Here is a 144,179-nt window from a genome sequence, read left to right on the forward strand (position 1 = left end):
ATATACATTTTATATAGCCACACACACACAGCACCCCCAATTTCAAGGCCCTTCCCACAGCTCTGCTCAACAGTGTTATTTTTATTTCTTTCCTACAGGTACTGCACATACCTGAAATTCACTCCAGTGGAATTCAAGCTGTTCACAGGCCTGAGATCCAGAGCTTCTTAAGAGGTAGAGAGCACTGAGGGTAAGTAAGTAAGGAGCCAACAATAAGACAATCAGACTTGGCTTCCCCTCTTTGTTCAGATATGAGGCAGCACGATGCCAGACAGTCTCCAAACAGAAGAAAAATATGCAGCAGGGGGAAGAAAAAAAAAGAAGGTAAAACCGCTTCCAAATCAGTTCCACATGTAGCTAAGAACTGCTGGCCTGAGTAATAAGTCAGTGAGCACTGCATCAGTCTCACTTCCTTGAGCCCAAATGACACAAATTCATATAGGATGATGACACTGAACATTACATAATGACCTTTGAACACATTGCACTGGCTTGTCAATGACAGAAAAATGAATGGATTTTTAAAAAAAAAAAAATCGTACACATTTCTCACTGCCAAAGTAAGTGTTTTTGATTTTATTACTATCTATGTGTGTGTAATGTAATATATATATATATATATATATATATATATATATGCAAGAATACCAGAGGCGCAAAACACCAGCTACTGGTAGACAGAACAATCAGCCGAGACTGCAAGACCGGACTGACCAACCTGTGCACAGCTTGGATTGATTACAAGAAGGCCTATGACTCAATGCCCCACAGCTGGATACTGGAATGCTTAGAATTGTACAAGATCAACAGGACCCTAAAAGCCTTCATCAGGAACTCAATGGGGATGTGGCGTACAACACTAGAGGCCAACTCCAAGCCCATAGCACAAGTCACCATCAAGTGCGGGATCTACCAAGGAGATGCTCTGTCCCCACTGCTGTTCTGCATAGGCCTGAACCCCCTCAGTGAGATCATTAACAAGACTGGCTACGGATACCGACTACGAAACGGAGCGGTTGTCAGCCACCTCCTGTACATGGATGACATCAAGCTGTATGCCAAGAGTGAACGAGACATCGATTCACTGATCCACACTACCAGGCTATACAGCAATGACATTGGAATGTCGTTCGGACTGGAGAAGTGTAGTCGGATGGTAACAAAAAGAGGGAAGGTAGTCAGAACTGAGGGGATCGAACTACCAGAAGGCAACATTGCAGACATAGAGGAGAGTTACAAGTACCTGGGGATCCCGCAGGCGAATGGGAACCATGAAGAGGCCGCTAGGAAAGCTGCAACCACCAAGTACCTGCAGAGGGTCAGGCAAGTCCTGAGGAGTCAGCTGAACGGTAAGAACAAGATCCGGGCCATCAACACCTACGCCCTGCACGTGTTCAGGTACCCTGCTGGGGTAATAGGCTGGCCAAAGGAGGAGATAGAAGCCACTGACATAAAGACAAGAAAGCTCCTGACCATGCATGGAGGGTTTCACCCCAAGTCCAGCACCCTGAGGCTGTACGCTAAGCGGAAGGAAGGGGGCCGGGGACTGGTGAGTGTCAGCACCACAGTCCAGGATGAGACAAGAAACATCCACGAATACATCACGAAGATGGCCCCAACTGACAGCGTGCTCAGTGAATACCTCAGGCAGCAGAAACCCAAGAAAGAGGAGGAAGGCGAGCAACCATCATGGAAGGACAGGCCCCTGCACGGTATGTACCACCAGCAGATAGAGGAGGTGGCTGATATCCAGAAATCCTACCAGTGGCTGGACAAAGCTGGACTGAAAGACAGCACGGAGGCACTAATCATGGCAGCACAGGAACAAGCACTGAGCACAAGATCCATAGAGGCTGGGGTCTATCACACCAGGCAAGACCCCAGGTGCAGGCTGTGTAAAGATGCCCCTGAGACAATCCAGCACATAACAGCAGGGTGCAAGATGCTAGCAGGCAAGGCATACATGGAACACCATAACCAAGTGGCCGGCATAGTATACAGAAACATCTGTGCCGAGTATGGCCTCGAAGTTCCCAAGGGTGGTGGAGAATGACCCGGCTAAGATCCTGTGGGACTTCCAGATACAGACGGACAAAATGGTGGTGGCTAACCAACCGGACATAGTGGTGGTGGACAAACAGAAGAAGACAGCCGTAGTGATTGATGTAGCGGTTCCGAATGACAGCAACATCAGAAAGAAGGAACACGAGAAGCTGGAGAAATACCAAGGGCTCAGAGAAGAGCTCGAGAGGATGTGGAGGGTGAAGGTAACGGTGGTCCCCGTGGTAATCGGAGCACTAGGTGCGGTGACTCCCAAGCTAGCCGAGTGGCTCCAGCAGATCCCGGGAACAACATCGGAGATCTCTGTCCAGAAGAGCGCAGTCCTGGGAACAGCTAAGATACTGCGCAGGACCCTCAAGCTCCCAGGCCTCTGGTAGAGGACCCGAGCTTGAAGGATAAACCGCCCGCAGGGGAGGGACGGACGGACGGACAGACAGACAGACAGACGTGTGTGTACACACATCTATCTATCTATCTATCATCTATAAAAATAACTGTATATACTGGACACATATACTATAATTATAATCATATATACTCACATATATACTATGTAATCATATATACTTGTATACACAATATATACCTACACTGGAGTGTTTTATATATTGGAATCACTGTGTTAAGCATTTAACCTACATATTCAAATCACAAGACCCATATATTTAGGTCAAATATTATCTACAATATATTAATAAAGTACCACTTGTTGTATGAACGACTGTTGATCCATACTATTTGAAATGTAGTAATTAGGATCAATAAGTAACCTTTGATCGTGTTATGGCCTGTGGTGACAAGTCGAAACATAGGGTCAATTAAACTTGGGAGTCTCTCTGACCATCTTCACTGCCCAAAGTTTTGAAAAACCCTTCTATAAAAAAAAAATTTGTAGCCCACCTTTGGCAGCAAACCCGACAAAATTGTCAGGATAATTAATTGTTTTTTCTGCGCAGCTGGGCTTTTACCTGTTTTGTTGCAGACTTTTGGACTCACTTTGGCCATAAAACTGTCAGAGGGACCCAGATAAAAATGATGAATGACGAGGTCCGGGAATAGTGCCAGAAAGTTATGTAACAAGTGTCGGAACAAAAAAAGGAACAAAATACATGTAGAATTGACAACTAACTGGGGAAAAGTATTGACAAAGATAGTACATCGATAATTGGGGTAATATCAACATAAGAGATAGTATAAGAGCAGAATACACTAAAATGAGACACAGACCTTCAAAGTAAAACAGGAAGTACACAGAGACAGCCTGGAGGGAGAAAGAGAACATGGAGGAGCATATGATGGGATGAGGAAACACAGAACACAAGGAGCGGGAACACGGCACCAGAACTAACATCACAATATAAACACAGACACACAGAGGGAGACACAGAGGGCAACTACACGAGGGGAACCTATTAAATACACAGGGAATTGTCAAAGGAGCTTGCAAAGAAAAGCGTCTGGACTTCTTTAAGTTGCTTGAAGATGTTTCACCTCTCATCCAAGAAGCTTCTTCAGTTCTAAGGTCAAATGGCCGAGAGTCCCAGATTTAAACCTAGTGGGAGTATCCCCCCCAAAGAGGGACAAAAGGACCCCCTGATGATCCTCTAATCGCCTGAGCCAAGGTGTGAAAATGGGTGTGGGTCCCAATCAGCCAGGGTTTCGGGTGAGCTCATTGTGAAACCTGGCCCCACCTTATCATGCGAATTCCTGAGGTCAGATGGCCCAGGATGTGAGTAGGCATTAAGGCGTCTGGGGAGGGAACTCAAAACTGGATTATAGATGGCAGACAGTTGGTGTCATAAACCACCACCTCTGTTCAAAGATGGACGCTCACAGTGGACATAGATGGCTTCTTTCACTCCTCTTTCAAACCATCTGTCCTCTCTGTCCAAAATGTGAACATTGGCATCCTCGAAAGAGTGTCCTTTATCCTTAAGATGCAGATGGACTGCTGAGTCTTGTCCTGTGGAGGTGGCTCTTCTATGTTGTGCCATACGCTTGTGAAGTGGCTGTTTGGTCTCTCCAATGTAGAGGTCTGGGCATTCCTCGCTACACTGTACAGCATACACCACATTGTTAAGTTTGTGTTTTGGAGTTTTGTCTTTCGGGTGAACCAGTTTCTGTCTGAGTGTGTTGCTGGGTCTGAAATGCACCGGGATGTCATGCTTGGAGAAAACTCTCCTGAGTTTTTCTGATACACCGGCTACATAGGGGATGACAATGTTGTTGCGTCTGTCTTTCTTATCCTCCCTCGCTGGTGTCTGATCTTCTTTTCTGTGCCTCTTTGCTGACTTTAGGTGGTGGTGGTTTACGACACCAACTGTCTGCCATCTATAATCCAGTTTTGAGTTCCCTCCCCAGATGCCTTAACGCCCACTCACATCCTGGGCCATCTGACCTCAGGAATTCTCATGATAAGGTGGGGCCAGGTTTCACAATGAGCTCACCCGAAACCCTGGCTGATTGGGACCCACACCCATTTTCACACCTTGGCTCAGGCGATTAGAGGATCATCAGGGGGTCCTTTTGTCCCTCTTTGGGGGGGATACTCCCACTAGGTTTAAATCTGGGACTCCCCACCATTTGACCTTAGAACTGAAGAAGCTTCTTGGATGAGATGTGAAACGTCTTCAAGCAACTTAAAGAAGTCCAGACGCTTTTCTTTGCAAGCTCCTTTGACTACGATGACCTGGATGACTGAGAACCTTCACAGACATACACAGGGAACTAAACAGATAATGCAGGAAACCTAAACTAGAACACTGGACACTGCTGAATAAACTAAGATTAACAAAGAGAACCTTAAACATCAATCATAATACAAAATCACAAAGACACAAGGACCCAGGATCCTGACAGCTGGGATGAGAACACAGTTTTTGCTCCAGAGTTTTCAAAAATTGGTTTGTGGCAGAGTCTTGGAGGGGGTCTCAAACTCCTGGCCCGCACCACCCCTATTTAGGGCTCGTATACTGGTGTAAAAAACATAATGCAATTTGGCCCTTGAAATTACTTTATTTGTTAGAGAGGATTTGTTTGTTGTTGAGTGCAATGCAAAAATAAGCTATTTAAAAAGGAAAAAAAAAATACTTGCACTAACTGTTAAAAACCTTTATACAAATGTATCCTTCTGTTGAGAATTTTTTTTATTTAATATGAAGGCAATATGAGCAGAAGGCACAAATATGCTGAGAGATGGCTGTGTTAGTTAAGTGAGAGAGAGTTGTATGTAAAGAAAACTATTTGCACTAGCAGTCAAAAACTAACGAGTACACTTATGTCTGCATTTTTATTTTGTTAACTACAAAAAAAAATTATAGCAGAAGTGCTGTTACGTGTCTAGCCATGAGGAAAGTACTGATTTGTTTATTTGTTAGTTCACTGAAAAGCTTCAGTTAGTTAAGAGTGCAAACTAAGCAAAAGTTGCCCAAATGTGCTTAGTACCTTAAAAAAACAAAACAAAAAAAACCCCCCCAAACAAATAACACACCACCAGCCCCCTTGGTTGCATTGTTTTATGTGTTCCAGTTCTGCAAAATTTGCTTTCAGTAACAGAAGACCACTCTGCCAGATCTCCACCCCCAGCCCTTACTCAGCATTACTTCAGTGGTGTTGTATGTGAACCTACTGAAGAAATTGCTGGAGAGGCCTAAGAGAGCAGAGAGAGCTGGTATTTTCCATTCTGCATTTATACCCACAACCCATTTATACGCACACAAGTCGACTCCCAACGCCTCTTTTCTTCCTTCCTCGGGCCACATACTGTCTCACCTTACACAAGATGGGATGCTGCTCCTGTAGTCCTTTCCAGTGCCCTGGATCCAGTCAGCATTCACGGCCCCCACAAGTGCTCCTTCACCTATATTCCAAGAGAATACCAGATTTTGAGGTTGCATCTGTAATAGCATCCTAGACAGAACATCAGCATTAACATTTTCCTGGCCGGGCAGGTGCTTGATATCAAAGTGATAATTTGTGAGTTGTGCTACCCTTCGTTGCTCTACTGTGCGAACTTTCACAGTCGATAGATGGACCAGCAGGCTATTGTCAGTATAGACTGTTAACAGAGACCCCCCAAAATAGTCTATAAATTTCTCTGGGTAATTCTGTACAGAGACATTCTTATCAGGGTCAGGAGCTCCACCATCATTGCTCACAAGGTAGCCCAGGAACTTGACCTGTTTCTGGAAAAGTACACATTTATCTGGTTTTAATTTAAACCCATAATTCTTTAATTTTGCAAACACTGCCTCGAGATGCTCCAAATGGCTGTTAAAATCAGGTGCTATTTCATCATCCAATTATACCAAGGCAGACTCTGTGATTTGACTTCCAAGGCAACTTTGCGTCAACCTTTAGAATGTTGCCGGGGCATTAAATAGGCCAAAAGACATTCCTTATAATTCATACAAGCCAAAGGGAGAACAAAAATCTGTTTTTCTCTGTCAGCTTCTGAAACTTCCACGTATCCACTAGCTAGATCAAAGATAGAATAGTATTTTGATTTAGTCAGCACTGTCAAGATCTCTTCGATTCTAGCAAGTGGGTGGGAATCTTTATCTGTCACTGCTTTTAACTTGCAGTAATCCACACAAAATCTCAGTTCCTAAGTTCATACCAGGACAATGGGTGCTGACCAAGCCCTTGGACTCTCCCTAACCACCCCTGACTGAATAATATTATTCAGCAGCTCTCGCACTTCCTGATACATATTAGGGGGAATTGGTCTGTAGCATTCTCTAATAGAAGGTGGGATAGAGTGGGTGATTACATCTGTGTAGCCATAATCCTCTTTGTGGGCAGCAAACACAATGCCCCATTTCCTCAGCAGGCTTCTTAGCTTGTCTTGCTCCTCTGTAGATAGGTCTGAATTCCCTTGTGTCATAACTTCAATATCAGGTGCATTACAAGCCCAGTTAGTAGTTGGTGGACACCAACTTCAGCAATACCTGGCCTGTTTTGCTCAAAAGTAATTTCAAAAGGTTCCTGAATGTCAACGTTTTCAGTAGAGAATATAGCAAGGGCCTCATAACCTCGTAGAATAAAAAAAAAAAGAAAAAAGGTTGAGATTCCTTACTTTGATGGGGACTCTGTCTCTACAGACAATTCCTAGAGATCGAGCAACAGCAACTGTACTAAGCCCCTCAAGTGGTTCCACCAAAATACATTGCTCTTTCCTTAGTGTTTGTGGGGCCCTGACCCAAATCACCTGCTCACTCTGTCCAGGGATTACCACTGGGTGGCGATAAGCTGGTCGAAGAGTCCTATTGCAGGCAGCAGCCTGAATTCTCTGACAGTCCTGAAAAGCTGCTGCCCATACTTGTTGAGTGTTTACATTTGATCCAACAGCATCTGTATCTGAGGCTTTGAGAAAAGCATATCCCAGCATGGAACAATGACATTCATTCCTAAAATAGGCAGTGCATTTGGATTATTATTGTCATCCTTTGAAATCACAATTCCCATATCCTTCAGAGTAATATCTCCCATCTGTACTTCGGCTAAAACATAGCCCACATAAGGAATTGCTAATCCATTTGCTGTTTTCCACTTTAACCAGTTGAGATCTCTTTCATTTCCTGGTTCATGATCTCCAAACAACCTCTTAAAACAGGCTTCAGGCATTATTGTTACATTAAAACCAGTATCTAACAAAAATATCACTTCCTTACCATCAACAAATACCTCTAAAAATGCCCCTAAAAATTGAGAGTGGTTTATCTGGACTGGACCATTGTCATCCTTTCCAGTCACCTGGTCCATAGTGACTGGAATTAATCATTTAAAGCCATCTTGGATGGAGCTCCCCAACACTCCCTTGCCATGTGTCCACTGATTCCACACTTACTACAGTTGCCCTTGTTGATCTCACTCATGCCCTGGATGTTCCACTGGCAATGAAATTTGCTTTGTCTCTTGGAGTGGCTCTGAAACTTCAGCACATCTCCTGAAACCAACAGGGACTAAAGTCCTGCCTTTCTCTCTCCCTTCCGGGAGCTTGGCATATCTGTGGAATTGGTGCTGGTCGAGCAAATTCCCTCAGCTCCTCCTGAAGAGTATTTTTGAGATCTTATGCACCTGTTCGAATGAGAGATTAGGATCATGCCTTAACAGATGCCGTAGATCTCATTGTATCTCACTCTCTCTGAGGCCCTAGACAAACTGATCATGTGCAGGTCTGCACGCCGAGGGTCTTGTGGCTCTTTTATCTGCAAGTGATGACCTAGCTCTCTTAAACATAAAGTAAACTTTTTAATAGGCTCTTTTGGTCTTTGTCTGCAATCGTAAAACATGGCACGCAGGGAACCCACAGCTGTTTTATACCCATACAGTTCTTTAAGTTAAAGAAAGATCTTATCTGGTGTATCCTGTTCCACTTGCTCCAAAATAAGAATTTGCACAGTGGTTCTCCTCCTAACGCACTCAGCACAAAATTACACTGCTGTTCTATAGACCATTTTTGAGCACAGAGCATTGCACTAATCTGGCTTTTCCAGTCTTCATAATTAGTGTACAAAAAATTTTGGTACTCATGGTGCACCAATAAAAATGGTCAGACAGTATTAACAGTTTCAGATAATTCATCTGGTATATTGATCAGTCTAAGGCAGGTGGTTTCATATACTGGCCCCAATTCTGTCAACGTCGCCAAATGTTAAAAAGTGGACAACAAAATGGCGTCTGTACAAGAAAGGAATAAGTTCTAATAGTGACCAGTACAAAACCACGATCACACCGAAAATAGGGTACAAAAGGTTTATTTTTCCATTGAACCGGACTAGTGGCTAGTGGTATTTGGGCCTGCAATCCAAGGCACAAAGCCACCATGGTCAAAATTCCAAAAAGTTGATTCTGTTCATTTGGACGTAGCGTTTTTAATGGGAGAAACATTTCGTCACTCATCCAAGTGACTTCTTCAGTGTCAGCTGACTGCAGGTTTCCCCAACCTTATAAACAGTACCTTTCCACAATGACTGAAACTAGCCTAGTGAATGAACAATGGGCTATGGAATCAGTTTCTTGATCATTAATATGCAAATTGTCATGTCCATTGATCAACAACCACTAATCAAAGACCATTGATCAAAGACCAGTGATCACTGATCAGTGACCATTGATCAAAGGCCATGAGTACCATTCACAGAGAGTTGGGGAATGGCTGCAATTACAGCATTGTAAGCAAAGATGTACCATTAGGCCCCCCTCCTGGATTTAGAGATGGTCTTTTCCTTTTCACGTAAATGCCCTCCTTGACTCCCCGCTCAAACCAGAGTTCCTCCCTGTCCATATTGTGTACATCCTCATCATTGAATGAGTGGCCACTTGAACAATTTCCTCTTGTTCGCTACCTCCTAATTACAGAGTAGGCTTTTCCTCCTTGAACTCCCTGAGGTTCCCTTGTCCCTAAGGCAGGGGGACTGCCTTAGGGACTCCAGGGCCACAAGCATTAGCTGCACACGCTCCACTCAGGTGTCACAGTGGATGATAACATCATCCAAATAGGTGGCGGCATATGCTGCATGCGGGCACAGGACCCAATCCATGAGGCGTTGGAAGGTGGCTGGGGCTCCGAATGAGCTGAACAGAAGTGTGAACTGGTGCAAACCGTACGGAGTGGAAAAGGCTGTTTTTTTCCTTAGACTCTACAAACGGTAGCCCTTGGTCAAATCCAGCATTATGGAAAAACAAGCAGTGCCTAACCGGTCCAGGAGCTTGTCGAGCCGGGGCATGGGGTACACTTCAAACTTTTACACCTCATTCAACTTGTGGTAGTCAACACAGAACCGTATAGACCCATCTTTCTTCACTGCAAGATCTATGGGGATACACCATGCATAGTGCGACTCTTCTATTACTCCCATTTTTATCATCTTAGCTGATTCCTTCTGAACAATTTCTCTTTTATGCTCAGGTAACCTGTGAACTCTTTCCATGCTTTTAGGAGGTTGAGGTGATATTACCTGTGTGTGGCTCCTCCTCTGTCCAACCACTTCATAATCAATATCTCCCAACATCAACATCATGTACATTTGATTTGGGGGTAAAAACTTGGTTAATTTTTCTTTTTCAAATCTCAATTTTTGGTTGAGAAAAAGTAATTGAAAGTTAATGTTGATGAGAACTAGTTTACAAAAGTCTAAAAGCTGTGTGTTTTTTGTGTGTTAAAAACCAAATTACCATCACAAGCTATCCTCTTGAAAAAGTTTGTGCATTTTCCTATAATGTGATATACAAATGAGCTATATATTTTTTTATACTGCCTTAATAAATGATAAATTAACAAGTAACCATTGTCAGATTTAAACATTTCCTGAATAATCAAGAACATAAGGTAGGATTTAACACTAGATTTAAAAATATAGTTACTGATAAAATGTTATTATTATTTTCTTTGAGAAACCATCAACACTTCCGTTGATACAGATGCCATATGGCTTCAGTTTATCATATGATTCCAGGTGCCAGCTGAGGATCGGCCCTTTTGAAAAATAGTTCCTTCATCTGAAACGTCTTGCTTGCCTCAACCAAGGGGATCCGCACATCCTGTTTGCTAATGCTTAGTCCATGTTTCCTGTTTTTCGCATACATTCGTCGGTACCAGTGGAGCTGTCCAGAATACTTTAGCTGGTTGTTAATGAATTCAACCAAGAATGACAGGGCAGAGTGCGTCTTGCAACAAGTGTCACCCTTGTACTAAGAATTCTCTTCAGATGTCTCTCATTTATATAAAAAAAAAACATGTCTTCTGCCAAGCACCAATTTAATGTCTTTATAGTTTAGGTCAAGTTAAAAATAAACATTTATGAATCGCTCCTGCGGGTATGTAGGAATGCATTTGGAGCATTGTCTATCAGAGTTGACTTGTTCTATAAAAAGGTTTGTGTGATCTGTTCTGATCAAATGCTCACAGCATTCCAAAATGACAGAAATTTATGCACGTTTTTAACCACATAGCTTTCCAGCTGCCTATTTGGCTAGTGCTGTGTGGCAGGCAGGAGGGAGGACTCATATGCAGGACTCAGAAACAGAGGGTTGAACTTAGGGCGTAGCTTTATTGCCGGACGAACTCTTGTTAGAAATTAAGACTTACAAACCAAAACCTCAAACCCAGAGCTAGAACCTAAACTGGAACTGGAACCTAGAAACTCAGAAACTCAAACTAGGAGATGCGGAGGACATGAAGGGAGAAGACACAGCACAAGGAGAATGCAGGTTAAGTTAACGACGCGACAGCAGGCAGAGACTGACAAAGGACTAAAATACGCAGCGGAGTTATCAGGGAACAGGAGACAGGAAGGAAACACAGCTGGGACTAATTAGGCAGGATACACTGACATAAAACAGGAAACACACCGACTAAACTTACAGACAGACTCAAATACACGGCTTTACACAGAGTCATGACGGACTTGGAACCAGAGGGAACAAAGAGACAAAACCTAAGGACTAGAAATCACAGAGCCATGAACCAAAAGTCTAGTAATGATAAACCGTGACGAAAATCAAAGCTTAATAATAATGCAAAACTCAAAACACTATAGTGTCAGGACCGTGACACTATTAAAGCTAAGCACCCACCACACAGCTCTCCTGTCAGGTCCTGGTGGCCTACTCATATAGGAAAGGCATGATTAGAAGGCATATGTGACAACCAGCCTCCCCTGACACCACACACTCAACCTACTGCTCCACCCCTTCTCTGCAGCTGAGCAACAAGTCACACCCCGCCACATGTCCCCATTGCCTAACTTAGGATGGGGAGCCATCCGGCCTTTTAAGTGCCACCTTGAACTTAAAAGGCTGGAGAGCCAGATGCCACCAGGTGATCTGGGTGTTGGCATGTTTCATGTGATGGAGCCACTGCAGTGGGGTGTGATCTGAACTGAGGGTGAAAGGTTGTCCGAGGAATAATAATGAAGAGAGTCAACCACGCATCAGATTGCCAAGCACTCCTTTTCAACTGTATTACACCTGGCCTCATGCTCCGACAGTTTCTGGCTGATGTAGACAACAAGGTGGTTGACCGCCCTTACCTGCTGGGACAAAACCTGTTCCCAAACCTCTGTTCAGTCTGCACAATAGGGAGGGAAACGTTAGCAGAGTAGGGCTTCCCCACATAGAGTCTTGTTCATCTGCACGAATGCCACCTGCCACTGCTCCGCCCATTGGACCAGATCTAGAGCTAAATCTCCCAAGGAAGTGAATAACTGGAGCTAACAGTTATTCACTCCCGCCCACTCGGGAGCAGGGACCTCCCTGACAGGAGACTGGCTCAAGTGATCATGATAATGAGAATGCTTCGAATCAGCTTCAGCTTTGCAATGATTTCCCTGACCACTGCTCTGAAGCAATTGATCTGACCAGCACAGTTCTTGATGAATTTTCCCAAATAGAGTCCCAGTACACCTGTCCTGAAGCTTTTGAATTTGTTCCAGTCATAGATGAAGCAGATACAGTTGTATGAAATCCTGAAGAGGACCTGAAGAGAGCAGATGGTGATGATGCGGTTGTGATAACACTGAATTATGTCAACAAACACAGGTAAGATCATGGACAATTGTGGGTAAGGTGTATTGGCGACTGTCAAACCTTTGAGTCGCTGAGCAGCTGAATAGGGGAATAATGTTGACACACCTGCTGTTCAAACGTAACTCAAACTTTCAATTTAAGACTCCTTTATTTGTTATCAAAAACCTTTCAAATCCATCCAAAAACAACAGTGATCAAACCACTCCAGGCTTGAACGGTCTGCAAAAGTCGACTTCCCCCATCACTCACTCATTCAGAAACATTCGCTCGGGAAGTGAACAGGTGATATAACAATCACTACTACTACTACCACCAACACCACGTGACCCAAAGCTATGCCTATCCACCACAAGGTGGTTTAGATATTTATGTTAGTGTTATCGACTAGTAAAAATGGACAAAACATGGAAATTTATTTATACCCAAATTCAATAACTTCCATAGTTTTAGATTCTCTAAATTAAAAAAAAAAGTCAATCATGCATTCCTGCTTTGAAAAAATGTAACCATTTACAGTATTTTCCTTTCTGTTATTCTTTAGGACCTCAAATGAAATAACCTACTTTACTGTGAAACACTTGCTGTATTTACAATTATAAGAATTCATCTCTTGTTAGTTTAGAGCTTAACCTCTTAAGCACCAGCACCCCCAGATACAGAGGCAAAAGGGAGGAGATCGCATTTAGGGTTAGGCGTGTGTGCTTAAGAGGTTAATTTTGTTGCATCAATAATTAACATTTCATTGCTTAAGCCCCTTTTGTTGTAGTCTTCCAGTTCCCTGACTCACCTGCTTCTTCTTTGCCCTCTGTGTGTAGTCTCTAACCACACCTTGTTTTGTAAAAGCATGTCTTCCTCCAGCACCTGTCTAGCTGCACCTGGGCTTAATACCACACCTGGCAGGAATTTGCTCCAATTTAAGCTGGAGGAAGACAGGCATTCAATGCTGGATTGTTGACTAAGACAGTGAGTAATGTTGGTTCGCCCCATAGCTGATTGGTTGTCTTTTTTGCTTTTCCAGCAACGCACTTTTCCCTCCTGTTAGAACAGGATTACTGGACTCTGGTGAGAGTGGACTTAAAAAGAATACATAAATTTAAGAACTTTGCATACATGCCTTCCTAAAAAAAAAAAAAAAAAAAAAAAAAGTAGCAGCCTAAATTATAGCACTTAGACACCGTTTTAATTTCATTTAGTCCCCTGGTACTCTCCATTCCTGTCTCTTCTCCCTCTCCTGTCTCTTTCTTCTTCCAAGTCTCTCCGTTCCCTCAAACTAACCCCCTATCAAGTTTGAGGAAACAGCAGTTAATTTTCACTTGCAGCTGAGAGGTCAAACTGCCCCTCTTTTAATCTATCACTCTGCTTTCTCTCCTCTCTCCAGCTTTCTCTGTTCTTTCCTCCCTTCCCTTTCTCTTTCACTCAATCAGTGATGCATCCAAACACGTATGAAAACATAATTTATTAACTCACTTGAAGTCCCATGCAACAAAACTGAACAAGGTTCTTATTCCAAAATCCACCATCAAAGTACCTGTTGTCTCTGATGTCTGTAAACAAGAACAACCAAAACTCTAGACACTGGCAGCAAAGAAAATGCCGCCAATATTTGACTCTTTGACTGGTGTGTCAATGGTGTTGTTTGGGCCCATAGTTACAAGGAAATGTTGAAAACCTCTAACACGCCCATTTTCAGTTCCAAGACCACCCCTCACAATACCCCTAGGACAGCCTAGGTATGGCATAGAAGCTGCACCGCTTCTATACCACACCCCACAATAACTTTTGGATTACTATTTGCTGTGTAGGCATTATTCTAGATTATTTTTCTTGGGGAAACACTTTCATTGATACAGATGTCACATGGCTTCACTGTATCATATGAATCTAGGTGCCAGCTGGATTCAGTTCCTTCGCCTGAAATGTTTTGCTTGCCTCAAAGCCACCGTTTGGGGATCCAGCTTCTTCAACACCAAGCTCACATCCTCTTTTCTCATGCTTTACCTATGGTTCCTGTTTTTTCATGTACATTCTGCAGTATTCTGGAGCTGTCCAGAGTTCGTTGTTAATGAATTCAACCAAGACTGACAGGTCAGAGTACGACTTGCGACAAGTGTTTTCCCTTGCACTAAGAATTCTCTTCAGATGTCTCTCATTTATATAAAACAGGGGTGGGCAACTCCAGGCCTCGAGGGCCGGTGTCCTGCAGGTTTTAGATGTGTCCTTGATCCAACACAGCTGATTCAAATGGCTAAATTACCTCCTCAACGTGTCTTGTAATTCTCCAGAGGCCTGGTAATGAACTAATCATCTGATTCAGGTGTATTGACCCAGGGTGATATCTAAAACCTGCAGGACACCGGCCCTCGAGGCCTGGAGTTGCCCACCCCTGATATAAAACAACATATCTACTGCCAAGCACCAATTTAATTGCTTTATAGTTTAGGCCAAGCTTAAAATAAAAATGTATGAATCGCTCCTACGGGTATGTGTCCTGGTCAAGATCATCGTTCACAGTACTGACTAAAACAACTTTTGTGGCATCTCACAAAAGTTTGTTTTTCTCCAATGTGCCATACATATGTGTTTCAGTTCTGAAAAAAATTGTTTTCAGTAACAGGAGACCTTTCTTTCATATCTCCATCCCAGCCCTTACTCAGCATCATTTATATCCCCTACCAAAACGAATCTAAGTATAATAAACACAATAAACTCTAACACAGAATCTTATGGAATCAGAATTTACTCCATAAAAGGTTTGCATAATCTGTTCTGATCAAATGTTCTTGTTTTTATTTTCTATTTTTTTGTATATTGCAGTATAAAAATATAAGCTGATGCACATTAACCAATCTTACTCTGTGCAGCTGTTAAAGTTCTTTCTTAGTGCACAGTATACTCTAAATAGACAAAGTACAAACAGAGATTGTACATATAAAAAGTGTAGCTTAATCACAGTTACATGAAATTTGCTCTTACTCTTTTCACACTGTAGACATTCTTTTTGCACAAGACAAAAAAATCACTTCCTCCTCAGAAGTGAGACATTTGCATTACAGTCTTTGCAGAAGTTACTAAATGAAAGAGAAAACACCTATTACTCTCACAGTTTGACTTTGGATTTCCACGACAATACCAAATGACTGTTTACAAGAGGTGAAAATGACTTACAAATGAATTGAACTGTGTGAGTTTAGAGGTTCAAGAACATCAAAACTCTAGAAATTTAGTCCCCTTCAAAAGTGCTTTGTTAGCACTTTTGGTATATGTTGTAAATTTTTAAATACATTAAATTTTTTAAGCTTTACATTCAGTCACACTTGTTGTATATATTACATTTGCTTATCTGGAGCAAGCTAAGAACCCAGCTGTAGAACAGAGATCAAAACAGGATCATAGCCACGGTTTTATTGGTTAGAGCTGTTGTAAGGTAGCATCAAAACGTCTTTACTAACTGGGGAGCTGAGAGGGTAGTTATAGCCAGGTTGCCTTTAACTGCAAGAGACGAAATGGGGATCCAGGGCAACAGGTGACTCGGAATGCACTTTAATTTCCGAGTTCTGTTTGAAAGTGGAGTCAGTCCGGTACGGATCGGGTAGTGACAGTCAGTAGCTCTGGTGAGGTGGCTTGCATTAACGTAAAGTGCTTATGATTGCTGGAGCTGGCTTGAAGCCTTTTGGAGCCGTTGTAAGGGTGACACCTAGTGGCGATTATTTGCAGACAACAAGTCGTCGCCATCATTTACCATTACCCTGTAGCTGTCTCACTGGCGTCTCCGAAAAACCAGTGTCACTTGTGACAAGCAAATCTTGATCATCTGAAACAATCTAGCGATAAAAAGTCTTTATTATTTCTCAGGACGCGGACGAGCGCTTCCTCATACGTCACCGACAGGCGACCAATGGCAGCGTTCATTTTCAGAGCTTACCCACCGCGAGGTAGAAGAATGTAATTCTACACAGAAGCTTTTCTTTGCTGGTAATCATCTTATTTGGCGACACAGTGCAGGGAGGACTTCACTGAGAAACAGTATTTCGGATGAATGAGACCTGCATGTAGCCGTGTGCTCGACAGGTGTAGCGTCCTTGTGCTGTTTTTCACGAAATACTTTAGCTGCTGCTTGGGGTGACAAGCACACCGTGCTCACAAATGACTGAGCCCCAGCAAAGGTAAATAACATACAGGAGGGAGGGAGTCTCTTAAAGGCTTTTATTTATTTCTCATTTATTTACTCAGTGGACATACACGAAACTTTTGGTATTCATTTATTTCATTTGGAAAGCGATCTGGGTTCCCTTTGGCCTCGTTTTGCTGCCAAACCAGTTTCTGTCGTGTTTATTCATTTGTTGTCTCAACGGACGAATCCCTGATTATTGTAACCAGATTGTCATGTCATTTTATTTATCGTCTGGATAAAGTAGAAGAGCAGCATACAGGAGAGAAGCTGCTTTGCCATAAACATTTCTCGTCACGTTAATCGTTAACATCTGTCTCGGATTTGGGGTCTTTAACCTCATCAGACGCAATGAAAAACACTGCCAGCGGCCCGCTGACAGTTTGTTATGAAGTGCGTGTCAAAAGCACTTCTCTACAGTCTTTTTTGCTCCAGCGACAAACTGAATTTAAGTGTTGCTGATATTAGTTTTAATCATCCCGTCTTTAAACTAAACAAAAGGAGGAGGTCTTGACGTGACGTTACCATAATAAATCAAACGGCTTCTCTAGGCACGAGCAGCGAAGTTAATCACTATGTCATCATTTGTGCGCATTATACATTAAACGCATGTCTACTGCAGTGTCAGCGCACTATGACGTCATAAACATTGACATAGTTTTTTTAATGACAGTTTTTAAAGTCTAAAATCATGAGGCAAAGTATTATAATTTTAAAATTATTGCAATTAAAATAGAAAACAATGATAGCAAAATTAATTGTACAACTACATGCAGTCAGTCTGCTATCAAGCACCTTACGCATGTAACGCAAAAGAAGTTTAATGACTGATATTTGTTGGCCTTTGTGGTTTGGCTGTGCATCAAATTGACTGAGTGTGGTGCTGTTTCATGTAGACATGCAATAACTTGGACCTCGCAGCTGTGGAGACATTATCGCCATGAAAGGCTTCAGCTCCAGATTGGGCTTTTCGCTGGGCTTCATTTTAGGGGCCTGCAGTACGTACTTCTTCCTTCACCAGGTGTGGTTTGAGAGAAGTTACCCTGTTCTGTCAGGAGCTCAGGAAAAAGTCACTGCTGTAAGGGAGAGGCCGACCAGCTGGAGGAAGGAGGGAGCTGCTCTTAACAATCTGCACCTTCCTCACCGTACAGGTGCGTTACACTCATTCAGCTCTATGAATACATTTTTTTTTCTAATTTAATAATAGCTTTCACATATTTACAGTGCAGGAAACATTCTAAACTCATGACTGAACTTTGCCTTAAAGTTTAGAGATTGGTTTACAGACACAACGGACTTGAAATAGCACCAAGTCTACTTTAGACTGTATAATGATGATAATACCTATTCTGTTTTGGACTGTGATGCACATATGGAATTGCTTTCATGCTACTTCCAATTGGCATGGCCAAAATAATGACAGCTGAAAGAATGTGGAAGGGAACTAACTGCATATGTATCCAAATGTGTTAAGTAGAGTGTGGTGTGGCTTGTAGAATGACAAATGCAACAGGTCAACTGCATACCAGTTAACACTGCTCTATACTGTCGTGTGTCCCTCCAGATGAAGACAGCCAGGTGGCAGATATGTTGTATCAGAAAGTACGCGTTCTCTGTTGGGTGATGACGGGGCCGTATAACCTGCAGAGCAGGGCCCAACATGTCAGGGCTACCTGGAGTCGACACTGCAACACCGTCGTGTTCATGAGCTCTGTGGATGACCCTGACTTCCCCACTGTGGGCCTGGGGACAAAGGAGGGCCGTGACCAGCTCTACTGGAAGACCATTCGAGCGTTCCATTATGTCTACGAACACCACGGGAATGAAGCAGACTGGTTCTTAAAAGCGGATGATGACACCTATGTGGTAGTGGACAACCTGCGCTGGATTCTGTCCAACCACTCCTCCGAAGAACCAGTCTATTTTGGCAAGCGCTTCAAACCTTATACCAAACAAGGCTACATGAGTGGGGGAGCAGGTTATGTACTCAGTAAAGAAGCCCTCAAAAGATTTGTGGAAGGCTTTCGAACCAAGGTTTGCACACACACGACCCCTGTGGAAGACCTAGCTCTCGGTCAGTGTTTGGAGAAGATGGGTGTTCTGGCAGGAGATTCCAGAGACACTTTGCAACGAGAAACCTTTCACCCATTTGTGCCAGAGCACCATCTTACTGGCAGGTTCTCCAAGAGCTTCTGGTACTGGAGCTATTGCTACTACCCAATTGTTGAGGCAAGTCCCCTCACATTAGTTTTATTTTTGAGCGAGTAATAGTGAAATGGGCTTACACATTGTGGTGGTAAAAAACAAAGAAATCTTTTCATACAAGGGTCATTTCTAAAATCCAGTTCACAGATAGCGCTTAGATAAAGCAGACAAACAGTGAGTGGATTAACCTTGTTAGAAAGGGGCAAGTTAGGTTAGGACGTCATGCTGATGACAGACTGAACCTCAAATTAGAAATCCTTTAATGTCATTAGCTTATGTCTTCCATTCAAGTGACAGAGGTCTTTCATTTAAAAAAGTGTACACACTTTTTTCTTAGTGAAAGTTACACTTACTGTCACATAGGCAATACTGTTTACAGTCTTTAACTGAAAGTAGTTCAAAGACTGTATATTGAGTGCTAACACTAAAAAGGTCCTAATTTAGAAAAATAATCAAATTTTGAATTTAATGTCAGGCACATACAACTTTCAAAAAAAGTTGGATCGAGAACATGTTTACTGCTGTGTGGTATCATGTTTTCATTTAACAAAACTGTTTGAGAACTAAGGAGGCCAGCTTCTTTGGCTTTGAAAGTGATAGGTTTTACCATTTTGTTTGATATAGAAAACTTTTCAACAGTTCAAGCCCTTCTTTGAATTTTAGTGTCATACCATGCCAAACTTTTTCAATCGATGGCGTATCTGGACTTGTAAGCTAGCCAGTTTAACATTTTAAATATGGAGACATGCAATCAGAATATTGGAAAATTTGGTTTGGCAATATTCTGACTGAAACCAGGAAGGCTTTTTCTTTAAAAACCAAAAAAAAGGCCTTCCTTTGGATGGCAACATAATTTGCTCCAAAATGTGTGGACTCATTGGCCACACATACTGTAGCAGCCAGTTAGCCAATCACATGGCAGAAACTCAGTGAATGTAGGTATGTAGACCTGATCATGATGACCTAGAGACTTTCAAACTGACTATCAGAATGGGGAAGACAGTTTCAGATGGGCTGGCCTAAGTATTTCAGAAACTGTTGCCCTACTGGAATTTTCCTACATAAACATCTGTACAATTCACATAGAAAGGAGAAAATATCTAGTGGGAGGCAGTTCACTGGGTGAAAATGCCTCGTTGATGCGGAAGTCAACGTAGAATAGCCAGATAGTAACTCAAATAGCACTTGTTATAACCAAGATATGCAGAAGAACATCTCTCGACGCACAACATCTTGAGCCTTGAAGCAGATGTACTAGAGCAGTAGAAAACCACACTGGTTGCCACTACTGTCAGCTAAGAACAGAAAACTGAGTCTCGCACAGGCTCATTAAGACAATCGGATGGTCCGGTCAGAAATTGCCATAACAACATGAAGGTATGGTCCCATCCTGCCTGTATCGCAGGAATATTCTCTTGGCACACTTGGCACAGCACCAACTGAGCATTGTTTAAATGCCAGAGCCTACGTTACTATTATTTTTGACCATTTGCATCCCTTTATCACCACAGTGTATATATCTTCTGATGGCTGCTTCCAGCAGGATAGCACACTGTCTGTCAAATCAACAGAACACTGTGGTGAAACAGGAGATTCAAATCATGGATGTGGAGCCCATGAATCTGCAGCAAATGCATGATGCTGTCAGGTTCATATTGAGAAAAATCTGAGGAATGTTTCCAGCACCTCGTTGAACATATGCCAGTATTAAGGCAGATCTGAATGCCACTAGCAAGGTAAATCTAATGAAGTGGCTAATGGATGTATATTGTTGAGCATTAATGCTACCTTCACAGTAATCCAAGTTATCAAGGGTTGAGGAAACTACTTTGAAAGCACAGTTTTACAAATTACAGGTGACGCCATGCTTAAAAAGGTTAAATAAAGAAAAGCTATGCTTGACACAAATCTAATATGATAAATTAAAGAGTAAAGTGGTTAAAACTACTTGGCTCAAAGAGTGTTGCAAAACGTGACCACTTGTTCATAGGTGATACTTAAATAAACGGGGCGATCGTGGCTCAAGAGTTAAGAGTTCGCCTTGTAATCGGAAGGTTGCTGGTTCGAGCCCTGGCTTGGACAGTCTCGGTCGTTGTGTCCTTGTACAAGACACTTCACCCGTTGCCTACTGGTGGTGGTCAGAGGGACCGGTGGCGCCAGTGTCCGGCAGCCTCGCCTCTGTCAGTGCGCCCCAGGGTGGCTGTGGCTACAACGTAGCTTGCCATCACCAGTGTGTGAATGTGTGTGTGAATGGGTGGATGACTGGATATGTAAAGCGCTTTGGGGTCCTGTAAGGCGCTATATAAATACAGGCCATTTACCAAATAAACTGATAAATAAGTAAATAAATTATCCAGCTATTCAGTGGAAAGTTTGCTTTGATTTCCAGACCAAATGTATGAGTGAAACGTAAGCCTTTCCAAACCTACAGTTCATCTAGGGTTATCACCCCAAGCAGGATTAGTCAGTTAACCAAGTAAATGATTTAATCACACCGAACAGGTTCTCTGAACATGTGAAGGAATAATCAATAATTCTGACCAATTTATATCTCTTATTTATTTATTTAGAATCAAATTTAAAAACTGTTGCCTGATGTTTTGTATATTTTACTTTGAATTAGAAATATAGGCATTGATTTAAATGAATCATCAGAAGAGTACTGACTAAAATAAATGAATGAGTATCTAACACATTCAAGTTGTGTGCCTGACCCTTGCAAACAATAATTGAATTTGAAAAAAGAAAGTGTTCATTTTAAAGTAGATGATTGCAGCACAGACAATGTCCTGTCAACAGAGGGGAAAATTGGTCAATTTGTTGCTGATGATGCAACTAATCTATTGTACTTTGCAATTAAAATGAGGCAGGTTCATTACTGATGCTGTCAACTGCTGTCTGCCTGAGTATGGAGCTGCTTTATTCCTGCTTTTTTTTTTTTTTTTTTTTTTTTTTTTTTTTAAAGGGTAATAAGAACATGAATGTACTTTTAATATTTTTAAGCCACAATTATTTTTTTTCCTCAGACAATGAAAAGGAAAAACTGTGACAACATGTGACCGTTTATGAAAAGTATATTCCCTTGTTCTAGTATTTTATTCATTTTATTCATATTTATAAAATAAATATCTGAATAGTGTAGTTCTTTTTTTTTTTTTTATTAAATCATATATATGCCGCCCTGTTTTTGAATACTGTGCTCACTACTGTTGTATGGTTAGTGACAGCTTGAAATAGTGCAAATATCTTCCTGAGTCATTTTGCTGAGATGCAGGCTTTGAAGCCAGTATAACAGTTTGGAGGAAGCAAACTAATGTAAAGTAATATTTTTGTATTGTTTTATATAGTCTGTATTTATATTGTGTATTTATTACTAACTGTGCTCCAATTTTAACTTTTCTTATCTTAAAAGAAAAAAAGCTAGCTGTGAAGGTGTGAAAAAGCTAAAAAGCTGATTTGAAGGATGGGTTGGGTGTATACTTCGTGGCTCAACCTATCCCAGAATTCATAGCGTGGCCCTGCTTAGTTTCCAACAATGGCGGCAGCTAGTTAGTTTTAATATTGCTCTTATTATTCTTTCTGGGTCACAAAATAAACGTATTTTCAGGCGCGAATGTAGTTGTTTAAACTTCAAATACCTGCTCAGTTTATCAAGACACCACATATTTTCAAAAGCGCACCGACGTTTTCGGAGACGTCTGTTACCGACCTGCTCGATAGCTAGCCGGGGTTCAAGGCTCACTAGAGCCGGTGAGAACACCGGACTCCAGGCAAATCGTTTTCAAACCCACCGCCGTCTTTCACTACTCAGGTTAAACATGATGTAAGTCACTTAGATAACTTAAAAATGTTATTGTTTGTCTTTTTTCAGTATTTTATTTGTTCCTGAGTAAATCGGTTTGGCTGAGATTAAAGTTATAGTTTTTACACAGCTGAATAAACGTCAAGCAGTCAACTGATTATCAGAAGAGTGAGATGCTCGAGAATATACTCCGGTGTCCTGTTATATTTTAGATAGCAAGGAGCAGACGGCTGAGTTTATTAAACTCCACCGAAACAATCTGCAAATTTCATTTAAATTTAATAAACTATCATCTTGTCTTTATTTTTAGTTAGCACATATCTTAAACACTTAAAGCTGTAAGCTAATGATAGTTATATAAGAGCAGATGCATGCTGGTGCAATAAGCTGTACGTTTTACATCCAATGGATGCATGATCTGATTAGTCGACTAATCGCAAAAATAATCGGTGACTAGTCGACTATCAAAATAATCGTTTGCGGCAGCCCTACTGTGTAGCACTCTTTTCTTTGGACCATTTGCGGTTGTTTGTCTTAATTAAATCCAATATTTTGTTGAAAATTACATTTCAGTTCAGAGATCTAAAGCAGAGAGCGTTGTACACTTTGTACAAGGACGATTACTGATCATGTTCTCAGGTGTGGGCATTAAAGCAAAACTCAGTGGTTTACAATAGCAATGACTATCAATGTGATTATGGACGGTGACTGCTACTTATATAGTAAAAATATGAATACTTCAGTGTTAACATATTTTGAGTAAGTTGCTTTTTATTGTTCTGTGTGTGGTTTATGTTTTTAACCTGCGTGTTATTCTTCCTTAGGGTCCGCAGTGCTGCTCAGACCTGGCTGTATCGTTTCATTATATCGAAGCAGAGCTGATGTACGTAATGGAATACTACACCTACCACCTAAGAGCGTATGGTTATATTCCACGCTACCAGCCCTCTTTACGTCATGGTTTGAATGTCAGCCCACACTCGCAGACGGCTGTAACAGCGGGACTTAAAGCAGTTCAGGGGGTGAAGGACGGAAAGAATCGCACGACTGTTGCCTTTTCTCTCAGTGGAAACCAAACCAAAGAGGATACGGTGACAGAGGAAAAGGAGACAGAGAATTTAAGCTCCCATCTCACTGTGAACAGGACTGCAGTCGAATAAAACGTTGTATTGTATTAGCTGTGTTGTGTTTTAGATGGTACTGAATGTGTTTTAACTGCAGTGTGTCTGATCGCTATCAGAAACTACATCAGGAGCACCTGTGGCTGCTTTCCTTCTGTGATTAGTCAAGAAGAACTGTGGTGAAAAGTATGACTTTTTCAGAGAACCCTTTTACTGTGCACTAACAAGTCTTTTCTTCTGACAAAGCTTCCATTATATTCCACTGAGTATGACAACATGAGTGAGTTGTTAAAGATAAGAGATGTTTGAGTGGAGGCTACATATGCCTCAGCTGTGTTCAACCAATATGAACATCTGGTTTAGCCTTAATTATATTTGACATCATCAGTGTTTGAATATATTGTCACAGCCAATGTGCTTGGAGTTATGCAGGAAAAAGCAATAGATGTATGACATTTATTATTAATTTTGAGTAATTAAGTAATTTGGCATAAAATACTTCAAGTTAATAAATTAATTTTGTTTAAATTTCGTTTGTAACTCAAGCTAATTAACACACGCTTTAAAACCAGAGCCAGGATGTTTGAAATGATGTTTGTTTCAGAAATGCAAAATAAAGTGTTTTCTTTTCACCTTTCAGAGTATATTTGAAACCCCCTGTTGAACTGTTTGAGCACCTGATTTTATTTAACCCAACACTGTGATTGAACATTATTGTCTCAACATGAGACAACAGCTTGAAGAATCACTTAAACAACAAGGGAAAATGCACCAACATTTAAATGAATGAATTATGTATAAAAGTTACATTTATTTTGAACTTTAAGAAAAAGAATGACATGATAAAGAAATAGAATTTATTACTTCTAATTAAGCTTTGTCTCCAAATAAAACCGTACATTATGCTTGGTACATTGTCACTTTCATAAGCCGGGTACAGTGGGAATCATGTGTTTTTTCGTTTCCATCAGACATTTGGTTTGCTGTTGATGTTCTCGGTGATATTCTGTCATTGTAGCCAAATGAAAGTAACTCTCAGTGTCTACAGTCCCTGAAGTAACCTGCAGGAAAAAAACAAAACACATATATGGACATAAGTACCCTAAAAATCCACTGTGAGAACTACAAGTAGAGATTTACTTTAAGAAATGAAAAGCATGCAGATGGTGTGCATAAACCGGTTTTAATCGGTTTTATCCTTAATTATGCAGGATGATCATTAACTTATTTTTTCTGAACAGCTGACATTTGGTGATGTCTATTGAAGAATAAGGAAGAAGCACTCACCTCAGCCTGCACTTGTTGAGAAAAATGCCTCTCCTCTCTGGATACTCTCTCCTCCAGGGACCGTTATCTGTAACATATACATAGAAAACATGAATATGAAAGGCGACAAAGCTAAAAGGACATGGATATTAGACACTTGTCATACACTCACCAGTCTCTGCGTTTCTCCGTCCCATAAGTCCAATAAAAATGTCATCCATCTCCCCTTATATATAAAAAGCAAAATGTTTTATGACAGTTTTAAACAGTCGTTTTTACGCCATAAGTAAATTACAAAATCTTACTTTTTTGGGATGGTTGTTCAGCGTCAGCCTCTGATGAAGAAAATAAAACACAAAAAGAAGACCGGTGAGATTTTTAGAAACATTGCAGCAAATATTTTATTCTTTAGTTTATCGCTTCAGCATTACTGTCATCATATATATATATATATATATATATATATATATATATATATATATATATATATATATATATATATATATATTTAAACTGGGCATGTTCGCCCGTCGAAATCACTAACCTGCACTTCTTCTGCCCATCAGACCCACAAAGCTGTCATAATCCAAGTCATTATATCTCTTCAGGATGTTCCGCTTAAAGTTCTCTAATCCTATGGTCTGCTGCAATAATGAGAAGAAAAAAACATCAGATTATTCTAAAAGATGTTCTCAGACTCTGCATTACCCGCCCGGGAACCTACATCTGAAGTTGATCTGCGCGATCCGGGCTCGTCGCATCTGCACCGGCTGTAGCGAAATTCCATGACGAGGAAAAAAGTCACCAGTAGCAAACCTCTTCTCATCTTGTCGGTATCGCCTGTGCAAAAACAATTCGTTTTATAAGGTGTTTTCGTAATGGGAAAATTCATTGCATTTTCATTAAGAAACCCACTACGCACAAGGCACGATGCAATCGGTGCGTAAAAACGCACAATTTACTGTTCGCAAAGTTAGATTGAAGAGAAATTTTCAAAATCAGTAAATAACAGATTCATATTGATCAAAGACAGAAAAATATGAAGAGAGTAGTTTTACGCAGTGTTTCTTTCTGTTCCTTTACCAAAGAGTTAAAGTAAACCTTAAACTGTCTTCTTTCTAAAACAAGATAACAGTTTAAATGTTATTTTAAAGATCATTTTTAAGCAATAAGACATTTTTTTTTTTTAGCTTTTACCTGTTTTCTGTCGAGCAGATAATGCGGTTGGCAAGTCAGCTGAGTGCGCCCAAGTGCAAAGTAGAGTGGAATCGGCTAGATCCCGCTGTGAGAGCCAGTCAGGATAAATGAAGCGTCTAGGCTTTGGGGTAATAAATAATAGCTGGATACCTGCGTAACGCCAATCAGCAGCGTAGGTGGAGTACTCTTTTATCACGTTGCACTGAAGGCTACAGAGCCTACTCATTGATGGTCATGATGATGATGATGAGAGCGTCTGCCCCCCCTCCCCCCGCAACTCCTCACTGCACACAAAACACGCACACACCCTATTAAAAAGAAAAAAAAATAGAGAAAAGTTTAGGATTCGTGACGAGGATACATGTTTGTTTTCGTGGACTGAAGCACACCACTGAACATATTTGGAAAAAGATAAGGCTATATCTGCAGTTGGTTTGGGGAAGAAAGGATATAGAAGTCAATTAATCTTACCATTTTAATGGCTTTTAATTTTACATCAACATGGAATTTTTTTAGGAGACAGAATATAAAATATACCATATATAATTGATCTCTGCTGGTTTGAAAGCAAGACTTAAATATGTTTAATATCACTGGGTAGAAATATTATCAGCACAACCATTTTTAGAGCCTATACACGGTGAGCTGAGCTTGGATAGACACATCTTCATACCAGTCCTGACACAATGAGTAACATGTTATTCAGACATCATTTGAAATTGTTTTCATGCTTGCTAAATTCTCTGTTAAATGGTGTTCGACAGGTGGTGAGATGAAATGTCATCACCTGACAACCACTGAGGGACTTTTTATACATTTTTTGTGAGTGAAAAACTGCATGGGTAAAATGCTCAAAAACTGCACTGTGCTACTTTTTCAAATTAATTCAGCATAGCCTGGAAATTTAGTATATACTGTCAGTATTCACAGAAATCCTGAAACGTGTTTAAACATGTTTAAACATGTTTTCACCAGCCTCTGAAAATGGCTCAAATTTAGTGCAAGTACCAAACCTATAATTTTTCTTGCAATTACACAAGCAATTAGACTTGTGTTGGTGTTTGTTTACGCATTCAGAATGCAAACAAGCATAATTTTTCAGTAAAGCAAAGTTTGAGATTCAAACTGTAGTGCAGGCAAAGGGAAGTAATGCACATCAATTACTGTGGTCTGGAGATTTAGGACCAATGTGAGAGGGTGTGACACTGACAACAAAGCATTAAGCTGGAATCCAAATTGTGCCTTTCACATGTTAAGAAATGGCTTCCCATTTCCATATTTGTCTTGTTCCTGTCTGTAATTGTGCGGGGATGGGTTGGGGTGGGGATTGCAGCAGTGCAGGGGTCCGGGATGGGAGATCAGTCAGAAGTGGGGAAGTCATTAATTGCGTTTTTGCATTATTGATGAGTGTTTCTTTCTTATCTCCCCTGGTAATCAAAGCAACCCAGTAACACAGGGAAAGAGTGCCAGTGGCTGTTTTTCCACAGCATGCAATTGCAGGGAAAGCTTCTCATTTAATGATAAGGTGAGTAGATATATTGTATCGATTATGTTAGCCAACATTGACATCCTGCTACAGATGACATTACAGGCACATATCTTGCATAGTGCCGAACAATAATGTCTTGTATCTTTCTGCTTTACAACATTTGGAAGTCATCCAATCCTGCCATCCTACTCAGTACCAAACCTGTTGAACTGTCGTTATGTATACGCTTCCCTCAGAGCTGCAGACAGCTGGATAATCTCTAGTCCTGACAGGTCAGCTGGACCTTCACAGCTGGCTCAGTAACAGCAGGTAGACCATGGTGGCTATAGGTGAAGCAGTATATAAAAGAAAAACAAAAACACAGACCAACACCATGATGAGATCATTTTATGCGAATGAATTTGAAACAGTGTTTCCATGCATGCCAAATTTCTGTTTTTATTATAGTGACTAATCCTTTGGCCAACTAAATTCATTTCAATCTTTGTTTGCAGTAGTTAAGTGTTGTTAAAGTTTAAACCTCTCATGTAATCATGTTCTTCTATATCTCACAGATATTTATCTGAATATAAAGAGTGGGACATCCTTGTCCACCTAAAATATCCTCGGGTTTCAACCTGTTTGATAATTAAAAAATTTTTTTTTTAAAAATTGCCAATTGATCCTGCTTTTTCTGCAATGCTTATTGAATTAACAGGCTGAATAGATAGAGGTAACCTTGCTGTGGAACACATAGAAAAAGAGAATGAGAGAAGGAAAAATGTTTAAAACACGCACAGACAGAGAAAGGATAATAATTTCCATGTGTGTGTTACTATGTGTGGGTTTCTTTGGTTCAAATTTCCAACATGTTTGGCAGCTCAGTTTATTTGGAGGTCCACGTAAGGACATGAGGATAGAGATTCATACATCTGTGTAGCTGCGTACTTGGCAGAGGAGAGCAGCACATAGAGCATGGAGTACAGTCATAATCCTTTTGCTCGCCTTTCTCTTTAATGGAGCTGCCAATCATCTGTTTGTGGGAAGGAGGGAAGAGGTTCACAGTGACGCCACAGCCCTTATATGGGAGTGATGTTATGAAAAAATACGGGATCAGATGGGTACAGAGGAGCTTATTGTGTGAGGCTGAGAAGAAGGAGTGAGACTGTAAGTGTGAGAAATTGCAGGGTGTACATTTAGCTACAAATGACTGCGTGTACGCTGGGGCCGGACTTACAGATTAGAGTCTCTGTCCATTGAGTCCAAAGGGTATTCTACAAGTGTGAACGCCTTCACACACTCAGCGGCAGTTCCTGCTGATCACTGTTGCTTGTGGCGACGTATAGACGAAAATAAGCAGATCTAGTCTCTTCTCCACGGTAGATCATAAGACACACCTGTCAGTAATTGAGTTAATGGGCTTTAAATCCAGTGGGTGATTTTAACTCAGACTCCACTTTATACATCTCCTTGAGGCGTGCAAAATGATTTTGATGGACCCGTTTTTTTTGCACCCACTCTTTCCTGATCTCTGACTCGCGAGGTCCTGAAGTGTCACTTCCATCTAAATGTTAATTTGAAGGCTGCTTCTTTAAAACTGACATGGATGTTGATATGTCTTGAAATACTATTAGCATAAGACCATACCGGGTATGTGAGATTGTGAGCTGTGGTGTCTCGAAACCAAAATCCTTTTTGTTTTTCTCAGTGTTTTCCAAAAGTGTTTTTCTGCTGTCTACTTGTCAACAGGTTTTTTTTCTTTGTCCTCTTTAATCTTCTTTCAGTGACAGTGGTTGGCACTGGCCTTCGGGAGAAAATAAGATGCTCTGGTGCTGTTTAGCCTCTTGAATCACTCTTTTTTAGATTGGTGAACTTTTCCTTCTGACTCAAAACAGTATTTTGTATTGATCATGGAGTGAGAATACTTTCAAAGACACATTCACATCCTGTTCATCACAGACACAATCGCCGTCTCTCACGTCTCATGCCTACCACCTTTTTTTTAGTTAATAAAATGTGTGACATCAGACGCTCTAGTTTTAGAAATGTGTTTTAAATCAAACACACCGGGAACATAGAAAGTTTGTTATTGATGATGCAGTTTGTTTTTTGCCAAAGGGGGTTTACTTTTTAAACTTACAGTGTATTATCAAGCACAGTCTTATCAAACCTAGGATGATTTTTCATTTTCAGTGCCGTGATGAATGCCTCTCTTCCTCTGTTAGGGTTAGATGTTTTTGCTTTATGATTTATACCGCTGCCAACTTCCCAAACCTTTTAACTGCTCCTGTTACCGCTCACAAATTTTCTTTTCTTTCTTTTTTTCCCCCCTTTTTTTACATTTGGCTTTTGTGTTATTGGGTAAAGAAAGTGCAAAAGAGCAAGGCTATATTTACTGTAATAACAGCAAAGAGCTACAACAAGTAAGAAACCTAGCTGACTGAATATTCACTTAGACCTCAGCTACATGTGTATTCTTTGACACAAAAACAGAACTGTCTCTGAAGATCTGAGCACTCTACGCATACAACACCCACCCAGTGGTGACTGAAATCACCATTCATTCTGTTAACCTTAACTTTAAAACTGACTTTATACCTATTATATAAGCTTGAAACCAGGTTGAAGAAGCAATAACTTGAAGTAATGTCATGTGGTAAAGATCATCTTTTTTATTAAAATCTCTAAGCTGAACTGAACAATTTGATTGAAACACAATTTTTAATGTCCACCTCTGTTTTACCATTCTGTTTTTTCTGTTTTCATCTGTATCTCACTCCATGCAGTCTCTATTCAGTGTTCAGACTGGCTAGAAAATAGACGAGTTGCCAAAACAACCAATAAAGAGGTTAAGAGAACAGGCTCTTAAACCACTATTTTGGACTGGGAGGTGTGTCTTTTTGGGCATGTGGGTAGATGATGGTGATGTAAAATATAGTTCACAGGTCATTACCATGATGTCTCTGAGCACCCACAATGCAACAGAGCTTCCATCACACCTGCGTATAAAAGTGAGTGAGTGTGTTTTGATGTGGCCTCTCTCTGGAGCTTATTTTATTTTGTCCGTGGCCTGCTCATAAAATTGTGTCAAGAGCAATTACGGAAATACAAGATCAAGCGAGCAACATACTGACTGAGGCAGAAATTGGAAATCATGAAGCAGTTCATGCATTATTCACCCTCTGATTCAGAAATTTTGTTATTAAGTGTTTTATTGATGGTGGATGTTTGTTTATCTATTTGAGCAAAGTTTTATGTCCATATTTGGAGTAATGGCAGCATAAATGTTTAAAGACAGAGTGTATGAATGCACAATTAGCAAATAAACTGCCCTTTTTTTCACTTGGGATTTGACAGAGACCCATGAGACACTGGGAAATTTCCCAGGACAGTGTCGGAAATAATCTGGACTCATTGATCTCAGCTCTTTTCTGTAGCAATCACCACAGCAATCACCACAGCAATCACCACAGTCATTTCCTGAATTAGTCCTTTGTTCTTAATTTGCTTATGGGGTCAGCTGCTTCAAAATAAGATGCATGAAAAGCTTTGAGGTGTGTGATCCTCTGCAGACCGATGGCTGCTTTGACCATGCTTGCCAAAATTCAAAATCTGAAATTTACCTGAAATTCAAAAGTCAAGGAATGACAAGTCTAGACCAAACATGAATCCTGCATAGCAGTAACTTCAGACAATAAAATTACTTGCCTATGAAGAAACCTCTGGCAATTGTTTGTTTCATGTGGTCTCTTCACAGGAGACCAAGTCAATGAAACACATTATTCATGAAACACTCTCTTAATATGTTGCTCCTGTTTTATCTGCAAGAAACAGCTGTTATTGCTTTTATGGTGTGAGGGTCAGCTATTGATCAAACTGACACACCAGGATATCTGTGTTTCACTTGAAAGGAAACCTGTAGCAGCTATTGGCAATTTTTTGTGTTAGCTCATGTTGTGAACCCAAAGAGAATTCTCCTGGCTCTGTTGGATTGATATAAGGTGGTAGTAATTGCTATTGATTTTATAAAGTAATAATAACTAACAATAAAATATAGATTAGATACATTTACGATGCAGTTATGATGATTTAAGATACACTAATCAATATTTAATTTAATTTAATTTAATATTAACAATTGATCAACTAATGTGAATGTTGTAGTGACAAACTAGGTCAGGAATGACTCTGACTTTGATAATGTTATTTTGTACCATCTATGGTCATCTGCAGGTCAGATGACTGATTGATGAACTGCAAACTAAAAACATCGCTGTGATGCATTTCATTACATGAAAGCCGAGCTTCTTCAGCTTTGACTTCATTCTTCTGAGCCACCTCTGTATCATCACCTGGATATTTTCTGTCATTTTCATCAAAAATACAAAAAAAAATTGTGGCTCTTAAAAGAACTTCAACTGTCATGATCAAAATCCAGTGTTATCATTCTAGTCTACACTCTACCTCCACAGCGATCTGGATGGACTGTTGACCACAGTTTGCTGGCTAACCTGTCAAGGTTGACTAATGCCACAGTTGAGATGAACAAACTGTCGTTCTGGCTATTTAACATTCAGTCACTCACCAACTCCTCTATTTTGTGATTTGCTGAGTGCTGTGAGTTTTACTTGACAATAATTTTGGACAGCTAAATCGAGGTATTTCTCCTGGGATTGTTTACCTCTGGCTGGCCTGTACACTTGGTTGTAGTGGCAGTCTCATTCTACAACAAGAAGTGGAAAGTATCCTCTAAAACTATTCCTCATTATCCCTCATTTGAGGCTATTGTCTTACAAATCAGCGGGCCTACTCCCAGTATACACTTACTACAGTGTACTGAACGCCCAAGCTAAATGAAGTCTTTGTAAATAACTTTGCAAATTTAGTTTGTTCCATATCCTCTAATGCTATTTTATCCGGTGATTATAATATACATATGAACACCGTCACTAATCCTCTTATAAGTGCCTTCTCATTTGGTCTTTGTAGTTTTGTAACTACTAATTTATTGATTTTCCAACTCACTCTGAGGGCTATATTCTTGATCTTATCTGTTGGTGTGGTTCCGCAGAACTGTATAACATCTTATCTTCTCCTGATGAACAAGTGTTTTTTTTTTTTTTAAATACAATTATGCACTACACAGTTTTCTGAATACTTTTGTTGCTTTGAGAACTCAGACTTTCTCATTCACTCTGCTCCCTGTTTCATCCTGGAATCACACCAACTTAAAACTGCAATCAAAGAACATGGAATATTATGCGGCACTAATTAGGTCTGGTGAAAGGAATACTATCACTGTTTTCCTTGTTTTATTGTACAACACCCTTCAGCCACCAATTTTCCACCACAGTTTTACTGCAATGAGCAGTGTAATACTTTTCTGGCCTTTTTCAATACTAAGGTTAGTAATATTCATCAGCAGCTGTCTCTACGTAATTCCACATATAGTACACTGTATGATTCCCACTTTTCTTCCCCTTCTAGTGTCAAACTCATGAATTTTGAGTACTTGTCACATTGACCCATGTCCTACTTGTGGTGAAATCCCAACTTAATCAACATTATACGTTCTTCATTAATATTTGGCTTTATTCCTTTACCTCTTAAGAAACCTGGTGCAGACTGTTTAAACCTAAATAATTGTAATCAATTGCTAATTCACCTTTACTGTCAAAAACTATTGAAAAAAAAATCTGTTGCTATACAGATTTAGTTTCACATTTCTAACAATCATCTGTTTAAACAATTTCAGTCCAGTTTCTGCCACTCCACAATAAAACAGCAGCCTTGGTCAAAATCATAGATAGTAGCTGATTCTGGGTTCTTACCTATTCTTGTGCTTCTCGATCTGCTTGCTGCCTTTGATACAGTCTCTCATATTCTCTTATATATATATTTTTTAAAGAGATTAGAATATATCAATATTGTTGGCACTTCATGTGCCTGGTTTAAATTATATCTCTCAGATTGTAATCAGTATGTACAATTTAAAAATTTCAGATAACAAGTTTACCTAGTTGTCACTGGTGTTCTCCAGGGCTCTGTCTTAGGCACCTCTTCTATTTATTATTTATCTTTTGCCTTAAGGTCACACATAAAACAAAGTGACATCCATTTCCATTCTTACACTGATGACACCCAACTCTTTCTGTCCATTAAGCCTAATTTCACTCTCCTACTTTCTTTTCCCAGTGACTGCTTATGTGAGATTAAATTGTGGTGGTTTGCTAATTTTCTCAAATTAAACAAAACAGAAGTCCTAAATGGAAGCAAAACTGTTTTGGATAATTGTGATAAATTCTCTCTATGTATTGACAATTCTCTGGTTGCTCCGAGGTTAAGAGTTTAGATGTAGTTTTCAATAGCTCCTCAAATACTGAAAAACGATTTAGCAATAATATCCCTCGGTCTGCATATTTCGACTTACACAATATTAGTCAGTGAAGCCCTTCCTTTACAGCTAACAGTACTGCTATACTTGTACATGCTCTGGTTCCATCTCGTATTGATTATTGTAATACGATCCTCTCTGACTTATCAAACAAAATTTTCCATAGCCTTCAACTGGTTCATAATGGGGCTGTTCTTGCCATTATGAAAACCCCATCTGTAGAAGATATTACTCCTGTCCTCCAATAGCCTTATTGGCTAACTGTAAAATATCACATTAATTTTAAGTTTCGGCATCTTACTTTCAAGTATCCCTATAAAGCTCCATATTTCTTTGATATTCTGCACATTGCCACTCCTTCCCATACTCTGAGATCATCCTGCGCTGTTACTTTAATTATACCACCTGATCGACTGACCACCATGGATATTAGGGCTTTCATCTAAGTTGTCCTTCTTCTTTCCAACTCTTTCCCGCACCGCACTTGCAATACTGATTCCCTCTCTATTTTAATGCCAGTCTTAAAACACATCTCTTCAATCTTCAAGTATTAGCTTATGCTGTACTGGTACTGGAAAATAATTGTAATATAATTAGGTTGGCACTTTGTATAAAGATTAGAACCGAAACTGCCAGTTTAGAGCATACAGCACGTTTGACCTCTGTGTACATCGAAAGGGTGCCTTTTGCCTTTAGTCCACTCATTTCTAAATTTTGTTTATACTTTGAATAACTAAATTATTCACAGTATTATGTTGCTTTCCTCCTTCAAACATGTTCAGTGTCTAAAACATATGTACAATGTGTGTGTTCCAATGTTATTTTTAATATCTTGAAAAAAAAAGTGAATACAAGTGAATAGACTTTTAATGTCGTTGTAATGAAGAGTATCAAAACAGCTGCTGGGCAAGTGGAGTTCTAAATAAAGTCATACCACAGTTTACAAAAATGGCATGACTGTTACATGGTGACTAATATTTTGGCAGCAGGACTGAGTTATAAATGCCCAGTGTCTGCTCTGAATGTAATGGCTGATTAGCTATGTGAGCTTGCAAGTGTAATTTTTGAATGCTCACAGTACTGCATTTAAATGTTTCTGTTCAGTGATTGTGTTTGAGTAAATCTTGTTTTGTTGCTTTCCACAGACAGACAGAATGTACAAAAAAGCCCAACCAGCCCCACCCTCACAAAACACACTGAAACACTTGTGCAGGAACACACTCACACATAGAGATGACTGATGGCCCAGGGCTCTCCTCTGTAAATGACAAGTGCCATCCATAACGGGTAGGCAGGGGTTGGTAAAGTGATTATGTTCATAACACACAATGTCCTGGTAAACACAGCTGGCACCACGTCTGTCAGGCTATACATGAGAGCAAATCGCTCAGTCCATGTAGAATTACTGATTGTGTTTTAGGTTTGTCTTAAGAGAGGGTTGTCATTGACATGGCAGATGGACTACACCTTTATTCCACCTCACTTACTGGAGAAGCTGACTGTTTAAACGAGAGGATGTCAGAGACAGCCAAGTATGATAAAACCTGATAATATGCCAGGAGGAGGAGACTTCGAGTCTATCGTGAGCATGGAGTGCACATTAGAAACTCATTAGGCATCACTATCTGATACTCACATGCATTATAATTCATTAGAAATATGGCAGCACTATATAATGTGATTTTTATCTGTCAGTTTCATCTTCTGATTAGAATGATTGTAGTGTGGTTTGCTTATGATAATACACTGTCCATAAATACATGGTCAAAGGCAAGTGAACAAAGCAACACTTAAATGCTGGTTAGCAATTTTGCAACATATAAAAAAGGGAAATAAATATTATTGGTGTAATATAACACTTCACAAGTGAAACAGATCCATAAGCGATCTAAAAGAGCCAACATGATAAAGCAAATGACAAAAATGTTTTTCCAAATCTTTATTTCCTGAAATAAAAAGACATTAAAGAATCTGATAGCTGATTGTTTTCATTCAAATACTAAATGCTCAAACCACAAGCACAAAAAACCAAAACAACAGCTGATAAGGTTATATTTTAAATTGCATATTAATATTCATTGGGAAATTAGTCAAAGGACAGTAAACATGCATTTTAAATTGTAATTTGTAGATATATATTTATTTATTGGTTGTTGACTTATAAGAACCCAAATATAAAGTTTCTTTGCTGTTGTCACGTCAATATTCCATCTTTTTTTGTTCTTAAATCTTTTTTATTTATTTGTTTGATTTGACTGTTATGCAGCACTAGATAAAAGTTATGAAGTATACAAATAAATCCTAAATCCTGGTACACCCATTTTCAGTATGTGGGACAGTTAATGGAATATATCTATATATCTATATCTATCTATATATATATATATATATATATATATATAGATATCTTAATTGCCCCTTGGGGATAAATAGACTTGCCCCTGCGGGCGGTCTATCCTTCAAGCTCAGGTCCTCTACCAGAGGCCTGGGAACTTGAGGGTCCTGCACAGTTTCTTAGCTGTTCCTAGGACGGCGCTATTCTGGACAGAGATCTCCGATGTTGTTCCTGGGATCTGCTGGAGCCACTCACCTAGCTTGGCAGTCACCGCACCTAGTGCTCCGATTACCCCTGGGACCACTGTTACCTTCACCTGCTCTTCTCTGAGCCCTTGGTATTTGTCAAGTTTCTAGCAGCTGGGTAGCGTAGTGGAGAGGAGGGTCGCCAGATCAATTCCCGCCTGGGGTGTCTGTATCCAAACCTGAGGCTAGAACCCCCCCGCCATCCTTAGCAAGCCTACCACATACATGAGTGCGAGAGATAAATACGAAGTCATGACACAGATGTATATTTTAATGTGTTAAACATCATTTTCCATCAAATATCAAATTGCTGTTAAAAAGTATTTTCAATTAAAACATTGGCCAACCAGTCTGAAAAGTGGCCCAGTCATCCAGAATAACTTTAAACACCTGTGTGGGAATGATGCTGGAACAAAATGGAAAGAAGGACGACATCTGCCTTTAATGTGGAATTTGTGATTTATTTAACTGACATGTTGATTTAGTGAAGTCAACTTCAATTCTTCGATGTTAGGTTTTGGTTTTAGCTCACAGGCTGTATATAAAAGACTGATGTCATCAATTAGGTTGTGGATCCCCACCAACTTTCTGAAAATGGACAGGACGGGGAAGAGCCAGGTTCTGACTGAGAAACTCTGTGCACTCATGGTGTTGACTTTTGAATCATGAGACAGCCATGATTTATCCTTAATTTTATATAAATATGGATATAATTTAGAAAATCATTATGTTATCCTAAATTAAACTTGAAACTGAGCTTTTATTGATGTTATAAGTCAAGTTACTGGTTCAGAGCAACTTGTTTTCATTCAATTCAGTTTTACTAAAATAGTGCCAAATCACAACCACTGTTGTCTCAAGGCTGTTTCAGGTAATAGTGGAAAATTTTCTAGTACTCTGCAATTTAGGAAAAACATTTACAACCTGCAAATAAGAACTCTTAAATATTTTTGATGATTTTTGTGATTCTGGCTTCAAGGCTCTTGAGCAGCTACTTTGCGTATGGTAAGATGCTGCAAGATAAAAAGATAATATTAGCCACAAATATAACTGATTACTATCTGAGCACATGTATTTGTGTAATTATTGTAAACAGTGCTACCAGTGCTGATTTCAGTCTCTCTCCATGTTGTTCAGGCAAAGCTTCCCCACGAGTTTGAGCATAAGTTAAAGATTCACAAAGAAATCAAGACTGAGATTAAACTGGGGGAGCTGATTGGGGGGGTTTAGGTCATTTTTAATGTAATGTAATAATAAAGTATTTGTGGGTGCTGTTGGTGATAGTTTTCATTAAAGGCTATAATATACAAAAATTGTTACATGGCTCATTTGCCTTTTGAGAAGCATGGGAAGACTGCTGACACCTTAGAGCTAAGTGTAGCTCATCAGTAGCTGCCTGCCCAATTAGGGGTTGCTGCTTGTAGAGGCCACAAGTGCTCACCAGAGGTGCCATTTTAAATAGACAGTTGAAATAACAAAAGTAGGTTTGCACCAAATCTTACATCTGCCTGCAGTCATTGTAGCCTAACTGATCAATGGTCATTGCCAGAGGTGGGCATTTCCAGAAACTTCACTGTAGGAGTTGCCCCTTGCTGGCAGTTGTCAGATTGAAAGAATCCACATTTATGGCACTTTTCAGAGTCATGTCAGTCTGTAATATACAGTGGATTATATAGGATGTAGCAATTCATGTGAACAATCAGGAAACTAACTTCTAGATGTTTAGGCTTTATATCAAAAAGCTATACATTTTTCCTCTGACAGTTTTTAGCAGGATTTATTAATCATCCGGTTCTTTATTTAGATGCTACACTAGACACCTAGACACATTTATGATATTTGCCTTTAACAGCTAAGAAAAGGAAAACAGATGCATGACAGGACAGAAAGATAATTAGTGAGTGGCTGTCACAACAGGATACAGCTGAATGACAACATTATTTGTTTCCTCTCGTCAGTAACTCATCTTCTAATTAAAAGTGGCACCCTATCTTTCACATTGCATCCAGTGTCTGACCATCAAGCTTCAGTGTCACCATTTCTCTCATCCGCTGCTCTCCCCACCATAGTTTTCATCACCATCATTTCCTGAAATGCTTCAGGGTGTACGCTCATGCATTATGGAAGCTTTAAATAGAAAATTCTTGGAAAAACATCTGTGTCTCCCTGTGCCTTTTGGCTAATCACAACAGCAAGGAGGTGTACAGTACTGACAGTAGTATATTTGCTTCTAAATACTCGAGGGGCAGTATGTTAAAATGATACTATTACCTTGAAGAAGTAATCACAAATATTTTAAAAATGAATACTAGTAAAGTTACTTTTGGAGTTGCAGCTGCTTCTCTGTTATGTTTTCTACACAGTGCTGTAATGGATGCACCAAAGAAAAATAAGGTTCTGTTACAAATTCTGCTTTTTAAAATATTTATTTAAGTGTAGATGTCCATATACTGCTATATGGTGCATGAACTTCTGTCATTGCCGGAAGACTAAATATCGAGCCACAGATCTGGGAAAGGGTACAGAAAAACATCTGCAGCATTGAGGGTCCCAATGAGCACCTCCATTATCTCTAAATGGATGGTTTGGTACCACCAGGACTCTTTCTGGAGCTGGGCGACTGGGAAATTCTATGTGATTGAGGAAGAAGGGCCTTAGTCAAAGAGGTGACCAAGGACCTGATGGTCACTCTGAGAGCAGAGAACCGTCCAGAAGGATCTCTGCAGCAGTCAACCATTCAGGCCTTTATGGTAGAGTGGCTAGACAGACGTCACTCCTCAATAAAAGGCACATGACACCCCTGCTGTTTTGCAAAAGATGAAACTACAGATCATGAGAAACAAAATTCTCTAGTCTGATGAAACTTGATGGAAGATTGAACTCTTTGGCCTGAATGCCAAGCATCATGTCTGCAAGAAACCAGGGACCACACATCACCTGGCCCATACCATACCTTTGCCAACAGCGAAGCACGGTGGTGGAAACATCATGCTGTGGGGATTTTTTTCAGCACCTAGAACTGGAAGGCTATCCAGGGTTAAGGGAAACTGCTGAATGCAGCAATGAGATATGCTTGGAGACAAGAGGCAAAGGTTCATCTTCTAACAGCGCAATAACCCTAAGCACACAGCCAGGATAAGAAAGGAGTGGCTTTGGGCACACTCTGTGAATGTACTTGAGTGGGCCAGCCAGAGCCCAGACTTGAACCTGATTGAACAACTCTGGAGAGATCTTAAAATACCTGTGCATCAATGCTTCCCATCCAACCCGATGGACCTCGAGAGGTTCCGCAAAGAAAAATAGGTGTTTCTAGCTTGTAACTTAATACTTAAAAAGACTTGAGGCTGTAATTGCTGCCAAAGATTTTTCAACAAAGTATTGAGCAAAGGCTGTGAACAAACTTTTTCACTTTGCCATTTTGGGGTATTGTGTGTAGAATTTACAGGTGAAAATTTATTTTGCTAACAAGCTGTAACATGACATAATCTGAAACAAGTGAAGTGCTGTGAATACTTTCCAGATGCACCGTAGAGGGCAAAAAGAGGTGAGTGAAGAAGAAATGCTCAGTGCATTGTGGGAAAATAAATAGGCAGAGGCCTCAAATTCTCAAGCATGTAAAAGATATTTAATATATTTTATTTAAATGCACTGTGCATTTTTTTTTCTATCACATTTGTCGCAAGGACAAAAATCAGTGCAGGCAGTGGATTTTATTCATGGGTTTCAAATCACTTCTTCGTAACAGTTAATTCAATTCACTCCTTCCGTGACCCATGCTGTGATAGAGCAGAAGGCCAATTTGACTGGCCCGCCTACTCCTGCACGAAGGACTGAAGATCATTCTTTCACATTTGTGTTATGAGATCCCGACACCAACAGCGCAGCCTTGAAACTGCAGAGATGCTACATGAAAGCATATTTGGCAACTGTCTCTCAAGAGTTCATAATGACCAGCATAGTAGACTCAAGGTCTGCTGCAATGCACTTACATTATTGTTATATTACATGGGCTCTTTGTATCCACACATTTCCTCTGGGACCGTTTTTTTGTGAGTGACCCGAGCTGCAGTTTGGTTATTGTTGAGGACTGACTTAATTTCCCAAAGGAGAACAACATATTAGTCAGAGGATTGATCGCTTAATTTCATGTCTTCCTCGGACGCCTGTTGAGTGTCTAAAGGTTTCTTAATTTTTATTAAGATTGTTCTTTGTAGTTAAGAAAAATAGAAAGAACATGAATGAAACAAATGAGAGACATGTTTCAAATGAAGGAAGGAAGTCCAAAATTAAAAGTAATGACAAACAGTTGTGTTTTTTTATCTGAAACGAGGAGCCTATGCTATACTGTAATTCTGGTAAACAAAGTTGCACAAACACTGCAAAGAACAGAAAGACTTTCAACATTTGAAAAAAAAAAAGATGACAAGTTGAACTGAAAAAAGAAAGAGCTACATTTGGCGTCAACACAATATTGCAACTAGTTAAAGAAATTGCATTATGGAATCATTTGCTCCATTGCGTCTTCTCTGTCTCCTTCCAGGCTATCTGCAGAGTCTGGTCTAATTATCTGTTCTGATGTACCTGACCCTGCCATGTCATGTTGGTGGAGGCAGCATGCGGTTAAATTAACCTTAGCCGTAAGAGTGAGAGAGTGATGTCTTTTCATGCTGGTGATCCATTAGCTCTGTATCTGATATGATATTAATTATCTGTGGGGTTTGAATTGTGATTACAATTTGATTTGCGACTCAGCTTGCTCATTCTGTAGTTGAAATGCAACACAGGCTTTGTAACACACTGAGTCGCTGCACTGGCAACTATTTGCTCAAAAAATATCTCAGTGGGCTCCTATGACTTTCAATAATTCAGAAACTTTTACAGTTTATACTAATATCTACTTTCATTTCTTGCATACAGAAAGTGGATTCATACTCAATATGTCAAATTGATGACTTTTTTGGTGCATGTTACAATTCGTTTTTCCTCCAAGAATTTTCCATTGGTGATATATTTAGTCTTCATATTTTCTCTACTGTATAACACTTTTAGAGTCACTGTGAAAAAATTTCTTTGAATTTCTACAGATTTTGAAAAGGTTCTTCCACAAAATGCCTTTCTTCTATTTTTTTCTTTTTTAAATTCCAACTTAAAAAGATGTTTAAGTTGGAAGAAGATTGCACAGCATGCAATGATTATTTATTTGTCATGCACTAAACTGGCCCAGATGACTTTATAGAGTTTAAACCTGCTGAAGTGCTGAAGTAGACACCTGTATGGCAAATTATGCAGCGAAACCTGCTAAAGAGAAGATGTGTGTCTCATGCGTGCATGTTTAGGACTAAAAACAGGTGTAGAAATCACCTTTCTCTGATTTTTCCCCCTGTTAGCACAAATGTAAAATGGTTCCATCTACAATTACATAGAAGGAGCTCTTTATATGCAACATTTTTGTTGAGTGACTTTTGTGAATATTTATTTGAACGCTTTTGTGTTTGATGGTAGATTTTGGTTGTTGTTGCTTGAACAGCTGCACCTATTGCCCAAAGTGCTCCAGGTACTCTGCACTTTATTGCATTGCGTGACTTCATGAACACATAAACTGAAACAGCAAACTCTGTATGTTGTATGCCTCCTTATTTACACAGACAGGATGTGAGTTATATCAACATATCTTATTTGGGATGGTATGATAAGGTGAAATGTTAGAATCAATATAAATCACCTTTATGAGTGATAATACCCCCACTTAGTGTGCCAATATGACTGTAATGCATTTATCACATTGTCACAGTCTGTATTTTTAACTAATAGCCATGTATTGATAACTTGAAACTATGAGTTACTGATGGGTATACATCGTCCCATCATCCCATCTCATGGGATGCAACAATATCTTATACTTTTTCCAACTATGCCACCAGGAGGGCTCCCTACATACCTTTCTTTTTCCTGCAACATGTGTGATACAAAACTATTAAAAGAAAAAAAACCTCTTAGAAATAAGAAGAGGGTCAGGAAGAAAGAAAAGTAGACCTGAAACACACCCTCTCCACTCAAAAGCAGACTTCCATTAAGAGAAAAGTGCATCTCTGCCTCTTCAGATTCCATTTGAAACCCTCTTTTTGACCACCTCACTGTTTTTATTTCCACGTCTCAATGCATGGACCTCTCGAGAAAGAACTTGTCGTGTCTGCCTCTTATAGGCAAAAAAACAAAAACAAAAAGAAGAAGTCGTGCCACTATAATTTTAAACAAATATATTTTCCTTAAAATCCAATAATCAAATAAATATCTTAAAAAGCAATATATTTTATTTTTATTAGTGTTTTTTATTCCCACACTTGTACTTCTTATGAGGCTTCAGCACATAAAATAACAACATGGAAGGACCCAAACTTGTAAAATTCTCTTTTGAAACTAAAGACAGTATAGCATAGGAGCCATCTGTACAATTTCCCTATAGCCTGTCTCTGCCATATGGCATTGCATTGCATCTGTACGTTGCCGACAGGCAGTCAAACAATATATATATATATATATATATGTACATTCAATACTGAATGTACATGATTATCAGTCTTCATAATTTTAACTGAAGAACTGCAGTGTTACACAAGTCTGACGTGCTTGCATTGTGAGACTTGCTTCTCGGTAATCACAGCAGGACCATCTAGTGGCCAAATTGTGTATTGATATAAGAATCACACAGCTACTGCCAAGCAGTCAATCTTGGTAATGCTCAAAAGAAGTCTCATTGGAACAGCTTGAGGGCTGTGTATCACAAGAAATCAGCAATAGTCTCCAGGCAGTACAATGCTGCTTTTCATTTGAAGATGCAATGCAGGACCAGTCAGCTACTTCTTCTCATAGCTGCATCTGCTGACACAAAATATATTGTTCTTCTATATGCTCTTGTGGAACACATCTTCAGCAGTTTTCAACCATTAGATTTTTTTTTTTTTATTAAGGCCCCAAAGCTTTAACAAACACCAGTGTCACCAACTGTCCTCCCACTGTCTAGTTTTCCTATGACTAAAATGTTAATTTCATGACCTCAGCTATCTTTTAATATATATTTGACCACTGAGCTCATAGAGTTGGTGGGCTATTTTTTTTTAAAACTGTTTTATTTGTCTAGCTAAATTACACCTTCAGGCAAGGATTTGCAGCCATTTTTACTTGTGACCTATTTAAAATAAGTCACTTTATGATTGTAACCCTTTCTGACAGGTTCAACATATCAGTGAGACATGAGCTTTGTTTTAATAGATTCATAATATGTTTCATAATAATCACCTTTCCTAACAAACTAGATAGAAAAGAAAGACAAAAAGAATTTGTGTCACAGAGCCATTTATTGTCTTTACTGTTTGTGTTCTTGTGACTGTTGGAACAGTTATTTTTCTATGTTTCTATGTTATTTTCTGTTGTCCAGTTTAGGTGAGTGGGTACAAATTGTAGCCTCAGTTTTCCTCTTAGCTTACTGGAGTGGTACCTAGTGTGGTCTTCTGCTGCTATAGCCCCTCTGCTGTTGTACCTGCAGAAGTACTCTTCTGCATACTTTGCTTGTATCAAGTGGCTGCTCAGTTTACTGATGCTTTCCTTTCAGCCTGAAGCAGTTGGGTATTTTCCTTTGACCTCTGAAAACAGCACATTTTCACCCAGAGAACTGCTGCAAACTGGATGTATTCTTTAATTTGGATAGTTCTCTTTCAACCCTAGACATGGTTGTGTGGAAAAATCCCAGTAGTTCAGCAGCTTCTTAGACCAGCCCAGCTGGCACCAACAACCATGCCACGTTTCAAGTCTCTTAAATTGCTTTTCTTCCACATTCTGATACCTGGTTTGAACTTCAGAAGGTTGGCTTGACCATGTCTACATGCCTAAATACATTAAGTGTGATTGGCTGATTAGATATTTATAACAGGACGGGGAACTCCAGGCCTCAAGGGCTGGTGTCCTGCAAGTTTTAGATGTCCTTGATCCAACACAGCTGATTTGAATGGCTAAATTACCTCCTCGACATGTCTGGAGTTCCCCACCCATGATTTAAAGCAGTTCACTCATTTTAATTCTAGCTCTGTGACTGGACACTCCCCCAATGTCAGCTGGGGTCATGCAGTTGGATGGATGGCATTAGAAAGCACCACACTGTTTGATTCATAAAAACTCCACAGACAGTATCATTTAATGATTTATTGACATTTACTTTTTTCCACCATGGTTTCTCTTGATACCAGTAGTACTTACCATAAAGTTTCTTTTTCATTTAAATTACATTTATAATGTTTTACTCACATACACATTTATTGTTTAATTTTCTTATTGCAATAAACAAGAGTAGCCAGAATGAGTCAGGTATTGCTACAATTCGCCATACAAACTCTTTGTCCCTCTAATAATGAAATTCAAAAATAAATTTATTGGCAAGACAAAATTACACCATAGCCTCTCCATCTCTCTCTCTCTGCTCTGAGAAAGACCGAGGGCAGAATAAGGCTAAGGCTAGTAGCCTAAACACAGCTAACATGAAATACCTGCCCAGAAAATAGGAATACCATTTATTTCCCACATGTGAATGATGAAAATGACTCTCTGGTATTTACCACTTTATGAACATATCAAGGACAATATGAACATGTGGTGCTACTTGACTGACCTACCAGGGACATCTTTGCAGTACTTTGATAAGGCTCGGTTATTGGTCAACTCTGTGACTTGAATCCAGAACGACTGATGAATCTCACCGTACCAAACACACGCAGGTTTTTGTCCCCATAGTTGTGTTAGGCCACTTTATAGATCCAGGCTGCCTCTGTCTCTGATTGGTGGGGAGTGGGGAGAGAGCAGGTCCCAACACACACTAGAATACTTATAGTACACACACCAACAGGAAGAAAAGCAAGGATCCTGGAATAGCATTTCACTCACAAAATGAACTTGAAGATTACGTTCAGCAACAAAAAGAGCACAATGGTGGAAGCTGACACAGAGCCAGCTTCTCTTTTTAAGTAATGGCATTGATAATGTTCCTCTAGATTTTCACTTAGACATATTTCTCACACACAGAAAACCAAAAACAAAAACAACAACAAAATGCAATTCGTTAAGTCCAAATAAAACAAAAAAACCCGTTGAACAGTTCTAGCTTTAATCCCTTGATACCTGGTGTTGTACCCTGTTCCCCAAGCAGAGATTACCATAGTAAAAAGGCCCTTTAATATGAAGGGTCAGTCCCTATCTCTAGCTACACCTCTGTCTCTCCGTCCCCACCTCAATCCCCTCAAGAAGTTGCACTCCTCATGGAAGAACAGAAAAGTCAGTCAGCTGGCGTGCTCCCACTTTACACATGACTCCAGACAATATGTCACAACATGTCACAATGATAACAAGTCACTCTGATAAAAATTGCTCATTGCATTGCAATATTCAGACAAAGGTAAGACATTAGAGCTCATTGCTTCTCAATGAAAGGGCACAGTGTACATCTCGTTCAGAAAAGGGTGTTAGTTTCAAGCTGTCAGGCAAGATAAGTCTGCTGCTGCTTAGCTAGTGTTTGTGGCTCCCCACTGAGTCAATTGATCTGCCTGTTTATATCATTCTGGCTGAGTCCCTTATATAATTCACTCTCTGATAATTTCACCCTTTTCCTTGTTTCCCTTGATGACGTTAATAACATTTCCTACCTACAAAAATATTTTTTTTATCATGTTTTCTATTTTGCTCTTTTTTTTTAAATGTGTGATATAAATGTAAACCAACAGTCCAAACCAAACAAGAAAAACAAAGTGCTCACCAGTCTTTGTAAAAGAAAACAAATCATGGTGTGTTTCATGGCTTTCAGTTGTAAGACAGGAAGTATCAATAGATGCCTTGGGCTGGACGTCTCGGCTCCTGCTCCGGGCGGCTTCTCTGGGCTTCTGGCTTGGTTGTCGCTTCAGCTCAAGATCATTTGTCAAAGAATGTATTTGGCTTTCAACTTCCTCTATTTAATTTGTTGCCTTTCAGCATCATGGTTGCCAGTGTTGATGTGTCTCCCACAATAGACTCATATGAACCTTTGGATAATAGGGAGCTGAGGAGAAGGATAGTGCAGAAATGGGAGAGGTGAAACCAGTGATGCAGAACGCTGTGTAGCATCCTGTTGTGAGGTGGCATGGAGAAAAAATTAGGACAAAGGGTGGTACGCAAGTCATACTTGCCCACCTACACAGTCAGCCTGCGAACGAAGACCAGGGAGATGTGAGGATGATGATTGGCTTTGAAATAATCCAAGCTGAAGCATAACACCTATCCTCTCTTTCTCTCTCTCAAGTACTTTATTTCAAACTGCTGTTCGTAAAACTGCAGAATTCTTTCCATAAAATGCAATCAAAGCTAAAGATGGTGATCGAGTATTTAAACCCGGCAGTACAATATGTATTAATGTGTGATTTCTGCTGCTTCTTTCATCTCCTCTCCCCTTTGGTGAGCCTATTCTCTGACTGTTATGGAGGTTGGCAGATGCGCCCTGTAGCAATTTTTGTTGGTACAATCTATTTTAAAACACATATTTGTCCAGGCCTGTGTATGTCTGCAAGTTGCCTGTGGTGAATCCATCCAGTGACCCGTGCCAGCCTTCCTCTCACCTCACCCTCTCAGGAAATGACAGCAAAGAACAATCCCCCACAGTCACTTTTCTGCTCCACTCATCCCCCCAACCATCAGACATGTTCGGATGTGGCTACCACCTGCCTGTCAGCCAAAGTCATGTTGTATCTAGTGGAGACCTAATGTCACAAATTGGAGAGCTGCTGACCTCCGGCACGGAGCAGGACATGTACAGTGCCGTTGAAGCCTGTACAGCTACATGTGGCGCACACAGCAAAGACTGATGGAAGCAGCTACCCTACTGACATAACATTATTGTCTTTGTTTTTGAGGTGCATAGGATGAGAAGAACACATTTAGCCATGATGACAGGTGGAAAAAACAACCTGTCCCGGAATAATTATGTAACACTACATGTGGTTGAACGTTTCTAGAAAGGTCTGCATGTGTTTCTTCTGTAGCTATTGAGGTGGCCACGAGAGGGCCACAGTGCAAGGGAGGGACCAGGAGGTGAGAAATGTACAAGGGAGTTTGATGCATAATGACTATCCCTCTCTGATAATTCCATCTGCAGATCACTCAAAAAGTCTTTTGAAATGGAGGGAGAGTGAATGGAGAGTTTCAGGTAAAGGGAAAAATAGAGACATATGCTTGTACTCCTTTCCACTGTTCCCTTGCTATTCTCTCAGTCAGATATTTATATTATCAGATTTTTCCCCCCCTTATCAATTGCTGTTAGTTGATCATGTTTGTAGCTTCACAGTGTGCTTTTGGAGTGGATGTTCCTGACTGGCTGAAGTCAGATGGTTATGTGTCAGTAAGGAGAGAAGAGGATTGGCCCGTGGGTGGTGCGGATGGGCCCTGGGGCAGGTCTCAGGATTGCGTGGCTGAGAGGCGGGCCTTGCAAAATGTGATGAGGTGGATGGTGTGCGGGAGCAGCCGCGCGGAGAGCCAGTGGGTTTGAGGACGCTGCGGCGGCCATTGCTGCCGCAACCGCCAAAGGGTTGGGCAACAGCCCGGCACCCAAAGCTTTGGTGAGATCCTTGGAGAAGGTCAAAGAAGACTAAAAACAGAATCAATAACAGTACAAGACAAGAGAGAAAGGAGGGAGGGGGGGGGGGGGGGGGGTAACATTGATTAGTTTCAGAAGGTAGTTTCAGAAGGTCAACACATGCAAGTGAAACAACTGTACACCATGCACTTCATATTCTTTGGAACTGTTGTAATTCAGAAAGTTCAGTTAGGTTGAGGTAGGAGGATGAAGACAGAACACCTGATGGGCTTTTGTGGAGATCAAACCAACTCCAAAGCTTCACAACCTTAATGTCCTTAAGTATCACTGGCTATCTGATCTCTGGAGTTCAGGTGTGCTTTGTCATAGGAGCTAAAAATCAGCAGTAAAATGTTACCGTTAGATCAGCTCCCCTGTGCTTCTTGTGTCGGCTGAGGAGAGGGTTAGGCTTGCCCGCCATACCATCCCGGTGCCTTCGACTTGATATGTGCTAAAAATAAAGATCACAGCAAACTGCATTACTTTTCCTATTGCCTTACACCATGGACACTAACTGGAGAAAACATAATGAAAAAAATACAGCTATGTAATTACACAATTGTTTAACTTGAATAAACATGAATAAAACAACATAATTTAAAATTTAGAATATTGACCACTGAATTGATCTTGTGCTTAACAAAAAAAATCTAATCTAAATGCCAGTCTAATCTTTAGATTTTAGGTACAGAAATATATCCACTGCTACCTTACCTGTTTTAGTTGCAGTTCAGAGTTGACCCGCACATTGCAGATCTCACAGTGGAAGGTTCGTTCCTGAGTGTTGGGGTCCACCGGCCCTCCTCCCTGCTCTCCACTGGGCTTGGGGCCCAGGCGAGGATATGCCTTTATAGGGCCCAGCCCGCTCCGTGCCTCCAGGATAGTTTTGTGTTTCGTACCTGCACAGAAAGAAATACACTTTTACCCAAGTAAAACACAGTTCAGCAATGGCACCAGCCCAGATGAATCTACACATTTAAAAGCTAATATAATAAAATGAAATAATAAGGTGTCAGCGAAACATTAATTGTAACATATGAGTCATACTGCTTCCACCTGTCTGAAGTAAAATGAGACTGGACAGAATTTCTCTGTAGTTAACATTGCAGAACAAAGACAGTGAAAAATGTCACATCATGGCAGAAAAAAGAAACAACCAAACTACAATCCACTGGCTTGAATAACCACACAGCACAGCACAACAGAAAGAATGAATTCTGCCTGAAGTTGTATAGCAAAGCTTTCACCACAGGAGGGCAGCAGTCACCCATCTGTGCAGTTAGTGATCTGGAAGGTCAACTCAAAGCCTTTCTAATAATAACCTAATAATATAACTGATTCATGATGTTTGACTCAGTGGAGCACGTAGGATAAGGCCAAATAGTACTGTACAATATTATATCCATTATCCATAATCCACATCTGGCATTATCAATGAAAACGTGAATCACTGAGCCTTTAATATCACATTAAAAAATACTGACAATAAATGTCAGTGTTTGGAAATTTAGGAGCGCATTTTTATGAGATGCAGGCTTGGTCTGGTCTTTAAATTGCTCTTCAATCAGGCATTTGCTATGCTGTAAGAGCATGGCACCCTGCTTTGTACCGTTTGAAGAGATCAGTATTATTCCAAACATTAACACTGCTGAGCAAAGAAACAGGGCAGGTTACATAGCAGATTGTAGCACTAGACATATATTACTGAAACTCCTAGAGCCGTTTCTCGGAAATGAAGCCATCTGACATAAAAACAGATTAGCCCCTTTAGATGTCTGATCGACAGAGCCCATTTGGCATGACGTTATCTACTCAGTCACGAGTCAAAAATGAAAATAAATAAATAAAAAGCTAATTTCCTATTTACAATATTTTCTTCATTTGGACAAGTCCTTGACTAGCTGCAGCTGCAAAAAGGACACCATAGAGAAATATGTTTTTGCATACTCCATATTATTGTGTGTGCTAAAATAGTCTCTCATTAAATAATCACACATTTTGTACTTGGATGAAACCTCCCACTCCATTTTACTGCAATGCTCCACTACACTGAAAAAACAGCATTCCACTGTCTTTGGCTCTGACTTTGAAATACTAATTTGCCCCACTCCCTAAATTCCCTTTGAACAGTGTTAAGGTTACAGAAGTTGGACAAGTCATCTGGGTGGGGTGGATGTGGGGAGCATGGAGGCTGTGGGCTTCAGTGTGGAGAAAGGTTTGCTTGTGGCCAAAAATGTGCTCTTGGGTGCCTGTTTTTGCTTTTGTTCTATTTTGGTCTGGCAACGGCTGGCCCAGTGGATTTTTTTTGATTTTTTTTTTTGTCTTTGCAAAGTTGACTCAGGGTGTAAACCAAACAAAAGGGGACAACATTGTTGCATGAATGTTACATGAAGTAACATGACTTACAAATCTTTATTCCTGTTTTCCTGGTCTTGGGCAGTTCATGGTGTGCCACGCACACTGTTCATGTCTGGGTGTCTGTGTGACATATGCTTCCATTTTTGAACCCTGCTAATACACACAGCTCTGATTTTTAGAATGAGTGAACTTGATTGTTTCCAGATGGCTTTCCTCATGCAGTTTTAGCTATTTCAACTTTTAGTCATTCAGGGTTTGAACTCTGGAGCCCACTGGGTGCCAGCAGGCTTAGACCCAGGATCATGTTTAAGCTGTCTATGATCTTTTTTTAATACTATAAACACAGTAAATGTGCAAATGTTTTCTTGGAGACAGGTACAACACAAAAATATTGATGTGTTTTTGGGAAATTGATAAACTAGTAATCAGAGGGTCAAAAAAATATGAATTTCCAAAATCTACAAAAGGTAATATATACGTATTAGTGAATGCTATGGCAATATTATAAGTGCAGCATTTATCACCTGCTTTCATGTCTGACTCAGCTGGCTCAGGCTGAGAGTACTCTAAGCAGAGAGGATACAATCACACTGTTGTGGGAGTCAGTCCTTTATAAGGTTTATTAGGGGCCTCTGTCTGTGGTGAAGTTTAAGTGTACTTCATGCATGTGCATGTGCATATACTATACTCCCAAAAGACAGATAGAAAGCCCAGCACATACATATTGTCCTGTGAGACATGCAGCAGCTATCCAAGTATGCAGTGCAGAAAGGATTATAGGATGCAGCCAGTTCCTCGGGGTATATGTAACCATGAAAGTGTTGTCGTGTGAAAGCCGTCTGACAGAATATTGAAACCCATATTATGGTGAGCTCACCCACACAATAACCAACATTTCCTTTTATTTTCCCATTCATGCTGTGGTTTTAACACCTTAAACATCACATTTCTTCTGGACGGCTCCCAGGAACATTTGTCATGCTCTCCGCTGCTAAAATCGAATCTTTCAGCGGGGAAGGTATATTTACACTAATTGTGCCAAGAGTAAAATAAGAACGTAGGCTTGACAATGGGTGGGATTCCAGTATTAAAGACTGGACTGACACAGGTGAGGTACAGATGACCCTTGAAAACAAGAAATCCTTGGTTACAGCGACCAAGCATGTCAATATTAAAGTGATTCATCTGCTAATTAGTATACTTTTAATGCTCTCTACTAAATTAACAAAACCAAAGACACTTACCAGTGCCATTCTTTCAGTCACTAAATACACTAAATATGTTAAGGTTTGATAAAGCCGAGTGTAAATTTATAACATGAAGTCTTCAAAAATTACATTTTTTTCACATAACACCTTCTGTTTTAGTACCTATGAGATGCTATAACAACTCAGTAATGTGTTATTAATCATCATTCTCATTATTATTGAATTTGTGTTAGGGCTACTGCGATAATTCCAGGAACTCAGTAGATACTTTGGGAGTTGTTTAAAAGACAACTCTTACACACTGCAAAATATACCAAACTATAGCTGCCAATTCAAGTGCACAACAGCCTCAGTGAAATTCAAACTGGGGTTTCAATAAACTCAGCAATTCTTTCAGTTGATTATCTGGAAATGCAAAAAAAAGAAAAATTTAAAAAAAATTGTTTAGACTTGATACTTTTTGTGATTTTTAATTTCTTCCTTAGGAATTCAAAACAACATCTCTGCAAGTGTTTGCATGTGTATTTCTTGGCTGAAGTCCAGGCAGGATGTGATACATTTTGTTTCCATCAAAAACACTGTGGCTTGTGCAAACAGAGAGGAATCCAAGCCAAGCTGTAAAGATCCGGGAAAAACTTCATCAGAACAAGAAAGGCGCCACAGTTAATTCCAGATGACTGTATTTCCAGCTAAATTCAGGAAAGCTCAACTATTTCAGCATATCATTGCTCAGAGATTACTGACCTTTGTTGTGCGCCTCCAGTTGTGACAAGGAATTCACAGCCACCTTGCACAGTGCGCAGTACAACAGCTTCTTGGCCTTGTCCTCCTCAGTCTCTGGATTGGATGGGCTGTTTGAAGCCGAAATGCCAACGGCTCCTGAAACCGGGGTTCCTGATCCAACCTGCTCTGAGTTGGTGAGGCTGCTCCCGCAGCCTGGGGAAGAAGAGGTCGGGGGGACCAGTGGAGGAGTAGGGGTGGGAATGAGAGGGCACACTGATGGCACAGGGGAGTCCATGGGTGGGGTAGGTGGGGTTTGAAGAGGTGGAAGGGGCCCCGGTGCCAGTAAGGGTCCATTTATCCGTGACATAGGCCGTGTTTCATCTAAAAAAAAAACCAAACAAAAACAAAGAAAATTATAATGAAAGTCACATCCATCCATCCATTGTCTTCCGCTAATCCTTACCATAGCTGGAGCCTACCCCAGCTTGAAAGTAACATATTAAATGTAAAACTAAATAACTAAATAAAGATGATTACGAAGAACAAAAAGTTCACAAGTCAAACAGCAATAAAAAAACATGGAAACTCTGTGTAACCACATCCCTACCACTCCCAATTGAATATGGAAGCCAAAGTCTGCTCCATAGATCACAACAACCAACATAAAGCACATAAAGCACATTTAGAAGTGCTTTTTATTTCCTATACTGTAACCCATAATTGGTCAAAAGAGTTCCTTTTAATTTGAGTTACACATAAAGTAGATCAGAGGAGGAAACCATATGACCCAAATATAAGAACGGATGGGCAAGCGTTTAATGTTTCCAAGCTTTTTGAAGTTTTCAAGTCAATTTGTCAGTGATGTGGGCTCATCTTATTGAAATGTTTCCAAGGAAGCAGATAATTGAACCTGAGCATGTTTTGACTTTTCCCCTCTGTCCCGCCCCCGTTATTTTTGGCTGGGATAGAAGTAATAATGGCATTTGCTTTGTCAACGAGCAATACACGCAATCCAAAGAAAATATCTTTAAGTGAGCGCTCCTCTCACTTTTTCTTTTCCATGCCCTCTGATTTTCTTTCTAAAGCTTCCTCACTGCATATGTTCATGGTTACATTTTCTGTATTTATCGCACAACATGTTTATATACAGTATACGTTTCGGACTAGCCACCCACATATCTTTGCGCTTTCGGCATTCACTAAGCACTCAGTGTTGGCTGAAGAAAGACATCTAAATTTGGATGGAGTATTCAGAGCTACCCTCATTAGCAGGGACTATAAGGTCTTTCTCCAAACTCCACTCCACAGGATACAGCGTCAAAAGCAGGTCTCTATGGATTAGGGTATTAAAGGGATGATATATGATATTTTCTGGGAAGAAAACAAAAATTCACTCTAATTGCTTAACTTCCTTTTATAGATTCTATCATGCATTCACAGAGCATGTGATTTTTTCACATGACAGAGACCATGATATGTTTATCTATTGTTCCACTTTTAGTCTTATGACTTTATATTGTTTGGTATATTCTGGCCTGGCTACGCCATTGCATCATCTCTCATGAAGATGCCATTGTAAGTGCTTTCCATTCCACTACTTTCCAAGATTAGAATTCCCTCTCTTTCCAGATTGGAAGTTTCCAGCTGCACAGCTGCTGGCTGCACAGAGCATTTCTCAAACAGATGTTCCGTTAAAAAGAAAAAAAAGGACTATCTCTAGCTCTATGTGGCATTAAGGACCCCATAAAGCAGTCCTGGATCAAAGTGCTGTTTGAGGTTTATGACTCATAATATGCCCACTTTTTCACAGCACTGACTGAACATGTTAAGCTGAGTAAAGAGCTTGTACCTGTAAGTGCAAAAAGGCAGCATAACAGAAAAACCAAAGTAGTTATCCGCACTGTTACAAATTTTATGCACACTTAGGCACGTGTCTGTGCCTTTTTCACGGTGCAAAGAAATGCTAAGAAACAAACCTCAAATCCACATCTATAACATTATCGGGAAAGTTGTCTCCTATAAGATGTGCTGCGGCTAAATCCGACGACATAACATGGTTTTGGTTAAAATCAAGCGGGAATGGTGTTGGCTGGCCAAATAGTAATGAGGGACTTCATGATCCATGATGGTCTGGAGTTCTGCCACACCAAACCAACTTCCAGTCACTATTGCACCTTATACAGCACTACAGTAAATGTGTCATGCACTTTTCCCCTTTAGAACAAGTTCAGCTCAAGGCTAACCCTTTTAGGCTTCCAGGCCAAAACAATTCACAATCCACTGAAAATCATATTTCATTATATTAAATATTTTTTATGTCATTTTTACTGACTAAAATTTAAATCATGAAACATCCTCTCAGGGTAGCAATACAAAGTGCTATTTTTTCTTACCCCAAGATTCCCACTGTCAGTTACTCCATTGTTTAAGAGTACAGGATACTCTCTAATGAAACTTGGCTCTCTATTGGCTAACTGACCATTCTCTCTGCTAGCTGACCTCAAATTACAACAGAAGACAGTATTATTCATGGGGAGAGATCAACAGAAGGATAACTCAATCCAGATGCTTCACACTATGGCCTGCTATGCCTGTATTGCCTTGATCCACTTCAGGAAATTAAAGCTAGTATGGTATGCGGTCCATGTGGAAAAGTTTTGTTGTTTAAGCTGCAGGATTTAATACAGTGTTTTCTTCAATCCATATCCTTAATCCCTATTCCTGAAGTGTGAACATTTATTTTGTCTGATATAATATTATTTGATACAGCATGATGTTTACACACGATATATAAAGCACATAAACTGCATGTATGCGGCTGTGGCTTGGGAGGTAGTGCAGGTCACCTACTAATCGGAAGGTTGGTGGTTGGTGGTCTGTGGTTCGATCCCTGGCACAGTCTCCAGACTGTATCTTTGGGCAAGAAACTAACCCATATGAATATGTGTTAATGATAGATAGCATTTGCATAGGAAAAGCAGAGGAAAAAGTGCTTGTTTAAATGGGTGTGAATGGGTAAATGAGCCAAGCTGTAAAAAAGCGTTTGACTTCATCCTTAGAGTAGAAAAGCGCTATATAAAAACCAGTCTATTTACTGAAACAAGAGAGTTATTGTTGGTATGATTCTGTTGTGTGTAGGTGGAAAATTACACAGGGATACTTTTGCTTTGTTTACTTTAAATGCCAAAAGAAACTAACGGAATTTAATCCCCACCCTCCACCCTCCTGGATCCAATCTTTCCCCACCCCCATAAAAAGATGCTTGCAGTATTTAGAGTTATAAGTCATCATCTTACTTGTCAGGCAAAACTGCCAGGAGGTTTACCGCAGGACTAGTGTACTGACTTTAAGTGTGAGCGGTTTGTATCTTTGTGTGTGTGTGTTATATGTGTGCCATGATTAGGCAGGATGACTCTGAGTGTCACCACTGCCCCCATCATGCCCATTCTCAATGATTAACGAGCTACGAAACTCAATGCTGGCCTTACAAGAGTTGAGCCTCATTCATAATGCATTTGGGTGCCTTTTCCCTGTCTGGCCTGCATCCGAACCCTGAGTCATACACACACGGACACACACACACACATAAACACACCCACACAGTCATCCCATATCAGGTACTGTTATTTCAGGCAGTTTCATCAAATAATTCACAAAGGAGGTAAAAAGCTTGTGAATTCCCAGATTTCCTCAATTAGACTCAAATGCTAACAATAAACAGACAGAGGATGGAGCAAACATTAGCTCAGTGTAACTCAATACTACAGTCACCTCATAGCCATGCAATTTGAACCCTCACATGAAAGTCATCTGTTTAATTGACCTTGGGTGTGTGCGCCTGTGAATGTTTGTGTGGACCAAAGAGTGCTATAATATCAGGGTGGTTTTAACAGAGCCCCTCATTAGGATGGGAGTGTCAGACGGCAGAGGGAGAAAGAGGAAAGGAAGGAAGGAGGGAAGACCAGAGTTTCTCTCCAGTACAACAGCTGGCTCTCCATCACTTGCAGGCTTAGCCAAACCTCAGCTCACCAGTCCAAATTTCTCAGAGCCAAGTGCCTCCTTTTTTGGGGACAACGCTAACCACATATCCTTTGACTGGTGTAAAACTCACGACCTGCTCTGAAAATCTGTAAGGTTCAAGAAGCACTCTTTAAACAATATTGGATAACCTATCACTGTTTCGGCCCTCAGCAAGTTTGTATATGTACTCTGTTTTTGATATGTTAATCACAAATTATGGTGAATTCTTTGTCACAAATGATATATCTGATAGTAGCCCAGCCTATCTGAATGTCTAAAATGATATTGATATTGCATGAAATCTGAGAGCAACAAAGAGGCTGTTGATAAGAAATGTTGCTCAGCATCAAAGACAAATACTGCTCTATGTTGTGAGGTGAATTCCACCAAAACTCCACAGCCCAAATAAATGTCTGTTCCCCAGACAGTAGTTTCCCAGTTTTTGAAATGGACATCTGGCTCTCCTCCTAGAGACCCCCCCCCTCCCCCCAACCACTGAGATCACACTCAGGGCATGCATACACACACATATATACACACAAACAAGCATGCAGAAAAATCAGGAAGAGGCAAGGTTCCAAGGTCACAAGAAAGACCCTTGGTTGGAAAAAGGCATTTTTCACATGTTGCTACTTTCAGAGCTCGATCATTGCAGGCTTGTTTGGCTTCTCATGATCTAGGAGTTCACTGCAGGAAGCTTCACTAATGAGGACTTATCTGAAGCTGACCTTAGATCCCCCATGAGGGAAGACAGCACAAAGGACTGGCCTTCCTACTTGCCTGGGACTAACCATAAGAAAACCTTAAGTGTTATGTTCATGGACAGAAAGAGACACTGAAATGTGAAAACCTTTGCTTCTTCGCTCTGGCATGCTGCATTGAGGCTTTTTCTGGACCTGAGTTTCATCTTTTAATTTATCGTGTTTGCTCTGTGCCCTCCCATCAATAAGGTGGAAATGTCTGGTAAACAGTAGGCTACAGAAACCTTTGTAAATGTCACCAAAACACGACTGGTCTGTTCATTGGCTGGCGTTTGATCCGAGACCAGAGTGGTGGCACTAAGGGAATGGAAAATGTTTGGTGCACAGAGAAGAATGGCAGACGCGCACAGAACCCAGCCTCTAAATTATACTGTGAAATGCAAAGATGAACCAGAGGGATAAAGGAAAAACTAAGACAACGGGAACAAAGTTAAAAATCCTTTGCTAAAGAAAGATCTTGCACTGCTTTGATCACGCCTTGCATCATATTAACTAATAAATTAATCTGCTTACAGTTAATTACTTTTCATTAAAGTCAGATCAGCTGCTGTTTCTGTCCTTTTAAAGGCTGGATGAGATTTTCGTTTATTCATCTGTCTTAATCAGTCTTAGGACTCTTTACTGACAAGTGGATGGTCAGGCAACGTAGTCTATTTTGAATGTGGTATACATGGTGTGGTACCTCCCAGTAGCTTACACCAGAGTGTACAAAGACACCACACACCACAGAGGGGTTGATGCAGAGAAACTGCCATGTTGCCATACCATGTTCTCCTGCTCATAGACTAAATGGATTGACACAAACCAGATTTAGATTGAACAACTAAATAAAGTCTTGCTGTTTATCTTGACTAATACAGAAGATTAACTCTGGCACAGTAATGATGATTCGTTCAGCCTTTCATGTCATGTTTGATTTCAGTGTAAGAGGTCTACTTCTACTACACCCTACTGTGACTGAAAATGATTTTTTTTAAATGACCAAAAGTTTTGAAGCATAGTTGGGAAAAGCCAAAATAGTCTGGATGTCAGTGGAAAAAAGAAAATTCATACAAACTTTGTGGCATATTGTAATTGTTTTGAATGGGAAATAGACTCCTGAATATCCTCTTGTCTCAAAAAAACTAATCCATTATGAAAGAGTCTGGCCAATCAAATTCAGACCTGATCAGGTGAGGAAAAGCAGAGCTTGAATCCCACATGAAGCCAAAAGTCTGTCTTTTATCAGACTGGACATACTTTTAGCATTTATTAGGCGGGGTATTGGGAAAGAGAGTGGAGAGCTGCAGGAGGAGGGCAGTCTATTTTCAGATTTTGTTGGGGTTGTTTTTCCTTTTGTATAATTCTGCCTACTTGAGCTTGAAGGCTCAATTAGGTTTAATAATATATGGTTTTGTGACTAGGCAGTAAAGGCAATTTAAACTTATTGTTTCAGCTATTTCCAACTCCTATAGGTCAAAGCAACTTTCCCGATATTCTGAATTTCAACATTTTCATTTGAACTCTCATTACAATTATACTTAAAAGACTCCCACGGTACTGGCAACTAAAAAATGTGTTCAGCTATTAATCTTCTAAATTAAATGTTTATTTTTTAGATTTTAGGTGGGACAGTCATTATCAGTCTCAGCAGTCTGTGGAACCGCACTGTCTACTATAAGATGTGCTGCGGCTAAATCCGACGACAAATAGAGACGAGATGCTCATAAAAACAGCAATGCGCTGCGGAGCCACTGTGATTAGACGCCTTTGTTATTCTTGCATATTTTCCCATTCACTTTCTGACAAAGACCATAAGCTGCCGAACATCCTGCGTGGACTGAAATGATTATTTCAACAAGGTTCTCCCAAGCCTTTTTCCAGTTTTTGCTTGTGGCAGTAGTTTTCTGTTCTCTCACCTGCTTTGCTGGGCTCACTGTCTGGGGCTGTGCCAGGAGCTCCAGGCGGAGATGGGGAGGAGGTGGGGGGCAGGGTGTGAGGTTTGTCTCCTTCTTGAGGACGACTCTTAGAGGTCTCGATGCCTTTGACTCTCCTGGCATGGCGGTTCCCTTTGTAGTGGGCTTCTGCCTGGCTCTAAAGAAGAGCATGGAAAGGAAAACAAGGTTATTTCATTAATGAACACCGATGCCAAGGTGCCCAGGTATATAACAGGGTGGAATTAGACTCGGTGTGACACCTGGCATGCATGCACGCCATTATGACAGCACGATATTTAATATACTCTGGGGACTAAAGTCATGATGAGCAGCAGGCAGTGAACAGAGAGATAGATTACATGCAAGATATTAAGAGAGATGCAATGATGAAGTGACACAGACATCTCGAAAACTGCCTGCCCTCCTTGTCCCCTTATTTGAATTAAGAACAAATTATGAAGGTGTGTGTTGAAACATTAACAGTATAGGTTATGTGGAGGATTGGCACTTGGCTGAAGTTGCCATGCCTGATAACCTAAGGATCAGGAAACTGCCATATAAGCCCGGAGGGCTCATTAGTCCATTTCTAAGCCCTCCCTCACTAATAGAATATGCACAGTCTTGGAGAATATACATCATCTACCTACTACATGGCATCAATGTTGTTGTCTTTAATATCTGGCAGGAAATATAAAATGAGAATCCGCACGCTCAGCCGGCATTCCAGCAAAGACAAAAAATGCTGCAGAGATTTATTATGGAAGTCACTGTGTCCAATCTCCTGATGACATGCTCTCTACTGCCTAATGTGTTTGCTCACTGAGTAAACAAGCGAGTTATTTGTGAAGAGAATATGGGACATTATGGGAGTCTATTTCTAGCCTCTGTGTTACTGCACAGATGTTTGGAAATCGGAAAAAATGCAGCGTATGTGATGCGGGGTTGCTATACATAGCTGTCTGGCTTCACAGTATGGTGACTATAAAACAGAAACACACGTCATTTCACTGGCTCACTGACTCACTCTCACACACGCGCACTCACACTCACACAAATATAGGATTATGGCCCCTTTTTTTCATCACCCCTCTCTCACAGTATGTGTCCAACTATGAAAAAATAAGTAGCTACTTGCTGATATAGACATATTCAGTCAGTACTGCACTTGTAAGTCAAGTGAACTGATGTGCCATGGCACGTGCTGTGTCGGCCAAATGATTGCATCAAGGGACCAATGATGAAGATATTTATTAAGTAGCAGGATTACAGTTGGTTACCAGGGATGAGTCGTTGACAGCTGCCTCAGGAATTTGACTGACACTTAGGACATCGTGCTGACCAGAGGCTCAAGTGTGGCGATAGACTGGCTCGGCAAAGCAGGCAGGGGGTGATGAGTAATGTTACCGAACCCTGTTGTCTATATTTGCTTTGTGTGTGTCTGTGTGAGTGTGTGAGTGTGTGAGTGTGTGCCTGCGCCTGGCAGCATCTATCACACGAGCTGGCATGGCAAACACTGAGCACTGGCTGAAGCAAGTAAGAAGATCACATGTTTCTTTTAAACCAGGATGACACATCAGGCTGTAACTGTACCCTGTCAAAGGGGTCTTAAGGACCTGCACTTGCAAAGCCTACAGATCAAGGTGGAGAGAGCTGCATGCAGGCAGAAAGGGGTGGAGATATAGACTGCTGAAAGAGAAGTAATCTCTCATGATGAAGAGGGGAATGTGGGAAGATTAAAAGGTATATGGCAGTGCGTGGCAAAGCGGGCACAGAGGTTTTCTTGACTTCTCCCAGCAAGTCAAAGGGATCAACTACCAAGCAGCTGAGTGTCACTGTGAGGTCCTGGGCGGAGAGGAGGGAGGGAGAATGAAGGGAAAAGGAAGCACAGGGAACTGAAAGTCAGAGAAGGTAAACGCAAAAAAAGCTGCACTCAGAATGGAAAGGATATAAAGAGACACAAATCTCAGAGAGAATAAAAACTGCACCACGCCAGTTTGTGATGCATGTGTTTCATTATGCAGAGAGTTTGAAGTGAACAACTGCTTTCCTACATGATCATCACTCTGAGGGGGGAGTTGTGTTATTAAAGCAGAGCTACTGCAGAGCTGCATTTCTAAAGGAAGAAATAGGAAGAGAGGGAGAAAAAGAAAAGGGAGACAAAAAGCAAGCAAGAAGCGAAGTGAATATGGTTGGAGGAGAAAAAATAAACGTGACGTGAGCAGGGAGGAAGCGGATGAAAATAAGAGATGCATATCAGCATACTGCAGCAGTTGTGACGCTGGTCAATGCAGCTCCACAGAGCCTGTGATGTCACTAATGCAGCGTGGCATCAAGGTTATTCTGCATAAACCACCATTAAGTTCTTTACACGGACACACACAATGCAGAGACAATGGGGCACAAACTGCCTCCCCCCTTATCCTTTCCTCCTGCCCCTCCCCTTCAAGTCTCCTCTCTACCACTTTCCCAAGATGCACTGGGGCTGTCAGAGCCAGACACTAATCCATGCCCTTGACGAATGCATCTTATAATAAGTAGTGGCAGGCAATTTTGGGCATTTCCACACAGTAAATAATGCAGCATGAGAGAGGGAGACAGCCAGCAAGAAGGGGAAAAGGTTCCCTAGAGAGAGAGAGACAGGCAAAAGAAGAGAGAGAGACAGTGGAGAATGATCATATGGGATGAAAAAAATGATGGCAAAATGATGTGGGAAATGAAGAGAACGTGGGTGGGAGACAGGAGGTAAAGCAAGACAAATACAGTAGCCATGACATTCCATAAAAAGCCCACTCGCTTTCTTCTTTGACCCAAAAATGTTTTCAGCTCACATATGGCAGATAAAGGAAAAGAATGTCTACATCAAGGTCAGTGCCCGAGCTTGAAAATGAAGCTGAGAATGCAACATCAGATTCTCCTGAAGTATTTCTCACTGTATTATCTTCATCCATCAAATATTCATTTGAATTTGATTTCACTAGCTTGGCCCTCGTCCACATTTTAGGTTTGACAGCGTTTTAGTAGGTAAAAGTGAATGCTTTGACATGAATTGAGCTGCGGTTTGGGGAAGGCCTCGAAGAGGACTGGCAATGGCTCCCGGGCCTGGCAGATCTCCACGCACTAAATAGAAATGAAGAAGTTAAAGAATTGAGAACAAGGAGGGAGGGAGGGTGGGGCACGTAAACGAGAATGAACAGCTTGCAGAACTGGGGGAACCTTTATAGATGACAACCGGAAGGAGCGTGTTTGGAGGCGTGGTCCTGCTCCTGAAATTCCGATGCATAATCTCCAAATAAAAACAAAAATACTGGCATCTGCCTGTACTACCTCTCATTCTCCCAGTAGATACATAATGGTATCAATTTAAAAGTTCTAAATAGCCACTTATCCCATTCACAAGAATTTAAGAAAACTTGACCTTTGACCTTGGGGACGAGATCGCTGTGATTCAAACCCGTCTGAGATTTTAGTAGATACACCTATGCTTTCAATTTAAAGCTCCTACATTGCCTCATTCTCAAGTGATCGCATTCACAAACTTGTCCACGCTGCCCACTCGCCCGCCCACCCCATCAGCCTTGTACGCCTGAGGCGCAAAAAGTGTGGATGGGGAGTCACAACTAGGGCAAGAGTGCAATTCTGACATTGATGATGTACTGCAGTATGTTTTCACCTGTCCAGGTAATGGGAGTTAAAGCTGATCTGGAAAAACACTAACTTATTAACAAGACTTTTACTCGATTGAAGGGACAGTATATAGCCGAATTAAATTTACATGATATATCCCTCTGCTATCTACTCTCCTTGCAGTAATACTGCAAGAGGGCTTAATTGCTTATTGCTTATTGTATATTTGATGAGGTGTGGACATAGGCATCCCCGAGGTCCACTTGGACTCCACTTTTTGCCAGATCTCATTGTGGGCTGTAAGCTTTAGCTGAGATTTTTATGTCATTTTTAAAAAGGCAACGTTTCTACAAACTCTGTCAGTTTTTACTTTATGTTGTGGCTTTTGAATCGGGTCGTAACACATATTTTACTTGGCTTGTAGTGTTATTTATCCATTTAAGTTATTTTGGGGTGAGCGGCTGAGTTTTGGCAATGTTAGTTAAAAAAATATATTTGACATTTGCTTTGCATATTTTTGACAGTAACAACATCTTTTTCTAGTAGCCATCAAAAAAACTTTGTTGTGAGGAGCTTAATTTAGGAGCTGTTTTCCCAAACTACAGCCACCACACAGGCCCTGCATCCACCTACCCAGAATGAGAAGCATATTGATGCTGGATTTGAAAAGAAAAGTATTTCTTTGATTCTCTGACCACCAAATGCTCATCTTTTTTATTAGATTCAAGAGAAAGCAGACATCTCTACAGCCTGATATCTCCCAAACTTTGCAACACACACCAGTGCACTAAACACTGATATAGTACTAAGGGAAAAAGAGTCACCTTTCCCTGTGCAGAGAAGATCATGGCCAGATACCACTCTCAAGCTGACGTCAGCGAATGACAAAGAGAAGAAATTAATCTCTGCAGGGTGCTGGTGTAAAGATCATTCACACATGAACATGGCTTCCAAGCAGAAATGCTTCCTGCATACTTCTAAATAATTGCGCTTGCTTTGGTTAAATTTTAACCTTCATATGATTTCAGGGGACAGCAGGTTAGGTTCTTCACAGCAAGTATCTTCTTGTTCTTTAGGCAACATTTTAACCATAAAATCTAATATTCAAAGTCTTCAGATTCTTTATTGATTGTAACTTCATACAAAAGAACACGTCTTAACTAAAGAGCCAGTATTGACTCTCCATCCTTGGGTCTTAAAGTATTCCATTATATAAACATCTCGAGTTAACTGTTTCCTGTTGCTTGTGAAGATATACAGGACAGATCCCGGCTAAGAGAAGCTTCATGATTACAGCCTTGCAGCTCCCTGACCACACGGAAACCATGATTGTAGATCTGATGTGTATATATAGTCCTGACCCACTCCTTAATGTTGTGTATTGTGGATGGATGAACGCCCTGGCCCTGAAGTCTGCAACACTGAATAGGGAGTATTTCAGCCAAATTATACACTACACATATGACATTTGGTACTGATTTTGTCATGGGTCTATCCTATTTGTTGACACAAAAAAGGAAAAAACAGAAAAAAATATTTGGCATCACAACTCATAAAATATTTCCATATGATTTTTTGCTTTCATTAATTTGTCATCAGCCGTGTCTGCGAATTGCCCGAGGGTATAACGTGCAAATAAATTCCAATTAGGAGTTCCCAATTAATTAAGCTTTTTAAAGTTTAATATTTTCTATAGAGAGAAATGGAAATCTACTCATACCACTATACAACTTTAAGATCAAACTTATCAGTACTGATGAACAACAGAAAATCCAAAATCCAGAATTTTATTCCTTGTTCACACATTCATCAGGACCGCTTAAGCCTCTGTGCTGCAGTGCACTACTTTAGTCTACGCTGCCTTAAAACAAATTAAATTCCAGTCAGGTCGCAACGGCCAACACATAACCCAAACAAATGCACCACATCCGCTTTGTCAGTTCCAGCTTCCAGGGGGAGCAAACCAGGACAAACAGTCCTCCAAAACCTTTTGAAATAAAAGGTTGATTCTTACTTAGAGAAAAATAAAATATTTTCAGTGCCATAAAGAAAATGAAAACAAGATGAGAGGCAGTGATGTTGTGTGTGTGTGTCGTCATTTATTTATTTACCTCTGAGTTGAAGCGGATCTGGCAGACGTTACAGGAGATGACTGGTCGCTTGGTCTTGATCAGAGGAACTCCAAATGTGTGGTTGATCACAGCCTTTTGCACCGGGTCCATCTGCCAGAGTGAAAGACAGAGAGCAGAGGAGCAGAAATCTGTCAGCTATAATTCACACTGGTGCCGCAGCTCAATGGGCCAAGCTGTCATAACGTGCAATAGACTAAACCAAAATGACCACATGCAGAATGCATAAGGTTCACAGTTAAAGAGTGGTTACAGAGTCTGTTCGATGATATCTGTAATTCACTTCAGCAAACAGTGGTCAGCAGTGTTGACAGTTTGTTGCTACAACCGAGACACCTGTTGCATCCCCACGATTAGGAATCTGATGGTTCTGGATCCTCACTACATTGTAGCATAATACTGTCCCTGTGCTAATTGCTTCAGCTGGGACATCCATCATCTCTGTGGTGTTAAGCACCTTGTATAAATTTAACTAACTTGCTTAGCAGCCCTCAGCAGTTAAGCTGCCCGTATAAATTCTGTCCCAGACACAAAAGACCCAGCCCGTACTGGACTGTTTGTGTTTGAAGCCGAATTTATCAAGCAATCACTGTTGGTTGACCTTAGCATTACTCTGGATTCAGTGGCTGGCTTATATTTCGACCTCAGACAACTGTCTACAGCTAAAGTAAGCAACAATCATAAACAAAGGCTGATGTAGCAGTGCGCGGGTATGCAGGAAAAATGAAGCAAAACAATCCGTGGCCTGAAGAACAAAAGGGTACAACACTTTGTATTTTGAATTCAAAAGACAGCGAGGAAACGTTCAAGTGTGTCCACCAAGAGTAATGAAAGCATAATGCAGTGCCAGGCAGATGCAAAATAACTCACTTTTGATTCATTACTGTATTTTGGACTATTTACTAAGCTTTTCTTTAAGCCTTGTTACACTGAGAGGCACAGTCTCATCCAATATAGAAGCAGCTCAACATCCCGAGGAGTGAAGGAGAGGATAGAAGGGGCTTAAACAAATATTGTTGTTACTTAGACTCAAATAACTTCTTTTTTTTTTTGCACAGTGCTCGTTGCTTGGCAACTCCCAACAAAAAGAAGCAAAAATAAAGAAAAATAAAAGATTAAGGGGAGGAGCCTCAAGACATTTCGGCCACCCAGCTGTGGCCGGAAGGCACAGAAACATACCATCTGGAGGAGAGAATGAGTGAGCGAATGAGAAAAAGAAGAGCAGAGACTTAGAGGGAAAGAGAAAGAGGCCCAAGCTGGACATCCTCACATCAAGCATGCTTATCTCTTTTCCACGTTCCAAGACTGTCTCTGTTTCTCTCCCAAGAAACTGTATAAAGAAAGCTCTGCTGCTCTGGCTGTGAGGACAGATTAATGGGGAGGGCTGGGGTGGGGGTGGAAGATATATTGAACAATTACAAATGTTTACTGCGTGAACATCTAAACAACAAGAACTAAGCTTTAGCCAGCACAAACCTCTACACCAGGACTGCATTAAGCTTCCTATTAATTTTTAAAAAGTGACACTGTGTTTTATCAAATCTTTCCAAAGTGTAGAAAAATTTCTTTCTCTCAGTGTCCATAATGTGACCCAGACTAGATAGAGTTTAGCAAGAATTTGAACCTGCCTGGTGGCGTAACCGTATGAATCATGGGCTTCTTCGCAGTCATTCCACCAGTCTGGGTGTGGGTCAGTTATGACCCATCCAGTTAATTCAGCTGTTGAAAACACAGTCCAGCTGCCAGCAAATGTCTTTGGAATGTTGCTCGCATGGCCTCTTCTCCAAACGCTCTCCAAATCATGTTCTCATGAAATAGGAGGAGAGCACTATGATGTAACTGCAGAGGGATTTTCCAAAACTCGCTCATATAATTTTGTGAACATCCATAACTGTAACTGTACATTCTCATAAAAAACTTAGAAATCAAACATATTACAAAGTTTACATTTATGTGGGAAAATAATGGAAACTTCATGTTATTGTGGAGCTGTGTGAATGTGGTGAGCAATCTGGCAGAGGTAAGCAAAGCACACAGACCGCAGACCGCTGACTTTAGCATCACTCGGCAGTCATGTCAACAGCTCCATGCAACCTTAAAACTCCAAACACTCAAATATCACCCAAGCATCATCCAACACTGCAAAATGACACACGTCCTAACTCACCAACATCCTCTGTTCTAGAGTTTCTTTTCATCTTTCATTTTCTACAGTTCTTATTTTCTTCCCATTCTTTACTGTGTTTTCATTCTTTCTTAGTTACTCTTTCTTTAGTTTGTTTGATCAGCTCTCAAAATCACACTGTTTTGAACAGCTAAAACCCACCAGGGGAGAGTGCACTACAGCATGACTCTCAGTAGAGCCATTGTGACAGTCACAGTAAGGTCCACACTGTTGCCAGATGAAAACAGCCTTTGAAGCACAAATTCAGCATTACGTTTAAGCTGGCCCAGTTTAAGACACAGTTGGACCGACAAAAATGTGACAAGCTCTTTGAAATTTTAGGTGCTTACCTTCATCTCCTCTTTGTCTGTAGAAGCTTGGAGCTGCATTGGTCCTCCTGTGTGTGTACTGCTGGCCAAGGTATGTGTTTGGGTCTCAGCATGTGCAAGGCTCAGAGCTTGTGGTGCACTATCCTTACTCATTCAGCCTGCTTGGTAGGTAGTCAATGCTGAATACAGACTAGCTCACAAAAACTGAGCTTATGCCTAGTGAAGCATTGGTAGCTGCGATATCTTTTTTTCTTCTCCTTTCAGCACACCGTCTGCTTCTCTTTTGAGATGCTTTAAGAGAAATCTTTCCCTTACTTCTTTTTTCAACACATGACCTAACAAGTGCCTGTCCCTTTTTTCAGTCTCCTCCTCCTCCTCTATTCTCAACTACATTCCCTCTCTGCCTCACACTCCACTATAATGCACTTCCTTCTCTGCTTTCCAGTTTTCTCCTCCCTCTCCCCCTCTCCCTCTCTCACTCTTCCCCATGGTCTGTCAGTCTGCCCATGTGCACCCAGGATTATGTATCCTACTCTCCTCCTGCCAAACTCACTCTTCTAGGAGTGCTGAATAGCCTTGGTATGGATATTGATAAGAATTTACTGATAACAGTGTTTTTACAAATTATGCTCATAGGTCAAGTTCTTAACTAATCAACTTCTTGATTCCTGACTTTGCTGTTTAGGCTTTCTTTAGGTTCAGCTTTGTTTTTACTACCTATGAGCCAGAGCTGAGGTTCACATGTGACTCAGGTGTACAAGAGCTCCACAGCCGTGTCCTTTCAAGCTGCTAGAAAAACATGCCAGCACTGATAAAAGGAAATGATAAAGTGGAAGGCCTACAGTCCTGATGAACTGGAGGAGGAAGAGCAATTCCCATCTTTAATTCACACCATCTATCGAATGTCGTCATCCACCACTGTAGCCTGCATCTCCCCCACAAACCCAGAACTCACACTTGCATGAAACTCTGGCTAGACAAATATTTACTGGATGTGACATATTCACACCAAAGTGATGACAGGGCCACATGTGGTGCTGGACAAAACATAAATGTGTACTGTTTAGATAATGAGCTATTAGTCATGTCTTGCTGTACTACAATTATTTTTGTTAGGGGGAGAGTGAGAAAAGATATATATATAGTAGTTAAGATTCAACAACTGCACATGATTATACTGGACCAAGAAGTCTTGTGATTGTGTAGCTTCAGCAAACAGTGCAGGCAACAACTCTGAGTTTTACTCAGAGTTTTATGAGCATGTGTCTGTATCAGCACCAGCTGATGCAGATAAATAATTCAGCCTCATCATTGTCTACAGGCACATTGCACGAGACAGGCAGGTGGAGGACAAATCACATTAAAGGACTATTAAAAGCTGTATATGGCTTTAGGAGAGGCCATTCCTCCGCTATGGGGATAATAACCCTCAATGTGAAGTAGAGCCTCATTAAGGCTGTACAAACTCAGCGCAGATCACTTATTAAGGCAGAATGATGGAACAACTAGCTGCCAGCTCACTGCAGGGATGTTTTTCAGTGTTTTTGCTGCTACAGTGCTGTACCTTCATTGAGATATTTTGTGGATCATAATGTGTTACTGTGCAATGGTGCAGAAAAGCACCAGGAAACATCTAAAGCACTTGAAATGTTATGTGAAATAGCCCCAGTTCAGCCTAACAATCCATATAAAAACCTCCAAAACAAAACAGTATAAGATGTAAATGGAGCTGTGGACACTTACTCTCTTATTCTAGATCTTCCTGTATAAATTTACTCATCTTCACAGCACTACATTGAACATAATAAACTCTGGGAAAGCTGAAAGCTAGGATATCCCAGCAAAACGTCACAACAGAGCCTCATTTAGGGGCAAACAAAGCGGTTTCCATATCTGCAGCATATTTACACCACATACATGCCACATATCTAATAAAATCTGAGATTATGTCATACACTTCAGGCAACAGAAGCTCTCCTTGCAAACACCAACAGTGATATATTAGTGAGTCATTTCTACATGCTTTTGAATGTGCTGCGTATACTATGAGTACGCTGTAAGGTCAGAATGCCCTTACAGCTTCTCTTATGGCCCCATCTCCTGGCCACAGAGCTGTAAAACAGCACTAACGGTTACCTCGCAGTCATCAGCAGCAACACCTATTAACATTCACAGCGTCCCTGTGGGCCTTCCTACCTAGTTGACTCGTTGAAAAGGAGGATGGTGAGCGGATGGACGTTACAGAATAGATGAGAGGAAGTCCAGAGGGAGTGTTGCAGAGGCAGCAAGACAGGAAATAAAATCAAGCAAGAATGATTTTAGGGCTACGCTAACAGAGCCCAGAATGGAAACCGAGTGCCTGCATAATTTCAGTATCTCTATTAATGCATGTCTGCTGGGTGTAGTGCAGTTTGGTAGTGAAAATGCTTCCACTTATGTCATGGTCCATTGAGGCCTATTAAAATGACTATATTGTTAAAATGTGTTTAAGAGTGTCTGGACTCCTGTTACAATCCCTGTAGGGCCATGCACAGTCAAAGCTCATGCCAGATATTTCCAATTAGTGAAAGGTTATTATGTTGTCTTGTTGCAGACTGCAGCTAAATATACCAGGGTGACACATAACCCTGTTGAAGCCATGGTCCAGAAATAGCATTGCCCCAGTAGAGTACATATACAGTTCAGTGAATTTACATATTGCTGATGAAAAATGTGTTGACATTGTTCAGCGGAGTCTGGAGGAGCAGGTGCCACATTATGCTGAGTTGGTGAAATGGTAAATGTCTCTATGGTCTAATCTAAATGCCTGAGGTAGAAGGAACAGGAAGCCTCCTCTCCTTTAAAAGAAAAAAAAATATTACATCAAACAAACTGCGGCGTTTGATGTTGTTAGTTATAGGGATGGCCTTAAAACTGTTCTTTAATTATATGGCTACGATTTTACGGCTTTGAAAATAGTCCTGGTTCCTTAATACAGTCCAGTGTGTCTCAACATACATTGTTAATCTAGATGTGGCAGCACAACCTAAAAATTTTAGACATATCTTAAAGCTGACTATTGCATTCAAAACTGTACGCAGAGAAGAGTGCAAGTTAAAGCATAACGGCGGTAACCTCCAGCACCCAGTACAACATTTACAATTTTGCGTCGCGCGTTTTTCTCGCTGCAGTCGATGACTTAAAAGGCTGCAGTGTTTGTGCTTGTTGTCTGCATCAACTCTTACCGTATTGAAGTTGTGGAAGAGGCTCATGCTGTGTGGAGGAGGGGGGGTCTCCACTGGGAACTGCAGGAAGGGCTTCATGTCCAAGTGGGGTTGGATCACTGTGGGGGTCCGTAAGAATGTCGGCACTGCTGCCCCAGCTCGATTGATGCCTCCTAAACACAGAAAGAGACAGAGATACATAAGTATGCATGGTATTTTCCAGCATTCATGAACCCAGGCTCTGGGCTGTGTTTACTCAAATGTGTGACAGAGAATTTAAACAGTGTCTTTAGGTGATATAGTGTACCTAAAGAATACAAATTAAAGCAAGAGACAGAGAGAGGGAGGGAAAAAACAACAAAAACATGTGCTTTTTATAACAGGCTGTGTACAGTTGTTTCCTGGAATGTGCAGCTGAATTCCAAAATGCACAATAATGTATAATTTCACTGCAAAAGCAATTATCTCTCTGTGGACAGAACAAAGCTATGTGACGCCCCAGAGAAGCATACAGTTTCTACACAGTGAGGAAAAAAGATGCATTTGGACAGTTAAGGGCTTTTCATTGATTGCTGCACAGATCTTCTGGTTTTCCAGACGTGTTGGCAAGACTGAATCTACAAAGTGTGACATTGCTTTAATAAATATGGAATGATGTTGAGGGTTTTGTGGACTGAATAATTCACATCCCCGAAACAGGAATGCCATAAGGAAGAAAAGGATGCCACAGAGGCAGAGGGGATTCCTCTTATCCACCTGTCTGCCAGTGTGCTCTCTTCTTCTCTCCTCTCCTGGGAGACATCTGCAGCTTGATGATAATGAGTTCCATCTCAGGCAGCGCTGCTTTATGTCATCCTGTGTTGTGCACTACAGCTGGATCACTTAGTTGAGTCTAATTATAGTATGAATGAAAGAAGAAGTACCACATACTTCATTTGGCTGGATTTCTAAAGAAATTGAAAAACGCAGTCACTTAAGAAAACTACTGCAAGGGTACCCTTGCACAGAGAGAGATACACATGCACACGCGCACACACACACGCAGCAATGTGCACTAAGCCAATATTTAATTCGCCTATAAGAAACATGTGAGGCTGCCTTAATGATACGCAGTTTCCTATTCTCCCCATTGCTCCCATCTGGCTTCTCTTCCTTTTCCTCCTTATTCCCTCTCGTCTCCTCTCTAACCTCTGTCAAGGATGATAGTGATGGGGCCCAAACAGCAAAACTCAGCCTCAGCAAGCTCTTAGATTAAGCCTCTTAATATCCGCAACTGGATTTCTATGGCTTTCAAATTCCTCCGAGACTTAAAGCTCTGCCGCTCTCCTTTTCGGGATTGCTCTAAGCTACTTTTTTTGCTCTGTTACTTGCCATCCCTCACCGTGGTTCCCACAGCAGTGCTTTCCTACCTTCCTCCACACTTTCACATGCTAATTTGGGCATTATTTGACACCTCTGCGATTTCATCAAGCTTTATGTCAACTGAATGTAAACAGAGAAAATATTATGACTGCTGCTTTGAAGACTATGTTACCAGATGGAGTCGCCGAAGTTTGGATTAGAGTGAGTGGGCGAGAAAGGGATAAGAAAGAGAGAGAGAGAGAGAGAGAGAGAGAGAGAGGGGAGCGGGGGGGGGGGGATTGACTTTGTCGGACTGGAGTGAAAGTGCTGTCTCAGCTGCCTTCTGCTACGCATCTGTGGGCCTCGAGGTGCAGAGGACTGCATCATTACCTCTAGTTAAGCATTTAAATTTTCTAGTCTAAACAAACCAAACATATACACATGCAAACACGTGTATGAAAGCACAAAACCACACAATTATTCTTACAACATGTGAAACAAGTTTGAGGCTTCTTGCCTGCTGGTTTTCCAGCTGGTGCAGTCTGACTCAGCAATCTTAAACTCTTTCATTTTAACTTAGGTTTAAAAAAAGTGACAGGTTTTTTAGTTTTCCTAATTAAATATGTACACTTGTAAATATGCAGAGTTCACCCTTTAATCTAAACTCCTCGTAAATGTAGCTTCTTCTGATGAAAGAGGATTAGAAGTAACTGATGAAGCCAGTTTGTCCTCTATCAGGGCTGCATCACTAATACAATGATTCTTCACTGCATTTATCATGGCGTCATGCCATGTCTCGATACATCGTCTCCTTTAGCATCTTTGTACAAGTTCATGTGTGTTTTGCTTGTATGGAGTGACACTCTGTTAGCTGAAATTGCACAGCAGTAATGTTTGCAGCTCCCCAGCGAGTCTGTCCTTGAACACTGAGACCGTTACTGGCAGCAGGTCAGGCAGTGTCTGGCAGGCTTACAGAGAGATTGGCTGAGTGGAGGGCAAAACGTGTCTCTGCAGCAGCACAAGGAGCTGAAATCCGAGGAAGTGAATGGAGCTGTGGACCAGACAGGAGCAAGAAGAGCAGTTGTCCCTTGAGCCCAAGACATATGTGTGTTTGTCAGCGTGCATAAATCAGAGTGTGGCTGCACCATATATTTATCCCATTAATTTAATCTCTCTCTGGGGATCTCCTTACAATGTTAACTGAACAAATTGTTATATGGTGCAGGAGTATGACAAGTGCACAAATGCATTTTCGCAAACATATGGGCATTTTATGTGCAGTGTGTAAACAAGTGCATGTGTTTAAGTGCTCCCACTTGGCTTTTAAGGACCAGACTTCAATGAAGTCAGAGCTGATAAAACAATAAATTGTAAATGAGTAATAACAAGAAGTCTCCTCTAATGGCTTATGTGCAAATACTACACATATATTAATTTTTTTTTTTGTTGTAGACAGGAGGACAAACAGAGTAAGCAACTTGGGTGTCTGTGACTGCCATTTTACAGCGTTTTCTACCCTTTAAATGACTAAAAGAAAAACAAATCAATTTACTTTAAATCGCAAAAGGCCTTCACAGTTCATCAAAGAACTGTTATGTGTACTGTTATTAGTAAAACTAATTACAGCATGCAAAAGTAAGTGATGACAAAACAGGATCTTTGCTCACTGTAGTCTGATATTCCCTTCCTCAGTACTCCCTTGTGGCTGTTGGAGCCTGTTCTGTGTGAGTGTATGTGCGGTAGAAATTGACAGACAGGGCAGCCTGGAAGAGCTGAGAGAACTCAGACAGTGATTTGGATGTTGTTAAACCCTCTGACATGCCAGGAATCCTACCAGGCTAACAGGGGCCATAATCAGAGCTCATAAACAGCCCGTGGGACGCTGCCAGAAGGCTTGGTGTTGCAGGCTTTTTTGAAGAGTTTGTCTTCATATGAGCCTTTATTATTCACTTGTTGTGAGGACCATCATGAGTTTTATACCTTAATTAGAATATCGAGTTAGGTCTAGGTTATGAACAGTACTGAGGGCAAGAGACAGCATGAAAATAAGCACCACTCCAAGTAGTTATATGTGCCAATACTTAAAAAATGGTCACACACCCATGCTTACACTGTATAAATACAACAGCAGGTAACGCCGACTCCTCCTGTAGCTGAATGTCAGTGTTCTTGGGCAAGATATTGAACTGCCCCCCATTCATACATCAGATGTGAGTTTATGCATGCTAGTTAGAGAAATGCTTAAATGCATAGAAAAAAGCATTATATGAATGTTTGTATGAATGGGTCAATGTGGCTTGTAGCAAAAAAAAATGCTTTGAGTGCTCAGTTAGAGCAGAAAAGTGCTATGTAAATACCAGTCTATTTACCATTCCATTTATGCATACACACTAATAAATGACCCTCAGTCCTGCTTCACCATGTGACACATTTAATCCCTAAAGCTGTTTCTGTTTGGGGTTGAACAAGTGGAGGCAAAACTGAAAATACAAGTACACATAACTGATGGTTGATCAGAGCAAATTAATGTGGTTACTGCCTTTCTTTTGTATTTCCTGATCCTGCCTCCCCCACCCCACCCAAAATGATGATATCATGCACTAATGTGAAGATAGTGAAAAGAACAGAAGCTATTTCAAAATCAGTTCGATCAATCGGTGAATCAAAAAGGAAAACATGCTTAAGGGTGATGATTTTCATACGATAACCAGTGTTTTACATATAATAAAAGTAAAATGCGAACGTAAAATGTGATACTAAGCTCATACAAGGCTTTGTTTACTCCAACGAATGTGAAAAAAAGAGAAAAGAAATAGAGCTGATTTGGTAAGAATCTTTGGAGAAAACACCATCGTGTGTTTTCCTTCCCCCGTTCTGCTAGACAAAGAGCTGTTTCTAGAATCTAGGCTAAGAGAATCTTTTCATGTCTTGAGATTATCTAACAGGCCGTGTAGATTGCGCCACACTGTGTTCAGCCTTCTTTCCCATGGGCGTTGGATGCATTCAGGGGAGAACAATGGGCGCAGGGTAGTTGGCACCAGCCATGCTGGACGGCCACAGATGTGCCAGGGTTGTTGGCAGTGGGGGCAGGGAGAAGGAGGTGGAAACAGTGAGGATGCCAACTTGCCCTTCTGCTGGGCTCTGAAGCTGGCACCTGTCCTCCTCATTGCCCAGAGGGAACAGAGACATAAGAACTTATAATCAGTGCCGCATATGTGTTTGATGCAGGAATATAACCAACAGATGTGTTGGTAAGTCTGGATGCATAGCACCTGACTGAAATCAATGACATGCCATGACAACTACGAAAAATAATTTGGGATTTCAACATTTTATGTGAAGAAGTAAATTCAGTAACGAACTGTGATTTTATTTACCTACTGTAGGCATGTGGTCCATTGAGCTCTCAGATTAAAGAACTCTGATTCAGCGACATGAATACAAGAGACCAGAGCTCCAAAAGTTTGATAAGAGGGGCAACTCGGCTTCAACCATATATATTTAATTTGTGCTATATACTGGGATATTTATAATTGAGCTATTTTATTATATTTTGTAACCTTGTAATATACTGTATTATTTGATTAAGTTTGGTCAGTAACTGTTCTTATTGTCTTGGGGCAACTGTGGCCACAAAATTTCATCAGGGATTAATAAAATATTCTGATTCTGATTCTTAAAAAGGAGTTTACCACAGACCATAAATGCTCGTCAGTCCAGTCTGACTGAATCAGAAGATGATTTCTGCCTGAAAATGGACAAATTCACAGCAGATTTAATTACTGCAGATGGACAACTGTCTTCACAACCAGTAAAGAGGAGAGTGTAGTGACCTTAATAACAATCTTATTATTATTTAACTATTTGTGAAGCTAATGTGGGATCAAGGCTAGTTTACAATTCCATATTCCATACGGGCTAAAGTGCGCAACCAGCAGCTGGTCATCTGTCTCCATTTGTTTTCTACATTTCTTACTCTTATTCCTTCCTTGTTTGCCTTATGATCAGCTCAGTGTGAATTTTGTGCTGTACACAGCTGAGCCCAGGTCTGGAAGAATAGCCAATTCATTACAGGCCATGGAGGCAGCATGATAGAGAGTGGGCACAGGGTATAAGAAGGGGAGAAAGAATGAAATTTTGACCCTTATCCATTCCTGTTCCAGTCTCAGCCCCAACAGGACACTGTGGCTGGCTTTCACTTGACCACAAGCGCAATCAACAGGATCACAGGCTTGGCCAAAAGCCCTGAACAAATGCATAAAGAAAAAAAAAGTCACTCACACTCTACAGATGGCTGATCCATACACACACAGGAGACAAACCAATGCACATCAAAGAAATAAGTACATGCGCACATACAGTTTTCTAAAAGACTGAATGCAGTTTTTGTCTAACTCCCACTTTTACACAAGTAGAAGACTGTCCTGTTGGGTTCATGAAGGGCATAATTCCCCTTGAGTCACCTGTGTCCGTGAGTTTAAAGCTGTGTCCTTCATAGAGAAGGGAACCTTTAAGTTTATGTCCACATACATACACAAACAGGCAATGTTTCCACAACCTGTAACACAGGTTTGTCCTGATATGTCAACTGTCACCTCAAAATCTTTGCAGCAATGGGCACTGTACAGGTCATTAGCCCCAAGAGACTTGCTACAGACTGTATCCTGTTCTTTCTACCTGTCGATGCTCTCTTCACAGACAGCTGTGCCAGCAGAATCCGTCCTTCAGATAGCTGCCACAGCTGGTGCTAGGAATGAATTATGGATTCGCACAGTGTGAATGACAGGTAGTGATGTGGTTCATTGGACACTGCACCCAATGCAGCAAGGCTCGTATAGGGGTCCGCATGTCACAATGTAAAATCTTGGAAAACACAAGCAGTTTTGATAGCAAGCAACCACCAGAGTGTGCTGCTGAGTGCATCGGAATATTTCAAAGCAGTCACATCAAGCCTCTAGTTTAGCACCTAAAATGATTATGAAAAGCTGCAAGTTTGCATTAAACCTTATCTCTGCCATCTTTTATAATCATGGAATGCTAATTTCTAGCTTCCTGTGAAGGTTAATACATTCACACAAGATAGGTGGACGGAGATTAAGATCTGTTTGATTTGCTGCCTGGAACTGCTGGTGTTATGCTACGCTTTAATAGGAGGATTATGCAGGGGGAAAGCGGGGGAAGCTGAAACTTGTTTCACTGCCACAAATAAGAGTAGGCTTCTCTGTTTGTGTTCGCGTTGCATGTAAGGTATGTTTGTGTGTGTTTGTCTTTGACAAGAAAGATGTGTGCTTCCCTGTTAGGTCGTATAAAAACAATTTGAGTCATTAGTTTCTGCAAAAGGGATACAGTGGTTGCTCTTCAAGTCTTTAATGTTAGGTATCAGTTAGGACATGCCTCAGTCTTGAATACAAAATACACTGGAAAGAGAGTTATGAGCACACACACACACACACACACACACACACACACACACACACACACACACACACACACATACAGTCACTCAAGCATATTTGTGTACATTTTTCTGCATTGGTGGCAGAAGCTTAAATTTTCTCTGCTAATTGTAGGTCTGTTAGATTTTTTTAACCAAACCTACCAATTTGGAGAAGAGCTGTTTCACATTTTTACTGTAATTGTACTGCAAAGTACAAGAAAAGTACATGCTGCAGCATGTATGATTTTATTTTGAGTGGCTCAAATAAAAAAAATGCCAGCAACTTGAAGGTCAAACAAAGTTAAACTAGCTTCCACTGAGTGATCCATGCTTTACATGCAGTTTTAGGTCACTGTACAAACAAACATGAATTCATCATCCACATCCTGAGCACACAAATGCACACCAGAAAGTCTTGTCTTTTCCAATCTGATCAGGGAACTCAAGATCTACTAAAAGCCAAGCTTTCCTTTAAAATATTACAAATAAAATTGGGCACATATTTTCTCCTCAGAAAAAAAAAATCCCACATGCACTAGACATACTTGATATACAGCTAGGTAAACCTTCCGTCTCTCCCAGAGGGGAATATTGTGCTTAATGATAGCCTGGATGGGATGGTAATGACACCCTATTGAGATAATATGACAGTGGCAGGCCTTAAAAAGCCCCCCAAAAGATCCCACGTTGATCTCTTCTAAGTAGCTGAATCAAGGCTGGGAGGATTTAATTGCCAGTCTGTCTCTTCGTTAGACGCAGAGGAGCTGACTGGGGATTCCAAGAGTCATGGAGAGAAGAAAGATGGGCACTAGGGGAGGAGGTATAATGCAAAAATAATGGCATGGAATGAGGTGAAGACAGCCTGCATCTGAGATCCCTGCCTACCTACCCCCAGCTACCAATCTACAACTCAGTGTTACCCAGTGTCCAGAATTGCCCAGAATACATACGAGGGCCAGTGCACGTGCTTGATCCACAGAAGCAGATGCACACCCTTTTAATCCTTCAGATAAATCTCCTGCTGGCAACTGAACTTTTGGAGGCTACTGGGTTTTGTTTTTTTGCAGGGTATGCGTAGATAGAGGCACTCACACACTGATATAGACATGCATGAACAAAGATCAAGTGGGATGGTCTATCTATCTACACGGACTTTAAGTGTATATATTTTAGGGCTTTCATCAGCTTTAGAAAGTCAAATCTCCCAAAAAATTTCCCAGTAAAGGTGGTCCAATAAAATGATGTTTCTCTGTTACTTGACATGATTAATATACAGTTTTTGTGTGGTTCCACCTTAAATCAATGATGACACTTAAAATTAAACACTTTGGTGGGGTAGCCACTTGCTGGTTCTCATGTTACAACCTGCACCAAACCATTCAGGGCAGAAGGAGGAACTAACTTAATGAAAATAAGTCTGAATTGGCCTGAGACTCATTGCATTCCAGTGTGATATTTATCTCGACAGTCATAAAAAGTGCTATGTAATTTAACTTGAACTATAGCACAAGCGTAAAATGATTTTTCAGGGCAAGGCATAGCAAGTGTGTAGTCTGCGCATGTCTGTCTATGTGTGTGTGTGTGTGCGAGTGTCTGCGATGACAGTGAGCGTTTGTGCTGTTTTGAGGTCAATAATGACAGACGAATAGCTGTCAGGGTTAATGGGAGGGGACAGCCAGGGATGATGAGAACACAGAGCGAACACTGCTGTGCAATTCAACACAGGCAGAAGCTAGAGACAAGGCACACAGGGTCAAAATGGGAGCATAAAGCAAACACACAAACACTCTATGTGCAAACACACACTCTCTGTGTGGCTGCCCTCGTCAGGGAATCAGTTTGAATTTATTTTCTAACTTTAAGCCATAGGCCCAGTTCAACATGGGCACAAAAACATAAAATGCATGCTTGGTGCAATATTTTGCAGCCTCACTTGAAATGAAAGTATCATCACTTAATTATGAGTAATGATTGGATATAAAGATATAAACACAAAAACCGAGCAAGTATAGAATCACCTGTGTTGATGCAAATAAAGGCAGTTAAACTACTAAGTGCTTAAGCACCTTTAATGGTAAATGCAAAGCACAGCAATTTGCTTCCACTAATTTCAGATTCAGTCTTTTTTTTTTTTTTTTTTGTAGAACTGAGGCTTCTACAAATAAGCCAAAAATATTTTATGTTGCTGTAACTCTCATAAAAAGCCACCAAATCTCGGTCTTAAATAATTTCTGCCTGTATACATGAACTCTTTACAAAGAGTGAGCTTTGCTGTTTTATATGCACTATATGAAGCTCCTAAGGGGTTTTCACTATTTGAGATGTAACCCTTCATTATAATACACTGCAGCTGTTCTGAATTTATACTGATGTTATAAGCTGCCATCGTTTGAAGCTGGTGACAATCTTTTCAGAGTCACGTTTGATCATCAAAAGATATTTGTTGTGGAGCTAAAAGAGACAAAGAAAAATACTGTGCAGTTGCATTTTGTATTTGGTCAGTTGTAACTGACAACTGTGACATGAATGTGAGCAATTACAGGGATCAAACCTTAACATTTTTAACACTTTTATAAAAGCTAAGAGAACATTCTGAGAAAATTCTATATTCCTCCATGCTTCCCTTCAAGTTGTCTGCTGTCTGTTCTCATTCTTTTTCAGGTTTCTATCTTTTTCATATAGTTTCTTTTGTAATGAATGCTCCTCCCCTTGCCAAAAGTCAGGCTAGTAAGATGATCACAGTTGCTGTCCAGAGGAGATGCATCTGAGTATCACTAGCTGCAGGCAAAGTCTGAGTCAGTGATGGATGGACTGTTGGAATGCTGGATGGTGAGGGGGAGAGGGGGGCATTGCTTTGTTGTGTCTCTTGAAAAAGACTGATTTACTGTTTTAACAGCCGCTTACACCTATGCAGAAAAGGGAGAGGAGGGACAGAAGGCAGGATGACAAGATGGCGTTCTTCTGGGAAGGAAGCACACTGGAGCATGTACCTCCTCTATCTCCCTTCTCTCCACCTGTCTTTGGCTGTTTGTTGTTTTCCTCCTTGCTCCCATTTTCCCATTTATTCCATGCCACCCAGCCCCCACCCAAACCCACACCCCCCCACCCCATCTCCTCCCTTTCTTCCCTTGTTCAGGGCTCAAGTCACACACCCAGGTGGAACAATAGCCTGTGACTTCATTCCCATGCACCGCTCAGAGACTGGTGCCCTCAGGTATGGAATTCTATCACTCAACAATAAACAGGTGGATCAACCCAAATACACTTCGGAGGAGATCGACAAAGGCATGAGATTCTCTCTGAGATTAGACCCCCACCCCAAAGGAAGAGAAAGGAAGGAGGCATGATGACTTGGAGGAAGGAGGAGGCTGGGAGTTAAACACTATATAGCTGCAGTGTTTGAGGAGCAGCAACCATAATGTGCCCCTGCTTGTGTTTGCCACTCTATTTCACCGACTTCCATTCCCCAAGGAGGATGGAGGGCAATATGCTATCAGCCTAATAGAGTGGGGGAGGATACTTTATGAGGTTGACAAGCGCTGCTTTCATTTCAGGCCTGCAGTGCCATTTCTATGAATATGATAACTAACGAGCATGTCTTCTAACACGCGCCTCTCTGTCCAGTTCTGAGCAATCCTACCACGGCTCAATCTCTTTAAGTGCTCTGGGGTCTCTGCTGTAATGTCATTTGTCATTGAGGTCGAGAAATGACAATTTTGTTTAAATCAGAACTCATCACCCCACTTTTTTTAAGAACTACAGTCAGATATGGAAGGCAAGCCACAAAGCAATTTTAGGCATAAAATTGAAATTCTGAAATTCAAGAAGCTGAGCTGAAAAAGTTCTTGAAGAGATTTTTAATATAAATTTGGCCACACAAAAACACCCCGCATGGATGCTAATTCCCATGGCAGTGCTCACTTTATGAAAAAGGGAAACCTCTGTGAACCAGACCCAAGCTCGTTTGTCAAAGCTGAGAGGAATGCTTTCCTTTGGTTGTCTCGTACTTACAAGCTAAGTCGAGAGCGAGCTTTACACTTTTCATACCCACTTCCACACCTTTAAGCTCAGCTGAGACATATTCAGCATATTTTTCCATGATAGCAGGTGATGCATTATTCAGTGAGCTCAGGTTGATCTTGGCTATAATAAATCTTTGGTCTATAGAAATGTGAAGCACAAAAGGCACACACTCAAACACACACACATAAACTTGCCTCTCTTTTTTTAGTGTTGATGCATGATGAATAAAGAGGAACTGAGCATCCATGAATCACACCTCCATGGAGAGATCTTAAACAAAGCGCATTATGGATAAAAGGAGCGCTTGGCTTTTGAGAAGCAATCCAAAGCAGTATGGTAATGAGAGTAATGAGAATATCAGACACTGAATGTGGTGCAATATGCTTGTTAAATGTGACAGCTGAATTACATCAGAGCTTCGTCCCTGTGAAGCAAAAGACTTGTGAAGCAAACATTCACGCTGACATTTGACGACACCTTACTGTAGCTGTGTTCAATCATAATCTACAACAGGGTAGCAGGGACACCTGGAGATGAGCAACACTGGCTTCCAATTGGAGAGCCATAAGATACTAAAGGGTAACCTGGCAAGGCTTATGCATCTAAATCAATTTGGTCATCAGTTGTACAATATCCTCTCTGACTTTGTAAGGCGCTTAAGAGGTTTTACCTTCAGTTTGGTAGAATTATATTTTTGTAAACATACACATCAATTTATCAGGCAGAAAAGTACACCTTTTTGCTTTTTAGGAGAGATCTATCCAAAAAGGTCAATAAATGTCTTTATCGATATGCAAAAGAAATAGAAATAAAAAGCATTTATCATGCTGTCTAATAGTAAATGCTTATGTTTCATGTAAGGCTTGCATGTCCTGTATGACTTATACATGTGGCCCCTCTTTCTTTTTTCAAGTTATTTAATTTAAGCTCATGCTTATCAATACATTCACTAGCCACATTATTAGGTACACCTGTTCAACTGCTCATTGATGCATATATTTACTCAAATCAGGAAATCACATGACACTAACTCTGTCCATTTAGGCACAGTCTGCACAGGCTCACTAAAATTAAAACAGAACATTAGATGAATTGTTGCCTTGTCTACTGTGATAACAAATGTTGGTATAAACAACATAAACCATGGATTCATCCTGCCTTGTATCAGTGGTTCAGGCTGCTAGTAGTGGTGTAATGATGTTGGCGATATTTTCTTGGTACATTTTGAGCCCGTCAGCCAACTGAGCATCATTTAAATGCCACAGCTTACCTAAGTATTGTTGCTGACCATGTCTATTCCTTTATGATCACAGTGTACCCGTCTTCTGACAGCTGCTTCCAGCAGGATAACACATCATGTCACAAAGCTTAAATCATCTCAAACTGATTTTGCGGACATGACAATGAGTTGGCTGTACACAAATGGCCTCCACAGTCATTGGATTTCAAACCAGTAGAGCGCCTTTAAAATGTGTGTGGATAATTTAAATCATGGATGTGCAGTCTACAACTCTGCAGTAACTGTGTGATGCTTTCATGTCGATATGGACCAAAATCTCTGGGAAATGTTTCCAGCAAATGGGAGTCCAACTAAAACTCCCATTTAACTAAAAAAGAAACCAAAGTTAATGTTGTATGTGCAAAATGACAAAAGGAGCCACGTTCCTGAGCTAACTGTGGTATATAGCCAAAGAGATATTCAGAGATAAAATACATATAAATAATAAACTACTTTCTTCTTCTTTCAGTTTCTTTTCCATATGGAGAAGCTCCAGTTTTGCTCATCTTATCACAAAGACTATAAATGGGAGGAAGAGATGTTAGCTTCTCTCTGTAAAATTTTCCAAAATTTACATATCCGACACAGTGACAAGAGCGGGAGAAAGATTAACAAAGCCTGATAGGACAAAGTGCTGATTTGACATAATCTCATAAAGAGAGGGACAGTAGTCAAGGAGAGGGCTCTGAGAAAGCAGAGGAAAACCAAGTCCGATGCTGCAGTGTAGGTGCTACTTGCCTGTGCTGCCCGGGCCTCTTTGTTATTATGATTTATTTTTTAATGAGCGGCACTGCCCTCCCCTCTGCCACACAAAGCCCTGATTGAATCTGGCGTTCCATTAGCATGTTAAAGAGGCCCAGCTTCATCTGTGAGCCGCTGACTGACAGTGGATATCATCTCTGTAATTGCTCCATATACTGGACCCAGAGAAAGCCAGAGACACAGAGAGAAAGAGAGACAGAGAGGGAGAAAATAGTTGTGGGGGGGAGGGTTGAAGAAAGATAAGGAGGGAGGGATTAGGATTTAAAAGTGGGGATGCTGGAAAGAAGGGGGAGATGAGAGGGGGTGGTGGATCGAGCTCCATCTCAGAATATCTCAATTTGGTACAGTTGGTACCCCATGCAGAGCAGTGGGAATAGTCTGTTTGAATAAGTAATTTTTTTTAAGCTACACTCGCAGCTTTTGACACTTATCAAAGCAAAAACAGTGGCAGCGTTTCATAACAGAAGCCCTGCTTTTACGAAGCTGTTACACAATCAAACCATGATGCAGAAATGTTATGTTTGTCGCTGGTAGAGTCGTGTCAGGTAAGGACGTGACACTCTCCCTGACGCGTTTGTGCACACCACATGTCCCTCTCCGTGTCCTATGCTCTCTCCTTACCCCTTTACAGAATGGTTTTATTGTCTTCCTCTATTTTTGCACTCACTCCCTTCTCTCCAACTCTTTCACGTCTACTTCCTCATCCCGTGCATCACTGAGCGCCTCCCCTCCACCTCCTCCATGGCTCCCGCTATTCCCTTTCACTGTTCCCCTCTCTCCCTCTCTTTCTATCTGCCCTTCTCTGTCTCTGCAGTAAATGGTAATTGAACAAACCATGTGGTGGAGAAGAGCCACAGAAAAAGATGGTTATCTTAACTCCACATGCCATGCATCCAAAATTAATCCTCCTCCTTCCATTTCTCCCTCGCTCTCTATTCCTTTGCTATGCTGTGACAGTGTGACGTGCACGCAGTCCCACAGCATCGTCAGCCCTGTGTATTAACATTGGAAGACAGCCCAATGGTACCATGGTGAGCGCGTGTGCATGTGTGTGTGTATGTGTGAGATTACCATGTGCAGTGGCAGCATATTTCCAATCCTAAGGAAGCGAGGTGACAATGAAAGATGTCTCACAAGCAAAGGAGGATGCACAACACAAAAGCGCACAACATTGCAACATTGCTTTCCTCATCACATCCCATTGCGATTCTAGTATATTTACTATAGATAATATCAGTATCTATTTCACCAATCCTTTTGGGTCCTCATAAATACTTTCAAGTTTTATTTTCACACACTCTTCGGTTAGACTTAGGCACAGAAACTAGTTGGGTGAGCTTAGTAAAAGATCATTGCTCAAAATAAAATGGAGCTATTTATAAAGCTAGTCACATTTGAAGCTTTTCCTCCATTTTCTGAGTTATGTGAGACAAGAACGCAGCTCCATTTGACGTATGTTTAGTCATATAAAAAAGGAGCAGCAGCAGCAGGAAAACAAAACCATAAATGGAAAAGATGTGTTGATTACAAATGTAGGTCTAGATAAAAATAGTGTTTCTTCCAAGTTAATTGAGAACTTTAGTTTCTTTAGTTATATGAAAACTTTTTAGGAGACAGGGAATACAGAGTACAGACAGGGTCTGCATTCCTCCAATAAAAACACATTGCTCTTGACAGAACGTGTTTTTTTTATCAGGTAGGAAAGCTAAGTTGCAACATTATTTCACAGGAACACTGTGGTTTGATATTAAATAGTATTTTGAACCAGGTCAAATACCTACCCCGCACTATACGTGCCTCCCTTTTTCTTGTTATACATGAAACCAACATTTCGGCTATTTATTATCCTAAAACTTTACATTTTCTAAATGATCTTAACTTGAGCCTAAAACACAGAACACCTAAAGACTAAGCACTCTACAGAGACACTCAATCGTGCGCACACATACGCACACCCTCATCCTGCTGCACCCTCCAGGCATACTCTGCTCCACTAACACAACACGAAATCTCTGACACTCACAACACATTTACATGACATCTGCGCCTGAATATCAACTGTTGAGATGCATCATTTGTTTCTGTGTACGGAGGAATCTGTGCAATAGCAACGCACAACGGGAGCACTCATTTAAATTGAACTCATTGTCATGAACACCACTTTACCTATGGCCTGTAAACTTCGAATATTAGAGAAAGTGTGTGTGTGTGTGTGTGTGTGTGTGTGTGTGTGTGTGTGTGTGTGTGTGTGTGTGTGTGTGTGTGTGTGTGTGTGTGTGTGTGTGTGTGTAAAAAATAAATTTTGAGTTGAAGCTATATTCAAGTGTGCATGTCAGATTTTAATGATCTCCTTTGGGCTCCTGTGGGTTGCTCTGGGATTAGCATGGTAATCAAGGAGCATGTTGACACACACTGTTAGTCAGATTGATGTGTTTGTTTGGGTGGTGCAGGGCTACGCGGCTTTACACAGTGATGGACTACATTAGCCACTTGCTACTAATCTGAGAATTAATGGCTTTCCCCAGTGATGTGGTTCCCATGCACAATGTTTTATTCAGATGCTCGCTGGGTCCGTTAGTAAAGTGTTTAGATCTATCACTGTTAGGTTCCCTTGGACAAATACTCTATCCAAGTCAATGTAGCCATGTCTGAAAAGGTAGTTTGTCACCAGCAATTATCCTCCAAGTAATACCAGTTCCCAACTGTCTCAAACATAGCAAACAGGACACGTGAGATTTTCAGATTCTGTGACAATTGATGCAACCCCTAAGGTCAATGCTGACATATGTATGCAGGTGCATTTATCTAAAGAAGAAGACCAAGAGAACCAGATGACACAATGGTTTACAAGACAACAACAAAATAACACAACTCTCTTCAGTTCTATTTGATTCCCCATTTTATGCAAACGTGCTCTGTTGAAAATCTGCACTGTGACCAAAAATCATGTGTCTATCGAAGGCTGCTATTGTAGTTTCTAAAGGTTTGACCACAGCTTTACACAGTTCTTAAATCAGAGGTGTAATTTTCTCATGTCTGGTTCTGTTCTTATACTGAGTTTCCATGGCACGCCGATGATGCAGACTGCGCGTTTGTGTTCTAGCTGCTGCTAAAAGGATAGACAGCTGTGACGCTACAGTGATGACGACAACAAACCATTATGTAGACTTTCCCGTTTGTGCCCTGCATGCTGCATACCTCCCACACCCACCCCCTTTACTCTCATCTCTCTCCATCCTGCTATTGGAGGCTCAGACTGCGGCAGAGCAGGGCAGTGAGATGAAAAACACAATGATTGTTTCTGATGAACAAGAGGGGCTCCGTGAGAGGGAGAGAAAAGAGAGCGGGTCTCTAAGAGTGACAGAGCAAAGGGTAGGAGAACGCAGGAAATCAGAGCATTGTAAAGGTCAGTGTTTGGTTATACAGGAACACCGAAGACTGTGGAGAGTAACAGCTCCGCCTCCCAATTTTGTGTATATTTGTGTGTAGTTGGATAAGAGAAACTAAAGGAAGGAAAGAGGGAACAGACAGGAAGGGAGGGCGCTGGGCTGTACAGTAAAGAGTCTCACCTTGTTCTGCACCATGCACACACAGCACCCCAGCTGTCATCCAGCTTCACTCTCTTTCTCCGTCAGGGCCAGTGAGGACATGCATCATTCATGAGCAGAGACTTATTTGGCTGCGTCATCTCCTCCCATAACTGTCAATAACTTTTTCCCGGCTGTGGCTTCTCCTTTACTTCAGGAGTGTGCACTGGACGCAGACAGCAAATTTTACATCATAAATAGCATTTTGTCCTAGAGACAGAGCAAACTGCAGGAAGTTTTTTTAAGACAGACTAGGTGGTGATGAATCCATTTCCTCATAATGTTCAAGATTGAGCATTCCACTATTTAAACCCATGGGACCTAATATCTGTGGCACAAAGTGAATGATACAAAAGTCTTTTTAAAGGGCCGAAAACAAATGGCACTCACTGTAATTTAGAGCAATTAAAGGGAATGTATTTAAAGGAAACACCAAAACATGTCCCCCTGAAATGTAATGTTCTAAAATATATATCTGCTCCTTTAGGAAAAGAAGAACCAACATGTAGAAAAATGTAACAAGAAAGGCTAATTATCTAAGAACTGCTGTGTCCTGCCCTCAGCACCCTTTTTGTCCAGCCTGTCCTCTTTCCTGAGCCCATGCGACGCAACCTGCTGCGAGGCTGCCTGCTGTGAAGGTCACTCTCCCTGCAGCTATGGATTACACAGGCACGCACAGTCAGGCAGAATACGATACTGCCCTTGAGGGGAGGTCTGAGGCTTTGGTTGGCAGAGACAAGCCCTCTGGAACTTATGGACCCACCAGGACCAGCCAGTGTGATAACCCAGCAACCTCATGTCAAGAGTTGGTAGGTGGATGGAAAGGAGCAAAATAAATAGAATAAAACCACAAGAAATCTATCACTTCATACATTCATCCATCAGTCCATGCAGTGGCAGGAAAGAATTAAATAAATATACAACTATATATACAAATACTGTAGGAATAATAATGATTTTGCATTAAACTCACCATTACATAAAAGAATAGAAGCTACTTAAAATATTAATAAAAATATTAATAAGAAAAGAAGCAAACAGGTATGGATAGAAATAAAAACCCTAGCTGAGGAGTTTAGGATTCACACATGGTTGTAAAGCTGCAGCCAAGTGCTTTAAAATGATCAACAAAATCAAAATCTTACAATCCAATATAATGAGTTGCAATAATCTAGATGTGACAATTTAAAAAAGCAACTAAGACCTTTTGAAGATCAGCATGAAGATCAACAGAACAATAAAGCTGAATAGTCCAGCTAGTGTGCAGAATGGCAGTAATCAGAGAGACAAGATGACAGATTTGGTTGTTTTTGGTTGCTTTGTATAGTCATTTTAAATGGAAGCTGCAGTAGAAGATGCAGCACATACAAATAGAAAAGAAAAATCAATACTGTGCTTTCTAATAATATGCTCGAGTGGAAGCATATAAACAGAGGGGGGGAAATGGCTATGGATAGAGGCTTTTGGAACATATCACGTGGGCGGCATAGGTGAAGAAAAAAACATTTATCATTAACAAATGAGTCCCATTTGCCAAAAAAAAAAAGACTGTCCAATAAATCTGCATGATTCAGACTGACTGAAGACTGGGCAAAAATTGAGGAAAATTAGCAGCGAACAGTTGGCTGTTGTTAAGGTCATTAGTTACTTTGACCAGCCCTGTTTCAGCGCTCTGAAGAATACAAGGCTGGTCTAAAATGATTAAAATCAATAGTCATCTTTGGTTTCTAGTGAAATGGGTCAAGTATTTCATGCTTAGGGCCGGGTGAAAAACTGCCAGTGGATAAAGGATAAAACAGTGGAATCAAAAGGGTTTTTTTAAATATTTTTAGAGAGGAGTTTAGTTGTTAAAGTGTCATAATTTTAGCATTCAGGTGTGTGATGTGAAAACACTTAAACTAACCAGTTAGCAGCTACGGGTCGAGGTCCACAATGTGGTAGTTAGGACCCACACATATATGGACAATATGACTAATTTTTTTAGTGAAGGAGAATAAAACTGATTGCCAGTGTTGGGGAGTAATGGAATACATGTGCCGCCGTTACGTATTTAAAATACAAAATATGAGTAACTGTATTCCGTTACAGTTACTGTTTAAAAAGGTGGTATTCAGAATACAGTTACTTTGCTGAAATAAAGGGATTACACGGCGGTATTTTCCTGTTTTATATGTTCGGCTATGCCCTCTCTATTTTTGATTACCACGCCCCAAACAAAACACGCATTAAGAGGCTCTAATGCCTGTGTCTCAATCTCGCCACCCATGTCACCTCTACTTGCGGCCCGCATAATGACGTGAAGAAATATTTTTTAAAAATATTCACAAAAATTATTTAATATGAAGGCAATAGGCAGAGTGTTACAGGCATAGGCCTAAAGAATGTAGCCTCATGGGCAGTGTAGTCTGTGCTGCAGGGAGAATGGACTGCCATACCCGTTATGTGTCTGTGAGCGACGGAGGGAGAAAAAGGAGAGTGGAAAAGTACGAGCTGTCATCGAGCAGAAACGGGAGATGGAAGCATGTAAATATAATAATAACCACTGCAGCCAAGAAGAGTGCCTGACGAGCCCAGTTGTAAGTACGCTATTAAGACTCAACTGTACACTTTTTTTGTGTTTTCCTCCGAAACAATAAGTTCTGTTGGAGCAGCCTTTCAACGCCTCTCTCTGTCTCTCGCTAGCAAAGCTGACCCAGACAACAAAGTAAAGCTATTTTTCGGCTACGAGCCCAACACGGAACCCGATGTATTAGCCAGAGGTCCCTTTACTACGGTTCAGAGCCGCGGACCTGTTTTATATACGCCTGAAACAGTTTTCTATACGAGATCACTGCAAAAAGTGCAGCCTTACCTAATGTCCACCCTACTGTTACTCATTTTATATTAAGATTTAAAAATCTAGTCGGTATTTGTATGGCGAGTAACCTTCAGTAAAAGTAATAATTCACACAGCAATAGTACAATCATGTAGCTGTAAAAAGCATGATAATATAATAGGTAATCCAAAGTATTCAGAATACGTTACTCTCATTGAGTAACGTAACAGAATACGTTACAAAATACATTTTGGGGCATGTATTCTGTAATCTGTAGTGGAATACATTTTAAAAGTAACCTTCCCAACACTGCTGATTGCAGATGATAGAAGATGCTTCAGTTTCCAGCTTGTCCTTCTTTTACTTTCTTTCTTACCTTTTTCATTTATCTAGTATGGTGTGTGAATTAAGAAAAAAAAAGGCAATTTCAAGAAAAGGTTTTATTTTTCTGTTTTTAGCAGGTGCTGCTGAAACTGGCACCGCTTTGAAAGTGTTATTAAATTTAAACATTAAACACAATAGGTTTTCTTAGTAGAGGTACAGTGAAACTAATAGCTGAGGATGAGAAACAACAATCGCAGGCACAAAAGGGAAATTTAATACCACGGTCTTCAGTCGTCACTCTGTTTCCTAGTTTAAAGTCAAATGTGGGGGATGGCACCTTTTATCCCGCAAAATGGTGCAGTGAGGGTCAGTGTCCTCTGAGTGGGACAGGAGCCATTTGATAACACCACTCTCTGGAGTCATGCCACTGTTTGGAGGTCAGAAAAGGAAAAAAAAAAATAAATAAAAAAATAAAATATATATATATATATATATATATATATATATATATATATATATATATATACATATATATATACATATATATATATATAGAGAGAGAGAGAGAGAGAGATATAGATCTATATATATATATATATATAAATATACATATATACCCACACACAGACACACATGGCATTGTCCTCTCCCTGCTGTGACCTTAATTTGTTCTGTCTTGAGTATGAGTACCTACTGGGCAGCTGATGCACCTTAAGAGAGCAAGCTGACAGCATTATATATATATATTGTTTTGAGCATATGCATGGGAAAGATGCAGACAGACAGAGGAGGGTAAGGATTTGAAAAATAAAACACCACAAGGACAGACTGTTGGTGTGCATGTGTTTTGAAGACTGCGAGTCTCAGGTGAACTTCGCTCATATTCACAAATTTTAACTGGCAGCAGTCTGAAACCAAGGCTGATGTTGGTGTATGCAGCACCACTAATAACAGCAAAAAACCCCAAAATAAATAAACAATACACACAAGCTGTCTCTCTGCAGGCTAATCTTCTAATGAAGATTTGTGGCAGTGGCTGCTTGGTGATTATTGGCCGAGAACGAACACAAAAGCCATCTTTTTGCTACTGTAAATAAAACCTCGCATTTACACAAACCGTTGCAGGTGAAAATGAGAAAATTTAGGCTGGAGGCAGAAATGTTACTTTTATAGCATATGGGCTGGCAAATGTTTTGCTTTGCTGTACTGTCAAACGTCTCATGCTACAGTTAATAAGCAAAACCACTACAAGCCCAAACATTAACCACCATTATTCAGATTTGAAAAATGCAATGTGAAGTCGCTTATGTTCATGTGGTAATTCCTGTCTCACTGGGACAAGTGCACCAATCCTGACTATGCTAATTTTATGGAAATGTTTGTTTCCATCCTTCCTCTTCGGTTCCATTCGTTACATTTTATCAGTTCTCTTTTGAACTACATTTACTGCCACTGCATGTTAGCTGAAAGTTATGTTAAATATATAAGCAACCATTCCTCCATCTGTGCATCCCACAACAGTGTCTGCTGCTGCTGCATTAGGCAAAGCTGCCGAGTGGAAAATCTTTACATGCATAAATGCAAAAAGGTGTTTTTTTCTATGAGATACACGACTCCAGCAGATAGAAACACACATGAATGACCTCAGGTACCTCTTCACCCCTGCGTCCCTTACAGCCTTCTAATCCATACCTCTCCTTACCTTCCCTGTGCACCCCCAAGGCAGGGGCAGGGAGCTGTGGTGCAGGTCCCGGCAGAGTCCCTTATCATCCCTCCCGCTTTCCTACTTAGGGGTAGGGCCGCATGTTCAGGGGAGAACTTGTTCAAAGACAGGTGTGCATACCAGACGCCTGTGTTAAGACCTACGCCATGCGGTTTCCATAACTACCTGCTAGTGAGGCTTCCCCGGCACTCATCCAAGACTGCGCTAAACCCTTCTGATAGCTCTAGCTACACTAGCTGTCAATGGGCAAGACTCCACAGAGGGCAGGTCGGAGCTCAACCTACTGACGCCTTTTTGTCACCCAGCCTTTCTGCTACTCATCATCAAGCATTATACATACATTTAAACATGCTGGAAGAGATTTAGTTGGCAGAGGGAAGGCGTTAGGGGTGGAGATTTAAGCTATTTTGAGCTGTTCATGTAACATTAAGGATTAAAAGCTAGCTTAAGGCTTCTTGGAACCAAACGCTGGTAGCATTCATTCAGTCTGTGTGCCCAGCAGTATGTAGTCGAGCAAAGTGAGATTTGTTTAGATGACTGAGGTACCATAGTGAGGACATGTCCTTGTGGTTATAAGTGAAGTTCAGGCAGAGCTTTAGGACAGCAGTATGTTAGATATACTGCTCATATTTCCTCTTGGTATGAGTCAGATGATACAGAGACAGAAGTGCTCCATGTTTGCTGTCAAAAGAAAGCATGGATTTCACCCTTTAGCCTAGCTGTAACCAAAGAATTGTCACTCCACCCCACATCCAGCGTTCCTCATCTCACTGTTTGCTCATTTCCTTCTTTATCCCTTAGGTCCCAGTCCTCCTACACTACTCACTCAATCCCGCTTCTCATTCTGTGCTTGCTTCATGGAGATCCTCCTTCTACCCTTTAGCTTCCTCCTTACTAGCCATGCTCCTATGAAATGACCTTGCTGCAACTCAATTGATTTCTCTTCTGTCTTTGTGTGAAACCCTATCTCAACAGCACTCAGAGGAATTTCCTCTTCCCCCCCAGAGCTGGAAAGAGCTAATTCTCTTTCATGAGGACACTTTTCACTCCATTTTATCTATCTGCTTTCCTCTTTCTCTTCCCCCTCCACTTCTACTCTCTTCTCGTTTGAGCACACAGAAATAGAACAGGCATGATTAATGCAACATCTATCGCAGCCAAACGTTAGCTTTGCTCAACCTTTTTACACTTGGCTGCCGTTTGAACCTTACAAAACTGCAAGTGAATTATCAGATCATCACATCATCATAAATGCTTGATTCTTTCTATATATGAGCGTGATCAGTAAAGAGAAAACAAAAGGAATAAGAGATCAAATGAACATTTGAGTATAGGAATTTTTTCACAATTCCATATATGACATACAAACTGCTGAATCAGATAATAACAGTATACACTGAATGTCTCCGGTCCATACTCAAATCTCTTCAATTTAATTTGCAGAATTCGTGTGCAATTAAATCAAAAATTCAACAAGCAGTGAATATAAAAATGGTATTATTATAGATTTATGTCACTGCACTGTCCTAATAGTCCAAGTATTTCAAATTATGTTAGAGAAGAATAAAATAAACCATTGCATAACAGAGTGCCATGTAAGTGCTCAGCATCTTCACAGGAGTTGTTTTGAATTTATAACTCAGTTGTGATTCACTAACCCTTATATATAAATATATATCTATATATCTTAAAAGAGAGAGCTGAAAATGTGAATTTTTATATTTTCATGTAATGTAAAAACACTGATTGCTTAAATATTTAACCAGTGGCAGTGCAGTGTTAAACAGGAAGCAAAGCTTTTGATCTCCAGTCTTTCATCAAAGCAGCTGTATGACACAAGGTAATTCAATACCAGTATGAGCAAAAGAGAACACCTGTGCAATGCTAAGCTTCCTTGCATAGGGAATGTGGATAAACATATTAACAATTTTGTGTTGCACACAGGAAATCCTAAAGAAAAGAAAGTCACAGTTCACGAACATAAATAACATAAAAGACAATCGGCAATCAAGTTATTAGTAAGCTTTGTCATGAAAAAAAGAGCATAATTAAGCAAAGACATCAGGAAAATAGATGACAAAAAATATTACACCTCTACATGATAAAGGCAACACTGTCTCTTTGAAAACACTAGAGAGCTGCAGTGTGAAGAATCATCTGTGCCTCTTTCCACTTTGTGATCAGACAGACTGTTGAAGCATACAGAACATTTTCCAGGCTTCAACTCCCAGGTGTCTTGTAGCCCCAGGATTCCCAGTAAGTAGTCAGCCAGCTTGCCTTGGTGAATGCACTAATGTGACACCATAATCACGCACAGGTGCATTTCTGTGCTTCACAGCGCAGCAGCAAAGCGCCAGGTTTTTTTTGGTGGTGGTGGCAGGTGCCGTGGGCCCTAGTGGGTGCTTCATAAACGGCACAAATCAGTTTTATTTTCACTGGGGTTTTTTTTTTTAACTTTATGACTATAACTCACAAAAAAATACTATGTTTACTCCAGGATCATTCTAATTTTTACTAAAAAAAAACCCTTTAATACAGGGCACTGCGGAGAGACTAGTGGAAACATAGGAGTCAGGAAATCACACACCTTTACCTTTTGCTGCTCCGCAGTGTGCCACACACACACACGTGCACACACACACGTGCACACACACACACACGCACACACAAACAAACACAATGGGTTTCCATCCCACCAGTCCAATAACAGGCCTATTCATTAGAGTCTCTTACAGACAGTATTGACAACCTGCTGACACACAGTCACTCCAGCATAAACAAATGGAGCAACAGAGAAAAGCCAGGCAGGGAGGGGAAGAGACCTAGCAGCTTTTTGATGGAAGAGGGATCTACACAAACCAGGGGTGAGCTAGACTTAAAGAAAGAAGTGGCAAGCCTGCCACTTGCTCCTGCTCACACATATATCCACCTAATATCCCTTGCACACACATTATACAGTCCCCCTACAAATGAGTGCCACATTTATCTTACATGCTAGGTCAGCCCTGACCTTTGTGGCATATTGTAATTACTGTCATGGGAATAAGTCTTTTTTATTCTGTGCCTTGGTATGCAGAGCAGCTATAAAGGTGAAGTGGGTCAAGCACACTGAGCTACTCATCACACAGATCACACAGCACAATGCCATAGTCTTACCTCTTCCTGCTGAAAGGCATCATGATATTCTACAAAACAAACTGGTGAAACCAGAGGTCCACTTTGCAGAAAGGTAGAAAATGGGGTTGCAGAAATCCTGCAGTTCCAGCGGCTCTCAAGTATTCCCCTTATATCTTGGATATGCAAAGAAGCATAGAGGAAAAAAACTGGGGCATGAATACCAAATATCTGGCTCATTAATGAGTTATAATTACTATGTCACTTTGACATAAACAAAGAGAGCAGCACAGTCATGGAGAATATGGGAATGGGGGGGCATTGCTGATCTGCTCAAACACATTTTTTTATGTCTTTGACTTGACCTCTGGAACCAGGTGAGTGTGTGCAGTCAATTAAAAGAAGGGGGTTGCAGAGCTCGGTGAATGGAATGAGCAATAGCTATGCAGACAGGTCAACAGAAAGATAAACTTTATGGAGACAGATGAGGTAGGAGTGGACACTCAAACACAAAAACAAAGAGACAGATCGGCTGCATGGCCCTGAGCTCGGGAGGTCAGATCTGACTCAAACAGACAAGACAGATGAGACATGAAGCAACGTTTAAACATGAACTGCTCATGACATGACAGGTCCTCCCCCAAAAACTTTGCAATGATGCTAACAAAGTAGATTTTACCAGGAATGCTTGTCAGACAGTCACCATGCAATGTCTGGTGACAGTAAGAGGGCAATACAGACAGTTCCTGTCTAAATGTGGACTCCACACCAGGAACTCACTCCAGGCGTAGATGGTTTGTGCTAGACATCATGGCGGCTGATCACCATGACTCCACAGTCAACTGAGAAGCTCTACACTAACAGGAGCCCAGTGATCATGTTCGTTATTAGCTCGCCATTGTTCTCTTGCTGTTTCTCTCTCTTTTTATCCACAAACACACACATGCACACACGCACGCACACACACATGCACACACGCATGTACTGACCAGCAGCAGTCTCATACCAATACCTCGGTGCAGAGCCCATGCCAGACAGACAGACAGCAGACAGAAAGCTATGCTGGCTGCCTGCAGCTTTGTATATAAGCACACTGCCATTGCAATGATCAACTTCAGAATTGTCATTACTATTACAGCAGCCAAAAGCCTCTGTCAGGCCTCCAGAATGCCGACAAAGCTAATTACAATAGAATTGTGTACAGCATCGGGGACAGAGCCGCACTGGTAAAGGTTGTTTGCTCAAGGTCACAGAAAACAGTGGAAAGAGAAAAACACCAGTAGCCATGCAGACACAATTGCTGGAGCATGCGGTTCTCGCAGGCATATTCAAAAACACATTTCTTTCTTTAACTGCATTTTTATAACGACACACATTTCCAATTGAGATATGTTATCACAACGTTGCAGATTTATATCAGGGAGCTTAATCAGGAAATTTGCTGATTGGAGGTCGACATCAACCAGTGCCAGAATTGTAAAGGTCATTACAATGACATTACCCTTTTCAGAAGAAGAAAGCTAGAAATGTCAAATCACTCAGTAGCCACATCATCATGCAAATGGAGCAGAATGTTAGGCACGAGAAAATCTCAGTGTTCAGACAGAAATAATGAAAGATGGCTATCTGAGTGACAACTTAATAAGCAGAAGCCTTGGGTCAGCTTTTTCAGCAGGTGTGAAGTGGAAAGGTTTGACAAATCATTAGATGCAATGAGAAACACACAGATTTTGAACGTTAGAGCTACAGTTCATTATCACCGTTTCTGTAAAATTTAAAAAAGATCTGTGGTGTAACCAGTTAACACTGATATCAGTCTTTATGCAAAGGCCAAATTTATGTTACTGCACAACAGAAGTTACGTTCCATGTGATATTGCTTCCATCACAATTCAAATACAAACACTCCAATAACTACGCTAAAGTTTAACCTCAACCAGCAGAATTGTAGTTGAGGGGGGGAATGTTGGTGTTAAGATATCCTACCCAAATATCATTTACGGGAGCTGCTACCACCTGCAACCTGATCAAGACAGTACTTGTCTGTTACATGAGGCTCAAGTCGAGGAATTGTTCATTTTTAACTAGCTTCAGAAGCGCAAAATATAACCCTTAAAATAGAGATAAATTTTAATGCTATTTAACAAAAAAAAATAATTAAAAAAAATTCAAAACCTTGACAAAGTGAAAAAGTTATCTCTTTAATGGCTGTTCTAAAAAACTTTAGTGACTGGTTGAAAACCTTTAGCTCACAGGTACACACACACTTTGAGCTCCCACACCTCAGACTGCATGACTCCCCATAATCATTAAAGTTATCTGCTTGAAAAACATGCCTGCCGGGAGAGCAGAGAAGCAGAACTGCGCCTGAATCAGCCCAGGCATGCGTTAAAACAAAGTGGCCTCTCCGGGAGAGCGTGCGGCAACGCGCACACACATTTTGAAGTAATACATGGGCAATAAGCACACACGGCTTCACAGTCATGGCCATATACAAATAAGAAGACTCTAGAACATTTTCACAAGCTGAATTTCCTTTTAAAACCTCACATATTCCTTGTATATCCACAGGGCAGCACACCGTGGATTGGTCATATCACTGGACTTTATCATAGTGGCAAGCTCCCCATCCTCTGTATGAATCTACAAGCCGAATGCGAAGCGCACACAGACCACACAGAATCCCCTCTCCTAGACATGGCCACTATGAGACCAGCATACTAAAGAAGAAAGTGCTGGCTGACTCACAACACAACAATGTCTAGTAACTGGAATCTATACTCTCCTGCATGCTAAGGAATGAATCTTCTTTTTAAAATGCTATGTGTTTGATGACTTGGACGCTTATCATTAATCAGGATGGCAGCAATGCAAGGTTGAGGAGAAATTGAGTGCCACAGTAACAAATCATCAAAAGAAAGTCACGAATTCTGCATTGACTGTTTGTATAAAACTGCATGACATCAGTTATCACCAAGTTCAGCTGAAACCATCTTTGTCACTTAGCCCCTTCTGACAGAACATGAGAGTGGTGGAGTCTGGTCATGTGACCAAACAGACCATAATGATACAGTCCAGCGGCAAATGCTTTGACCTTCTATGTCATCACTCACACCTGCCACATAAATGGCACACTATTAGCGTAATTACAAACACTATCTGTAATTTAAAGGTTGACCCAGGCGCTTGGTATTGACAGATGTCTCTGTGCAATCAAAACCAAGCAGACTATTAAAAAAATAAATAAAACAGAGCTGCTGGTGGCCAAGTTTAAGTAGGGATTAGTGATACAACAGCCTGACTGATGTCTTCTAAAATCCGATGCACCAAAAAGCAACAACTCACCCAAAATCATTGCTGTGCGTTGCCTTTGGTGTCCCTGGGTTGACAAGTGTTCCCTCACTGCCCCCCGTCTCTCCTGTTTTCTCCAAGTGTACAATGGCTCCAAAATGTCTTTTCAGAGTTGCTCTCCACTCTCCAGAAAGAGGCAACTCAGAGAGGTAGCGCTAGATGTGAGGAGAGACTGCTGCTGCTGCTGCACATGCCGTCCCTTGCGCCTGCCCTCTCCAGGTGAAAAACTGAGTGTGAGAGAGAAACAGCACAAGTGTGTGTGTGTGTGTGTGTGTGTGAGGAGGGGGGTCCTGTGTTTCTGCAGTGGTGGCTCAGGTAAGCCTCAGGACAGTACAGAGGAGACAGAGAGAGAGAGAGAGAGAGAGAGAGAGAGAGAGAGTGAAGAAGAAAAAGAGAGAAGGGGGAGCCTAAAGTGTGACAGCCAATCACGCTGGCAGGGGGGGAGACTACAGAGCCAAGATCTTCTTCTCCACAGCAGCCAGGAGGAATTGTGGTGTGGTCTCCAACAAACAGCTGACAACCAGTTTCCTCTCTACTGTATCACTTCAAAAGGAAAGCAGTTCGATCTACTTTAAAGTCAACATCTGCTTTGGTCTCTCTCTATGAAGCACACAACTCCCTTTCCCATTCTGGCTTTCTCTCCCTCTCTCTGCTCCTTGTTTTTTAGGGATTGGATATAACCTAAAGGCACCTTACATGCCTCTGCTCTGATTGGTGGCAGGTTCGACCAATGGGAACAGCAGCAGGCACTTGTCATCATGCAGAGTGGAAGTCATGAAGGGGAGACAGAGCTTGACTGAAAATGCTGTCTCCCAAAACCAATTTCTCACTTTTATTTGCCACACTCTCCTCACCCATCTCCCCCTCACAGTGAGCCTGGTTTTCGCGTCTGTCTGTTGCATTCGCTGTTTATTACCTCCGCCTCGCTACCCTTTGACTCCATGTGTGTGTGGACTTGTAAGGGGATTAACCTTTTAGCTGTGCGCGTTTGTGCTTCTCTCCCTTTCCTCCCTCCATCTTTTCAACCTACCCAGACAAAGTTACACATTCTTATCAACATCTGTGGTTTCATCAAAGGGGATGGACTTGAGACTGGGAGTGGGACTGGGGGGGAGCAAGCAAAAAGGAGAGATGAAATAGAAAGCGACAGAGCGGAGGAAGCAGAAGAAGGAGGGGCAGAGATTAAACTAAATACAAACTGACAGAGGAATGAAGAGACGTTGAGTGACAAGAAGAGACAACCAGAAGGATTGAATATTGAGACAAAGACAGACAGAGTCGGACGCAGAAAATGGGCTGCGGAAAAATTTAACTATCGACCAATGCAATGCAGTCAGTGAATGAAGAGGAGCTTCACAGCCAGCTTCTTATGGTCCACTTCCTCCACACCGAGGAGCCACTCAAAGAATGCCTGCTGTCATGTTGAGCACTAGTCTTTGCCTCTCTCTTTCTGTCTCTCTCTCCAGCTTCCCTTGTGAAGAGGAATCACAGAGAGACATTTGGAAAATCACACAGCCACGATGTTATTGAGAAGCTCAGCGCTTAAGAGAAGGCTTAACAAAGCTGTCAAAAAATTAATCCCCTTGGGCGGGCATGCTTGCAAACACATACAGATATAAACACGTGAGCCTGGGGCTACAGAAAATGCTGCCTGATGTTCATTGTGCCTCCTCTTGTCCTGCTCTCTCTTTCCCTCTTTCTCTTCTATCTCTAGCCCCACCACTACCCTTCTCACGCTCTCAGGCTGAGGCTGTGAGTCACAGGGTGTTGGAGTGAATACTAAGGAGGCTGGCTGACACCTCCAATACCTCTCTTTACAGCAGCTCCACTGCATACGTTTAGGCTACTGTATGTAAACACTGGCAGTCTTAGGTGCCACAAACACCCACGCAAATTCTTACAGACTCTTAAGTTTGGATAAAATCCAATGACTAAAAACTGCTGGTATTATGAAACATATGGTAGCTCTTAAAGACACACAGAAAATTTCCCTCTTTCACAACTGCAAGCAATATCTTACACATCCAGCAGAGAAAATAATGGACTTTACTGATGTGGAACAAGCATTTTTTTTAAGTGCAAAGGAACAGACAGGTTAGAAGAAGAATTTTAGCCTCTGGCTCCTTGGACAAACCACGCAGACATACATTACGTCTGCAGGAAATGGACTGAGTACAGAAAATATTAGTTTTCGAAAATGGGACACTAGCAGCTGGAACAATAGTTGTTATTAATATAGTTGTGCTTGCAAGTTGTTCCGTCAACATTTGTGTGTGTGTGTTTGTGTGTCAGCAAAAGAGCTGAGATAGTGTTTCCTCATTAGTTGTGTTGGTATCAATAATTCAGAGCCGGTCCTTGTTGGTGTTCAATGGGCCGAGAGCTAATGTGCTGTCGGGCCAACGGGGGCCCAGGGCCCAGCGCCACTTTAATGGATGTCATGATGAGAGGGTGAAATTGGAGCATGGAGATCCTGTATCGTCCAAAGACAAGAAGAAGAAGAAGAAGGGAGGCCAAAGCAGACGGCAGGAGAGGGGGACAGGGGTAAGAAGCTCAGGGATAAGGTGAAGGCCACTGGGGAGAGGACAGATGGTATTATTGGACTGGTATGTTTGGAGAAAGGTGATGTAGAGAAACACTGTGTAAAGAGAGCAAGAAGGGAGGAAGCTGCTCTACTACGATTGGTTCCTCTATTTGTTCATAGAGCCTTCTAAAGCTAATCTCTGTCACCTCTTGATGAGAGAGACACTTATGCCTCTGTTGTCCACCAGGGACCTGTTATAATGAATGATAATAATGAATAATGAACTGACATCATTTCACCTCCCATCCACTTGTGTTTCTAGAGGTGTTTCACTCACTAATGTTGCTTCACAATCAGCGGAGGAAATAACAAGTATGGTCATATTTAATTTGCATGTCTATAGTTACAAAACTATTTTCTAAAAATGTTTCCACGAACGATGTGATCCGATTACAGAAACTAATCGTAGAGGAGGGGAATTTCCTAAAAATGAGCTCCATGTATATAAACAGACACAATGTTGCATTCAGCTGAAACATCTGTTCGCTACACAAGCAATTAATTATAATGATTTAACTGGCAGGGTATTAACTGCTAGACACTGCTTTTGTTTTTTAACTTTAAAGTGCCTAGTCATTTTAGCAAGCATTTAAAGGAATTTGTTTGCATTCAAATGTGTCCCTGAGACTGTCAGATTTCCCAAGTTTGAAAGTTGTGCTTTACTGCTACAAACCAAGTATTGCAAGAAAGTGTAAAATGTGTACCTTCAATGATTAAAAAAATAATTATCATTATTTCTGATTTTATTTCAAAAGTTATAAAATCACAATGACTTTCACACATAGGTCAAAGGGAACTAAAAGGTGCAGGAAGAAGAAAGTCGTACACCCACCTTTTGTACAAACTAATAATTTATAATAAGGTAATGCAAAAATAATAATAGCACATATGTTATGTGTCGTATGTTGAATTTTGTATAATTTACCCCATAGGTCAGTGCAATAGCTGAGATAAGGCAGGATTAAAGAATAGTACAATAATTTAAGTAGTCTCGAAGACGGTTAACTTCATATAATATAGAAATTCTTCTTAAGATTATTTTTATTACTCTTGAGATTTGTTATGATTAACCGAACATTTGCTTTGATATACCATGTTTTGAAGGATGATATCAACAATCCTGCAACTTGTTTACAAAATATTTAACATACTTTGCTTTTACTCTGTTTCTTGAGCCGTTTCTATCAGCTAGCTTTCACTTACCTCTGAGGACGCTGTGTTGAATCTAAAGTAGGCTTACGCTAACTTTGACTTTTATATATAAAACTCTATTTTTTAAGTGGTAAGTCTTTTTTTTAAGTGCTAACACAGAATAGACTAATACTGAACTTTATCATCACTTTTAAGTGAGCCTAACTGTAACCATAGAAACCCTTAAGCTAAAATATAAGGCTAACATTTGAAGACCTGCTTTCCTTCAAGGTCTGAAGGTGCAGTCCCAAAGTGTGCAGAAGTAATTCTGCTAATGTTTAATCTATGCTACCCTCTATTGGTGTAAGCCTGTTAATACAGGGTGCCTTGCTTCTGTTTGAGCATAAACAGAATATCTGCTCTGGTACTAGACAAGCATTTGGAAAACTTCCAAAATGTAAAATGATCTCATGTAAACTGAAAGGCTAATATGTTCTCAGAGCCACATCAGCACACATAGAAGTAAATAAGGGAACCAAACAGAAAGCCGACACAACTGGTTACGGCCTTAAAGCCTGTCAAACTGAGACAGATACACCTTACTCAAGTGGAAAAATATATACAACAGATTTGTTGAACAGACAAAGCTGTTGAGGCCAGTGTCAGATACAAAAGGAATGACTGCTGAGTATGAAAGGCTTATAAATACTCATCCAATGATGTTCAGCAACAGCCTGTGAGAAATACTGTATATCAAACCTGAGGAAGAGAGTGCACATCTAACTCAACCCTTCAAATAATGCCAAGATAAGTCTTCCTCTTCCTATCCTACTGGGGGAACACACAATAAATCTACGCTCACTGAAATTTGCAGTGGTGACTGTAACTCACTTCTCTTCAAGAGCTCAAGCACAGTCAAAATGCAGCTTCTTTTGATCATAAATTCAAGTCATATTTCATCTCCGAGTCCTGCAGGCACTACAGTATGTGACTCTCCAGACATGTTAGTTTTCTCTTTTCTTCTTCTAAAGTGTGTTTTTTGCATGGTGATGCTGATATACAGGCCCAACCTCGCTCATATATTGGGCTTTGGGTGCCTCTCGTCACTGCGGTGGTGAATTTAGAGGCTGCCTATGAAGGTCAAAAATGAGCCGGCCAGGCAGGTGTCATCAGCGTACTTTGGCTTTGCCTTAGAATGTGACAAATAAGTCACCATGTCAAAGGAAAATAGCAATCTTTCTCTTTTTAACCAAATAATGAGTTTGTCATGGGACCCAATCTGTCTGGTGAGTAAGTGGAGCTGAGCAGGAGCACAAGGACCTCTGCATTCCCCTTGAATTGGCCTGAGCCTGCAAGTCTGACAGGCATATCACTTTCCAAATGTGAGGGATAATCATCCCACTAAATTTAGACTATTGATCAGGTGTGGATGTGTGCAGGAAATGTGGCCAGCCGTATAACATGTTGCTTGAATTCTTTGTCCCCCTTCAGAAAACACAGATCAGAAGAACAGAAAAATGTTTTCCTGTCATTCCAGATACAGTACAAAAAAAATAACTTACCAGCATGAAATCCATTTTTTCCCTTTAAGTTGGACTCCAACAGTTGATCAGACACACTATTAGAGAAGCACACGCATGTGCCCTTGTGTACATATTTTTACCTTAATTTTGAATTAAACTATGAAATGTTTTAGAGTATTTCTATAAATATAAAAATGTTTTAAGCTTGTTTTTATTTTAATAATTCACCGTGTAGCCTTGTTTTTACAACCTTTATTTCTTTACCTTTTAGCAACATGTTTTTGATCAAACTATCAAGATGATTGTTATGATTTCCTTTCAGAAAGAAAGTTAATAAAGTTTCAATGACTGTCTCCTACAGAAAGAGAAAGAGAGACTTACTGTCTGTGAGAACACTGTATGTGGATGTGTGTACACAGGTGGGTGTGCCTGTCCTGTGAATCCACACTTGCCTGCGGAGGTGGAGAATGTCGCTGTTGACTGTCACACTCTCACACTTTCCTGACACTTTTACACCAGCACCACAGGAGCACAGGGCGCCTCTCTTTCCGGCCATATTCAGATCACACACTTGCATCACAACTCCTTATTTACTGAAATTTTACTATGATGATTAGCATTATTCTGCTCTAAGCCAACACATTATAAGCAGTGTATTTTTATTTAGACTAATTATCATCTCTCCAGCCAGTCCTCTATTATTAAAGCTCAACACGGGTCAACCAGATAACATCTAAAATCTAGCCCCCTTCGTGCATACATCATCAATCATCATCATCAAGAAAGTGTGCAAATTATTCTTTATTTAGCTTTTTTCTAACAGTTAAACACAAGTGGTGTACTCGTTAACGGGGACAAGTTTCACTCAAATATGTATTCCTTGAATAATGTTTGTGTGAAATTTGAGCAAACTCGTGTGGAGCTCAGTCTGGATGTGAGAGCAGCAGGAAACAGGTGGAGCTGTCAGGACAGCGCTCATCTCCACAGATGTATACTTGAGAAAAGGAAAGACCTTCAAGCAGTGACCTTCAAGCACACCTGTTCACATATTTGTCAAATATAATCTAATTTGAGATAAACAAGGCATATTTATAAACCCAAAAACTGCACCACACAGCTGCAATATTGAATTAAAATTGAAGAAAAATAGAAGTCAAGCATACTCTATCATTATACGGAAGAAGACACATTGCAGAAGACAGATGATATTAGATTTAGTTCTTACCTGTGCTCCACATTGACTTCAGCTACTCCTGCTCTTAATGACTGGGTCCAGTCTCTAACACTAGCTAGGTAAAATGAGAAACAACTATTTCCTTTGTTGAATCCTTGTACAATTAAACTGATCTGGGTTTTTGCAAGTAGAAGAAAAACGATTAAATTCTCATTATTTTGAAAAGATTCCCAAGATCAGTGAAAGGAAACAGCATATACTAGAGTAATATGAAGGACATGTGGACATAGAGACCGCATACATACACGTTTCCTCTGTCACCTCCCCTCCACCTCTCTACATCATACCTCCTCCCTCCCTCTTACTGTCCGCCCTGTGTGAAAACAAAGCGAGAGCAGGAGAGTACAGCAGCTAATCTTGACAGACCTGGTGAGAGCAGTTGTGTCAGGGGAAGGAGCAAGCCGTTTGCCGAATGCTGTAGCGGGGACTCATCAGCAGCAAAGAGGGCAGAAAGGTGAGCCAAATGTCAGTGAAGGCGTGAGGAAGTCAGATCCAATACCAACAGATGAGAATTACCCACCCGTGAAAGGATTTTTGGTACAGCATGTGGATTGAATTCTACAACATTTGCAAAACACTCTTAAGCACACAAGCCTTTCTACATCTGCAAATTCTTCAACCTCTAAATAAACCCTGTGGTCCCACTGGATCACAGCACAGTTGCTGTACCTCAAACCAACAGCAGTGTTTAATAAAATCTAAAGAAGCTGATGAAAAAAAGCAAAAATTCAGATATAAATAAAAGCAGCGTGACAACATAACACACACATGAAGACATTTAAAGGTAAATTCTATTCTGCAGTAAGCAGTCATCCACCACATAGGCCAACTGGAGCTAGCTTTAATGTGACATCAGCTGTACAGTGAATGTCCAACTCATTCAAAGCCTACTGTTTGATATGTCCTTACACAGCATCACTTCCTAGAGTGCCTCCAGTGATTAGTGTGCGAGTGTGTGTGTGTGTACACAGTCACACAATCACAGCCTAATAAGCAGGCACTGCAGCCCCCACCTCCCCATGCATTCTGCAGAAAGATAAGGTTAGAAGGGGAAAAGGACAACAATTTATAGATGTAAGCATTTTTTAGCACCCAGGGGCCTCAGGGGTAGCGTTACAGAGTAACAGAGACTCACTGCGGACAAAAAACTGCCCCCGTCTCTCTCAGCAATGAACATGCCATTAAAAGTAGCACCAAAAACCATTAATGGCTATAGTGTCTCTATTTACTGTTAGGTTTCTGACACATGCACATGTGGGAAAAAAAACCTCAAGCGTATTAATAATTTCTCAGTAAGAATGCTTGATCATATTTGTGGTTAATACTGTAAGCTGGTTCAAAGCCAGAGGAAAGGAGAGAAGGCAAGGTGGGTTAGGTTGCCAATTTTATTTCAACAATAAAGACAAACAGTTAGATGTCTGTGTGGAAAACCTCACTTCAGAAGTTAAATTTTTGCTTTGTTTTGTTTGTTTTCCTTACCTAAATGATTTTTAATTGAACTTTTGTCTCATTCCCATTCACTGCTTTCCCCTCAATGTATATCTGCAGTGGTTCTTCTTCTTCTTTACTAGCAGGGCCTAATTTTGCCCACAGTTGTAAGTTAGTAAAGTTTTACTTGTATAACAACTTTCAATCTTAATATAATAAAGATATTCACAACAAAAAAAACTGTAGAACATAATAACAAAAGCAAGTCTAAACAGTTCCTCACGGCCTTGAACCTGGGGAGAATTTAATCAGTGAAAAGTGAAAACAGCTGCAGAAGTGTGCGTGGCAGTGATTTAAGCACATGTCAGGCTGAACCCATTCTTGGTAAAATTATGGCGAGCATTGATGTGCTGGCAAAAAGGTTTTACTTATTTGGCAAAATGTACAGTCATGATTTACGTGAGCAAAGTTTTGTAGACTGGCCATTTAGAGAGGAATGCAACTGCACGCCTGAAAAGGTATGACACCCATTGCAAGTAACTGAAATCTTGATGCTTTGGAACATGATTAGCTAGCTTTTTTCCCATCATATTTGTTGTATCTACAATATGTTATGGATTTACACAGCGGTTACCTTTGGTCAAATCTATTTTCTAACAGGTTGGTTTAACTGGGACTTCTTGGGAAAATATTTTTATTTAAATAGTTGAACTGCTTTCTAAATATGACTTAACATTTTGTATTGACGCCAAGTATTTAAAGGTAATATGTAATTAAGTCTAAGTGTAGATGGTTCAAACTGTACACAGGAGTATTTACACTCATCTCCATGAATCATAATTGTAACTGATGAATATAATCATTGGTATTCCTCTACATACTTTTATGAAAGACTGGCAGCGTGCAATTTATGGTTAGGGAGGTGCCAGATTCAGTTTCATCAAGTGTCCAGTGCACGGGCTTGTCCCGGTACCTTCTAGTCTTGTCATGATAAATAGGCTGCTGACATCTTGCTTTATGAGCAACACCATGTGCCATGTTACCCTCTTAAGTCAAAAGGAGAACCATCGTCAGGTTTCATTTTCAATGAAACTTATTCCTTTGCAGAAAAACTTAATTCTTGGCCTGCCTGGCAACAAAATGTTTCCGGCAATATGGTCTCTCTTGCTTTTTACATTTGCAGATGGCCAAAGCTGGGTTTGTCCACTGCCCCAGTGAGAATGAGCCAGATGTTGCCTGCTGCTTCTTCTGTCTGCTCGAGCTTGAGGGCTGGGAACCAGACGATGATCCCTGGTAAGAAAAACTTTTTGTTGTTGTTTTGTTTTGGGGTGGTTTTGGGGGGGGGGCGGGGGGGGGGATATTAAAAAATGTACTATCTGGGGTGCAGTAGTTAAACATTTAATTTGGATCTACATTACTCAGACGTGTTACCTATATGCAGAAGACCGACTGCTACATGAAGTTGATAAGTCATGGCTCCTGATTATTGCCTAATCAGCATTATTTTTTTGTTTTTAATTGTGTTTTTGCTTATTATGTAAAGGTCAGAACATGAGAGACGCTCTAACTGTGGCTTCTTAACCATGAAGAAAGACTTCACCAAGCTAACAATGGCTGAATTCTGTCACCTGGAAGAAAAAAGGCTAAAGATTTACTACGTAAGTGCCCATCAGTAGGCTGTGTGCAAAGACACTAACTCTTCCTCAATTCTTACTTTTTATCCCCCCTTTTCCAACATTCTCCCTTTAGAAAAAGGTCTGTCACAAGAAGATGGCTTTTTTGAGGGATGCCATAGACCATACGCTTGAGGTGCTTAAATCTCAGCTGGACTCCATTTGATTCTATGCATTTATTTATTGCATCTTATTTTATTTCAATACCAGTCTTAAGTGTTAAACAAGAACCCGCAGCCTGACTCACTGGTCGGATTGGATAGCAGTTCATAAAATTCAGCCTTAGGCGAATGCGACACTTTGTTTACAGTACCGTCTTTGACCACAAGATGGTGCTTTTGCATTGAAGCTGCAGTTTTGCTATAACGCCGATACACTTTCTGAAATTCCCGATCTCTCATCAAAACCTTAACAAATGCACCTCACTCTGAAATGAAAGCGCACATTGAGCTGGATTACAATGCGGGCTATATTCCCTCTTTTCAAACACTTACTTATCATTTCCCTGAACGTGCCACCATCCCTACCACCCCTTTTCAAACCTTGACCCTGGACAGATGGCCTGAAGCCCCTCCTTTTCAATACCAACTGTTGCCCCAGTAACATCTGTTACATATAGGGGGACAGTGCACTGAGGGCTTGCCAGGATACTTCTCTAACTCTGAGGGGGACTGAAATTCAAGAGATGCTGCAGCTGACAGTAGAAGGTGTGGGAACGATGGCTGCATGATAAGCACTTGACTGGGTTTGTTTTGCACTTAAAGAACAACGGTTTAACTCTTAAAATCATTTTACTTTTTCTCCTGTTTTTATGCAAGAGAAACATGATGCAGGGCTCTGTTTCTCACTGTTTTATGGAAGGCTTGGTTGGATGACGTGAAGGATTAAGAGATGCTATCCCTTCCCCAACCTTCCACTGTTCTGGATTAATGTCTAATGTAACACTCTGGCCACTGAGCCCAGATCAGCTGCTTAATTCTCTCTTATCCGCTCACTGCAGAGCAAATTGAAGAGAATATTTTTAGACAAAACTAAAGTTAAATGCCCATAGGTGATGTAACATTTCTAATAAACTGTTCTGCTTTTATCATTTCCTCTGGTCTCTTTCTTGCAGTGCTGTTGTAAAATATTTCCTCAAACTATATTTTGTTCTTGAAGCTAAATGCATTCATTTATTTATTTTAAAAAAAAAAAAAAGTTAAAGGATATGAAGGTGTATGGGGAAAGATCCAGGCTTTTTACTGATGAGGTGCTTGGGTAAGTGGTGTGGCTTTGCATGAATACATGGATCAGAAGGGGGATGTGTGCAGTAATTGCTAATGTAACTCTAATCAGGGCTTATACCCACATCCTGTGTCAATCCACTTATTTATATGTGCTCCAGAAAATGAACAAAGAGAATAGCTTGGTATGACTTCTGTCTTCAAGTGGCACAGATGAGCTTATCTGTGGGAATGGAGTAAAATATTTTAAATTACTGCATCATAACTAAGCTGGGAAGATGCCCTTTCACTTTTTCCCATCCTGTTATTTAAGACCTGAATAAACCTAACAAATCACACTATAAAATAACAGGAGTCCACAGAGCACTATGACACATGCAGATCTAATTCTAAACTTATAACTGTGAGAAAGGATTTGTCATGAATAGGTTTCTCTTTAATAAACTGTAAGGGGCAAGTGTAGCAGATGGACAAATTGACAGATGTTACTAACAGAAACTTTACAACCTGGGCTTTCCAGTCCGGCCCCATCTGTTGCTCCTGCAACCAGTGCCTCCCTCTACCCTCCAATGCTTCTCATCAGCATCTATCACTGAATCTTCTCCTCTCATTCTCCTTAGTGCCCAAAATGAATGACATCAGCATTTACCCCCTCATGTGACCCGGTTTAACCCCTCATAAACAAAGGGCAAATCAAAAGATGTCATGAGCGCAATGGATACACTGAGAAAGGCAGGATGATGTTAATGTAACTTTTAAAGTCTCACGCTCTTGTCTCCGTCTGAAAAGTTCTGATGGGAATATTATAAAAAGGATAAATGACTGGCATGTAAAGAAGCCAGCTGACACAGAAGCTTAGACTCCATTGTGATTGTGGACCACAGTCTGTGAGTGTGTTTAAATGATGAATTTGCTGATAGACTGCCAGATTAAGGACAATGAGTTGCACTGTTCATTGTATTACAAAGGGGGGGAAAAAAATAAACATTCACTTCATTTTCATTTTTCATCAAATATTCTCTCATTTCTGGCTGTAAGGCATGCTGGCTGCTTCTCCTCTAAGACACCGCAGCCCCTCTACCTTGGCTGTGTTTTGTACCCTGTTCCAAAGGGACCTCCATCTGTCCCTACACTCAGCCCATTGTGGTGTCCCTAAGCCCAGAAACTTCCACAATGTAGTGGGCGTGTGCAGGGGGGCCAGGGTAAACACGACAGCATCCAGATCCCATTAGAAGCTCTTTAACTCTAACACCCTAATGCTCGGAGAGAAGTCTGGGAGGGGAAGGTCCACCCCCTCATCCACATGCACACAATGTCACCTTTACACCCACTTCCATAGGTAATGAACCTGGGAGCTACCCTCTTTCTTCTCCTCCTCCTCCTCTCCTCCTCCCCCTCCATTTCTGAGTTCATGTTTCATATTTTAGAAAGAGCCCTTAAATTCTATTTTATTATTTTTTTCCTGACATTAATATAAATATTTAAACTTTCAGTTGATGTTTTAGTGTTTTATCAGAGGGAAAAAACATCATTGACTATTTATGACTGAAAGCTGCCATTTTAACAACACCTTACTTAGAATTTAGTTAATAAATGAAGTTAAACCTCTGGCTCAGTACATTTTTTTTAAATTATTTTACTCAATCAGACCGTGCTCCATTTTCACTTTCTGTCTTTGCCCACACCTTTTTTTTCCAGCCATCATCTTGGTCCTCCTACCAGCTGCTCCTGAGTGTAGGGTGTTTCTGTTTTGGGGGTGCTCCACATCTCAACCAAGCCACCCATTGCCTTATGCACCCCACAGAAGCAAGCATGTGTGTTTATGCATGTGCGCTGAGGCCCAAGAGGAGGGAGAATCACTGTGTTCACCCTCAGCTTAAAGGCAGAGGGATTATCGGCACACAGACACTGATTAAAGCCTTCCAGCGTCCTATGGCCCCATTAATACAGTCTTAATCACAATGCTTTATCCCTCCATCTACCTCCTATGGATCAGGACCTTTTCATTTTACTGTGAGCAACTCTTGTTTAGCTAGCGGATTAGGCATGCTGTACACGAAAACAAAAAAATATAAGCAGAGAAGTGAATTAGAGGAAAAACTGTGCTTTATAGTGCACCTCACAAACTCTCAGCTCAGACATGGTACTTATGGGGTGGGGGGGTGGGGGGGGCGTCTGCAATGTTGGATTCCTCTGGAAAACATAATTAGCCTCAAGGTTATCACCTTATATTGCCACATAGGCTCATGTTGTCAGCAACTACTGGGCTATATTCATATATCAATAAAAAGTACTAAAGTTGAGAAATCATTAGCTGAAGCACGGCACCAATAACCCCTGTGTGCTGATATCTGACATGACCTCACTCTCCCAGGGGATTGAGCTACAGGTTGTGTTCCCTTGCCTGTCACCTCAGCCAAGATGGCATCACAGAGCATGTGTTCCCTTCCCATTACTAGACCCTCATCATCATGCCCTTATTATAGACAAGAGCCACTTGATGTGTGTGTGATGCCTGTGTTATATGGTACTGTAAAGTTATGAACGTTTCTACTATTTTTAAAGTATTTTATTGCAATAATTATTGTTTTTTTCCCATTTTAAAATAATTTAGGTTTTTTTGCGCAAATTAGCAAGAAAAAATGACATTTTAAAAGCTTATGGCACGTATATATTTCTAAATCTTCTGAAATTGCTGCATGAAAATCTCCACCATGCTCCTCGCGCAAGACTGTCCTGTGTTTTCTAATCTTGTATCCAAAGTCAATTTATAGGGATTATTTCCATATCCACCCACTCATGTATTATTTGGACTATGGAGGATAAGTCGTAACCCCCCACCACCACCACCACCACCACCACCACCACCACCAAAAAAAAAGAACCACTACATTCTCTCTCTCTCTCTCTCACACGCACACACAGTTTTTGCTGTAGCCTAATAGCAAGGACAAAGAGCATGCATCAGCTACTCTACGAGTACTTTCTCACACTGTGTCTGCCTGTGTGTAGAGCTATGTGTCATTCCTTCACCACGGCTGACACACAGGAGCAGAGGGGACAAACTTGCAATTGAGGATCAAGGACCTCGGTCACCTCTGCTGCCCTCTCCTCCTCTCTCCCCTTCTCCACTCTTCCACAACACACTTACTTCCCTTTGCCTCTCCCATTTCTCTCTTTTATGCTCTCACTCTCTGCTCTTTCTCTCTTTCTCCCCAAATTGGCCCAGCTGTCCATCAGCCCCCTGCCGTTCCCCCAGCTGTCTGACCTCCCCAAACGAGGAGCCCAACAACAATACAGGTCACAGGTCAAGAGAAAGAACAGGCTGCGTTCACAATAGACCAGTGGCGCCCACTAAAACAATCATTCCCTTTTCTTTTCCAGCCCTTCTCCACTGTTGCCAGGACTGGAAATGACAAATCTTTGGAGGGGTAGCTGAAGGAAACGAAGGGGGAGTCCTCTTAGAGAACAGCATCCAAAAGCACCTTCCCCCTTTTTTTTCCCTTTTTTTTCCCTTTTTTTTACAATTGGCCAAAGGACCACAAGGATAAATACACTCATGCACTTCATCTTTGCACTCTGCCGCCCTGTTCTTTGTTTATTTCAAGAGTCATCATGTCCCTCAGCACAATCATGAAAGTCAAAACTGATACTCCGGTTAGTTGAGTGATATAAATGTTTTATGAACTTTGCCAGCTTTACATTATCTCTGGATTGATGTATCCTTATTGCTGCTTTGCTGAACTTTTACCCATTTACAGCATTAGTATGTTGAGACTGCATTATTTTAATATTTCGTAAAAGCTAATCTTCTTAGCTACTATATAGCATCCTTCATACACATGTGCTGTGTCTCAAAGAAAACCCAGGCTAGTTTACCATTCAGTAAAACTGGATGAATTATTGGAAAATGAGTTCTTGCCCTTCAGTGTTTTGGCATGAGCTAGATGGGAAAATGGGACACATGGGAGAGAAAGCCAACGATAGAGGCTCAGAGCTGTGACAGGTTCACCTGTTCCCCGGAGCTGTTTTCCCATGGCCCACAACAGCCTCCCGCCTGACCTGATAGAAACCCCGGAGCAAGCCTTTGAATGACATCATGCACAGACTCTTTCTCTCTCACACACACATGCACACACTCATATCCTGCAACAGATCTCTATTTCCCAGCCACAAAGTACTCCTTCATCCAGTCTTGCTGATTTCCCTTTTTTTTTTTTTTTTTTAGTTGGCACACTCTTCTATTATAAAATGATTTAGAGCCACAAAAATCTAAATATACTAATTAGCTATTCGTGTTGTTTGTGTAATACTTATTTTGCATGTAAAAATGCATTTATGAGTACAGAAAAATGTCCAATACTGCACCTGCTGGTAATCGTGACCAGATTACAGGGATATTCTGAAAACGATGCATCTAAAACGATGCACAAAGCTAGTGAGAGTGATGTAACAGCTGTCGCTGACTCACATTTAATTTTTTTTTTAAAACCAGAACTTGTAATTTAACTGAAATTGTAATCGAGTTGATGAAAATAATTTGTCTTCTGATGTGAGGGCTTAGCAAAAAGAGTCATCTCTGTATTATCTACTGTGCTTTATAATATAAGTGCAATACTAAAACGCAAAAAGAAATCTAAATTAATGAAAACATCACTGTACCAAGCTTGTGTTTACAGCCAATTAGTGCATGCGTTTGTCTTTCTGTTAAACTAAAATGTAAGAAATGGATGACAGCATAACATCACAAAAAGACATGGCACACGTGTTACTATGGAAATAGCATATAATATAAGAATATTTATTTAATTAAGTGCGAAACAGCAAAATATTAACAGTACAGTATGACAAAAATTGTGACACCAAATGAACAAGTACCTGAAAGACTTAAAATAAATAAATTAAATACAGTACAGCTACCAGTGGCTGGCATCAACCCAAGACAGTGAAACAGAAACTGTGCTCAGAAAAATATAAAACAGACAAGACATTATCAAAATAAATATTAAATACAGATATAAATAAATGCATTGCTTTTCTTAAATTCAGAAGGAAACTGGCTGTAGGCCTCAGTGCACAATGGGTGACTTTTTGATCAATTTCTTTTTATACGTAGACGTGTAAATAATAAAGTATTTGTTCAAACATAAGCATCTGAATAATGCTTCAGCAAGGACATCTGATTTGGTAAACTAATTTTTACTTCAACTCTTTAAAAACTGACGGAGCAATGTGTTCAAAAGAAGATTAACATATAAACAAAAGCGAAATAAATACAATAATAAATGTTATGGGTGCATGTTTGTATCAGGTAGATTGAGTTGAGGTGATGAGTCTTCTCTCTGAGCATTCAGTGCTCTCCCAGAGTACTAGACAACATAAAAGCAAACATTTTTCTCTATACACTCAGTACCACAGTCATCCTTTTTTTACAGCAGTTTATACAGGAGCAGTGCTTCTACTCTGGCTATTCATAACAGTCACTCATTCACTGGTACTATCACATTTCAGATGGTACCCATCTGAGAGGTGATGAGGTGAGGGGAAGCAAAGGAGTCAAAGGCCACATCCAGGGGCAACTCGTAGCGAGAAGCCTGTAAGAGTGGGTGGGCCTGAGGCCCCCCTGGTAGGCTGCCTGTCGTGGACGTGGGGTAATGGTGGGATGAGAGGTAGTGAGCATGGTGGGGTGTGTAGTTCCTCTCTGACTCATGCGGAGATGGCTCCTGCTTCAGGGCAAAGTTGCCACTGATGCTGAGAGGGGGAGTGAGGGGCCCATCGTATGGAGGAGTGCTGCTGCTGCACTCGTTAGGGGAGGGGTTGTCATATACAGGCCCCTTGAATCCTTTCATTTGGAGGAGGTGGGATGCCTCGAGGGAGCCGTAGGGTGGGCTGGGAAGGCCTGGGGATGGGTAGCTGAGGGGATGGCCAGCCACCATACTACCCATTCCTGGACCTCCACACTTGTCTTCCAGCTTATTAAGAATCATCGGAGTGGGTCCCAGCTGCAGGCAGCCAGCCACAAGGTTGCTGGTAGGCTGGGACAAACCTTTACACAGCATCTCCACAAATCCATGACTCTCTGGGGACTGGCCACTTTCTAGCACCTCCGATAGAGCCCAGATGTAATTGCGAGCCAGCCGCAGAGTCTCAATCTTCGACAGCTTTTGTGTCTTAGAGTAGCAAGGCATCACTCTGCGCAGATTATCCAGAGCATCGTTTAGCCCATGCATACGAGAACGTTCTCTGGCATTGGCCTTTAATCGCCGTGCACGAAACCTCTCCTGTCTAGCTTTGGTCATCTTCTTCTTTTTAGGGCCTCTCCTTTTGGGAGCATTTTCTCCATTTGGTCCATCCTCTTCGTCCTCTTCCTCTTCCTCCTCTTCCTCCATATCCTCACTACCCAGTTCTGTGCAGGAGTGGAGGCGGCCCCCTACAGTCAGGCCATGGCGCCCCGTCAATTCTGGGCTTTCATCTCCATCCTGTGAGCTGCCGTCATCATCGAGCCAGCTGAGGGAGCTCACCAGCTCACTCACATCCCCACTTTTCCCAAATGATTTGGTCATCATTTTGATCTAAAGAAAAAGAGCCCACACAACAAATTGAATACTTCAGGATTCAGTGTCTGTGAATGTAAATCCTTGAGGCTATTCCCCCAAAACGTGATAAAATTGTATTATTATTTATTACTGATGGGCACCAGAAGCACACACTGACTGAGAGTGCTCTCATTTCAGCAGGGTAGTATGGACAGATCACTTATATGAAGTGCAAGCACCTCTGTCGCATAACAGTTCTGAAATAAATCCAGTAATTATTTAAAGTCAATCTCACTGTGAAATTTGGATATTAATGAATAAATGGCTGTTTTCAGAATGAGATGGATGAGTGGTTCCCTGCTGTTATTCTCCAGTCTTTCAGAGACGCTGTCAATCTGGGACACCACGGGATTTACTCAGTATATAAAGCTCAAAGATTAAACAGGCAACATACAAATCAACAAACATGCATCCCCCCAGCACACACACACACACACACACACACACACACACACACACACACACACACACTCACACATTTCTCTGTTAGAATACCTTCATTATTATTATTATTATTATTATTATTATTATTATACTTTTTGCAGAGCAATCTATATCGCCCCAAAATCATATTTTAAATGTTATTTTGTACTTTAATGTTAAGTGAAACGAAGAATATTTGTTATTGTTGTGCAAAAAAGTCCTACTTTGTGAGACAATTTAAAGTAACTTGTAGAGTGAACTTTGGGCTCGTAATTCTGTCTTTACTGTACATCCCACTGAACATAAAAAAGATAGAACTGTAAATAATAGGATGATGCTTGGGTGATTTGAAAGGTGTTCACAGCTGTAAATAAACTTAAGAGTTTTTTTCTGCAAAAATTGCATGTGTTAAGTTTATTAGCTCTAATGTGAGCCATATGGGGTTTTTTTTCTATTTCTTTCGCAAGACTTGGACATAAAATGTCAACTCACCTGTTTGGGATCCGTTTTCGCTTCGTTCACAACAGATTTTTGAATGTTAAACAGACTAATAAAAGAGTGATAAGTCCACAACTGCTGTGTTTCTTTCTTCGCGCACCGGCCAGTGTCCTTTAATCTTCTGCTCCGTCAGATGGCCATGAGTACGCTTGGAACTTTCATCTCCAAATGACACGATCGGGCTGATATTCTTTTTGCCTTTAACCGGGCAAGTCCCTCCCTCTGCCGCCCCACCCACCGTCAACTTATCCAAACGCGCGTGGCGTGCTCGTGACCAGAAGTTTTGGCAAATGTGCAGCGAGCGAGAGAGTGCGACAGGGTACATGCATAACAATTGTTTTTTTAAATCATGAAGTCCGTGAACTACGAAAGGATGGGTGTATAGGAGGTCAGAAATGCACAGCGGCCAACAAAAAGGAACTTGAAAACACTTGGTAGCAGTTTAAGGAGCATATGCAATGTTAAATAACATTGCATATGCTCCTTATGCATCTTATAGCCTATACACACCCTTCCAGCGGTCAGATTTCATAAGACTCTTTCCCCAAATGTGACTTTGCTTATACCACTATCTAAAAATATATTTATGTCTAAAACAAAACTAATCATTTTCCAATCTTCTGCTAATCCCACCTTATCCTATTTTTATTCTAATTTTAAGTTGTGTTGCAAAATTAATGCCCCTATAGGCCTACACGTACCACGATTGCGCGCAAATTTAAATATATGTTAAAGCTATTTTTTAATAAAAGAAGAAAAAAAATAACTCAAACTCAATAATAAACTCAATAATTTCCCATCACAGATTTCAGTATTACGCAGAAGTTTACTGTTAGATTTCCAATCAGATCTGACTTGAATGAAGATCTCTTGTTGTTGCCCTCAAATCTGAAAACACAGAAATCGTAAAATCCACTGGACTGTTTGCTACTGCGTGAGTGTGTTAACCATCGTAATCGATTGTCTATCTCTTCATTAGTCGGTTGGATTATACATTTTCCACTTCATTAAACGCAGTGTGGGCTTGATCTTCAATGAGTTAAGAGACGCTCTTCCTTGTGTGCGTATTTAAGTGATTTTGACAGCGTGGTGTGCGGAGAGCAGGTGTGTGCGCTGTTCAACCACTCATTCAATTGTTTCCTTCAATTTTTAGCGTCATATTTGGCCCCAAGGAGTTGGCAATCTGATTACTGAGTCGATTGGTCCAGCGATCGAGACACATTTAGATCAGCTATGCTTATGAGAATCCATTTGGAAATGTAATCAGCTACACCATGTAGTTACTAGATTATCAATGATAGATTTGGCTTATGACTAATTGCTTTTATGCTTTGCTTTCTATGTCGTTTTTTGTTTGTTTGTTTGTTTGTCTTTTGTTTAAACTTTAAACACGTACAACCTAACTTTTCAGTAGACCCTTTGAATCAAAAGCGTAGTCCAAGTGATCTTTTATTAGGCTTCACAAATCTTATGTAAATATTTGTCATTTTGCACACTTTTCACTACAAATGCCACAGCACGAGAAACGCCCGCCAGTCGTCGTGCGTGGCGAGCCGCAGCTCAGTGGGGGTCTATTGTTACGACCGGCCACTGACAGGCGGGGTCTCGCGAGTCGCACGTGCCCCCGCATTGATCCCAATTGTGCGCGCGATTGCGCACAGCTGTGCTCCTGACTGAACTTTTTCGACTATCCGGTGAAGTTTCCTTGTTTTTAAGAGCGATATGCAGTATTTCCGTTCCGGGGAAAAAGATATAATCACGCGATTAATCGACAAGAAGCGCTTGAAAACAGGCACTTATCAAACGATTTATTAGACACAAGCTAACAGATGGCTGAATATGGGAGCCACTGGGGGGTGGGGGCATCTGTTGCTTGGATGCTCAGGCGTCACTTGCGAGAAGATGTCTTGTGCTTGAAACAGTATTTATCCACCTCTCTAATCACTCCTGGTCAGTGCACTGGCCATAAAGGTATGTGGACAGAAAGATAAGCCTTGTCCTTTGTGTATGTGGCTAATATGATGTGCCCAAAGCTCCCCTGCTGGATGCACTTCTACACCCCCAAACACATACACTCTCCTTCTGTCCCAGGAGTGTGAGTATGGCCACGCCACACCTGCAGCCTGCATGGGGAATTGGAGCCTAGCAGTCTCCGACAATCCCCATCGGTTTCCCAAATGACTGACTGACTAACGGAAAGGGAATTGCCCTGCTCCCATTTAAGCAATAACATAGAAAGCCAACCTTCCGGAAGAGGTCATGGTGAACACAGATGATCTGAACCAACTTTTGATGAGTTTGCATGATTTGAACTTGGGATAGTTCTACATATTTATATTTGCAACAAGTAAAGTTACAAGTAAAGTTACAGTAGACAAGTAAAGTTACACAGTCTACTGAACTCACGTACTGTGTTTCAAAGAGATGCCTTTTAATAATGAAGATTTTGTGAACATAAATCAGATTTTAATGTATGCTTTGGTTTGATTGATTGGCCAAAAAAGAAATACATAGTCAGCTTTGGCATGAGCTGTCCAAGACAAGTTTATGTTCACGACTAAAAGAGTACCAGCCCCACTTTAGCTTTTTAAGTGCTGTTGTTGGTATTAATGGGGGCAACCCCATTCCTTACAAAAAACCACTGCCACAAGTGAGTTGTCTCGCGCTCTTGTCCCCTGGGACTCCGAGTGGAATGGGAGGGATTGGTGCACTGTGCTGACAGATGGGTCCTTGTTCCTGTCTTTTTCTTCATCTCTATCTCCCGCTCCCTCTTTTGCTAAAACACAGACACACTCACACACACCAAGACTGCACGAATACAATAGGAATTAAAGCTCCACACACATGCTCCCTGGCTCGCTCCTGAAAGCTGAGCCCCCTTGTACGCATAAAAGATGCAGCGAGCTTGGATTTGTGAGAGGAGCTGGCATGCTAAGGAGTTGGGGTGATGTGGCACAGGGTGGTTAGCCTAGAGAGAGATGAAACTTCACTGTTCAGAGTTTAGTGTCCTGAGCCCATTTGTACTATGTATGATGCAGTTTTCTCTCTACGACTGGCAACATCTATTTTACATCCACTTAATCCAACCGATTTCAAGTTATTTTATGTTGCATGTTAAGACGTCTTAGTCTTCCTTCCATTTGCTGTTCATCGTGGCTGAATACAATTACAAAGCAGACTTCTCAGAATTTTTTATTGTAGACTTTTAAGCTCAGTTGTTTTTGGTGAAACTGGAAAGATCTTAAAATGAAGTGTTTCTCCCAAATTAAATTGTGCAAACTAAATGTAAAGAGCTCAGAGCTCAGTTGTAAGTTTTCACACTTTTGCAACTGCGGCCCATTTACATGAACGTCATACTGCTGACATTCAGCATGGCAGACTGAATAAAGGTGTGTGTGCAGTCATGCTCCACAGAAAAGTGTACGGTTTATTTATCCTGTTGTGTCTGAACATAATTCCATGTTCAACTTGAAACTTTTTTTTGTTCTGGAAAATCCCTTGTCATATCCATATGGTGCCAATAAATTAGAGTCTCCTGGATCACAAAGGGCATTTAGATAAGATCAGGCAGCATTTCATCTCCAAAATATGAGTAGATTGTTTGCAGCTTATTCCTCTTCCTTTTGGCTAATGGATTTGGAAAACATTCCAATCGAGCAGAAATGTGCCTACAGAATGGGAATCGGGCCTGAGGGCAATTCTCACTAAGTGGGGAGAGAGCCATTAAACAAAGGTGCCTGTGGTTTCATATTCAGGATACTTTACAACCTCCGTCCCAGGACATCAACAGTGTTTTTGGTTGTGCTGTTAGAGGGGGCCGAGGGGGGGGGGGGGGGGTCCATCTGCCATGCTGCCGGTCCTCTGGGAGATGGGCATATCCCAGGGGTGTTTTGGAGAGAGAGGGTCTGAAAGGATTACACCCAACCACTAATCAACGGCGGTAATCTGTGGGCCCCCAATACAAAATCCCCTTTCGATCCAAACAACAATTTAGGATAGACGATAAAATCTGAGTATACAGACATTCAACTGACATTGAACAACCTGATAAATGTGATGACAAATTCAGGTGATTTTTTAATTGGGAGAATCAACTGCGAAGGTGTGATTGGCAAAGAGCCATAGTGTCTCTGTGATCAGGTGCAAGTGTCCCACAAGTGGCCTAGTCTGAAATCCCAGTGTGACCATTATGCAAATACAGCAACTAGACAAGCCTACAACATAAATTTGTCTAACGGATAAAAGCACTTTTCTAATCAGATCTGGATGCAAAAGGTTTTTCTTTTTCTTATAATACACTTGGTTAAAAAAAGAGAAAAATCAGTTAATAAATCAAAATAAAATATATGCATTAGCCATGATATTATGTAATTATTTATACTTCTTTTTTTTTTTTAGATAAAAAAGGTTTGTATGTCCATTAGGGTGAACTTCTAACAGCCTATTTTATGATGTTATAAGGTGAGCCCTGCAGATCGCTTCTCCTTGAACCTTATCCAAATACTCTGTCACAGCAGGAACCTACAAGGTGCAGCTGCTGAGCTGCTGTCCTGGCAGGTCTCCCCTTCCAGTGAAGAAATAGCAGGGAATCAAGTTGCCACTAGTTTCATTGTTCCCTGTCAGTATGGTTTTGATGTCTTGGGCCTGGGTGGGGTCTGGATTTGGTAGTGGTGGGTTTAAATCTCCACAGGACTATAGAAGATGCTGCCTAATGATGGTGCCAGTCCTCCGGGGCATAGGGAACTGGAGCATCCTGGCCTGCATCTCCACTACCTCCTGCAGAATACCCACTGGCTAGGCAGCCTCTAAGCTCCCTCTATCCCCATAGCTTCATTGTTCAGTGGGCCCGGCACTGTCAATATTAAGCCTGGCTAATGTGATCTAGAGGCAGCTGGAGCAGCCCCGATTATTACCATGACACAGGCGACCGAGGGGTGTAATATCATTAAAAATAAATCAGGTGGTGTGGAGATTTGCTGTAGCAGGCGGGGGACTTTGAATGACATTAGGTAGAAGTGCCATAATTTCATTAGTCAATTGGGGCAGCTCAGAGGATCTGTTGAAACATTTCCTTTAAGTTGAAGTAATTGAATCTGCTTACACAACAATCAACACAAAGTGGAAAATAAAGAAACCGATGATGGTAGTGTTTTTTTTTATTTAGAAAATTAATTTCATAAGTATACACAGACACCTGCAAAACCCAAAAGGACAATATTTCAGTTTGCTAATTACAGCATATATGGTTGATAATCTATTTCAAAGCAGACGTATAGGGTATTCTCAGAGTTATTAGCCTCTTGCGGTGGATTATTGTTGGAAATGATGAGGAAAACGTGAAGCCCTGGTAATCTTCTTAAACTATTTGACACTGAGCTGTCTGCTCGGCAGACTCATCAGCAATCAGCTGGCAAGTGAATGGTCTGCATCCTGAAAGCATTAATAGGATTAACGCTGAAAAATAAACTAAAGGATATTAAAAAAAAATGTGAATTTAAAAAAATCTGAATATTTCCCTTATTTGTATTTTCTCTTGTTTCGTTTCATTTTGATAATGGGCTGATAATTTTGTTCCTTCGTACCCTCGTTTTGCATGTTCGATCGGCTATTATAAAGCACCAGAAGTGCCGTTGGGCGCACAGCATGGGTCTTATGTCGCTATTGTTTAGACGCACTGGACACATAAATGATGATTTCAAGGCCCATTGAGCGTGCGATGGATTGTCCCCAAATGTGACTGACTAGCGGAGAGCAAAGACTGTTGGATGAGCGCAAAGAGCGAAACCAGAAGTTGTAAAAATTTTCGACACTGACAGCTGAAAGTTCGATGATTTATTATAAAAACTTCACCCATAAAGGTCCATTAAAACGCGTGAGCGGATGTATTGTATTCATTCATCATCATTTAAGGGCAAATGTTTAATGGGGTCGAGTACGTATGGTGCTGTGGTGCAATTGTGACATCTAGTGATATATTTTGAGAGTGGCATCTCACGTCTGATGGCTTTGTTCAGTGATTCCCAAAGTATGGATTGCGCTCCACTGGTGGGCCGTGAAGGTACTGCAGGGCAGCCGCAGGAGGTCGGTTACATCGGGTTTATTTATTTGTTTCTCAACTGAAATTCTTAATTCTCTCAAGATTTGAATTTAAATTTGAATAGATAGCAGTGTATTACGATAAAAGGCCACATCTTTTACATTCTTATGTAACTTTATTCTGTGGGGAAAAACTTATAGAATAATGTGCACTTAAATGTTGTGAATCAAATAATAATCATTTGGTTTAATTGTATAAGTAACATTTTGGGGGGTTGGTTCCAAAAATCAAATCCTAAAATATTTTTCAAATCGGCTTTTGTCATTTTGTTTAAAATGACAATGAAATAGTTTCATTTTAAGAAGAAACTGAACTAATGAAACCACAAATACTGCTGTTCTTTTTTTCCCCGATCCCTTTTTGATCCTGAACACACTCATCTCTTGTTATTTAGGGGGGAAAAAACTTAATCTGAAAACAAAGCTGTTGACTGAAAATAAGCCTCAACCAGTAAATCATCAGCAGATGATTAATTGATGAAAGCACAGAAAACACAAAGGAAATAAATTAAAACATTTCTGCTTGTGTGATGATCAGAGCTGTGATTAAAGGGTTGTTTTGACTACTGAACATTGTCACATTTCAAACTGGACCATGGTGGTCAGAGGTTTGATGATGGCTTGCTATAACACTTTACCATAGAGGCTTACACATACAGTAGTGCATATAATATTATAGGAGTTACAACCACAACATCAGAATGTAAAAATAAACCTACTTCTAGCTGATTTTTTGTCACAAGGGGAAGCAGGTAGAAACACGTTTGATTTAGCAGTGCTTTTAGATATTCTTTCATATTATTTTATAGGCAGAGTCTGCACTAGAAAATCTACAACTGTTTTTGGACACGAGACAAGGTATTTACACTTAAAAAATAGATACAACTAAGTGAATATTATTGTGAATTAACCCCAAATGTATATTAAAATAAAAAGATAGAATAAATTTAGCAACCTCAAGTGATGCGTAACATAAAATTAGAATGAATGTTACAATCTCGGGCAGCACAGTGGTACAGTGATACAGCCAGAAGGTGAACCTGGCCAGCTGGGGCCTTTCTTTGTAAAGTTTACAGCTTCTCGCTGTACCTGTGTGAATTTCCTGCAGGAACTCCAGAATCCAAAGACAATGCTGTGGCTGTGAATGTGTGTGTCTTCCTGTGCTGGACCCGTAATAGACTGGTGATCTGTCTGGCGTACTGCCTGTCTGGGAGATACTTCAGTACCCCTACAGCCCAATCAATGACTAGTACCTTATACACTTGTCAGACTCTGTGAATTCACTGAACTATGCATATTCTAGACTCTTGGTTCAGTAAATGTAAGCTTTTTAATGCTTTGTATCTGTTTCTAGGTATTTATAGCATAAACTAGCACCCAATCCTCTCTCTCTTCTCTCCCTCTCACACACACACACTCTTCTGACCCAAATAAATGAAGTCACAGGAGGATGGTGATTTCTATATTTGGCCCTTCTTTATTTTACACCCTCACTTTCATCTCCACTCCTCCTACGCTTTGCTTCACTAATTCACCTCTGCCTCATCCACCTGCCAGTCCCTGAGCATCATCAGCATCATAAATCTGATCTCCTCCCCCCTCTCCTCGACAGGATACACCCAACTTACTTCATAGCTTGAAATTCTTTCTCTCAGCGCCATACTGGCTGCTTGTGCAGAGATCTGACACTGAGTGTAACTCTACCAGGACATCAGGAATGTCTCCAAAAAGAGAACCCTCCATTAAGAAGTCTCCCTCATCAGTGACCCAACCCAGACTCGGTCCTCCATATCCCTGCATGCCTTCAGCTCCTGCAACTCCAAAACCGGAGCAAAAGCCTAGGATGCTCCGTCCCTCTGATTCACCGTTTGATCCCAGTACTTTGGAGGTGAGTGGGCTGTCTGCAGTACATATTTTTGTAACAGAGCTTATGTGGGGCATTCATAAAGTATGACTATAGCAATGGCAGTCGTATCTAGCCAGTCTAGTTTTACACCCGGTATGTCATTAATGCCTCTTAGAAAACAGATTAAAGCTCAGTGAAAGATACATAATAGTGGTCTCTTATGAAATTTATTCCAAATAATATCTCTAATTATTTGCAAAGTAAATTCTTTTAATTGTGCAGCTAATTAAAAAGACCAAGAGAGAATCTAAGCTAATCAAAGAAATGGGACAGCAAAAGCAGCACTGGTTGTCAGTCAGTGAGTGGCCCCCTTAGAGACAGTTTCCTGTCACAGCATGTGCTATTTCTGTCATCAGAAGGATAATTCAAATTCGTTGCCTGTATCTCAACACCCACAAAAAAGTGATTTCTACAAAAAGAAAGTTAACACCACTGAAATTCAAAGTGAGCAAACTCTTATTTTCTTTCTAGATAAAGTAATGATATTAAAAAACAAAAGAATAGACCTTCTCATACTTCTCTGATGTTTTACAGTTATTGTATCCAAAGATCTGTAAACATTTACTTCTTAGCTTACCCTCAAAAGTTAAATAAGGCAATAAGTTCTTCTGTCAAAAGTCATCCTGCTCTAAGTCCTCCGTCCGCCACAGCAGCAGTAGCAGTCGTGGCCTTAGACCTAAGTTTTCCTTCTGTTTCTCCTTTTTTATATTTCCGTACTGTTTCATCACTTTTTTCTGTCAAAAGATCATGAGATCACTTAGAAAGTGACATTATTTTACTTTGCATTAATTTCATTGTTCACAATTATCTGCATCCACTATTCTGGCATAGTGGCATACACTCACTGAGCACTTTATTGATTTATTATTTGCTAATGTGTAATCAGCAAGCACATGGCAGCAACTAAAGGCATTTAGGCTTATAGACATCGTCAGCACAACCTGCTGAATTTCAAACCGAGCATCAGAATGGGGAAGAAAGGTGATTAGTATTAGTATATAGACTTTTAATGTGCTTTGAGGCAATAGGACGGCAAGACTGGTTGTTACCCAAACCTTTGTTACAACCGAGGCATGTAGAACAGCATCTCTGAATGCAAAAGCTATGGAACCCTGACGTAGATCACCACAGCAGCAGAAGACCGCACCGAGGGCCACTCCTATCAGAGAAGAACAGGGAACTGAGGTTACCATTCACACAGGCTCACCAACATTGGATAACACAAGATTGGAAAAACTTTACCTGGTATGATGAGTCTTGATTTCTGCCTCAACATTTGAACAGTAAGGGTCAGAATAACGTGAAAGCACTCATCCGTCCTGCTTTGTAGCAACAGTTCAGGCTGGTGGTGGTGGTATAATGGTGTGGGGGTTATTTTCTTGGCAATCTGGATCCCACAGCCTACCTGAGTATTACAGATGATCATCCCTTTATTTAGGGTATCCATCTTCTGATGGCTGATTCCAACAGAATAACACACTATATCACAAAGCTCAGAACATCTCAGACAGTGATGACATGACATGGCAGTGAGTTTACTGCACTCAAATGGCCTCCACTGTCACCAGATATCATTCTAACAGAGTACCTTTGGTAAGTAGCGAAATGGAAAATTTGCATCATGGATGTGAAGCTGATAAATTTCCAGCAAATGCCTGCTGACGTGTCAAAATGAGGAATGTTTCCAGCACATTTCTGAATTTATGTCACAAAGAATTAAGGCTGCTCTGAAGAAAAAAGAGGGTCTAACCTAGGACTTGTAAGATGTATCAAATAAAGCGGCCAGTGAGTGTATACCAGCTGCAGTGTGTGTTTAACACTACACTTTAACTGTCAGCTGTAAAATACCCAGCCACCAGTTGTGTCCTTCTGGTATTACAAGATTAATGTTAAAAGGGTTTGTATCTGTTAAACAAATATAAACCAGTATTGCAGCAGGATGTTTGAATACTTTTGAATGTCATTGCTTTATGGGGATTTTAGTCCTTTCAAGGCCGAGCTGATATAAAAACCTCAGTGGATATAGGAATTGAGTTAACCTGACCACTTTTTAAAAACATTTGAACTTTACAAGTCAAAATCATGTGGGCTTGTAATGTTAAAAGGTTAAAAGCAGGAATAGGCAATCATTCTTAATTTAAAAAATGTATTTATATGTGCAGTAATATAGCTTAGCTTGGTTTGTGCCCCAGCTTTTGCCGCCATCCTCATATGCTTTAAGTGTTGCCACTGCATGCACTGTTTTATAGAGTGAGACTGTCCCATTTAGCTGGTGAGGATATGTGGGTCATGTTAAGTTACCCACTTCACAGACATGACAAGAAGCCGGGCCGCCATCTAGGAAATAAAAAAAGGTCTTTGACCTATAAAGTGATACGACATCAGTCCATGATCTTACTATACTCAAAAAATCCATCTTTCCTGGATGGCCAGACACCCACAACATTAATACAGGTCCCTTAGCTAAATCACGCAAGGGTTTTTTGTTATATAACATCCTTAAAATAATTTCTTTTAAAAGGGGTCTAGTGGCTCATTGATTAATGATCGACTTAAATAATAACTCCTTTAAGTTTAATCTCAGTCAAAAATTCTGAATCTTTCCAATTCTATGATCATGCAAAATGTTGATCCTGTAAAAATTTGCAGAGTAGATAGCTGAAACAAGGTTTGTCCAACTTTACAGTGCGTGCGGGACAGAGGGCTTGCCACAAAATATGGCTTGAAGAAAATGTGGCTTAAACCCAGCCTGCAAAGAAGCAGCAGACATCATTACATCATTACATCATCACAATAGCATCATTCTTCCCAATGTGAAAAACAAAATTAAAAAAAAAAAATCTATATTTTAATTAATGGACATTTGTGAATAACGTTACCATAACCATAAAGGAAAGGACAGGCCGACCATCATAATCCACTTTTAGCCTAAAATCAGGTTTAAGGCCTAAGCCGTTTATTCCATTTACTTGTCACCTTAATCATAAAACGAATGGTTTATTAAAGACGTTCTAAGGCTCCATATCCATGTATTGTAAATCACATACCATACCTTCAGCTTTGTTTCTATATATGGAGCGCGGCAGCTGCCGAGACGTCAGTTCCTGCGTCCTGTGCGTGATGACGTACGCCTGCTTGGTTTTTCTCACCCCACCTTCCACTCGACCCGTCACATTCTTTGGTTTGCCGTCGTCTCGGACACACCTTAGCCGACACAGCCATGGTGGGTTTTTTCCCCTCATTCACATCTTAGCATTACCGCAGTTGTTATGCAGTTAGGTATTATTTTCAGTCTTTTAAGAAAATGGCCGAACTTTGCAGAGATGTTAAGATGAACTTGAATATCCGAATTGGACCGCTGGGCGCAAGCGGAAGTACAACTTTAGATAAGCTAGCACTAGCTTGAATGGCGGATAAAGTTAACAATTATACGACTTGTCGACTAATGTAATGACTGCGTTTAGGTTAAGCATTAGTGAATGTGGTAACGGTGGGAAATGTTATCTGCAAGTTCAGGCAATCTAAATAACTGTAAAGTATTTCACAGATCCTTTGATGTAAACGCGAGCGAGCTTTGCACAGCTTTAAGGAACCATTTTCATGTAGCCTAATTTCTTTTTAAACAGTCTGACTTCTCAGAAGATCAAATCCTCGGTGAGTCTTGTTTTTGTGTTGTGGCATGCCCATCGTATTTCTCCTGTTTCGTGTTCTTTCATCCGTGCTTTTTCCAGATGACACTTTGCCCTGTACCTCCACTATCATCCTGCTCTAAGTCCTCCGTCCGCCACAGCAGCAGTAGCAGTCGTGGCCTTAGACCCTAAGTTTTCCTTCTGTTTCTCCTTTTTTATATTTCCGTACTGTTTCATCACTTTTTTTCCACTTGCAACTGCTTGTCCTTTTCCAGATTGAATTTAACCTGGATCAGATTCATGGTAAGTCATTGTAAAGGGAACGCCTTACACTAAACTGATGGCCATCTCGGAGTGTTTTAGGGTGTGATCTGCATGTCGGTTGTGGAGCCAAATCTGTCGTAAATGTGTATGATAGCCGCTTTGCACTGGTGTTTGGTACGTCAAAGTCAGCCATAGTTGCACATAATGTTGTACTACTCACCGGCCTTGATGTGTGTTGCAGTTTTGTTTTGGTTTATTTTATTTTATATGTGGTCAGAAGTTTTGAAAAGCCAATCATGGCCAGAGTCCATATTTGCTCTCACAAGTCTTGTTCTGTTAGAGCGCAGGCTTTCCCGCTTTTGTCAGTGTACCATAAACTTTGCCTGCTATCTTCCAAATAGCTCATCTCCACTCTGCCCATTTTTGGTGCTGGATAAAGTGGTGGATGGGTTTTGTCCTAGGGCTGGTTTGTTTAATCATAGCTGACATAATAGGCCAGAGCTACTCTCACTCTCCTCCTCCTTCTCTCCACTCCTCTAATAACCAAATATGGTGCTGGGAAAAGTGCTCGCAGGCGAGAAAGGAAGAGAGACATTCCTCAGAACAGGGAAAAAAAACTCCACAACAGTGCCTGCGCCTTTTTTTTGTTTTTTGTTTTTTTTGGGGGGGGGGGGCGAATATTTTTTTCTATAACATTAGGAACTGCCTGCTGCCCGGATGTTGTGTAATCATGCTCCGTGTCTCCCTGATTGTTGGAGCTTAGGCAAGCATTTATTTCACTGTTTGACACTGTAGAATGGCTGATTTTAGATCATTGACAGTTGATAAAGCTGACTCCACTTGAGCAGCAACAAAGATGCTCAATACTTTTTAATGTAAAGGCTTTAGAAGGTTTAGGTGCCTCAGAGGTTTATTAACTATTCATTAGTAGTATACAATATTAATATGTGGAGTTGCAAACAGTGATGGTGTTAAATAAAGCTCCTCCGATCATTGGCAAGAAAATGTTCCAAAAGCTACCTCCAAGACTATTGTGCTAGATGGTCTTTTGTGTCTGATCAAAGCTAAAAGGGTGTCCAAAAGTTATTAGAGGTTGTTAGAGGTGATACTAGATCAGCATGAAGCTTAACTGAAACTGTTATTCGATTAACATTTTTGCAGCGGTTGGCTGAATTGAGTTTATTTGTTGCATTTGTTTTCTAGTAAAATTACTAAACACGTCACTGCCTGTTAGAGAGATTTGCCTGCTTTTGATGCCTTGTATTAATACAGGTTTGAGTCTTTTTAACCTTTGTTTAAGAATGAACACAACTTATGAAATAGTTTAGGTGGGAAATACACAAACCCTTAAAATGCAGGCATTAACTGCAGTAAATCGACTGTAATTGTAGTAAAGAGTTTTTGAGGAAGTGATGGTTGCAGTATCATCAGATGGTGTGCAGATAGTGTTTTGGTTTTTTTTGTTGTTTGTTTTTTTTTCGAACTTTGCACCACACTTTACCAAAGATTCATTTGTGTAAAGTGTAAGTTTTCGCAATATGATTAGTTATCTTAGCTAGACTGGCTAACATTTTCATGCGTTGAGTGTCATACAAAAGCTGGGCAGGTTTGTCAGTGTGGTGCTTTGCAGCCTGTCTGTTTTGCCAGATAACTTGTAAGTTTACAATTTAGTCTTAATCAGGATCTTTCTTTAGTCTGCTTGTTCTCATGTTCTTTTCCAATCCGTTGCTTTTCCGCTTTCATTTCCAGTTCATTTCCTATCTCTTTATCATTTCTGCTCATACTCATGAACATCTCGTCTTGAATAATTCATGTTCATACTTTAATTTATCACGTGTCTGTGTGTCCTGCAGAGTTTAAGGAGGCATTCCTGCTGTTCGACAGGACAGGAGATGGGAAGATCAGCTACAGCCAGTGTGGGGATGTCATGCGGGCCCTGGGGCAAAATCCGGTTAACGCCGAGGTGCTCAAAGTCCTGGGCAACCCCAAGGCTGAGGGTGAGGGAACAAGATTGAACGTACTGGGTGTTACATACAGCAGTGACAAAAGGGAATCTTCTCTGACACAGGCCTGCCTTATTTATTTTTACTTTTTTGCAGAGATGAACACCAAAATGCTAGACTTCGAGCAGTTCCTGCCCATGTTCCAGGCCATTGCTAAGAATAAAGATCAGGGGACAATGGAGGATTTCGTGGAGGGACTCCGTGTCTTTGACAAGGAGGGCAACGGCACAGTAATGGGAGCAGAACTACGTCATGTCCTCACCACGTTAGGCAAGCTATATTGTTATCATTTCTTAATAGCTATTCAAATGGAAATGTTGGACTCGGTTGGGATCACACTACTTACATTGATTTCAAGTTCCAGAAGCGTATTGTTCCTGAAATTGGTATACAAATTGATATCCAGGGAATTGCAAATGTATTTTTATCTTTCCAACATTTTAATTTGTAAGTTTTAAATTACTTCTGTTATGTTCCATTTATCAGGTGAGAAAATGACAGAGGAGGAAGTAGAGACGCTCTTGGCAGGACACGAAGATGCAAATGGGTGCATCAATTACGAAGGTGAGAGCTGATGATATAAAAGGTCAAGATGGGATGCTGGCTACAATTAAGCTAATGCAACAGGATGTCATCATCTCAACTCATCTCAAAATTCATGCATGACATTGTGTGTAGGCTATGCTGACTTCAGTTATTGTGCATTTTCTGAAAAGTCAATTGAATGTAGCTTAAAGTTATGTATGTGTGAGTTTGGCGTCCATTTCACTGAGCCTTTTGAAAGGGGTAAAAGTAAAGTGTCACATAGACATAAATGTACTATTAAATATATCAAGTGTTCATATGGATCTGAAGGAATGGAAACGTTCCTGTGCTTCAGCGTAAACGTAACCCTGCAAAATTCCTTCCTGTGACCCTTCAGGGGGCTCCGTATCATTCATGTTGGCGTCTTCTAATACCTGTTATTACCTCTTCTGTTTAATGGACTTCTGTAAGAGGCTCTGTTTAAATGTCAGCGTCTGACAGTGTGTTAATGTTCTTCTTCCACAGCGTTTGTTCGTCACATCATGTCAGGCTGAGGGCCGGTACGGGCATTGTATACCATTGGATAGCACCTCCAGGCTTTCCTGCTTTTAGTTTCCAGATAATCCAGCTGCATTAGGCCATCCTAACGCTAGTCAGCTTTAGTTGCGCTGTTTGTATTGGTAAATTGGGACAATGCGCTGTTGCTAAGTAGATTTGACCCATAGATGTATGTGGGAAAGCCTGGTGGTCTTCCTCGTTTCTACTTGAGGCTCTGACCCATGTGTAGCCTCCTGCTCTTCTGTCCCTCTCTCTCCTGCAGCCCTCTGTCTTGGCCCCTGGCCTGCAGCATGGCCCTCTGCATGTGTCTATGACTCCCCCCTATATATATGGGGATATGGTGGACACACAGGGAAGAGACTGGTCTCATTCAGGAAAAGCCCGGTGGCCATGATGCGAAGGCATTCGAACTGACTGGTGTGGTGGTGTGGTTATGATGCAGCTCTTCTAATCTCGTTTGCATGTCACTGGTGCTATTAAACAGGCCTTTACTATACTGGTGTCAGAGGTACTGGTCTTTTCACAGATGCAACACACATATAAGATGTACCTTTTCAGATAGTCATGTTTTACATTTTTAGATGGTATAGTCACCAGCTTTGGGAGAGTGGACCAGTCCCTTTTTCTACTAACAAGAGAATCGCAATGAGTCGCTCCTGTGCTGACTGTTTCTTTCCTCTGTATTACTGGAAACTGAATTTGTAGCTGGCCGTCTCTCAACTGGACTGTAGCTCCCTTGACCTTCTTCGCTTTTCTCTTCTTCTCAGCTAGAGGAAAGCATACAACGAGGATGGCTTCTCTAACCAGCTCTTTTTGGATCTTAGAATGCCAGTTGCTTTGGCTCAATAGGAGGTTGAGGTGATTTCACCTCTTTCTCTCATCCCCCCCTCTTCAACCCTTCTTTTGCTCTGGGCGAGCAGAATGTGGAGAGATCTGCCTCCAAATGCAGCATCTCCCACCCAGGCTCAGCAAAGCCGGATGAGGAGGGGGCATTACCTCCACATGCTGTAGTTGGAGGGGGTCTCTATAAAAACTGATACCATGAAACTCACATTTGTCTCTTTTATTTCTCCTTTGCAGAACTGGTCAGAATGGTTATGAGCGGGTGAAGACGAAGAGCAACCCACTTTTTTCTTCTTCTTTTTTTTTTCATGTACCCCCTTTTTCCATTTAGCTTCTTTCCATGAGTTATTACTCCATCTTTAATTTAAGAAGTGCCTTTACATTCCTCACAAAACATCCAGGTTTTGCTTCCAGGCCTTTTCACCTGTGTGACCAACTTTTATTCATTTGGGTTTATATTACCTGCAGCAGCATTTCATCATGTAAGAAAACATAAATCATTATGCAATAACTTCTGATTATTATAATTTTTTTAGATAAGACCTTTAAAATACATATACTGTCACCAACCTGCTGTGTCATTGGCTAAGACTTGCTACGGCTGAATAAAAGTGTTTCTGACTGTACGGTAAACCAGTGTATTTAAAGCCATACTAAGGCAGAAAAAAAGTTTTCTGTGTTTAGAATTCAAACAGATTTTGTTGCTGCATTTAAATAAATGTTTTCTGAGAACCCATGTGGTTGTTTTGTTTGATTTAGTATGATACAGTGAAAGATATTTTGCTATATTGATTTTCTTTTCTGCTGACACAAGAGGGCAGTATTACTGCTGATATCTGTCTTGCTTGAGCCTTCGGTGAGTGCAGAAAGCTACTCTATTCTGCTCCCTTATTCACATGGGGTCACCACAGCGTATAGCTGCACACATTTGATTTTGATTTTTACACCAGATGCCCTTCCTGGTGCAATCCCAAGGGATTTTTGTATCCTCCCAGAATCGAACCAGTGATCTTTCACTTCTTAAGCAAATGTGTAAACAACTACACTTGCATTGGTTGACTGTCAGAATTTACAGTTTATACCAAAGACATGCCTTCAAAAGCCCTTTTTGCTGACTTGAGCCAAATTAGAATTATTGTACAGGAGTTTGTTTCCGGTGACACTAGTTTCTAATGTAGGATCTCATCTGTTTGCAGCAGCTGTTTAGAAACATTAAAAAATTTTGTTTTTTATATTTCTTCCGGCCATGCTGTAAATTTTCAGAGAAATGAGGAAATGACAAAGCACAGACATGAGCAGTCGAAGGCTGTTTGGTGGCTTCCTGACCTTTTCTTCACTTTCCTCACAAGCAGCCACAACTATTTCCCCTCATTAGGCACTACAGCTATTGGAGTGTGGAGCTTATGTGTGTGTGTGTGTGGGGTAAGGTTCAGGAGGGTGTCATAGTCCAGTGCTGAATAGGTTGTCCACTAATTACTCGGTGTGTGTGTATGTGTGTGGTCGATGGAAGTCAAGGCTATTGATTATTTTAATCCTCCTATTTGTGAGTCTGTGATCCTCGTGGCTCTGCATTCGACAGGGGAATCACTAATGGGCCTCAGCACAGCCTGTCTCAGACCTCTCCCCGTCCAATTAACTTTCAACTGGAATCTGCCAGGAGAGAGAGCCGGGGGCTGGGCCCAGGCGCGGTGCGGCTACATCCTCCTTTTTCTGCTCAGGAGCAACAGATTCACCAAATCCTTTACGTCTAGACTGTCTTCAGCTCTCTACTGTAATTAGATACTTCACTTTCAGCCAGTGATCTAAGAAAAATTCAAGATGCGTTCTCTTCAACATGGAGATGATGTCTCTTTCTTACTGGTTTAAAAAGTGATGAAGTGCCTACTCTAAAAAAAACTACTGGTCCTGAATGTGGGGAAATTATTCACAGAAAACAAGATTTGGGAATTTGTGTGCAAACTTTATTTTTACATCACATTTGGGACTTCTTATGAACTTTAAAAACATTTTGTGCAATGCACCAATAATTATGCATCATCTGAAATATTGCCCACCTTTTTTAATCTTGATCATTTCATGTGTAATATCAGACTTTATTGATTATTAATAAACATAAAGGTGGTTAGTAGTTTGCACAAATTTTTGTGGTGAAATTAAAAGCTACTGATCCACTTAGATAACTTTAAAAAAAAAAAAAAAGCCCTGGAATTCCAATTACTTTAATTCTTTATGTGATTAAAAAGAAATCGCAGGTTCTTTTTAATATGATTCTGGTGCTCGTGAGTAAGAAAAAACACCAGGGCTGAGATTTTCAGTCTTTCAATCAATAGACAGAAAATTCCAAAACTAATCACTCGAGTAATTTCTGAGGCAAAAATGCACTAGTTCCAGCTTTTCAAATTTGAGTGTGCATTGCTGCTGGACAAAAATAAGACATGAAATGATGCGTCTTTAGGCTTTAGGAAATTTCGATGGGTTTCAATGTTTTTTTTCTTGGGTTGAGAATATAAACAGTAATGAAAATAACCGTGAGTTTGATTTATCAAATATTTGAGGTGAATGAGTGAGGGAATTTGGTAAACATGTTTACAATAGTACCTTAATTATAAATAATGTGTCCTGATATTTCATGATAGTCTCACATAAAGAGACCAAAGGGTATAAGTGTGTGGGACTGGCATTGCTTATTTTGCATGGACTCAAATATTGTTTGCATAATACAATTATTATCTTCCTTACAGGGACAAAAATCTAGTGTCCAAAATGTAAATAATTAAGTTTTACACTTCGTTTAAGTTGGTTAAAGGTTAAGGTTTGGGTTAGGTGAGGAACAGAGTGTCTGTGTGAGAGAGTGAGATTTGGAGGGAGGAAGGAAAACGAGAGAACGAAACAGCAGAGTATGACATCCATAAAATCACTGAGCTGTAAGAAGTAAATTCAGATTTCAGCCAATATTTGCAAAGAAAACAGTTGTATTTTTTCGTTAATGGTGAGCTTTGTGTCAAAAGCATAATAGATAATTGTCAAGACCAGTTTGGATTGTTTGCACAGCTGATTCTACATTTAAATGTATACATTACCTGCATGTAGTGGAGCCTTTTATAAGCTGAGGTCAATATTCTCAAATATTTGTTTGTGTCTTAGTGTCTTAACATATATTGGAAATCCACACTGAAGCAGGCTGTTGTTTCGATTTTGACTATAGGTCCACGGAGTCATGTCATCTACTCAATTCAAGTCAGTCCAGCTGGTCAATTCAAATAAAAATAAAAAGGTCGTGTGCGTGTTTATGAGTGTAGGTGCCTATATTTAGCACTGACCTTCACCATGCCAAAACAACATGCAAGAACACAGAAAGTGTAGGTATAGATATTTTTAATAGCAACTGTCAACTCAAACGTTTCAATATACTTCATAGCCCATCCCAAAATGACTCTTTTACATATGGTGATTCTTTGACAAGGTATCTCAGACATGGCAGTGTAATTCTAGTAAGGTGTGAAATGTACAACATTTAATGAAAATAAAACACTGGACTTGTCAATGTTTCACCTCCCCAGTATCTTACATGATTTATATATCCACTCACACATATTAACATGCCCACTTACTCACATACACGCACGTGCTCTCAAACACACACGATATAATGCACTTGGCAATTCAAATTTCAGTACACAAAAGTGCCATCGATGAAATGCATTGTGATATGTTTCCTTGCAATGTTCAGATGCTTTGTTTTGTCTTGCCAAGTGACATTCGGTGCCATAATCAAAAGAGAAGAGAGGAGTCAAGCATCTGTTTATTCAAATGGCCTCGCTTTAATCAGTATCGTCCCAATGCTTGCTGAATCACAACAGGGATTTAATTCATTTCAATTGGTGTAATTCACTTTGAAGCTTAGAGGAAAGTATTTTACAATGATGAGTTGCAAAATGTATGCAGGCCATTCAAACAGATTGTTGGAAAGCGGAGCAGAAATGTGTAAATAAATACTGTGCAGGTAAAGATTGGAACACATTTGTCTCAGCTTTGTTAATTAATGGCACCCTTAACACCATCATTGCAGTACGACAGCCAGACTTATGGTGTTTAATTTATTCTACTTTGCACAATGTCATTTAATATATAATACATTAGAATTCTTTAGATATTTTAGAGCCACAATGTAGAATTTGAATTTGCACCTATATTGTACATATTCTGAAATTCATATTTGTATTCAAAGGGCACCAATAAATGACTATTGGCACAGATTGACTTTATTCCATTTATCTCTGATTTTCATTTATTCCTTTGTTGTAGGCTGCAATTTCAAAATGTCTTTATGCAGATATGTCTGAGTGTGTGTGTGCTTGCTTGTATTCATCTGTGTGCATATTTTTGTGTGTGCACTGCATTTCTGTGTTTGTGCATCAATTTGCATATGTATATGTCTGTGTAAGTGTCAGTCTATCTATATGTATGTTGGTAGTGGTGTTTTGTTTTATTTTATTTTATTGTTCGCACTCTGCGGGGATTAAATTCAGTCTGGGTAGATGAGGAAGCCGGAGAAGGTGCTGTACTTATTTGTGTTTCCTCCGTGGACCTTCCCTCCGTCCAGCTGCACACACACCTCATCACCTACGTCCAAATGCAGGATCACACTGTTGGAGGCATAGTCGTAATTCTGATCAGCATCCTGAGCAATGGCGCTTGCTCTTACCTGTCACCGACAGAGGACATACACATTGACAATTAGAACACGGACAAAACTGCACAAACAGCTGCCACTGCCACCGCCTCATAGTCAGCGAGAGCTCCTTGTAGCAAAAAGTGTCATGCATCAGTCTCCACATTCATCACATTATGCTTATTTTTAAAACTGTATTTTTTAAAAAATATTTATTTATTTTAGGATGGGTTGTAACTCATTATTACAGCCTATACCTCAGAGTTATGGCTGTGACATAACCTCCATCAATGATGCTGCTTAAACACATGGATGGGACACTGACCTGTAACCTCAGAGGTGAACACAGCTACTATGTCTTTTATTGATCAGCTGCTCGTGGGACTTGAGGGCAAAATGCTGGGTGATGGAGAGCTGCATGGTGGTGGAGACAAGCGGACTCACTGGAGACAACGTTTTGTCTATGGGGAAAGTGGTTCAGCCGAGAAACAGCATCACTATCCACATCATCTATTGACCTGTTGCTTATGATGCTGGACCAGCTCAATATGCATGATATTGAGTGGCTATGCTTAAGCTAGACAGTTTCACATTTGCATGCTGTGCGTGAGTTTGGTATTATTGAGCAGGCAGCAGTGGATCTTTACTTGTTTTTTAACACATTTAATTGGATTTGCTGTGTGTGGACAAATACACATGCCTAGATTGAGTTACTGCTGTACAAGAAATAGGATTTGTATTAAGTGTGTTATTTAAACTTGCATATACATGTAAGGGGCATAGATAGTAAGTATATACCTTGCAATATGAAATAATCTTCAGGCATTCCAGAGTTTAATTTAAACAGTATTGAAGCAGTTTCAGTGTTTAAAAATGCACAGAACATCAGCACTCCTTAAAAAAAGAAAAAGAAAAAAGAAAGAAAGCCCTCTAAGTAGGATGTATCAATAATTCTGATGTAGCAGCTCCAATCATCAGACACATGTCAGCCATCAGTGGCCTTATGTCTGGCTCAGTGTCCATCTACGGTGGGAGCACTCAATCTATGTCAGCAGCCAGACAAGCCACGCACATATCCATGACAGCCACAGAATATGATCTGCAACTCAACTACCATCATGTCATTCCCATCACCGGTGCCTCTTTCTCCCCAATGAGCATGCATCAATTCGAAAACAGTCAATCGCAGAGCAACACGGCTCGAATTACTGTAACTGAAAAAATATGCTTGTTTCCCACTGCACCAATCTGTTTTTCCCTTAACTGAACATGCTGTTAACCATCTGTCCAGCCTGGAGTTGGATTGTATTGCGTGAATAATATCTGTAGGTGGTCCTAAATGAGATGATACTGCATGTTGGTGACCAGTTGTTAAGCATGGCCCTGTCCATTCTAAACCAGATTGATTAAGGAGCAGAGAAGTCAGTCTCTGGGGCTCACAGCATAAAAGACACTCAGTAAAACTAACCACAGTTATTGTTAGGCTACTCCAACAGTCTTGTTTCATTACATTAGATGCCCTGATGGAATACAGTTATATTCTCCAGTCCACCAGGGAATGCTACATATATAGTATGTAGTTTATTGGGGGATTTTTACATTAAGATGACCTAAAAAGACTTTTATCTGAAAAGCTTGTTCTCACTGTTTTAGATCTATTCATATTTCTTATTATGTGTTATTTAAAAAAGATGCATTTCAACACTTTGTTTCTTTTCATTTAATTCCTTTCATTTGCAGTTAGTCTGCTCCTATAATGTTTACATTTTCCTAAATCTGTGAAAGATTATCTCAAAAAGACCTAATAACCAACTTACTGCATGCTTCTTGTAAAGCTAACTGAGTGTGTCTTCTTTAAATCATTATCTGTCCATGTTAGTGCTATCTTCTCTATATTCAAAGCAATAACAACAAAAGCAACTTTTCTCACATGTATTTTTCATCATCACCAGTTGATTCAGATTTAAATGCCTAAAAAGAAAAACATTTACATAATTTAGAAAATGTATATTAGGCATTTAGCAAATAACAAATACAATATTTGTTAAAATTTGACCCGTACTTTTTTTTCTAATTTTGGAGACCCTTGTGCTAACCGGCCTGACCAATTAGTTTGATTAAACATTAGTTGTAATTTACCCTTTCTTAGACCCTCAGAAGACCATCTCTCAAACAACAAAACCAATACACTGTCATCTATAAAGGTTATATTGTTCTGCTTGACATGTGTAGTGACAGCCAATAAAACATTTGCATCACTGGCTGCTTCTGACAGTGATGCTGTTGTTGTGACTTCCTATTGATACCAGGGATATGTCATCCAGCTCATTATTTTGGCCAAACCGTGTAATGGAAAGCGATGCGGGGAGCTCTGTTCATCCCTCAGGCCATCTCATATTCTAACGACTTTAATAAAAAAAAATTTTAAATCTATAAATAAGAATAGCATTGATCACTCAGCAAATATAATTTAAATAGTATATGACATTATGTGAATAGATACTTCAGCTTGTGTTTCTGTGCTTGAAGGAATAATACAACCCATCCAGTGATGCAGATACCAGACAGAGAGGCATGAGGGAGACGTGGTGGGATTAGGGCAGGAAGCCGGCAGAAGAGATGGATACGGCTGGAGGACACAAACTGATCCTTGTGAAGCAGGCAGCATACAGTGCTGATCCTGGAGTTGGAAGGGTTGTGAGCCGTGAGGCAGGGGCCCCCGGGGCTTGCCTGTGGCTGTCTCTGTCTCCGCCTAGCCCTTTCATTATAGGGCCTCCAGTAAACACGCCTGGGAGCTGAGGGCCACGGGCGAGAAAGAAGGAGGGGGGGTGGGGGGTTGGTGTAAGGAGCAGCTGCAGTGTCATTTTCTATACAAGTGGAGCCGCAGCACAAAAGACAGGCAAGGATAGACAAAATGAAGGGAGAGTGGAGAAAAACAAGGACCAGAGAGTTGAGGAAGGGGGGCCTAGAGTAACAGACTGATCAAGCGAGGCTATTTTGTGAGACCAGGGAGATGTGGGGGTATATGAAGTCTTGTTTTTATCTGTGGTGCTTTGCTCCACTGGTAATAAAACTGACAGGATTCATTCACTGTGATATACTGACCTCTTAGAGCGGAGACAATAGAAAAGTAGCTGTTAAACTTACCTAAGGGACTCCTGCACATGGCAGGGGTGTTGGGGTGGGGGGCACGATGTTGTGGAAATAGAATATTTATTGAATAGGTTTTCCCTCTCCTCTGGGAGCCCAGGGATTACATGGCGACAAGCGACTTAAGCACTGAACCGTGCCTTAGCTTGCTATTACCTGCCATTCTGTATTGTAGTCAGTGGTCTATGGCACCTGTGTGCACTGTGACTTCTTTTGATTATTGTGTTTAATCAGGAGCATATAAGCAGATTTAAAAACAAAAAAAAAAAAATTTCAGACAGCAAATCTTACTGTGTATCAATGTCTTTCCCTCTTCGCCTCCTTCTGTGGGAGTTAATTCAGGTACCGGTCATTACAGCAAGTGATGACATTTTAACATTATTGTGTGAAATAACTTGACCTTTAACTGAGCTATTAAAAGAGCCTATGTAAGATGAAAATACAAGGGAGAGATAAAATGAGAGTCGAAGCGGTGTCTATTTGTCTACATTGCATATTGCACCAAGAAAGTTTAATATATAGATATGTACGGAGCGGAGTGTTATAGAATTGTAAATGTGTAGGTGAACAGCTCGCATATCAGTTAATGAGGGGAAAGGAGAGACATTCAGTGGAGAAGCTATGCATGGTGTATTATCATCCTTCACAGCATAAAGCATGCCAACATTAGCAGGGTCTGTACTAATAGCATTTGTTACCAATCTAGAATATTAACTAGAATTTAACTCTTATATTCTAGGCAGTGATTTGATGATGGAGGGATTCAACACATTTATAAGAGCACTGTCAACAATGAGGGCTTTTAAAATGATTTCTGCAGAGCAAGGCTGGATGTATTGAATCGTTAAGTATCTTAATGATATAATAGATATCTAGCATATTTAACTGTTTTTATTTCTTGTGTTTTGCGGTCGTGCAAATAATATAAAGGGCATTTAATCAGCTGAAAGGTGTTAATCAAACTTTCACGTCGTACTTTAGAATTAAACTCTAAGTCGATTACAAACATGGAAGCAGCTGAAGTGTGACCTCCCTCCTTCAATCACAAATCCCTTGGCTCTGAAACGGTGTCATGCTGCAATGATTTGTGAAAGTTAGATTGAGGTGTGTGCAGGTAGGCTTTACAGGGAGGGGATTTATTGAAGGTAATAGGTATTGGATCTATAGGAATCCCGTGGAAGCCTTGCCCAAGTCAGCACATCCTCCTGAGATCATGTCACATGACAGACTCGGAGACTCCATGCAGCACGCCAGTTTTAAACATTATCAGTTGAGATAAAAGTGAAGCTATACAACTCGAATGTTTCCAGAAGGCATTTATCGGCATTCTGAATTAATTAATGCACTCATCTTAAAGTGTCTCTAACAAGCATTACATTTGCTCAACTAGTGCATAAACAGAGCTCGCAAGACCTGTTTTTCTCTCTCTCGCTCGCTCTCGCTTTCTCTAGTCGACCTTGATCACTTGTCAAGTCGAGACATGTTGAGTGGGAGTCCATTGGTCATCATGCCTGATCTCATCCTGGCCTTCACCACCAGCCTCCCAGATGCATCGTCTACCAGCCCACTGTCTCCATACCTCCATTAAGTCATCTATCTTCCTCTGCTCCACCCCTGATCTTGCCATCAACTCACTTGTCTTGTTTTGCTCTCCCTTTTCAGAGTCTTTAAGTGGACGTCTCAGCATGTCCCTGCCATGTCCGGTCTCTCGTGTTTCATTCATTCTTGCTGAATCTTTCTGAGATTATTCTCCTGGCCTGGCTGCCGCAACACAACATATAAGGTTATAAATGACCTTACCTGTTAGATAGGTAACAACACAAGTTGAAAGGCAAATTTGTGGCAATGGCAATTCGATCGACTAACAGAACAGAAAAAAAAGGGGAAAAAAGCAGCAGGCAGAGAAAAAATATCCAATAAAGCTTCAGCACCTACGGCAATGGTAAAACAGGCTGTTTGATTCTATAGCCAGGAATGCAACCTGTCAAACACAGTGCCCTTTTAGTAAACCCTAGCCACTGACTGGCCTCAGGCACAATACCCGCCTGCCTCAGGGCTTCAATAACTCCAAACATGATCAGGCATTCTGCAGAATTTCATTTACACTCCATTTCCATCTACAGGCAGCTCTGTTTGGGTAGATCCCTGTTAGGTGAGTGCTCTATTTAACAGAACTGTTTAAAGAGGCCAGCTCACGGGTGTCAAATGGACCTGGGTGAGGTTAAATAATTGAGTTGAGTGAAAAGATAATTAATGGAGAATCAATGAACAAGCTGGGAAGGGGTTAGGAGAGGAAAGTATAGCGGGTGTTCAGGGGATCTCATCTAAGATGTATAAATTATTTAGCAGTCTAAAATGACTTGAATGACAATATGGAGCATTAGGCAGACAGCCTTAAACACATATTCACCTTTGTGGTCTCATGCATATATAACAGTGCATCAAATATCAAACATTGGGTGATGAATTATTTTAAACAATTAATTTTGCATCTTCAAAACCAAGTTTAAATCATCCTACTTTAGTACAGCTGCAATGATAAAGTAAACTGTACGCATGAACCAGCACTAAGCTATGTTGACCGACAGTCCTTGATACACTACATGTCTAGAGAGTAAGTTCAGAGCAGAGTGCATTTGCATTTAGAGTCCTTGATGAATGAATGAATGCGTAAAAAGAAACTTGAAGAATGTTTCTTGAATTTGGAGTTCTCTGATAAAATCCCTGTGATTTATCCCACCTCTCCTCTCCCCTCCCCCCGTCAGCCCCTCTGTCTTTAATTAGTGTCTGGGGAATGAAGGAGGGGATGAGTGGACTGTCAATTTTACATTCATTATTTATTTAGCTGAGGTGTAAACTGGCTGGTCCACATTCTGACAGACATTTCTCTTGTGCTCTTTTGCACTTCTGTTTAGGCGATAATCAAGCTCTGTGTATGATACTTACTAATTAGACTGTTCCTTTCGGCGGCAGCGGCTGCATTCTGCCACTTGTCATTTAGCCACAGTACATGTGGGAATGCAAATACCTGTAGCCGCAGTTTTAGACTGTATAGCATGAATTCGCCTTAATGAGGAGAAAGATTGCCGTTTCATTCTTTGGCTGTCATGTTGCCACCTGCTAAGTGGAATGTGCTCTGAATCTGAAGAGCTCAATCTTACAGAGGTGAATATGAGTCAATGGTAAGACAGGATGGTCAGCAGTAAATAAAAAATAAATAAATCTGCTGCATGGTCATGTGTGTGCATACATACAAATACATACTTATACATTCTCTATTTCAGAGTCTTCATGCATGCGCATCCTCACACACACACGCACACACTTGTACTCACCAGTCCGTTCTTCTTCAGGTCTGCCCACATGCTCGTCCCGTCACCACCTCTCATTAGAACATGGTAGGTGAAGAAATAGATGCCAGGCAGTGGGCAGGTGAATTTGCCGGTGCTCGGCTCATAGTAGTTACCTACATTGGTCACCACATCATCAAACTTCAGTATTTCATTGCCTTCGTGTTGCTTTCGTAGCCCTGCGTAAAAGGCAATTTTGGGAGTGTAGAGTGAGGGAGAATAGCCACCAGGGCCTGGACCTTGGGGACC

The 144,179-nt window shown here is 40.7% G+C and overlaps 7 protein-coding genes across 11 annotated transcripts in view; 3 read left to right on the forward strand and 4 right to left on the reverse strand.

Moving 5' to 3' along the window:
* Window positions 1–16,362: 16,362 nt before the first annotated feature.
* c1galt1la (core 1 synthase, glycoprotein-N-acetylgalactosamine 3-beta-galactosyltransferase 1, like a) lies at window positions 16,363–24,458 on the forward strand. Its single transcript, XM_063464893.1, has 4 exons — window positions 16,363–16,754; window positions 17,656–17,910; window positions 18,324–18,988; window positions 23,591–24,458. The coding sequence occupies exons 2-4, from the start codon at window positions 17,700–17,702 to the stop codon at window positions 23,924–23,926; spliced, it is 1,212 nt and encodes a 403-aa protein (XP_063320963.1). The 5' UTR covers window positions 16,363–16,754; window positions 17,656–17,699; the 3' UTR covers window positions 23,927–24,458.
* Window positions 24,459–24,734: 276 nt separating this feature from the next.
* On the reverse strand, window positions 24,735–26,538 carry tac3a (tachykinin precursor 3a). Its single transcript, XM_063464894.1, has 7 exons — window positions 26,351–26,538; window positions 25,878–25,993; window positions 25,698–25,797; window positions 25,459–25,488; window positions 25,326–25,379; window positions 25,175–25,241; window positions 24,735–24,948 (listed from the first exon to the last, which is right to left on the reverse strand). The coding sequence occupies exons 2-7, from the start codon at window positions 25,977–25,979 to the stop codon at window positions 24,930–24,932; spliced, it is 372 nt and encodes a 123-aa protein (XP_063320964.1). The 5' UTR covers window positions 25,980–25,993; window positions 26,351–26,538; the 3' UTR covers window positions 24,735–24,929.
* An 18,460-nt stretch (window positions 26,539–44,998) lies between these two features.
* znf385a (zinc finger protein 385A) lies at window positions 44,999–99,262 on the reverse strand. Of its 4 annotated transcripts, none has more exons than XM_063463788.1 (8): window positions 98,619–99,262; window positions 70,890–71,041; window positions 65,155–65,265; window positions 59,402–59,576; window positions 52,744–53,103; window positions 49,148–49,332; window positions 48,792–48,884; window positions 44,999–48,445 (listed from the first exon to the last, which is right to left on the reverse strand). In XM_063463788.1, the coding sequence occupies exons 1-8, from the start codon at window positions 98,626–98,628 to the stop codon at window positions 48,197–48,199; spliced, it is 1,335 nt and encodes a 444-aa protein (XP_063319858.1). In that variant the 5' UTR covers window positions 98,629–99,262; the 3' UTR covers window positions 44,999–48,196. The 4 variants fall into 4 exon arrangements, with proteins under 4 accessions (XP_063319858.1, XP_063319860.1, XP_063319861.1 ...); XM_063463790.1 differs by lacking the exon at window positions 98,619–99,262 and adding an exon at window positions 92,140–92,466; XM_063463791.1 differs by lacking the exon at window positions 98,619–99,262 and adding an exon at window positions 92,130–92,466.
* A 7,651-nt stretch (window positions 99,263–106,913) lies between these two features.
* On the forward strand, window positions 106,914–108,360 carry birc5b (baculoviral IAP repeat containing 5b). The gene is made up of 4 exons (XM_063465488.1): window positions 106,914–107,039; window positions 107,705–107,814; window positions 108,065–108,179; window positions 108,271–108,360. The coding sequence occupies exons 1-4, from the start codon at window positions 106,914–106,916 to the stop codon at window positions 108,358–108,360; spliced, it is 441 nt and encodes a 146-aa protein (XP_063321558.1).
* Window positions 108,361–114,207: 5,847 nt separating this feature from the next.
* Window positions 114,208–117,111, reverse strand: neurod4 (neuronal differentiation 4). Its single transcript, XM_063463722.1, has 2 exons — window positions 116,929–117,111; window positions 114,208–115,989 (listed from the first exon to the last, which is right to left on the reverse strand). The coding sequence occupies exon 2, from the start codon at window positions 115,981–115,983 to the stop codon at window positions 114,925–114,927; it is 1,059 nt and encodes a 352-aa protein (XP_063319792.1). The 5' UTR covers window positions 115,984–115,989; window positions 116,929–117,111; the 3' UTR covers window positions 114,208–114,924.
* A 10,950-nt stretch (window positions 117,112–128,061) lies between these two features.
* Window positions 128,062–133,494, forward strand: zgc:153867 (uncharacterized protein LOC337226 homolog). 2 transcript variants are annotated; one of them, XM_063463472.1, is made up of 7 exons: window positions 128,062–128,159; window positions 128,563–128,590; window positions 130,683–130,826; window positions 130,929–131,102; window positions 131,319–131,396; window positions 131,883–131,917; window positions 132,996–133,494. In XM_063463472.1, exons 1-6 carry the CDS (start codon window positions 128,157–128,159, stop codon window positions 131,909–131,911), a joined length of 456 nt encoding a protein of 151 aa, XP_063319542.1. In that variant the 5' UTR covers window positions 128,062–128,156; the 3' UTR covers window positions 131,912–131,917; window positions 132,996–133,494. The 2 variants fall into 2 exon arrangements, with proteins under 2 accessions (XP_063319542.1, XP_063319543.1); XM_063463473.1 differs by lacking the exon at window positions 131,883–131,917.
* A 3,691-nt stretch (window positions 133,495–137,185) lies between these two features.
* Window positions 137,186–144,179, reverse strand: part of c1ql4a (complement component 1, q subcomponent-like 4) — a 7,386-nt gene continuing 392 nt past the window's right edge. The window contains exons 1-2 of the mRNA XM_063465184.2: window positions 143,916–144,179; window positions 137,186–137,463 (exon numbers count right to left, since the gene is read on the reverse strand). The exon at window positions 143,916–144,179 is cut by the window's right edge and continues 392 nt beyond it. Coding sequence (XP_063321254.1) covers window positions 137,284–137,463; window positions 143,916–144,179 — 444 coding nt within the window. The 3' untranslated portion in view covers window positions 137,186–137,283. The remainder of the gene's footprint in view (window positions 137,464–143,915) is intronic.

Source organism: Pelmatolapia mariae, linkage group LG20 (assembly GCF_036321145.2).
Source record: "Pelmatolapia mariae isolate MD_Pm_ZW linkage group LG20, Pm_UMD_F_2, whole genome shotgun sequence".
NCBI classification, from domain to species: Eukaryota; Metazoa; Chordata; class Actinopteri; order Cichliformes; family Cichlidae; genus Pelmatolapia; species Pelmatolapia mariae.

Bases quoted from the DNA above. Each gene is read 5' to 3' on its own strand.
- c1galt1la (XM_063464893.1), top strand. From the start codon at position 17,700: ATGAAAGGCTTCAGCTCCAGATTGGGCTTTTCGCTGGGCTTCATTTTA. The intron at 17,911-18,323 runs GTGCGTTACACT...GTGTCCCTCCAG, and splicing joins GCACCTTCCTCACCGTACAG to ATGAAGACAGCCAGGTGGCA. The intron at 18,989-23,590 runs GCAAGTCCCCTC...ATTCTTCCTTAG, and splicing joins GCTACTACCCAATTGTTGAG to GGTCCGCAGTGCTGCTCAGA.
- tac3a (XM_063464894.1), bottom strand. From the start codon at position 25,979: ATGAGAAGAGGTTTGCTACTGGTGACTTTTTTCCTCGTCATGGAATTT. The intron at 25,380-25,458 runs GTAAGATTTTGT...TTTATATATAAG, and splicing joins TGAACAACCATCCCAAAAAA to GGGAGATGGATGACATTTTT. The intron at 25,242-25,325 runs GTGAGTGTATGA...TATATGTTACAG, and splicing joins ACGGAGAAACGCAGAGACTG to ATAACGGTCCCTGGAGGAGA.
- znf385a (XM_063463788.1), bottom strand. The intron at 53,104-59,401 runs GTGAGAGAACAG...TTTTTTTTTTAG, and splicing joins CAGTGAGCCCAGCAAAGCAG to ATGAAACACGGCCTATGTCA. The intron at 48,885-49,147 runs GTAAGGTAGCAG...CTTTATTTTTAG, and splicing joins CTGAACTGCAACTAAAACAG to CACATATCAAGTCGAAGGCA.
- birc5b (XM_063465488.1), top strand. From the start codon at position 106,914: ATGGCGAGCATTGATGTGCTGGCAAAAAGGTTTTACTTATTTGGCAAA. The intron at 107,815-108,064 runs GTAAGAAAAACT...TATTATGTAAAG, and splicing joins GAACCAGACGATGATCCCTG to GTCAGAACATGAGAGACGCT. The intron at 108,180-108,270 runs GTAAGTGCCCAT...TTCTCCCTTTAG, and splicing joins AAAGGCTAAAGATTTACTAC to AAAAAGGTCTGTCACAAGAA.
- neurod4 (XM_063463722.1), bottom strand. From the start codon at position 115,983: ATGATGACCAAATCATTTGGGAAAAGTGGGGATGTGAGTGAGCTGGTG.
- zgc:153867 (XM_063463472.1), top strand. The intron at 131,103-131,318 runs GCAAGCTATATT...TCCATTTATCAG, and splicing joins TCATGTCCTCACCACGTTAG to GTGAGAAAATGACAGAGGAG. The intron at 131,397-131,882 runs GTGAGAGCTGAT...CTTCTTCCACAG, and splicing joins TGGGTGCATCAATTACGAAG to CGTTTGTTCGTCACATCATG.